General features: G+C 42.8%; 1 protein-coding gene across 2 annotated transcripts; it reads left to right on the top strand.

Moving 5' to 3' along the window:
- The first annotated feature begins 4,172 nt into the window (after positions 1-4,172).
- LYPD6B (LY6/PLAUR domain containing 6B) lies at positions 4,173-101,455 on the top strand. 2 transcript variants are annotated; one of them, XM_075001521.1, is made up of 7 exons: positions 4,173-4,471; positions 82,145-82,203; positions 89,929-90,017; positions 91,982-92,136; positions 93,136-93,234; positions 95,371-95,501; positions 99,685-101,455. In XM_075001521.1, exons 4-7 carry the CDS (start codon positions 92,022-92,024, stop codon positions 99,847-99,849), a joined length of 510 nt encoding a protein of 169 aa, XP_074857622.1. In that variant the 5' UTR covers positions 4,173-4,471; positions 82,145-82,203; positions 89,929-90,017; positions 91,982-92,021; the 3' UTR covers positions 99,850-101,455. The 2 variants fall into 2 exon arrangements, with proteins under 2 accessions (XP_074857622.1, XP_074857621.1); XM_075001520.1 differs by lacking the exon at positions 82,145-82,203.
- The last annotated feature ends 22,441 nt before the right edge of the window (positions 101,456-123,896 follow it).

Genomic DNA, 123,896 nt, shown 5'->3' with positions numbered 1-123,896 from the left:
CACGTTTTGGTGGTAACAAGGAGAATAAATTGCCACTACAGCAAATGATGCTGTAACATATTAAACTCTTAACAGTGGATCTGAACCCTTCTCCCCACTTTCCATGGATGAATCTTTTAATCTTGGTTCTAAAATACTATCCAGTAAAGATGTATGGATACACTGGCAGACTGCATGATGTATCATTTCAAACTATTGAAGTGGAAAATAAAATTGAATTAAACTTTATTGTGTGCTGTATTTGTGGCATGTAACAATGTCTGTGGTGCCAACAGACATGTCCTTGGCTTTTTTCACCATGAAATCTCAGCTCCTGGCATTATGAAAGTTAATTATTTTTGTGGCAAGCTGCATAAATGTAGTGGAGCACTTAAAAAGTGGATGTATTTTAATCCTCCCCTGCAGGTGTGGGAGGTAGGTAGTTTTTCCATATGCTCTAGGGGAGCACTTAAAGTGCTTCTTCCTTTCCTCATCTCCACCCATATCTTCTGGGCACCCATGCTTTGCTGGCTGGCATGTGTCAGGGAGAGATGGTAGGGCATAGTCCTGCTCTCATCCTATCCCCATTGGGGTGCTTAACCATAATGACATTGTCTGTCTGCATCCATGCTCCACTTGTAGCAAGCCTCTATGCACTGTGCAGTAGAAGAGGCTTTTGCAACTTCACCACCTCCCATTCTGAGCCACCTAATATATGGCATTTATTGTTAAATCTGTGATTAAATGCACTAGAAATATAGGAACAAGTCAGTGTAAAACCTTTGTCTGAGAATTAAATTGTGAGGGAATTTAGGGTTGATGTAAAGGTAGATTATTTCTCTAGATACTCGTAGGCACCTTCTCCCCCCCGCCCCCCCCCCAAAAAAAAAGCCACATCCAGTCTTTGAGCCTCAGTAACCTGATGTGTTCAAAGAGCTCATTCTAAAATAGCAGTGTAGACATTCATTCTCTGAGACTCCTTGCCGCAGGTCTTTCCTTCCTTCTGTATAGAAACATACTTTATTGAAAGAGTGCAGAGGTTGACAAACCTTTCTTTCATTCTTTCTTCCTTCTTCACCACAACTTCAATGGCATTGCTTTGCTTTACCTGGGATCCACACCAACCCATAAAAACGAAAAATAGCACTTGTGGGCAGGGGGCTCTTGTGTCGGCAATAAGCAGTTAGTGTTAGTATTAGTTCCTCAGTGCCAAGTGAAGGCCTGTTACCTCACAGCAGGCATTGGACTTTTCAGCTACTGGCCGTCTGATTGATGATTTACTCTGCCACTGGCCAGCTACAGTATTGGTATATATCATTTACACAGTATATCTGTATAATCCTGTCTTTGAATAGATGTCTTCTGTATTTTCCAGTCTATTGCTCTACAGATCACTACAAAGAGAATGGAGGTTATTCTGCCACTAAATCTGGGTGTTTGATAATGTATTTTGATGTAATTAAAATTTTTCTTATTAGTTTTCAAAGTGTCAGTTTCTATATGCTGGCTCAGAAGCTATGTATACAGAACAAATAGCTTCAACTTCAGCAGCAGGAAGAAGTTTCTCCATTTAAGGGAGGTACAGGAGGTAAATCAGGAAACTCAACCCTCAGCATTTCTTTCCAGGCTTGTAAGCAAAGGCAGATATCGTGAATTGCCTTACTAGCTGGGGAGTGCATGTGTGTTTCTAAATGGCACAAAAAAGCCCTCCTTTGTAAATTGAAGGCTATGTTCAATAACAGTGCAAAAATTTGTGGGAGAATACCGACAGTTTTCTATTGAAGGTTGGACTGCATCAGTTAATTACCCTCTTTCTCTACTTCCTTTTCAAAATTCAATTTGCCAAAATACAATACGAAGCAAACGATTAGATTCTGTGCAGTATCTTGAGAAGCGACCAGTGCAATTACTAAATGCTGTTTCCATTAAAAGATACCAATTTAAATGAGAACCTATTCTTGACAAGAACCTTGGAATCTTATTACAAATTTCTCTTCAAACCATGCCAAGTAGGGGTGCTTAAATTGAAGATCGATATCCTTTTTAAATGAGGAAAGCAAAATATTTGGCTTAGTCTTGCAAAAAGCAGCTCTTCAGTCCTGTAATAGAAACATTAGTAGATAATGGAGTCCTTAATGTCAAAAAGGTGTTGTCGGTATAGTTCAGTTGATGAAAGTTGGATGGACTCCCACTGCCCAGGCTGGATCTCTTATGGCTTCAGTCACCGGAGCAGTCAAGCCCACTTCTTTCAGTAACACAATTTTACTTTAAAATACCAGCTTGAATTTTTTGTATTTTTTTTTCTTTCGTTCCATTCCTAAACTCAATGCAGATTCCCAAGTAACAGAACAAATATTAAAGATCAAGGAACTTGGTATACAACACATATCTTGTAAGCAGTGTTGCCTCTTTTCCCCATCCATCTGCAGAATAAATTTTATGTGCACTGAGGTGTACGTGAATATTGTTCAACATTTTTTATTAAGGCCCTGGGGATGGATTGCACCCTCAGTAAATATGCAGATGACACTAAGCTAGGGGGAGAGGTAGATACATTGGACAGTAGGGTTAGGGTCCAGAGTGACCTAGATATAGCGGAGGATGGGACCAAAAGAAATCTGATGAGGTTCAACAAGGAGAATTGCAGAGTCCTACATTTCAGATGGAAGAATCCCAAGCATTGTTATAGGTTGGGGGCCAACTGCCTAAGTAACAGTGCAGCAGAAAAGGACCCAGGGATTACAGTAGATGAGAGGCTGGATATGAGTCAACAGCGTGCCCTTGTAGCCCACAACATTAATGGCATATTGGGGCACTTTAGGAGGAGCATTTCCAGCAGATTTAGACAGGTTGTTATTCCCTTAAATTCAGCACTGGTGGGGCCACATCCTAGAGTGCTGCATCCAGCTTTGGGCTCCCCAGTCTAGAAAGGATGTGAATGCATTGGAGAGGGTCCAGTAGCAAAATAATTAGGGGGCTGGAGCACATGACCTACAAGGAACGACTGAAGGATTTGGTCGTAATTAGTTTGCAGCAGAGAACAGTGAGGGTGAGTTGATAGCAGCCTTCAACTTCCTGAAGTGGGGAGAGGCTGTTCTCAGTAGTGAGGTATAGCAGAACAAGGAGCAATGATCTCAAGTTACAGAGGGAGGGGTGTAGGTTGGATATTAAGAAAAACTATTTCACCAAGCAGGTGAAGCACTGGAAGGCATTACCAGAGAGGTGGTGGAATCTCCATTCCTAGAGGCTTTTAAATCCCAGCTTGACAAATCATGACTGGGCTGATTTAGTTAAGTTTAATCCTGCTTTAGGCAGGGGCCTAGACTCAAGGACTTGCTGAGGTTCCTTCTAGCCCTCTGATTTTATGTCTAAGGAGTAGATAGCTCAGTGGTTTGAGCATTGGCCTGCTACTAAACTCAGGGTTGTGAGTTCATTCCTTGAGGAGGCTGTTTAGGGACTGGGGCAAATAGATGCCAGAGATGGTGTTTAGGCCTACTCAGAGAGCAGGGGACTGGACTAGATGAGCTCCCTTCTAGCTCTAGGAGATGCATGTAAAACAAAAACGCAGGCCACTAGTACTTTAAACACTAACAAAATAACTCACTAGGTGATGAGTTTTCATGGGACAGACCCACGTCTTCTGATCAACAGATGCTGACAGCTGCAGGCACTGTGCTAATCAACTGGGTGGTATTTGAATCTCTCCTTACAGAGCACACTGCTTGTAGGTCACTTCTGTAGTATATCACCTCTAGTTTGAGATTTAAATCCTCCTGTAATAAAAATAACCAACTGCTTGCTCTGCTATGTATTTGTTTCATTAACTTACCTTGAGCATTGTCTATAAAAAGGTGTGGATCTTACCCCAAAAGCTCATCACCTAATCAAAGTTAGTCTTCAAGGTGCCACAGGACTCTCTTCCCGTGTGTGTGTGTGTGTGTGTGTGTGAGAGAGAGAGAGAGAGAGAGAGAGAGAGCAAGAGCGCCTCCGCCTCCCAGCGCTACCCCTCTGAAAGGCTCTTCCCCTTAGGGAGTAAGTTCCTGGAGAGCCCTGTGACCAGGTCCCCAGAGACGTCCCGCTTTTATGGCGCTGGAGCTGCATTCTGGCTCCTTCCATTAGCCCTCCTGAGCCGCTGTCCCCGGCTCGGCCCTGACCCCCACTGGTGATTGGCTCATTCTGCGGGACGCCCGCGCTAGGGGCCGGCTGTGCCAAGTGCCCCCCAGAAGGCAGCGGGGGCGAGCCCCGCGCGTGAGGGGCCCCGAGCAGGACGGCCCCTGGGCATCGCCCCCAGGCGCAGTCCGACCCGCTCGCTGCTGGGGGCGAGGCGGAGTCCTGGGGACGGCCCTTACGGCCACGCACGGCGGCTCTCTGGTAACACCCCGGGCTGGGCGTCCCAGTAGCAGCCTGCGCCGAGAGGAAGAAGCTGGGGCTCGGCTCGCCTGTTCAGCCCGCCGGACCTGGAACCCGCGCCGGGGGGCCCGCCCAGGCTCAGGTAAGGGGCGCGGCTGCGGCGGCCCGGGGTCTAAGCGGCCGGCGTGCGCAGCGTTAGTGGCCTGCAGCTGCACCTGCGCTAAAGTTGCCGCACGCCGGTAGCAGCCCCACGCGGCCGGCTAGGAGAGCAGGGGAGGCTCCCCGGGCTCATGGTGAGTGGTCGGTGCGGGACGCGGCTTGGCTGGGCAGACGGCTCCCGGTGCCGCTGTAGGGAGAGGACGGGGCGGCGCCGCTGTGGGTGCTCGGGGGCGGGACGGGATCGCAGGACGCGAAGTGGGAACGAGCCCTCGGAGCTGTGCCCTGCCGCCGGCGGGGCTTTGGGACCGGTCCGGGTCCGGGTCCGGGTCCGTCCTGCCGGCCCCCGGGGAAGGGGGCGGCTTAGCCACAGCGGCGAGCTCGGCTCGGGCTCGTGAGCACAGCTTTGCCCGTCGCTGCTGCTAGAGAACTCCGCCGCCAGCTGGCCCGTCCCGGGGCGTCACGTGGCCTTTCTGACAGCCGCGGCCTGCCTGGCGGGGCCGAGCCACGCTTGTCACTAATGCGGTGTGTCCCCGCCCCTTTCAGCCGCCTGCCCTATAGCTCCTGCTCAAACCGCATGGCCGTGCGCTTTCGCTGTCCCCCAGCTCGCGTGGAGAGCGTAACTATGCGTGTAAACGGGCTTTCTGGTTTGCAGCTGGGTAAACCTTGGTACCAGGGCAGTGATTTCCCCAGGGTCAGAATGAATTAAGCTCAGGAAGGAGAATCACACAGGCCTTTGCTTGATCGCTCGGTGCCTCTCCCATTGACGGGCTGTTGTAAACACTGTAACAGAGTAATTCCCCGAAGATGTACCGTGTCAAACGGTGCCGTTATGTAGGGTCGCTCTGCTTCTGGGATTGTTAAAATCAGTTGGCCTTTCACCGCCTGCTTTTGGGTGCATTCAAGGTATGCGAGCATCCAGTGTAACCTTACACTCCATTACTCGGAGATCTCTCCATTTGTCTGCCTGGTACAGTTTGCCGTTCCTTTTATAGCCACGGTAGAAGCATGGAAAGGAAGACTGCACTTACTTCAAAGAGAGAGATCAGATCTAAATTGCTTGGATTAACCAGATAGAAACTTTATTTAACATCCAAGAAGCAAAAGTGAGTGAAAATCTGAAGGGCATCAGGTGTTCATTATTAAATGCTTTAAATCCAGGAGTTATATTTTATGAGACATTTGTATGTATTATTACATTTGCTAAGCCTTTGGATTTGATAGTGCTTTACTTGGTTACTGTAATGTTAGCAGTTTAACTAATCCCTTGGGTTTTATAAGAAATGCATTGGATTAAAAAATAAGCAAAGAAGAACACCCTAAATAGAAATCTCATTATTAAAATCATGCCAGCAGATAAAGAAAATAAGAAACCCTTTGAATGTGCATGAAAACATGTTCAGACCAGAAAACTGAGAATACAAAACTAGGTGGAACATGTCTCAACTCTGACTAGACACCCTGTCCAAAGCATCAAGCCATTTTATGCAACAGGTGGGTGGCATGAGGCCACTGCATATGTATTTCTAGTTCAGATGTGATTGTGTTCTGATGTTCATAATATAGTCTGGATGATGAGAGTTGTCCCATTTGGCCATGGTGAAATGAAGAGGACAGTGCTTCAAGTGTCCATTTGCACTTGCAGTTTATCAGCACAGTTAGCTTTACTACCTGTTCTGTCCACAGGGACCATTTGCTCTCCTCAGCCTTTGGTCACTTTAAGTGGGTCAGATTTCCTGACATCACAATTTGTGTGGCCAGTTTTGCAGCCAGTTCCATCCATTTTCCAACTTCCTTACAAAAGCAGACTGTGATAGGATACTCAGCATTAGCTTGGTTTTATCAGAGCTGTCTCCCTTCTGCTCGACATCTGGTGTGCGATGTGAACTGTGGAGAGTCCAGTAAATCCTCTGATTAGCTTATATGAGATGGATACAGCATGGGTTTCCCCGGAGCACATCTAATGATTTTCACTCCCGGTTGGCATCAGATGGTGTGAGCTTTGTCCCTTGCTCGTTTTCGCCTCCCATTTCTGCCTATCATCTAGCAGGGAGAGTCCACGTCTTGTGGATTTTGAGGAGTACAGGGGACTAGCTAGTACACCGCCTTCACAAGCTCCTGTAGTGGGAAGGTACAGGAAGCTCAGGACTTGCAGCCCCAGTACCTCTTCATCTGGTGAATACCTCTCCATTTATCTCCTCCTTCCTGCCCCCGCCCCCGATGGGCAGAGGGATCTGTACCTGGGAGGGTGTAACATGATGTGGGACATGGGTGTGAATGTCTCGGGGTGAACACTGTGCCATTGGCTGAGAGGCTGTGCAACTCCCTCCCCCTAGAGCTTCAATCACACACTTCACTCTGTAAGGCTGGAGTGTGGCTTGCCTTTTGAGCGGTGGACTGGGCAATCCCTGGTTAAGTGGTACTGCCAGCCACATATGGAACACTACTTTTGCCCTCCCATCCCAGGGCTTCTCAGGTCTGGTTTCTCTCCCACTGGGTGTGGCTCTCAGCTTGGGCCTGCGCTCTGATCCCATTCCATCTCTGTTAGGTTTTCTATGGTATCCAGGTTGGCTGTCTGCATGTTGGTCATCCCATTTCCAGTTATGATTACATCTCTGGGTAGTTCTTAGAACCAGATGCTACTTGAGGATAATTGTGATGTAACTGGTATTTCATCTCTCGTCTATAGTGTAGAAGTGCCATACAAATCTGACCTCTCCTAAGCAAACCGAAACAGCAGTCATGTAGCACTTTAAAGACTAACAAAATGGTTTATTAGGTGATGAGCTTTCATGGGACTGACCCACAATAGATAGATCTAAGGAAGTGGGTCTGTCGCATGAAAGCTCATCACCTAATAAGTCATTTTGTTAGTCTTTAAAGTGTTACATGACTGCTGTTTTGTTTTGTTTGTTGTTAGAATACAGACTAACACGGCTACTTCTCTGTTACTGTCCTAAGCAGTTACTTGTTTGAATATGAAGCTTTAAGTTTTTTTTTAAGATAAATATTGAAAGAATCAAAGTATTGGAAAACAAGTGATTTGAAAATGTACCAAGTCAAGGTTTGCCCTCATTTACAGTTATGTTGGTGAAAGCTGTGCATTTGTATCAAGGGCAGAATTTGGCCCCCCCCATCTAAATTAAATCAGTCGCAGCACAAACCATTCAGCCTAGTGCAGTGTTTTTTGTTAAGCTAAATGAACCCCTGGCCTATAATGTAATTGTCTAGGAATTTCGAACCAGATGAACAAAATTTACATAAACTAATCTGGTGTAGTTTAACCACATTTGTGCAGCATGTTGATATTATGACAATAGGTGCTTCACACAAGTTGATTGTTATCTTTCGTAATTATAGGAGGATGATGAGGCTAAAGCATGATACAAGGAGGCAAGAGGTCTGGGATTTTTTGCTGATGACTGAACTTTTGCCTGTCAAGATCTTTGTGCGTGAGAACTTTCAGACAAATTAGCTAATGGATTTTTTAGGAATATTTTTCTTTCAACCTCCTAAAATTGTACTTGTAGCTGCAAGTGATAGAGAAGATCAACCCAAAAAACTTAGTCTCACCCTGGATTAGGTGATTAGTTAAGATTTAAGTTTGACAGCAGTGGTAGGAGCAGAGCTTCACTTCATTTATTTGGTTTATCCTAGGTTTAAATATGAAGTGCTGTATTTTTGCCCCCTTATTTAAATAGCAACTTTATGTAAAAGAGAGCGTACTTTTTGGTAGTGATTTATAAACCCTTGACCCTTACAATATTGCCATTCTGAAAATCTTGTGATATTTGGTGGATTGCTGTCATGTATAGCTTGAGGAGCAAACAGTAGTCTGAAATAAAACTTAGTCTTCAGACTATAGAATACAAAAATGTTTTGAATATTTGAACACACAAGTTGACACACTACACTAGGTCATACATCTGAGACCAGTAATCTGCCCCGGGCAGTGCCCAACATCTGTTTCAGTGGAAGATTAAGATCTGTCTATAATGCACATGTGCAATGTTATTAATGTGAGGCTGTGGCTACGAATGCCTCTTTGACCCTCATTGGTTATGCCCCACAATATTGGTGGTGGGTATCTTGACTGTAGTGACACTTGCATAACATCAGATATTAATAAATACACAGTCATCTGGCTCTTTAATAAAAAAGCCACATGCTTCTGATGATTGCAATAATTCTATTGTAAAACAAGGCACTAAAACTCAAAACTTATTTGAATCTGTAGCTCTATGATTAGAAGATTCTGAAATCAATAGAAAACACAGGGCATCTTGTACCACAGAGCCTTGGTAACTTGGCATGCACTGTGCTTGTTTCCTTGACTCCAAAGTCTGGCCTACTATCACTGACCTTCTGTCCACCATGGATGAAGCTTTTCGTAGTGCTAGTGTACCTGGAATCACTACAATGACACATCTGTACTGATGTAGCTGTGTCACTGTAGTACTGCTTGTAGGCACAGAGAGAGGTCTCCCATCAGCTTAATTACGTATTTTCCCAAGTGGTGAGATCTGTGGTTGGGGGAGAGCTTGACCCACCAACATAGTGCTCTCCACACCTGAACTTAGATCAGTGTTACTTCCACTGCACGTGGGGCTGGCTCTGAATGCCGATGTTTCTTCTGTCAAAAACAACAGCTAGTTAGAAAAATAAATTTAGCTGTTGCTCCTTCCAACCAGATTCCCCACAGCTAATAGCTGCATGACTAGTGGTGTCACGAGCAGTATCCTCTGGGTTGGACTCTGCTTTCTTACCAGAAGACCACTGTATGGCTCAGGTAATGCAACACCTCACTTTCACTTGTCTTTGCTATTATTTGTACCAAGTCCTCAGCCCCTCATGGTTACAAGCCTGCATGGAATTGTCTTCTGCCTGATGTTCATTGCACAAAAGTGATGGGGGAGGAAGATTATGAGTTGGAGTCTGAGCTACACAAGAAAGTTTCTAACTACTCAAAATTCTGACTCTTCCAGCAGGAAAAGACCTTTATTTGGTTTCTACAAATCGGTAGCCGTGAATTGGATGTAAACAAGCTGAATTTATTTTGGCAAAACCCAAAAGATGGAATTCTGTTAAACAGCAAAATAATTAAAACACAAACCTTCCAAACCCCAGGTTCATTTTCTTTTTGTTTTTAAAAAAATCCAACAACAAGCTGGCATGTTGGCCCAGATCCTCCAGTCCATCTGAACTGTAGCTGGGATGCAAAGGTGGCTTACTGTCCTTGATTCTGGAACTCTCTGGAATCTATTCCAGTTATTAGCATCCATGTGCTTTGGTAACTGATCAGGTGAATGGTGGGTTGTGCTTTGCAACCTCACACGTGACGCTCCAGCCTTCCTTTACAGTACCTTGCTGGTAAATGTCAATTTGATATTTCTCTTGTGGAATGCAAATCTAAGCTAATGATGATTTCCTACATCTGTTGCAATTTAAGGTGCATTCATTTACTTACATAAAAAAGGAATAAAATTGTTATCTTAAAAAGCAAAAGTTGAGCAACAGCTGGTCCAAGCAAACAAGGTGAGACTGATATTGCGTAGCACTGCTTAGGCACTGGACTTCATTTCAGGTCTTGCACAGTGTGCACACCATATGATTGAAAATTTCAGAGGATCTCGCCTGCAGGTGCAAAACTTAAAGGCCACCAGGAAGAAAAAAAAGGCTTAAAGGTGATTATTGCACGCTGCTTCATCTCAGGTGGTGATGATAAAACTCAAAATGGGAAAGGGGAATGCCATTATAGCTTGCAAGCATGCAGTCTGAGTCCTTACATTCCTTTTCAATTTTTCGTACTGCCTCTCTCCCTAGGGAGCTTTTAGGAAGGGCATCTTTTTTAACCAGTTCGGATCTCAGCCTGTCATCCTTTTGACAGCTCCACTTGAGTGCCTTTTTTGACAGATGATACCTAGCATTCAAGCATGTCTTGTTAACAGCTCTTTGAATAGTGAGCATCTAATAGCACATCACTGAGGTTAAGGTAATAAGTGCCTGTCAGCTGGCAGACACAGTCTGACAACCTCACTTCACTAAGTCTAAAGGGTAGTTGTTCCTTGGACATCAAATTTAATCTATTCTTGTCATTCGTTCTTTTTGGCTTAATCCCAAGGCATTGTGCCTGTTACACTCCTTTTCTGTCCCCTAAAAAGTGTTCATGCCTTCTATATAGCAAAGCGATGTTAGCGCACAAATAAAACAGGAAAATTTACATATCAAATGTATTTACTGGCTAAGAAAAATGTGATCTATGTGAACAATGCGTTCCCCATGGCCACAATTAGCTTCTTTGGTCGCAAGGATATTTAGTTAATGAGAGGCTTTGGGGACAGGGCTTGAAAGGTTTGCTCACTTAGTTTCTTGGGAATTAAACTCAATAACCTGGGGAAAATGACCATTATCACTTTTTACTGTCAGACCCCCTGCAACGTAAAGGCACAAAAAAAATGGACTCTATGGGGTTTTTTTTATTTTAAAGCAGTGGGGAGTGTTGGTGGCTCAGTGAAGACACTAAGAAATGCAGATTATACCTCCCTTGTCTGGGACCCTCTGGGTCTGAGTAGTCCCGAATGAGGAATTTGCTGGACTAGGGGAGGTGAGGCCTATGCCTTCAGCCTGCTACATGCTCCAGCTGGCTACTTGCTGCAGGGCAGCCAGGCTCCCCCAGCCCAGACAAAGGGTCCTTGCGGCTGTGGGTTTGTCAGTGGGGCTCTCCTCCACAGGGCTGCCTGGCTTACATGCCAGCCCTGGCCAGGGTGGCTGCTGGCAGGCCTCTGATTTGTGCTCTAGCCTGGCTCCCCACTGCACAGCTCCTGACTAGGGCTGGGCTCCCCATATTGGGGCTCCCCAGCTCCAGCTGGGTTCCCCTTAGCGGGGCTCCCCAACCTGGCTCCCTCCCAGAGCTGCCCCAGGACTCCCCAGAGTCGGCTGCCAGCAGGGCTCCCAGCAGCTGCAGTGCTCTTGTCTAGGTGCTCTCCGGTCCAGCAACATATTTGGTCCTGCTGGACCAGGTATGATGCCAGATGAGAGAGTGCTGGATGAGAGAGCTTCAACCTGTACAACTCTTCAAGGGCATTTTAGAGCGTGTCTACACTGCAATGTTAAATTGATGTAAAGCCGCTTTGATGATGTGCTTATGTAAAGTATGTACTTCAGTGTCCTCCAGCTGCTGCAACTTGCCTGTTGCACCAATCTACTAAATCCACCTGGACGAGAGATGTAAGGCTTAGGTCAATGGACTGCAGGTGAGGGCTCTGTGTGGAGCAGGGAGCTGAGATCTTAGATAGCAGCCAGACACCAGTGTGGAACTCAGGGATGAGCTGAGAGGCTGGTTCTCAGCATCGCACTCTGCCCTCCTTCAGTCAGTCAAGTATTCTGTGGGTCACATGCACCAAGGACATGAGAAACCACAGCAATTACCATGGTGACATAGCATACACAAGGCCTTATAAGCTGGTTCATCAAGATACTTACTTAAACTTACAAGTAGCCTCACTGACATTGGTAGGGCTTTGGGATTCTGAATTACCTTGCTGCATCAAAGCCTTGGAAATCTCTCTGCTATGGGAGAGTTCTGCTTTCATGGCAGGAAAGAAACTGGAAAGTCAACAGATGGTAAGAGATGGCCCAGTGCTTCAGTTTCTCATCTGGTTCTTAGATGTGGTGTTAGTTCTCTGCTCTCTGACTTCCTGTGTGACTTCAGGCAAGTCACACTACCTGTCTGCTTGAGGCTTGGTCTACACTAGACCTTACAGTCAATTGCAGGTACGCAATTCTAGCTACAGCAGTTACATAGCTAGAATCGACATACGTGCAGTCCACTGTAAGGTCTGTCCATACTGAGAGAGGTCAATAGGAGAATTTCTCACATCCATCTCCCTTATTCTTTGTTATAGCAAGGAGAACAGGGGTTGATGTGCAAAATCAAACTCTGAAAGATCTACCCTAACCAGGTCAGTCTTCACAGAAGTGAAGACAAGTCCTGAGTCCCCAGTCTGTAAAATGAGGGTAATAACACTTCTGTGCCACATAAGAACATAAGAATGGCCATACTGGGTCAGACCAAAGGTCCATCCAGCCCAGCATCCCATCTGCCGACGGTGGCCAATGCCAGGTGCCCCAGAGAAGGAGAACAGAAGACAACGATCAAGTGATTTATCTCCTGCCATCCATCTCCTGCCCTTGTTCTGAAGGCTAGGGCACCATACTTTATCCCTGGCTAATAGCCATTTATGGACCTAACCTGCAAAAATTTATCAAGCTCTTTTTTAAACCCTAATAGAGTCCTGGCCTTCACAGCCTCCTCGGGCAAGGAGTTCCACAGGTTGACTGTGCGCTGTGTGAAGAAAAATTTCCTTTTATTAGTTTTGAACCTACTACCCATCAATTTCATTTGGTGTCCCCTAGTTCTTGTATTATGGGAAAAGGTAAATAATTTTTCTATATTCACTTTCTCCACACCATTCATGATTTTATATACCTCTATCATATCGCCCCTCAATTGCCTCTTTTCCAAACTGAAAAGTCCCAGTCTCTCTAGCCTCTCCCCATATGGGACCCTTTCCAAGCCCCTAATCATCTTAGTCGCCCTTTTCTGAACCTTTTCTAATGCCAATATATCTTTTTTGAGGTGAGGAGACCACATCTGCACGCAGTACTCAAGATGTGGGCGTACCATAGTTTTATATAGGGGAAGTATGATATCTTTTGTCTTATTATCGATCCCTTTTTTAATAATTCCTAACATCCTATTTGCCTTACTAACTGCCGCTGCACACTGCGTGGATGTCTTCAGAGAACTATCCACTATAACTCCAAGATCCCTTTCCTGATCTGTCGTAGCTAAATTTGACCCCATCATGTAGTACGTGTAATTTGGGTTATTTTTTCCAACATGCATTACCTTACACTTACCCACATTAAATTTCATTTGCCATTTTGCTGCCCAATCACTCAGTTTGCTGAGATCTTTTTGTAGTTCTTCACAATCCCTTTTGGTTTTGACTGTCCTGAACAACTTGGTGTCATCTGCAAACTCAGAAGTTTGTTGTGAAGATAGGTAGTACAGTAGTGGGATAGGGTTACATAAGCATCTAAAACAGAATTGCTGCATGATCTGTAATGGAAACCTTTCAAACATAACTGCCGTAAGCCTCAGTTACAGTTGGTACTGGAGTGTCTAATTCATTCCAGGCAGTGTCGCTAACATCACATGTTGAGGAAACCTTAAATCATTCCCTCAGTCATGAGACTGGCTTAAAAATAATGGGGTATTGTTTTTTTGGGGGGGTGGAGAATTGTGGGTGCTTTTCATTTGCCTCCTGGCTTCATTTGGCATCATCACATTTTCAGACTTCTCTCTCTCTCTCTCTCTCTCTCTATATATATATATATATATATATATATATATATATATATATATAACACAAGGGCTTCCACACTCTATTATAAAAAAGGATGGTAATGTTCTTAGAAGTTGCACTTCAAAGGAGTGTCCTAAAATTTCAAAAAGGAGTCATGTTAACTCCTTTAATCACCTAGGATAGGTCTACGCAGCAAGTTATTCTGAAATAACAGCCATTATTTTGAAATAACTATCCTAGCATCTACACAACACAGCCACAATTTTCATTTTATTTTGAAATAGCGATTGGCTCATTTTGAAATTGGTAAACTTCATTCTGCCTGTGTCTACACGAGCCCCTTCCTTTCGGAATGGGCCTGTTAATGAGTGTGTTTGAAAGATGCTAATGAGGCACTGCCATGAATATGCAGCACCTCATTAGCATGATGGCGGCCACGGCAATTCAAAAGTGCGGCTTTTCAAATTGCATGCCGCCTGTGGAGACAGGGAACTTCCGAAAGGCCCTCCCCACCAGTTTTCAAAAGCCCTTCCTCCTAACACCAGATAGGAAGAAGGGGCTTTTGAAAACTGGGGGGGGTCCTTTCGGCAAGTCCTCGTCTTCAAGGGCGGCGCACGATTCAAAAGCCGCACTTTCGAATTGCTGCGGCTGCCATTATGCTAATGAGGTGCTGCATATTCATGGCAGTGCCTCATTAGCATCTTTTAAACCCGCTCATTAGCATGCCCCTTCTGAAAGGAAGGGGCTCATGTAGACCCAGCCTCTATGAGGAATAGTGCCTATTTTGAAATAGGTGCTGTTAAGAAAGGGAATAGCATGTATTTCAAAATAAGCCATAGTGCATCCAATGGCTTTGTTGCAAAATAAGCTGTATTTCGCTGCTGTATTTTTATGTGTAGCAGCATTATTTTGCAATGAGCTATTCCAGAATAGCTTTTCTGGAATAGCTTGTTTTGAAATAGGCCTGCTGTATAGACATATCGGCCGTGTCTACACGTGCCCCAAACTTCAAAATGGCCATGCAAATGGCCATTTCGAAGTTTACTAATGAAGCGCTGAAATGCATATTCAGCGCTTCATTAGCATGCGGGCGGCAGCAGCGCTTCGAAATTGACGCGCCTTGCCGCTGTGCGGCGCGTCCAGACGGGGCTCCTTTTCGAAAGGAAGCCACCTACTTCGAAGTCCCCTTATTCCCATGAGCTCATGGGAATAAGGGGACTTCGAAATAGGCGGGGTCCTTTTGAAAAGGAGCCCCGTCTGGACGCGCCGCGCTGCGGCAAGGCGCGTCAATTTCGAAGCGCTGCTGCCACCCGCATGCTAATGAAGCGCTGAATATGCATTTCAGCGCTTCATTAGTAAACTTCGAAATGGCCATTTGCATGGCCATTTCGAAGTTTTTGGATAGTGTAGACACGGCCAATGTGTTGAAGTGAAAGTTTTTTAGCTTTCTATAATACAGTGACATTTCTTGTTAAGTTTTACTGCTGGGAGAAGTAGATGATTCTTAGGAATAGACATGCATACTCTGCTTTAAGCCAGGATAGCTTTGAACATCACCTTTTATATGATAGTATGGTCTCCCCATGTTCAGGTGGCCTCAACCTACATTGACCAGAACAAGAAAGTCACTTGGTTCCCCAAATCAGATGCCAGTGTTAGCTATGAGGGGTGCACATTATCCATATTGTATGTTGCGATAATAGGGTAAATCTGTACATCTAAATTGTGAGCTCAGCTGTAAAAAGTGAGCGAAAGTTCATAAGATGGACAGCTCAAACAAAAAGATTTCCTGATAAAATTCAAGGACTGTGTTAAGATCGTTCTGGGTAAATAAGAATCCCCACCTTATTTCTTTTCTTTCCCTTCCGTCTCCTGTTGCCTTCTGTCTAATAAGAGTCTGGCTTAGTCAGCTAAGATTCCGTAATTTGCTACACTGCTGTGAACTGTGACCAGAGAGGCAGCTAAAAGCAATGTCTTAAGCAGATGATACTGTATAAATTGCCAGTTCTGAGACCGTCTATACCTACTAAAGACTGTTAAGACCCACTAAATTAATGGCAGAGCACTGTCTGGTCAACTCCAGTACTGTAACAGAACAAGAGTAAGGTAAGTCAATGGGAGTGTATAGACAGACACCATGGTAAATTGACCTAAGCTACATCAAATCCAGTTACATTATTCACATAACTAGTGTAGCATACCTTAAGTCAACTTACTGCAGTAGTGCAGATAAGGCCTGACTGTCTGATAAGGTGATGTGCTAGGGTTCCTCTCTCTCACCTCTCCCCCTCCTCCACAAGGGAGGTTGCAACTGAAAGTCAATACTAGGGAGACAAGCTGTGGTTTCTGTTCGATAGTCTTTTATCTCCTATTTTGTGTATTTGCCTTGTTTTATTATCTTAGAAAACATGATCAGACATTAACAATAAGAGCCATAACAACAGCCCAGCCCATCTCAACTATCTTCTCTTTTCCACAAAGTGGAACGCTATTATCATATTTAACACCCTCTAAAAGACTGCTAGCAAAGGGTATGTTTTTTGTTTTTTTATCTTAAGATCTCTGTAGCTAAAGGGAAAGCTAACAAGGGATGTTGTTTAAAAATCCCTTATTTAATACGTGGTATTTCAAATGGTATTATGGTTTTTCTTTCTTTTCTATTGTTTTATTAAAAGGCTAAAAAGATATTTAATGATGCATTTGCCCTGGTACCAAGCAGGATGAGGTCTTTGTAACCCAAGCCTTGAACCTCATTTAAAACTGTTTAAAGGTGGACAGTAACTGTGTTATCTTAACTCCTTTAACTCTTTGAGCTCATATATTATATTTAATACAATAGTTGCCAGTTTTAAAAGCTCTGTAATGACATGGGTGCTTATGTGAACGTTCAATAAACACTTTGCATTTTCAGCTTGAGCTCATGTAAAGTTAAGTGACTATTTATTCATACTGAGCTGAGAGTTTAGCTGCTTTTGTTATAAGACCAGACGTGGGTAAGTGAACGAGTCAGAGCATGCTATTTAATTTTAGAAGATTGCACACATTGCTGTGATCCTGACAGGCTTAACTTGGTGGTTTTAGGAAAGTTCACACTTTATTTTTAAGATTAAACTTGAACCTGGCAGCCAAGAATTCTTTTCTTTAAAGAGTTATTCATATACTTCAGACACACAAATAGTTTCCCCAGGGAATTGTCTATTTGTTTTGTGAATGTATATATGAAACTGAATATCATTTTTGAACTAGACTAAAGGCTTAATTTTTTCATTACATTTGTGCCTCTAACTTTTATTGAAGTCCATGCAAATTTGGAATTCAGAATCAAGACAAGTATAACAACCAGCATCTAAACTCAAGTCTTTTTTTATGTGTGACCCTTATGATTTAATCCCTCAAGTGACATTAATACTGCAGGTTAATATGAGATTCTGGGGCTCACAGGACTGTGGGCATAGGACTGAAAACCAGACCTATCCTAGGTTCTAATCATTATTCTGTTTGACTTGCTTTTTTGTTGGCCAAGTCTGTTGACCTACTCTTTCTCTGTAAGAAAAATCATCACCCTTCATCTACTTTGTCCAATGCCAATATTGGATAAGAGTGACTTCTGCTGTTTCTTGGTTTAGATAAGTACCTACATCACCAGCCATCTTAGGCTTCAGCCCAATTTATGGACGGAGAACATGGAGGCAAATTGATTTGTCCGTGGTTACAAAGGAAGCCTGTGGCAAAATACAGACTTTAACACAGACTGCCTACCTCCTAGGTTAGTGTCCCACCACTGAATCATCCTCCCTCTCCTGGTGGTAAAATAGTGCTAAATTATATTTGCTTACCCAGTGGCATTTTGATGATTAGTTAATAGTTGCAAAGTACTCTCAGTTAAGTGTTTGATACATTTGTCTCACATTTTGTTTGGTGAATGTGCCTGATGTGAAATAATAGCACACAAGAAAATTCAAGTCAGTTACTTTCTAGAGTTGGCACAGACCTCTCTTGAGCTAATGGTGATCACTCATTAACTGCAGACACTTTACTGAAGTTGAGATTAAAATTGTTGCCTCCAGAAACATTCTTCCTGAGTCAATACAGTTTTATTTTTCTTCCTGAGTGCAATATTCTCGAGATGTCCTTCACGGCATGATACAGTTGCCATTCTAAATTTCATATTTCTGGGGTTTACCTGTAGTTCAGTCATACAAAATGTGCTGATTACTGAAATTTGTTATTCAAGATTTGGCTCAGGACTGATCCATGTTATTTTCTTTTGTAAATAAGTATGATTTTATTTGTACCATTGAAGCTTTAAATATCTTGTATAAAGTTTAGCCATTTAAATTTGGGTTATCAAAAAAGTGATGGTAAATTGATTCATTCTTATTCAGATAGTTGTCTATATATTCACTATCATGTCTGCTTATTTTGCTGTATAAAATAGGTTTTCATTACATTTTGTTAGTCTGCACTTCATAGCCAGTACAGATACGGGTAAATTAATTCTATTTTGGATCTTATTCAAACAGAAATGTTAGAAGACTTGGTGTAGTTGTATCAATATCCATTTATTTCAGTGGGATTTGAGCATGCTCAGAACTGAGCCCTAACCAGACTGTGATTCTGATACTTAACCATATTTTTTACTTCAGTCATGTGAACAGTCCAGTTGAAATCTGGTGTAATGATGTGTGGGTGAGAAAGAGTTCAGCTCAGGCTTGGTCTATACTACAGAATTAGGTGTGGGTAAAACAATTTTAAGTCAATATAAGTAGGTCAATGTGTGTACTCCAGCCTTGCTCCCACCAGTGTAAGTGCCCTAGTGTATCCACATTAGAACTCTGGGTATGTCCATACTATGAAATTAGGTCACAGTTTTGAGGTTGACTTTTAGTATCTGATTCTATAAAGTCTAAGGTGCATGTCCTCAGTAAGTATATGTGGTTGGTGGAGCTCATCCCCACGACCACAGCTAATACTGACTCTAACAGTGATGCACTGTGGGTAGCTGTACCACAGTTGCTGCTGGGTTGGACTCCCAATGCTTGATGGGACAAAAACATTGTTGCAGATGGTCTGGGGTACATGTCATCTGCCTCCCATGATACACTTAGCTGTTCCCTCCCTGCTTGAAAGCCAAGGTGAACAATTGATTTGCTCTCTTTTCCCCCTAGTTATCTGTGCAGAGGCCATAGCATGGCTAACATGCACCCCACTCAGCTGCAAACTCTTGTGGCAAGTATTGCAAACACCTTGTGCATTATAATTCAGATTGTCCAGGGCCTAGCCAGGAGCTGCCTACATGAGTAAGAATGTGACGAGGCCGCACACAGAGAAGCACAGGAACCCATTGAATGGAGCAGTTGGCGTATGCTGGTGGCAGTCAGGTATGTTGATACAGTGCAACATTTATTCTGGTCTTGGGAAGCAAGCAGACGCTGGTGGGACCACATAGTTATGCAGCTATGGGATGATGACCAGTAGCCGCAAAACTTTCACATGCATGAGGCCACTTTCATGGAACTTTGGGAATTACTTTCCTCTGCCCTGAAGGGGAGCAGTACCAGAATGGGACCCACTCTGACAATTCAGAAGCAAGCGGTGATCGCCCTGGTGAAGCTTGCAATGCTGGACCGCTACTGGTCAGTAGGGAATAAATTTGGAGTTGGTAAATTTGCAGTGGGGGCTGCTGTGATCCAAGTAGCCAGGGCAATCAGTTCCCTTCTGCTAGGAAGTATAGTGGTTCTGGGGAATGTACAGGGGAAAGTAAGTAGCTTTGCTGCAATCTAGTTCCCTAACTGTGGTGGGGTGGTAGGTGGAACCCATATCCCAGTCTTGGCACCAGACCATCGGGCCAAAGGGTACATAAACTGCTGGGGGCTTCTCAATGATGTTGTAGATGCTGATGGTTCACAAGTGCAATTTCGCCAACATCAGTGCAGGACAGTCAGGAAAGGTGCATGATGCATATCTTTAGAGTCTCTGGGCTGCAAGATGGAACAGTTGAGTTAAAGGCTTCTCGCTGTGATTCCTGGCCAATGGGAGTTGTGGAGCTGGCACTCAGAGAGGGGGCATTGTGTGGCACTTCTCTGTCTGCCCTCCACCTAGGAGCCGGGTGTGTTGTCTGCTTCCCAGGAGCTGCGTCGAGCTGGGTAGGGAGCTTTCCTGCACCATCAACAGAACTTTCAGTGGCCTGGCCAGTAGTTCTGACCAGAGCCAGAGGGGTCCCTCTTCAATCAAGTGTTTTAGTCAAATCCAGACACTTGGACATGCTAGATACAAAGGCCACCCAATGCCAAAAAACAAGTCCCAGCTCCCATTGATGGAGCTGCTACCGTTGTTCAAAGCAAAGGTCTCGGTTTTTTCAACATGGGCAAAACAACCTCCTTAGCTTCACTTTAGAAAATGGCTGGAATGTTTTGGCTGAAATAACACCCCCCCACCCCCCCAACAAGACAGCTGAGACAGAAACCAGCCATGTAGAAAAATTCACCAAGTGATTAAACTTTCACAAAATTATAAACAACTGAAAATGGAATCTTACAATAGGAGCTGTCAGGCAATCTTAATAGGTGTGGCTATTGCTACCTATAGGGACAGTTCTTGTGCAAAACAGATTAGAACCTGAAAGCTGTTGCTATAAGGAAATTGTCCAGTGCTCTGAAGCCAGTTTTTAAATGCACACACATCTCAGCAGGCTCTGTTGAAAGACTGAGTGGGAATGGAAGTGGAACTTTTCTCACCCTTATTGTGTTACCACCAAGTCAAAGATGAAGCATGTGGCTCTGAGGGGCCACCCAATTGTTTTGGGTCTTTTTGCTAACTGAGGCCTCTTGTTGTCTTACCTCTACAAATTAGGGGAGTGGAAGCTGGGAAAGCTGAGGTTTGTTCCACCTTTTGCCCCTGACTGGCTATGTGGCCTTAGGCAAATTGTTTAATGTCTCCATGGCTCCCTTTGTTCATAATTAAAATGAGACTAGTAATATTTACTCACCTCCCTCACAGAAGCCTTGTGAAGATCATAACAATGTCTAGCGTGGCATGGCATGCAGAATTGGAAAGCATTGTGCCCATAAAAAGAAGCAAAGTTGAGAAAAGACTTAACTGAAACAAAAGTGCAAAAACTTACTATATTAATTAGAAAATCATTGACAATTCATAACAACTTTATTGAATCTACTGCACCAATAGATAAATTTACATACAAGATGAGCCTGTCTAAACCGGATTCTTTGGTCAGGCAGTATCTGAGGTCCAGCAGTACCTTGGATGTTCCTGGGCCAGAGAGCCCTGGAGCCAGTAGCCAGGAGCCCTACCAGGGCAGGGAGCCCATCCAGTCTGCTGGGAGAAGGGCTGGCAGCTAAGAGCCCAGCCAGGCTGGTAGCAGCAGGGTTGGCAGCTGGGAACCCAGCAGGGCTGGCAGCCAGGAGCCAGCTGTGTTGGTAGCAGTGGGGCTGGGAACCTGTCTGGACTGGCATCTGGCTGAGGCTGGGAGCAGAGCTGGTCTGGTGGCTGGGGGTCTGACAGCCCTGCAGGCACTGGGAGTCAAGCCAGTCCCATGGCTAGTGCATGGAGGGGGGGTGGGGTGCTGGGGGACTGGCAGATAAGCTGGACTGGGGGGGGCAATGGCAAGGGAGGTGGAATTGATCTCCCCTTGGTCCAGCAAACCTCCCTTGTTTGAAACTGGTCAGGTTCCAACGGTGCTGGACTAGGGAGGTCCAATCTGTACTTTTAGTTTATAGACTCCCAAGAATGTAGGGCTGGAAGCAGTCCAAGAGGTCATTTTGTTCAGCCCCCTTGCTGAGGCATGCCTGAGTAAACCTAGACCATCCCTGACAGGTGTCTGTTCAGCCTGTATTGCAAAACTTCCAAGAATGCAGATTCCACAACCTCCCTTGAAATCCTATTCCAAAACCATAACCAGCCTCAAAGATTTTCCTAATAAATCTACCTCGGTGCTGATTAATCTGATTATTTCTCATCCTGCCTTTGAGTGGACACAGGGAACAAATCAATTGTCATCCTCTTTATGACAATACTTGATGTATTTGAAGACTCTTACTGGGATCTCCTGTGAGTCTCCTCAAAACTAAACATGCCCAGTTTTTTAACCTTCCTTCATAGATCAGATTTTCTAAACCTTGTGTCATGTTTCCAGCTCTTCTCTGGAGTCTCTCCAGTTTTTACATATCTCTTCAAAGTTGTGGTGCCCAGACCTGGACAGAGCACTCCAGCTGAGGCTGCCCTAGTGCCGAGAATCATAGAATACTAGGACTGGAAGAGACCTCGAGAGGCCATCGAGTCCAGCCCCCTGCCCTCATGGCAAGACCAAGTACTGTCTAAACCATCCCTGATAGACATTTATCTAATCTGTTCATAAATATCTCCGGCGATGGAGATTCCACAACCTCCCTTGGTAATTTATTCCACTCCTTGACCACCCTGACAGTTAGGAACTTTTTCCTAATGTCCAACCTAAACCTCCCTTGCTGCAGTTTAAGTCCATTGCCTCTTGTTCTATCCTCAGAGGCCAAGAAGAACAAGTTTTCTCCCTCCTCCTTATGACACTCTTTCGATACTTGAAAACCTCTAAATAAGCCCAATTCTTTCAGCCTTTCTTCATAGGTCATGTTCTCTAGACCTTTAATCATCCTTGTTGCTCTTTTCTGGACCCTCTCTAATTTCTACACATCTTTCTTGAACTGTGGTGTCCAGAACTGGACACAATACTCGAGCTGAGGCCTAACCACCACAAAATTGAGCGGAAGAATGACTTCTCATGTCTTGTTCACAACACACCTGTTAATGTATCCCAGAATCATGTTTGCTTTTTTTGCAACAGCATCACACTGACTCATATTTAACTTGTGGTCCACTATAACCCCTAGATCCCTTTCTGCTGTAGTCATTCTTAGACAGTCTCTTCCCGTTCCGTATGTGTGACACTGATTGTTCCTTCCCAAGTGGAGCACTTTGCATTTGTCCTTATTAAACTTCATCCTGTTTACCTCAGTTCATTTCTCTAATTTATCCAGATCATTTTGAATTTTGACCCTGTCTTCCAAAGCAGTTGCAACCCCTGCCAACTTGGTATCATTTGCAAACTTAATAACCAGGACAATGATGTTCCATGTCTTACATATGAGACTCCTGTTCATACACCACAGACTATTAGCCTTTTTTGCACCTGCATCACATTGTTGGCTTATATTCAATTTGTGATTCACTGTAACTTTCCCTTTCAGCAGTACTTCTGCCGGCCAGTTATTCCCCATTTTGTAGTTGTGCATTTGATTTTTTTTTTTTTCCTTCCTCATGTAGGTACTGTGCATTTGTCTTTTTATGGAATTTTATATTGCTGGTTTCAGACCAGTTCTCTGCGAGAATGTCTACACAGCATTATTATTTTGAAATAAGCTTGTCTAGAAGAGCTATTCCAAAATAGTTTATTTTGAAGTAACACAGTTACGCACAAAATGCTGTCCTTCAAGTGCAAGCCCTCTTGTCTTGGTGTCATCCAGAAGCGTTATAAACATATACTCCACTCTGTTATGCAAGTAGCTAAAACATTCTGACATTTATGTGCTTTCTATTAACTAGTTAGCATCTACATAGCACTCACATCAGAGAGAGGAGCAGTTTAGGGTTACCAGCTGAACTCACTTGAGACCCCTACAGGAGGATGTGGGTGTGACTGTTTGTTTCTTTGTCCTGGTTACCCTGGATTCTGCATATTTGTGTGATAGAGCAGGTGAGCAAACTTTTTACATTGGGCCCGCTTTTCATCCCTGCAATTAGCAGGGCTACCCAACCTGTCTAATGTAAACCAAACCAGCTTGTGTAAGAAAATAAGTGTGTAGAATGTAAAGAGTTTATGAAATGGTATAGAAATGTGAATACACATATATAAAACCAGTAACATTTCTACATTTTTAATGAGATGGATGAGCCCGAGGCCCACCAGCTGACTGTGCTGTGCACGCCTTATGAAATTTCATGCCCCTGCCCGCTCCCCCAGGGAGCCCAGCCCCCACTGTGTGCTCCCTGGTGACAGAAGATTCTCTCCTCTTGAATCATCAGTTCCCAATGAGGACTTCATCTTCCCAAGAGTAAAGAAATATTTACTGCGGAAATGGATAGCCGCTAAGTAGCCATTATCTTTGGTGCAAGACACATAACAGGAGAGACAGAGAGAAGAAGGGAAGGCCATGGAACAACTTTTCCAAGAGATTGTCTGCACAAACCTGAAATAAAAGGAAAGGAGGGAAGGCAGGCTGTGCTTGGGAGTTTGGGGCATGTTATTGAAGGGAGAGCAGTTTTCTGGGGTGGGGCTACAGAGCTGCCAACGTTCCTGTCTCAAGTACAAAATGCCTGAGAGTGAGTTGTTCAAATACCAAGTATTCCTTTTGTCAATGCTTTATCTGTCTGTATGTATGTGAGGGAGCAAGAAACTGCTGTAGTCTGAGACCTGTGAAGCTGAGTCTCAGAAATCCCCCTCAGACCTTCTAATTTATTTTCTACTCCCAGGAAATCCTTTCCAACTCTGTTAGAGGCATTGAAGATGAGATTAGGATTAGACCCAACCTACCTGCAGGTGAATGCCATTCAGATTTCATAATAACCTGACTGAAAAAAACCTGTGTGGCTTAAACACTTCTCTTAAAAGCACGTGGCTGACAGGTGGTTCTGCTGGCATCCCATCCCATCTCTGCCCAAGAGACTCTGTAGGACTGTGCAATTACTCCACTAAGCGTATTCAACTTAATTATGGCTTTGCTGGAACATAAAACTACCCTGGCAAATGCTTGGTGCCTTAAAGCAAAACATGTAATTAAGGGCCTGAGCCTGTAAACCCTGACTCATATGCAGACCCATTGAAATTAACCAGACTATTTGGTTGGTTAAAGGTTTGGCAGGATTGGGGCATAAGATTGCTAGTTTTCCTCAGTGCTTGGCTGTGGTTTAATATAGGTAAGTTAGCAGAAGTCTGAGTGATGAGCTTTGGCACTGGCTGATCTGGTATATTGCTTTTGTCATTTTTTTACTATCTAAATCAGCCAATACCAATGCTTGTTCTGTGAAGCATCAACAACATGCTCATCACATTAAGACACAAATACAGACTTTGCTTCCATGATTTTTCAATCGAAATGTTATCATGGAGGATAATAAAACAGAGGTCCTGTGCTGTTACAAGTTCCTTGTGTAGCATCTTCGATCTGAACACACAGGGCACCTCTGTTTATGCCCTGCATCATTCAACAATTCCAGTGATGACACAGAACTGTACAGCGCTCTGAGAGAGTAGTCCCGTGACGAGGCTCACAGTACTAAGGACTTGATAAGAAGTGATTTTCATTTTGGCACATCCTTAGATCTGGCAAAAAACAAAACAAAACCCTAATTGTGATTCTAGGGACTCTCCTAGCTATAAACAGAGCAGTTATTGGAAGAGGTGTAGTTGTGTTTTAGTCCCAGTAGCATTTCTATGTCTTGTGTGCTTCCTGTCATCCCTGTACGTCTTGTTCAGTTTCCAACTGAATCCCCCATTTCAGGGGCTTTTGAGATTTAAAAGCATTTCAAGACAAAAAAGAATTGGAGTCGCCATATACATTTGTGCTGTACCAAATACAAAGAGTGTTTTCAAGATCTTTCATTTAAAGAAAATAGGGAGATTTAGAATTACAGAACATTGGAAGCAAACTCTCATAACACTGATGACAAGCCCCTTACAATTTCCCCTGTGAAGGACTCTGGTTAGGTGGTTAATAATCACTGTTTCTTCAAACAAACAGAAGGATGTGACAAATGAGCCAGGCTTTCTACTTCATTAGTTATAGGAAATAAGGGATTCAGAGTGTGGAACAGATGCCTAACTGCTTGAGAGAAATTAGGTGTGGGGTTGAGTAGGAAATTTGGATAGCTCACATGTACAAATGCTATATAAGACTTTGGCTGTGTCTACACTACCCCGGCCTTTCAGAGGGGTATCTAAATAACACAGATCAGAACTGATTGATGAATATTCAGCACCTCATTAGCATAAGGGCAGCCAGTCATGCTCCAAAAGTGCTGCTTTCAAAGCGCAAATTGTCCATGTAGACACAGACACTTCAAAATAAACCTCAGACTTCAAAAATCCCTTATTCTCAAAACAAATTTGGAATAAGGGAATTTTAAAGTCGGGGGTTTATTTTGAAGCTCCCACATATACATGGCCAGTTTGTGTTTCAAAAGCAGCACTTTTGAAGCGTGACTGGCTGCCATTATGCTAATGAGGTGCTGAATAGTCATGTTCGTGCGTTATTAACCAGTTCCTATCCATGCCATTTAAATACCCTCCCGAAAGGGAGGGGTAGCGTAGACACAGCCTTTGAATACTTCTGAACCTCTGAAATATAGGCTTGAGCTTAATTTATACTTGTTCAAGAGCCCTGTTAATTTAACACAAATCTGAACCTCCTTTAGAAACTATTAGCCATTTGAAATGGAAGAGTAGTTGTCAGTTAGCTAGTTTGGAAGATTGCAGGGTGAGTTGTTAAAATAAAATGAACTTGCCCACTTTTGTACACTCTAAGTTAAATTGATTTCAACTTTGATTTTCAGCATTCTGGTTCACAAGTTTCCCTGCTACCCTTCTTCAAGCGTTACAAATAGCTTGCAACACAGACATAAATATAAGGGCACTGGTTGAGCCTTTCTACTCTGTAACTCCCTCCTCTGGTAACGTCCGTAATCCACCATGATTTTAGTTAGCTGGGTGACCACTTATCATGGGTGTGGGGAAGTTTTCCACAGTTCCATAAAATTTGTCTACAGCCACCAGTCCTGGCTCTCAGTGTTCTATACTGTTATTTAGCTGTAATTTACCCCTAAATGTCTTCTAAGAGCCCAGTAAGCAGTGAAAATGTTGGTAAGGCTGCTAGACAATATTGACCTCTCGTCATCTGGCAAATTCTCTCATCTGGCACCAGTAAGGTCCTGAGGGTGCTGGACTAGAGAGGTTCAAACTGTACTGGCCTTCCAGATGGGGCCATTTTGTGAGACAGACGGGCAGTCCCATCTCTGTGTGTGGCTGTGTCCTTTGACCAACCCCAGAACTTCCTTGCTGGAGAGGGGCATTGCTATTGGTCAGTCTTGGAGTCTCTAGAGGCTGCTCAGATTGTCTAGTGGGACACCAGCCTTAAAAGGCAGTTTAGAAGCTGGCCTCTTCCTGTTCCAACTCTATCACAGTTGTCCTTCTTTCTGCAGAGCTCAATGGTTTTGAGACAGTTTAAATTGTTGTTTCTTATTTTTTTATTATACTTTGTGTTGATTACAGCAGAAACAACTTGTCTTAGGCTATGTCTAGATTACAGTGATTTGTCAACAGAAGTTTGTGTCAGAAGATATCTTCCAACAAAATTTCTGTTGACAGGTCATGGCCAAACTGGCAAGTGAATTGCAAGAGCGATCCACTCTGTCAACGGAGAGTGTCTAGACTACCCAGATGCTTTTTCGACAAAATGGCCAACCGGAAGCAGATATGGCTGCATAGTGTCCCAGAAGCCCTGTCTGTCGACCGAGTCCCCCCTCCCCCCTGGAATATCCAGACTGGCTTTCTGTTGACGGAGGTGTTAAGACTCATGGGGAGCGAGCGGGATAAGACTGTCAAGAGAAGTGCTGTGTTCTGTCGACTTACTGTTGACAGAACACCTTGGGAATCTGGATGCTCTCTAGGATTTTGCCAGTTTTGTCAACAAAACCCTCTAGTGTAGACATAGCCTTAGGGTAATGACTGCATCTTGGCCAACACAGTAGGAATTGAACTGCAGACTGCCAGAGGCAAAAACACCCTCATGAGCTACTAGAATGTCAGGTAAGTGTTACAACCCTGACTATGGTTGTAACAGGTTAATGTCCTCTGCAAGTCAGGAGACTTGTAACACATGTTCACTAGCAGTATGAATCAGTCCCCTATTAGTGAGGTTAGAATCATTAAAGTGTGATGGTTGGGCCCTTCATCCATGGGAGGTTGAGAAATAGGGTTAGTGCTCTTTCCTGCATTAGTCCTTCTTCTGTGCTGATGTGAATTAGATTGATGTGGACACCTTAGCCCTTGTAGCTTGCATGAATCCCACAGGCTTGGAATTCAGTGGGTCCATCAGGACCTTGGGGTTAAATCTTAACTAATTAGCGTGCTCTGGTTTCAAGTACTGAAAAGGCAAAGTCAGGGGCACAAGTGGATGGCTGACTGAGGTTTTTAGAACAAAAAAGCAGTCAAGTAGCACTTTAAAGACTAACAAAATAATTTATTAGGTGAGCTTTCGTGGGACAGACCCACTTCTTCAGACCATAGCCAGACCAGAACAGACTCAATATTTAAGGCATAGAGAACCAAAAACAGTAATCAAGGAGGACAAATCAGAAAAAAATGATCAAGGTGAGCAAATCGGAGAGTAGAAGGGTAGAAGCGGGGGGGAGAAGGTCAAGAATTAGATAAAGCCAAGTATGCAAATGAGCCCCTCTAGTGACTCAGAAAATTCCCATCCCGGTTCAAAGGTTTTTAGGTGTTGGTTTAGTTATAACTTTAAATGATGTACCATGTTGTCTGCTTATCCAAAAATATCCATCCTCAGTGACACCTGTCATTTGTAAAGTTGTTCAGCCCCACTCCTTGCAAAACTAGAGACAATTCCAGAGGAAAACAGCCAGTTAGGATTTACATAACCCAACTAGTTGAAGAGAAGCAGCTGATGAGATCTGTACTGATGTTAACCTGGTAGAAAATGTTCTAATGTTTTCAGACTGACTCGCATGCAAGTTTGCATGTATAGTAATCTATATTTATGCATGCCAGGGGGTTTCTGTAGCACTGACTCATGTATCTGCTCTGAGGTAGTCAAAAGTAAATGCCAGAGTAGATTTCCCAGCTTCTTCGTGCCACCATCAACACTAGTGTCGTCCCCATGATTTGACAAATAAAGGGTTGTTTGGAAGGAAGGCCTTGTTTTGCAGCAGTTCAAGCAAAGATTCAGCAAGCCCTGTGGTGTAGTTCTGAAAGAGTGAATAGGGGAGAAGGGAAACTTCTAGCTGGCATGTTCTATTTACACTGGCTTCAAAGCCAGAAGTGATTTAATTGATTGACTGGTCTTGCAGGGGTTGCTGTATTTGTACAGAGTTCTCTTTATGTTTCCTCAATTCTGAGCTAGGGAGCAAGAAACTAAAATGAAAGTTCCTTTTAATGCCTTGTATCATATGTATTAGGGTACATAACACATATAATTAAAATAAAACTGAGAGACTAGAGGATTTTTTCACCCAGATTTGTGTCATTTTTGAGTTGTGGTGGAAACAAGCCACGTACATGTTGACATCTTTACAGCAGCTCCTGTGGGAAAGGAAGGCCAGAGGTCTCCATAAAACCAAAACTTCATGTTACCCTGAACAACTAATTACCTGGCAAGGAATGAATCCAAGAACTGTCCAACCAGTGTAAAGCAGCCAAAACTTCATGTGATATCACCTGCACCAGCATAAACAACCTGTCAAATCTTATCCACACTCCATTTTACTTTGCATAGGGAGGCCCACCTGGGAAAAGCAAAGCAAATAAAAGTAACCACTGTGGAATGACAGTCATAAAGCAGCCCTTGGCTGTAAAATGAGAGTAAACCTTCAGCAAAGGAAGAAAGTCATTTTTAAAGTCGGGTATTCTTTTCATGTAAGAATAAAGCAGCTTAAGAAAATGACTAACACATTTTTGAGTGCTACGTATATAATAGCAATAATGGATTGATCGATTATTCCTAAGGCACCCTTATTTGGCTGTAGCTGCCGTGTTTGAATTCCGAACTATTAAGATGTCACCCTCTTGTCCAGAGAAGAATTTCATTGTTTGGTCACATTTACTGAAGTTAATCTTCTCCCCTCCTGAAGTCAATACCAAAACTCTCATTAATTTTGAAGGGGGGTGAGGATTTTACCAGAAGACTTCAAATCACACAAGAACAAAACAAAAAAACTGCAGATTCTTTCTTTAGACCAGTAGAAAACTCTCTAGACCAGTAGTTTCATGCCTACAGATGGGCCAGGTTTTTGACGGGGGAGCAGCATGACAGAAATCTGGGGAGGGGGTGTGTCTGTGATCGTTCTTGCCCCTCCACGTTGCCCTTAGAAGACCAACCCCCCCACCAATGAGCTAATGAAACATCAGCTAAAGATTCCTGACTACAGTTATAATGGGCTCAATTTATCACATTCTGGGGAACCATTGTCTTTTCTGAGCCCTTGATCTTGTCTTTCCTTCAGTTTCTGATCCTTTATTTCTCCAGTTTGGCCTCCTACACATACTTAAACTTTATCCAGTTGGCTTTTAGCGCATTAGTCCTTTTAGTTTCCAGGCAGGGCTTTTCTTGTGGCAGTACTGAGTACTGGCACCTCTGCACCAATGTCCCCCCAAGTGGGGTTCCTGCAGCTGGGGCTGCTGGCAGGGCTCTGTGCCCCAGCTGGCTCCCAGCCATAGGGCTATGGGGACCCCCTGCCAAGTTTGGGCTGCCCGTGGGGCTTGGTGCCCTAGCTGGCTCCCACATGTGCCCCTCAACCTTGGCAAGGGTTCTCACAGGTGGAGCTGCTCATGGGGCTCCACACCCCAGCCCGCTCCCAGCCCTGGGGCTACTGGAACCCCCATAGGCCCTGTAGCAGTGTGAGTCCAGAACCCAGAGTCCCTGCTGGCCACTCAGCAACACGGGTCTGGGGACCGGAGCCCCTGCTGATCCGGCAGTAGCACAGGTCTGGTAGCAGGAGTTGGAGAGCGGTGCTGGGCGTTGGAGGTCTCATGCCCCATGGCAGCACGAAGCCAGGAGCCAGAGTTCCCATGCCTGGTGGCAGTGCGGAGCCGGGAGACGGAGCCAGAAGTTTCAATTCTCTGACTTCTGCATTATTTCAGTTTGTTCTTATAGTGGGGTGAGTGCTCCACTGCTGCAAGGAAGTGGTTAAGGCAGGCTGGAGGGAATTGCACAATGTTTCCAGACTATAGGTGAAGAGCTCCTGGGGATAGCCAATCAGAAGGCAGCTTGCTGGAGCAGCCTTGCAAATAAGGAGCTGGTCCTGCACAACTGGGTCAGTTAGATCCTGGCCAGGGAAGGTGCAGGGCCAGCTCCCAAACAGAGCAAGCGTAACCCACATGCATAGGTGTGGTTAACTGTCCCATGTGGTGGTTCCTAGACCACATGACAGAGAGAGAACGAGTGTGCTCCACAGCCTTGGCTGTGAGCCAGCTGGTCTTTAGTTGAAGCTGTAGAGGCACCTGCACTAAGCTCCAGAGGTCCCAGGTTCAAGCTTGCCTGTGGGCAGTTACACAAGCCCATCAGAACAGCAGTACTGGGCAGGGTAAAGGAGCTAGGAAGAGGCACTGGGCTGACACCTGCCAGGCTGCTGACCGTGGTAGAGAGCAGTGGTTCAGTAACACAGCACACTTCAGTGAGACAGACAATTCCATGGCACACCCACTTTTTTTCAGCTGAATTGATTGTTCATAAACATCACATTTACTTACATTTACTACAGTTACTGTCTTACTAGAGAGGTTTGCAACATAGTGTATACAGCAAGCAAAACAAGAATCAAATGCATCAATGTTTCCAATCTAACACAGAAAACACTATCTTAGACTGGTCAAAAAAGATGGGCAAGGGAACGTGTGCCATGTTAGAGATGCTGAGTAACCACTTAAAGCTTCTGTGGGTTCTCAATCACTCGAGCAGGGAGGGGAAGGAGGTGGCTCCAGAGAGCAGGCTCTCCTCCCTGCCAGCCTGTTGGAGCTGGGATGCGGCATTTGAACCACATCCCAGCTCCAACACGCTCCCACCCTCCCAGCCTCCCTGCCACAGTGGGGGTGGGCAGGCTCCCTTCCACCCCTTTCAGGCCAGGAAGTAGCATTTCAGCTACCTCCTGGCATGAATGGTCTCCTGCAGGGTTGGGATTTCCACTCACAGCAGCTCTGCACAGAGCCTCTGCAGGGGGAAATTGACCAATCCCACACCAGCTGGGACTCAAGCAGCCTTACTGCTTGAATCCCAGCTGGTGCAAGGTGGTCATTTTCCCTGCCCCCACCCCTATGGTGGCTCTTCAAAGCTGCGGGGAAATCAATGACATCATGGCATACTTGGACAGTTCTCATGACACACAAGTGTGTTGTGGCACACTGGTTAAAAACTGCTGATATAGAGGCCTAGACAGTGGAAGGGGTCACAGGAGAAGTGGTTCAGAGAGTGGAGGGAGAGAAGAGGACAGCAGGATGAGGCTTCTGCCAGAGGGTTCCTGGGCTGGGACTTGGAGTAGTGGATGGGTCTGAGTCCCTCCCTTCCATGCCTGTTTCACGCCTAGCTACACCAATTCAAGCCAGTAAGGACTCTGGCTTGCCCCTGAGCTGAGAGGCTAGATAGCAACTGCAGCTGACCATATCGGTGGGCACCCTGAAGGAAGACTGCTGAGGACCACCGCCCGGAAGGGGGCAAGGGACTAGAAGAGTGGGCACACAACCTTGAGAGCTCCAGAGCTGATTGTGTGGAGAGAGTGGCAGTGGGTAACACGCTGCCAGAGGGAGGTGCCAGCTGGAAAACAAGCTTATTCCCTGAGGAACTGGCAGGAGGCACCATAGTGGTGAGTTTGCCTGGTGACAATTCTCTTGATATATTTGAGGAGGGGAGTTTGGCGAGTACATTACGATTCTGTGAAGGAGATTAAAAAATGGTGACAGTCAACATGTGTATTTAATTCGAAGTCCAGTTTTACTTATGAATCATTGCTACGCAGCTTCATTAGATATTTTGAGGGATGTCTCAATTTTAGGGCCTTGATATTTAGTTTCTTTTAATGGTACCCCAACAGATATGCTTTCCTATTTCAGGGTATGATAGGTGCCGAGAGTTCTTATGATATAATGCTTCTTACTGCTTGTCCTGAGTTGATTGATATGCCACCTGAGAATTTTAATAGTGGAATTCTTTGGAAGCCCAAAGACATTTGTCTTGTGTGGTTTAACTCCAGTTGTTTTTAAAACTTTCTTCCAGACTCAATTACTAATTTCGGAACACAGCACTTCCTCTGTAATACTGGAAAGGGTGAGTTGTGTAATATATTGGTCAGCGGAGCATGACTTAATTAGTTTATGTAGGTATAAAATTATTTTTATATGTGTGACTATTTAAGTAGGTGCTGGTGTGGAAGCAGGTTAAATAAATTGCAGGGGGACATTTTGATAGTGGTCATCGACCTGGCTAGATCCATTCTGAATGAATTTCAGTATGGGTAGGTTGCAGGTTGGAACTACTATAAACCCACATTAAAGAGGTTATATAAGTGAAAGATCACTTTTAATCTGTACAATTCATTACCAGATCTGAGGAAATGAAATGTAAGTCTAGACATAAGAAAAGAGACCTGATCTAACTGACAGAATACTCTTTTTTTTTAATTAGTTAAATCCATGCCTGCAACCTTTTCTGTGGTTAGCCACTTCAAGATGATGCCATGGGCCTTCTTCTGCTGGGATGATTAAAATGCAATGGAGCAATAAGAAAATTCACAGATTTAATTTCTGTGTGTTTTGTTTATTTTTATGGCTGTTTGTGGTTTCAAAATATTTTTGTTGTTGTTGCACTGAATTTAATCAGCATATTAAATGGTTGTAATCTGTGGTTAAACAATAACAGGAAGAAATACCTAGTGGTCGTCTTGCATAATCCAACAATATATGCCTGTTTGTCGTGCTGCTTCTCAGTTTGAGGCATTTCTTGTATGTGGAGTCTTAATAATTTTTTCCATTGACATATTGATGTAAACCTGGGAAACTGAGTCACACGTCCATCCAGTTGAGGCTTAATCAATATTTGCCTTTATACAACTGGCAAATTGAGCCAGCATTGCTTGAGTATTTAAGTGAAGTAAGTGTAGTAGCCAGAGGCACTGAGTCCTCATCTGGGATGAGTGAAGTCTCTGCTCTACAGTATGGGCTTAGAGCTAGCTGGCCTTGAGCTCATGTGGTAGAGGGCAGCGCTTTAGATCCTATGCTCATAGGTTCTATCCCTGGGGCTGGCAACCTGTGTACGTCAGGGTCATGTAAGTGTTTTGTTTTTTTTTCTTCTTCCCCTATTTGGAAAGTACTGTGCCAGGAGAAGCAGGCACATCCATCTCATTAAGACTCCTGGTCTGTAAGTTATTTTATGTTTTCGTTTACAAAATATTTGATACTTTTTTTGATTAATAGAGAGTAAGTTTGGGTCTTTACTTATGCAGAACAGAAATTCAGATTTATCACACTTTTTTAAAAAAAGAAATAACTAGCACTCATAGTTGGATAAATATTTTGTTTTAAAAATCAATAAGTGTGTTTTTAACAATTTGTTAGCATTGTGTTGCTTTTTATTCTGTTTTATACAAAACTGTGCTTTCCTTGTTCAAACATCACATTTTGCTCTTGACAGTGTTCTTTCTAAAGTGTAGTTTTATTAAAATTAAGTTAAAAATGTTTAGTGCACATTGCCAGGGATTTTAATCATTACGGTTGTTTACATTAAAGTGAAAAGGAAAAGCACATTGATAATTTCCAGTGACATTTATATGTCCATAATAATTCACGTTAATATTTATCCTCAAGAAGTATTAATTGTGAGCTGCAGTGTCTATTGCAGGTGCATAGCTGGGCCTTCGGGGAAAGAATCTGAGAACCCCTGCACTAACCTAACATATTTTGTACAAGAATTGACATGCCAAGGGAAATTTCAGAGTGGAGTTTTGGAATGCTACTGCCAATATTATTGATGGGAAACAGCCAGCCAAATCCCTCCGTGTAGGCTTGGAACAGGACATATTAGACCCCATCAGTAGGGACAATAAAGGAGTGAAACTAAAATTGCCTTCTACAATGGCCTCTCATCTGAGGGTTCGGAAGAAACATAAAGTGAGCAATAAAATTGCTTGGAAAGCTTTATGTTTACTTTACTTATTTTACTACTGCAAAAAAAAAGTGTAATATACCCATAATGTGAACAGAGTTATTTTACATGTAAATATAGGTAATGCTCTTTGAAGAGGTAGCTGAGAGTCATGGGAACTCTTTGAGACGCTCAGGTAGTAGCTATAATCCTTGTCAAGTGGTCATTCTTTCCTGGCAAAATCCTCTTAGTATACTTGACACAACATTCATCTGTAAAGCTTTATTTTTTTCCGTATCATGGAATCAGTTGTTAAACAACTTCTTCCGAACCCATTTTGGGACTGAGTTCAAACCTTAGTCTCAAAGATCTTGGAATATTAATAGTATCTAATTTAGATTGGATGAGATTTATTACATTAAACTGTTCAGAGTTTTTAGGGATTGTTCTAGCCACGGAGATTGCCACTTTTTTTTTTTTTTGACAATCTTCTGTAACTATGGCCTAATTACAATTCTTTGGACACAGATAGGGTTGCCCTCTTTTTGTCCCATGGAACAAAAATTATTCAGGGGTTTTGTGTAGCTCCATCCTAGTTATTCTGCAGATTTCAGGACTGGTGACAGTTTTGGCAGTGAGGTACATATGTTTAAGTCTTCATTGAAATTTGGGGCTCATATAATCAGCTTTACAATAGGAATGCTTCATATAAAGTACTTTGTTGTAACTCTTTCCCAGTCTGAATGCCTCTGCCATGAAAGGCTTAATAATGATTTAATAGTAGGTTGTGCATGGATGCACATTCACATCCTGAATGTTGACAAATTACCCACATCTCTCTCTGCTGGACATATTGCTCTGTCTTTGCAATGGTCAGTGGTTTGGAAAACTGCCTGAATTTTTAACCTAAGTTTTAACAGAAGTGGCTTTAGCTGCGTATGTGTTTCCTGCTGTGTAATGGCTAATAATGTGTCTCATGTGCAGGAGCAGCTCCTGGAGGCAACAGTTACAATGGTATGCTAAACACTTAGCTCTTTTCCTTCACCTCAAAAATATGTACCACAATACCCATTAATGTGGTTCTTCTACATTTTAATCTTGTCAGCCCGCAGCAATTCAAGAAAAAGTAAAGCTTTAAGATCACATTTCAGAGCATGACTTGGGGGACCTCGAGTAATTACTACCATGTCAAAACTATAAATTATTTTTACTTCCATGATCTTTAGAGCATTGCTTGTTTGCTTGATTCACTAACTGATCGACTGATTGGCTGGTTTTTCTCTCTGTCTCTTTATATACATAAATAGATATATGTGTAAGGAATGTGCCAGCAGGAACTCAATGCTGCTGAAGGCTGGGAGGAATGTGTCTCCCAGAGATCATTTGCATGAGAATGCAAAGGTGTGCATGTGTGATACCTTGCAAACAAAGACTGATGGGTAGCAAGGAAGCAATGAGGTTTTGTCTATTGTAAACACGTTGTTGTAAAATCACAATTTATGCTAACACTCAGTATAAGAATTGTGGAATCTCACCAATGCTCCAAGTCATAGTGGGGGACAGGGCAGTTGTCATAACTGCACAAGACATGGATTACACCAGGCTCCCTAGTTTAAAGCATTGTAAAGGAGGAACAGCGGACGACACCACTGGCGGACAGCTGGTAGGAGGACCAGCGGCGGATGGATGGCGCGACCAGCGGACGGATGGCACGACCCACGGATGGACAGTAGGAGGAGCAGCAGATGGCGCAACTGGTGGACGGCTGGTAGGAGCAAGCAGAACACTGGACCAGCACAAAGATGGCATTGTCTCAGGTTCCATGAAGGAATGCATCAGCGCGAGGTGTCAGTGCCCTCACGGACTGGACCAAGTTTTAAGTGGGGCATTTGAATTGGGGGTGCGGAGAAAGTTGGGTGTGTGGATTGGCTGTTTACTATATTGGACTGGTGAATCTCAGACCCCAAGGACATTGCTCAATGCATTTGAGCTGGGACAGTTACTTGAAGACTGATTATGAACTCTGGGTGTGGTGTTTTCCCATGCTTATGCTAATTGACCTTTCTGCCTCTTATTAAATGTTCTTTTCTACACTCAGACTCTGTGCTTGTGAGTGGGGAAGCATTGCCTCTCCGAGGCGCCCAGGGGTGTGTGAATTTCCCAGGCTACTGGGTGGGGGCTTGAGCTGGTTCTGTGTGAGATGGATGAAAAGGAACCCCTAGATGTTGAACCCGGCCCTGGCTGCTGCCAACTCCTTCCAGCAGAAGGGTTACATAGGTATTGTGGCAAGGATCGCCTGACTCCCGGGCTGTGGGCTTCTGTTTAGTCCACTATCCCATGGCCAGGTTACCGTTGCCCGTCTTGAGATGAGGCGGGAAATCGTGGTCTGGGGGGAACCCAGGCCCCACCCACTCATTCCACATTCTGACCCAGGGACCCTGTGGGTCTGCTAGTGGTGGCGGAGGGCTCCCCTCGTTAGGAACACCACAGCTCTTCCCTGGGCCACTTCCCCAGAGGATTCGTCCCCACAATACCTCCTCCAGGAAGTGGCAGTGGCAGCAGTATTTTCTCCCTCCTGGTTTGGCTCCTCCTGTGTGATCAGCCTGCTTGGACTTACACCGAATCTCAGGGCCTCCTGGGCAGGACCTTCGCCTCTTGTGACTGAGCACTCCTTTCCTCCTCTGGTGCCTCTAGAAAACTCCTTTCCTTTTCTTTTCCCCCCGTCCTACTGGGCAAAGGGTTCTTTTAAAAGCAGGCTTAAGTGGGACCAGCAGGCTCCATTGTCTGTTTCAACTTTAATATCTTGGGTTTATTCTAGAAAAATAAATTCTTGTGGTAGCCTTGAAAAATGATATCAAGAAAATGGAAGCGCGCAAGACACCATTGCAGAAAGAGGGGTTAATGATGGTACATATCATTATATTTTGTGCTTGAAAAGCAAGAAAAATGGAACCCAAAATAGAACATAGCTTTAAGAAAATAACCACAGACAGCAGAATTATGAGGTATCAGGAGTAATAGTGTTGTAAGCCCCATGCCTTCCCACACACCACATCTTTGAGCAGAAAAATTGCTTTAGAAATTAAGACAACCTAAAAAGTCAGCCTTATTCTAGCATGGGACTTTCAGCAGGCTTCAAATATTGGGACTGATGAAAACTTTAAAAGCTCACTTTTGTCACCGCATAGAGATTCCTACAAGGCTGCTTAAAGGGTTAATCTGTCATGACAGACACAGGTTGAGAGAGGGCTTTACACTGTAGACCAGAAATACAAACCCCTTCTACCAGTCCTGGCTTCTGTTTTATATTTTACTTTATTTGGTTTTTTGTTTGGTTTTCTTCAGCCTTAACTTACAAGTATTTTCTGAACACAGCAGCTCCCATAATGGCAGGGACAAAGTCCATTTATTTGAATATCTTGTCTCCAGTGGTGGCCAGTACCAAATGCTTTAGCGGTGTTTTCTGACTTTTGGGGATAGTGCTTCTAATCGTGCTGTGCTACATGATGAGAAATTCTGTGGTCTACTACCCTGAATCAGCAGGAATCCTAGTTCTTATAGCAGCAACGAAGGGTCCTGTGGCACCTTATAGACTAACAAAAGTTTTGAGCATGAGCTTTCGTGAGCACAGACTCACTTACAGATCCAGACTAACACGGCTACCCCTCTGATACTAGTTCTTATAGCTTACACTAGTATTTGTAAGAGGCTTTGGGGACACAACAACCATGGTCTCATTAATAACTGGATTCAGTGTGTCAGTGGCCACAGAGGGAAGCTGTCACAAGGCCCCTAGGACCTGGAAGGTAGTATTCTGCACTTCTGAATTAAATCTAATCTGGGCTCTGAGGAGAGAGTGCATAGTATCATGGCCCTGATTCAGTCCCATGTGTACTCACATGGCTGTGTTCCACTGCAGGCCATGGGATGTAATGATATGTTTAAATGTTCTGTTGAATTGGGGTCTATGTAACTCAAATGCAGAAGACCAGATTCTTGTCTGATTTACTTCACTGTGTATGTGGGAAGTAGGTATTCCAGGTTTTCATTTGAGACTTCAACCTTGAGATCTGGGTGACATCTAGTTAAATACTGAAATGTAGTGTGATACAGGGGAACAGACTTGGAAGTTTAAGCATTGTGTGAGGTTATTTTCATTATAGCTGAATTTACTGAGTGGACATGCTATCCACGCCAACTCTCTGGGGTAGGTAAGCTTTTAGCAAAAGAGTAGAAACAGAGCCAGAAAAGTAATTTGTCCAAGGTCAAAGACAGTGACAGTGATAGAGCTGAGAACGGATTGCTCCTATTCCCTTGCCCTATCCATGCATCTGCACTGCATTCCCTTCCTTTGAAAAAACCCTAAAATAATGGGGTTTTCTGTATCTTTTTAAATATTATGATACATTTCATGGAAGCTGCCCAACTCTATGATTTAATCGTAGTTCATCTGTTGCAGGAATTATGCTCAGGACCAATTTATTGTCCCTTACATTATGGAGTCTTTCTGACTGGAGAACTTAATGAATGCCTGAATTGAATTAGATGATAGCAGTTGCTGTGTGGTTGAATATCGTGTTTTAGCTGTCAGTGATATTTTCCCCTGACTCCATTTGCATCAAGCCCTTTGGGAAAAAATGCCTTTCTTTTGGTATGTTCTTTCAAACATGACATATGGTTTTTGTTTGTTTTTTGTTTTGGGACTTTACACATTTACTTTGAACTTTAAGAAAGGTGGAAAAAGCATAGGCTTTGTACCTGGTTTTGGCTCTCAGCCCACAGAAACTAGCAACAACCACTTTCATTTCATTAAATATGAATGAAAAATAAGTTTGAAGAATTTTAGGGTCGTAACCATCATCACAGTTTTCTCAAGAATGCACACAATGCTCAAAAGTAAAATATAAGGAAGAAAAATTTCTGAATGAGGTAGGTCATCTTAGGAAATTTTTGCCAGAAGCGTTAAAGCTTTCTGTTTAAGTTTCCGAAGTGCAGTCAACAAAGCATCATATGGGCAAACAAATTTGAAAAGATTAAGCTCTACTGTATATTTCTGCACCTTGATTTAACTTTGGTAATACACATGCTATATAGAAGATATTGTTTTTCTACTTGAAGAACTGTCACTCAGGAGGTTTGATTTTTTTTTTTTTTGTAATATCCTCCTTATCCCTTTGAAATGCAAGCCTTCAATTAGCCCCAGGATAGTTTAAAATAGAGGGCTGCTTTCATAGTTGTCTAGGACACCAGATTGCCTAACTTTTAGTAAATTAACTGTAACTTCTCTTAGAAAATAGCCCTGTAGCTCATACCCAAAACATAGTGTCTAGATCAATGCATAGTATTGTTCAAAAATCAGACCGGTTAGGTTGTCTCAAGAATGGGATAGAAAACCGTATTGAAAATTAGAGCTGATCAGGAAAAATGTTGACAAAAACAAAGTTGTAATGCAAATCAAATGTTGTGAACATTTCCTGTCTTAACACACTATCTTGTTTTTGACCCTGCTATACTGAAAATATTATAGTCCTGTTGTATAAATTGATGGTTCACTGTGACCTGGACTATTACATTCAGAGTCCTGACCCTTTCTCAGAATTAGATATGGAAGGTACAGAAAGGCTATGGTTACATTACAGAAGTCACTGTTGGAAGAGATTTGCTGACACAACTTCTGTCAACAGAGTGCAACCACACACAAAAGCCAATTGGAAAAGCGCTCTGCTTCAACAGAGCGGCTGGACTACCCAGCCACACTTTCAACAAAACAGGCACCCAGAAACACAGTAGACAGGGCTGTCTGTTGTTCTAGATGACCTTTCTGACAAGAGAAAGCACCCCCCCCACACCCCAGAGTGTCCATACAGCTTTTTTATCAACAGAACCTGTTGACAAAAGGCCTTCTTCTTCATCTGGGAGAGGCAGAAGGTAGTTGGCCAATGTGCCAGGTTTTGTCAAGATACTTTTGACAAATCCCATTTTGTGGGTGGATGGACCACTAGTTCTGTCGACAAAACCAGGGTTTTGCTGGCAAAATTTGCTAGTGTAACCATAGCCAAAATCTTCAGAGGTGTTGACAAAAATGATCAGAGCCACAGAGAGACTTCTGCACAAGGAGAGGTTGAGAACTCCAAGATCGTTTATTTAGGAGGAGAAATGGTAGCAGACCACAAAATATGGAATGGCAGAGAAGAGATAAATCAGGTATTCCAAAATAAGGAATAGAATATATCTGAAAAGCCATACATTTAAAAATGATAAAAGGAATTTTACACCATATATAATTAGCTGCAAAACTCCTTGCCACTACATACCATAAGGCAGTATGTAAGTAATGAGATGATTCACACTAACAAAGAAGCCACAATTATTTCTTGTAGGACAAAGTTACCAAGGATGTGAGTTCTCATGCCTCAGGTGCCTTCTGACCATGGTGCCTATGAGTCAATAATCAAGTCACTGACTGATGAGGGATAGGAAGAGACTCCCTTTATGGACAAGGTATTCCACAGTGGTGTTTCTTGCACCCTCCTCTGAAGCATTTGGGATTGCCCAAGAAACCAGACTAGATGCACAACTGATGTTCATGAAACACTTGGGATAGCAGTAATGTCATGTATGCACAGTGTTTATGGGCATTAATTTAAGTTCTTGTTCCCTGTGTAAATATTTCTTCAGGACCATTTGGCTCCCTTGGAAAAGAATCCATGGCATTTTCTGTGTCCAGTTTTCACTGTATGCTCCTAGCATCTTCCCCCCCCGCCCCGAAGATATTTCAATGTCTTTTATTGCTGCTCTTTGTGGCTTGATTTCTGAAGAATGTTCTGCAGAGTCCATATATTACCTACTGCCAAACTCTCATGTTGATGAAAGAGGCATCTTGTTAATGAGTTCTCCATGAGCCTTACAGGCCTTACTTGTACAAGGACAACATTGCAAGTGCTTTGTATGTTTGTCATATTGTTTTCAAATCTACTCTTGCTTAATATCCCAAGGGTAAAAATTTTATTATTGTGAATTAGGTTCAATAAAAGGGTGATTATAATATTTTTATGATGTTTTTTAAAATAAGATGAAACATTGATTTTTGAAAGGCCAATAAATGCTCCCTGTTAGGGGTTAGTCTTAAAAACAATATCAAATTGCTTGTTTACTATAGGGAAGCTGTGTTGTCCATTTGCAATTAAACTCATTACAAACCAAAAATGTCTAGCGAGTTGCACAGAAAGGTTTGCCAAGGGCTAACAATTCATGGAAAAATAAGTAGCATTTGGGTGGGAACTGAAATGAGAAAAGCAGCTTGTAATACTCATGTTAAGTCCCACTTTTTAAATTAATTCAGAGCAAGACTTTGACATTTTTTTCAAGTAATAAATGGGACCTAGAGGAAGGGATGAGCTTATAGTTTTACACAACATTGGAACTTGAGATCTAGTTTTACTTCTTGCTCATCAGGCAATTCTAGTGTGACTTCATATGATATAAATGACCATTTATTTAAGGGACTTGCTTAAAATGGGGCTCTGCAGAAAATGCATGTCTTTTAAAAAAAGTATTGTCTCATTTACTGCATTTTTTGCTATGTTCTTTGTTGTCCTCCTTGCTGGAACTCATTGCACTGTGATTCTGTGTTGCAAGCTGGAGACTGCCGGTAATATTGGACAGTAGAAGGAGTGGTAACATCTGCTGTCAACAGCAATATTATGATTGTAACACCAGCCTGGGTTGCTGGCCCCAGGGATAGAACCTTCAAGCACAGGGTCTAAAGCCCTGCACTCTACCAGGTGAGCTAAAGGCCAGCTGACTCTCAGTCAAGGCTTTAGAGCAGAGACTTCACTCACTCCAGATGAGGTCTCAGTGCCTCTGAGTACTAGATGCTTCCCTGGGCTAAGGAAACATGTCCCAAGTTTCTGAGATCTTCTAGCAGTTCTTTCTTGCCAACACACCAGTTATAAGGCCAACAGACCCAGGTTGTTAGCCCCAGGGATAGAACCTATGAGCAGGGGGGCTAAAGGCCATCTAGCCCTCAGATGAGGCTGTGGAGCAGAGACTGCACTCACCCCAGATGAGGTCTCAGTGCCTCTGGGTACTACATAATGCTCAAAGTACTAAAAAGGCTGCATTCGAGTCACACGGATATCAGCCAATTGTATTGCTAGAACTGTAGCTAGCTACTGATGACGCATGTAACTAATGGTGTGAATTGTTGCTGGAACTTGAGAGAATACATTCACTGTTTCTTTAAATTCACATCTGGAAGTCAGGTAGGCGGGAAACTAGGGAAGGTTTTAGTTAGTAGCTAGATGGGGAACTGAATGTTGATCACACTCATGCTTGCTGCTGCTTGTGGTTGGACCAGAAGCTCTGAGTCCTCTGACCATATTTCTCTTCCCTTCTCATATGGTGATGCCAAATATATAACATTTGTTTCTGGAAACGAGACTAAGGAAAATCCAAGCTTAGAGTTGGATTGGGTGATCCAGGAAGAGCTAAAATGAAAGGGAGAAAGTGTAGTAGTTAGTTCCAGAAAGGGAGCAAAAAAGGAGGGGCACTTCTATGACCCCTTTGTAACTCAGAAAGAATAGGTGATAGGAGAAGTTATTGCAAGGGAACTGTGTGGAGGGCTGGTGTTGCACGCATAATTGTATCTTGAAAAACTATTGGCTGCATAGTAATCTGTGTCTGTTCTGTGAAATAAAATTTGCCTTGAGAACAGTAGCTTAGCTCTTGATTTCTGCATTACATTCTTCATCTCAAGGTCGTGCATGAGAGTGCCGTAGAAGATCTGGTGTGTGAGAACAGCTCTAATGCCAGCCACCTGTCCTAATGCCTCCACATGTTTGTAAATGATCCCTTTCCCTTTGTAAAGTGCATCTTTGGTTTAATGAATAATTCATCTTTTATTGAACTGCACAGCTGATTCCCTAATAGATATTCTGGGGTCTGAATAGTAGGACTGTCTGCTGGGAGAGAAGACTAATATGTCTTGAATCCTACTTACAGTGTGTAGCCTTCAAAGTTAATTTGCATCTTTCCTGTGTCTGCTATTATGACTTCCTTGTTCTGGAATTTGATTTTGTTTCTAAATTAATTTATAAATATTATGTAGATGTTCTTGTGTCTAGCAGCCTGTATAATTGTTTATTACCTTTTCTCAGTGCTTTTTTTCCTCAGTACTTGCTGGTACTGAGTACTGGCACCTCAGTAGCCCCAGCCCTGGGATTGGCTGGGGATGTGGGGGAAGGGAGCCAGCTGAGTACTGGCTCCTCCTCCTCTTCTTTTTTTTTTTTTTTTTTAAATAAAACAGGCACTTGTTTTGCCAGATGATCTGATACAAGATTAACATACAACTGAATTATTATTTTCTTCTCTCAAAACAGAAGGCTGTTGCAGAAGCTCAAAATGCTGTAATGTTTCCACTGGTGTTACTTGAACTGCAAAAACATTCTTGAATGTCTTACTATGACTTACTAAATGGTTATAAATTATTACAGAGCGGCATGCTGCTGCAGCTCCTGTATGTAATTGAGCCAGTCCTTCATTTTACTAATATATAAAATCTAGATGTACATGGTATTGCTCAGGTCCTTACCACAATTGATTTTTTGCTTTTCTTCATTTGAATCATTGCTCTGGGTTGGGGATGAGGGTTCAGTATGCAGGCTGCCATGAGGAGAGAGAGTCCTCTCTCACTGCATCATTTTGGGGCCAGCTGAGAAACGCCTCTCCACGACTGCTGCAGCTCCAGCAGGCATAGACGGGGAGGGGTGCATATCCCCCAGCTGGGGCAGGTCCAGGTTCATCTGCCATCTGTGCCCCCTGCTCCGCGCTACAGTGAGTAATGCAGTTAACCGTGCACTTCCCATAACTCCTTGACAGAAGGGAATGCCCAGCAATGTTCCAATATGAGTTGTGGGAGCTCTGGTGAGTGACCTTACATACTTCCTTTTTGGGGGGGCGTCAGGGCTGATGGATTTAGTGGGCTTTGGGAACAATGGAGGGGCTGGCAGATGTCCATTGTTCCCAAAAGCCCGCTAAATTGGGATCTAATTTGGTGCCTGTGAATGCCTGGTGCCCTTGGCTACCAATCAGTTCACCTATATATATGTGGGGCTCTGACTCCCTGCCCCACAGCAGCCTCCTGGCACCCTCACTGCTGTGGGGCTGGCAGGGACTCCAGCCTCTGGCCCTCCACGCTGTGTGTGTGGCACCAATAAGAAGCCCTGTTACTACGTATCTACTCTGAAAGACATCTTCCATGGATACTTGACTGCCACCTTTACTGCTTCCACTAGTAGGCCTTTTATAAGCTCTCCATGCTCCATTTTTCAATACGTTGAACAAAGACACATGTCAGATGATACAGAGCATGAGAAAATTAATTTTGCTATTGTTTTATTGAGAAAGGGCATTACATTGGAGTGACATTTTTAATCTTAATTTCTGGATGTTCACTATAAGATAGTTCTCATATAATTGTGTTCTGCTGGTTGTTGATTTTTTTGTTTTGTTTTTGTTTTGTTTTGTTTTTGTTCATGGAAACTGTTCAGTTAAAATCCTTTATGAAAATATAGAGTTAAGTTCTGGCCCTCTTGAAAGTAAATGGGAGTTATGCCATTGACCTCAATAATCAGTATTTCAGCCATACTAAAAATGCCTCCCGAAAACCAACCAATCAACCCCCTCCTGAGGTTTGGGTATTTCTGGCTTTTTGATCTAGCATTATTCATAGAGTTGATCCAAAAGTTTTCAAATGACAACCCCCTTTTTGAGGAAGTGGGTCTGAGAAATGGCTTTTTGCCAAAAATCAGAAATTTCCATGAAACATGTTTTCAATTAAAATAGAAATATTAACTCTTTTGGTTTTATTATTTTCTTCTTCCCCTTTTTACTCTATCTTTTCTCTCAACTGCAAAGTTGGAGGAATGATGAAAAAATGCACAGAGGCAGGGAGAATGAAAACTCAATGTTTCTATTAAAATTTTCTAAAAGTTTGAATAAACAAAAACTCATTCTTTGTTGAAAGCTGAACAAGAAAAATGGATTCTGATTCCCATCAAGCCACTCCCAGATTCTCTCCTTCTGCCCCATTTTCAAAAAGTTCTAATTATTTCCATTGGGTCATGTTCGAAACACGATTTATTGGTGTCTTTATAATGGAACCTCTCTGCATTTTCTCAATAGCAGAGAATGGTGTACCAGTAGCAATGCATTTTTCTTGCACTGTATCTGGATGATTGCCATTGTGGGTTAACAAAGTCAAAATTTTCTCATGAAATGCAAGCGATGATGTCTTTTCTGTTAGGGCTATTAGCACTAGAATGAAGGTGTCTTCAGGTGTGCGCAAAGAGTGTTGCTGGTAGATAGTAAAGTAAGAAACAGTGACTTTATGATGCTTAGCTGTACACATTTCCAGAGGATGACCAGGAGATGCAATCTGACATCTCATTAAGATGACACCATTTCTACCTTTTCCTGTAGTAATGTTACAGGAGTATTTAGAAATACTCTGCAACCACACGGTGTCTCTTCAACAGAACTTCAGGTTAAGTGGTGACACCCCGTAGCATATGTGTTAGCAAGTAGCTGTTTTCTTAAATTAGGTAAGTAGAAATGTTAAGCATTTGTGAAGAGGAAAATAATTTTAGTTTAAGTGTAAACATTTACCAGGATACAATGATGGAACGGGAAACCTCACTGAGGTATTCGGGTGTGTGTGTGTGTGTTTCAGTTAAAAATAACTTGGACAGCTAGATATGGTTCAGGCTTAATTATTTTGATCTGGAATTTCATTATGGATATTTGATTTTTCTTTTTAAGGGATTGGTGGATGACAACCCTTTAGGGCATTGCGAGAGGAAAGACAGCTAGACTAACTTCTGAGATTTAGTGAGAGTTTATCTTCACTTTTGGAGATAACTGAGGAAAGGATGCTAAGATTCAAACTTCTGGTCCTTGTTCAGAGGTTCACAGCTTGCTGGTGTAGTGGGCATTGCTAGGATGGAACTAGACATATAAGCACCATAGGAAAGAATTATCTGCTGGGCTTCAAGTCAATCATTCTGACCTGAAAGTGCTTCTGGTTCCATAACAAGAAGAGAATAAGGCCTAATCTTGCAGCTCTTATTCAAGTAGTTTGACTTTGGCTTGCGAGTCAGTGTGAATGATAGTATGAATCAGGTCTTCAGTACTGGTCCTTTAAAAAGGAACCCAGCTCTCTCTGAGAAAACTCAGCCCTGTGGGTTTGATCCATCTACCATACACTCCAGACATTAGCACTGGAATGCGTTGCCTAGAGAGGTGGTGGAGTCTCCATCCCTAGAGGTTTTTAAGTGTTAACTTGACAAGGTCCTGGCTGGGATGACTTAGTTGACATTGATCCTGCTTGAAGCAGGGGACCGGACTAGATGACCTCCTGAGGTCCCTTCCAGCCCCTATGATTGTATGGTTCAGTGGGGAGGCTTTTTGTTGACTTTTATGGGAGCAAGATTAGGCCTCATCTGTCTGTGGTATTTGCATGTACAGGTGGCTGAGCACAGGTAAACACATTGCCACTGTGAGTGAAAGCATGTAAGAAACCAGTAGAAACCTGTTATTCAACCACAGACATTAAGAGCAGGACTAGGTGGTCCTGGTGGAGGGTAAGAAATCTCAGACACTTCTTTGTTTGATTTTCTTGTATATGGATTCTGAGTTCCATGATATTTTCTTTGGTGGGTTTATTTAGGAGTGTATAAGGTGCAGGAAAAGGAGAGGAAAGATTTACAAGATTGGTTCCCAGCTCCCCACCACTCCTCGGAGCCAGGAAACTGACCAGCGCAGCAGCACTGGTAATTTTCCTATCTCCCGCAAGTGGAAGGGAGCCACGAGCGGAGGAGAGCTGGGAGCCAGTTGGCCGCCTGGTTCCCAAATCCCTGCCACTCTTGATTTCGACTTGCATTAATCCAAGTAATGTGCAAGTTGAAACCACGTAAATAGGGGTTTTACTGTATTTCGGTTCTGTGGCTATGTAACTAAAGCTGGGTTGAAGAATTCTCTCCAAGTAGCAACTCAAAGAAAGTCTGATTTGGAAATTTCCTGTACATTGTCTCTTCCATCCAGCAGTAATCAATTTAGGATGGGGATTGGGAGGGGAAGAGGAAGCTAAGAGTGGGTGCTCCATGTGGTCCCTTTGTCCCTTCTCTCCTGCTCTAGTGGCAATCCCAAGAAGAGAAAACTGATGCTTATTTCTTCCCCTATGTTTTCTATGACCGTGAACTGCAGGCACCTATTTCCAATTAGTACCAGATCCCTGGAATGACTCTGTTGCTCTCTATGCATCATATAGAATGTTTCCCTATTACTACAATTTTAGGTTGATGGATGAGTGTTTCTGGAGCTGCAGACACTGGCTGACTAACTCAAAAGTAAATTTGATCAATTTCTCTCTGCTCGAGTTTGATAAATTCCCCCTTGTCTAGTGATTATAGAATTCTGATTTTCACATTCCTCCTCTGTTTGCACAAACTTAAACGAGAAACCCAGGAGATATTAATAAAGTCACTGTTTGCAAACCTCAGAGTACCCAAAGGTGGTTTACCTTTTAATAACGGAGGTGTGCTCCACATGTATTCACAAAGAAATTCCTTCTGGGAAGAACCAAGGAGGATTGGTATCATTGTGTCAACAAACCAGGGAGCTGCATATACTTCTCCAGCTATTGATTAAACTCTAGCAAAACAGGTGGGTTTTCTGAAGTCTCCTTTGCCTAAAAGGGACTGTTTGTCACTCAAAATGTATTCCTGAAGTTTTTAGGCAACTTCAGCATGTGATTATGTACTCCCCTAACTTGAGGCAACTTCAAATTATTTTCTGAGGCTATGATAATGGTTTTACTCCATATTTCTTCAAAAGGCTTTTGTGCATATCTCATACAGCTGGAAGGACTTCAAGAGGTTATAGAGTCCAGTCCCCTGCACTCAGACTTTTTTTCCTAAAATCAAGCCTGCCCTGGAAGGCCCCCTCAAGGATTGCACTCACGACCCTTAGTTTATGAGGCTAGTGCTCTAACCCCTGTGCTGTTGATAGTAGGTGCCTAGGGCAGTCGCGGCTGCAGGTAAGCATGCTTTCACTTAGCCACATATAAACATGCACGAGATAAGTTGCCCTAAGCTGTTTGCAAGTATCATTTTAACCAAAGAATTTTTGTGAACTTGCAGAAGACAACAATAGAGTCAGCCTAATACTGAACTAAATACCTCAAATTAGTATAGCAAGTGTCACGAGAATGAATGAAATTGTCTTCACAGCATTACAAGCAGAAACTTGTGATGTCCATTGAGTGTCACAGAGCTGCTTAAATTCTAGAACTTTTATTTTTGGGTTGTACTTGCTTTGGAGTGGCTTTGAGTTTAGTGTGTATAGCAGATCCACAGAGAAACGTGTACAGTTTCCCCAGAATAGTGGAAAAAAATCTTGCTTGTTTCCTTGTAATGCATCAACAGTAACTAAATTGAGTCTAAAACAACAAAGAGTCTGGTGGCATTTTAAAGACTAACGTGTATATTAAGGTGTTAGGGAATAAGCTTTCATGAGCTACAACTCACTTTCTCAGAAGCAGAAGAAAAGAGAAAACAAAAAAGGAAGGGATACAGAGATGGGAGAGTGACATCAATGCTAATTAAACAAGAATGGATGTGCCTCATCTCCAACAGTGATGAGAAGGTGGGAGAACCTGAATGGGAAATTACGTATTGTAATATGAGTACCGCTCCTGGTGTCTATTTAATCTTTGGTTCATGGTGTCAAGTTTTCATATGAATTCCAGCTCAGCAGTTTCTCTCTGCAGTCTGTTTTTGAAGTTTTTTGCCTGTGCATTTCAGGAGCATTTCAGTAGCAATCTTCCTGTTCTCTGAGGTGAAGACTAGAGGGTTGTATTTCACTAATTGCTTTCACAGTCACGTCTCACATGCTTGCAGGAAGGAAACAAACTGCCTCAGCTGCTATTCTGCTTCTCAGGTTAGGTGGGGAAGTGGAAGGGCTGTGGGAAATACGTTGGACGGAGGTCTGCTCCCTTGACTACCCTTGGACATCACCTCTGGGCTGCCCAGTGACTGTAAATGCAACACTTTCAATCCTTACTAGCTGGAGTCCAAGCTCTGGATGCGAATGAGTCCTGCAGATCGCCAATTGGACATCTACATTTCACATGTGGTGTTTTCCTAGGAGACAACACAGTTTTATTTTTGAAGGTTTAAAATATGGATAGTTTCTCTCCATTGCATTAAACTGTGGTGGGTTTTGGGGTATGGATTAATATTTACTGTTGACTGAGGGGCTCCACTGACCATGTTTCTCGTGTGACTTAGTTGTTGGATTTGAAATTTGTATGTATCCATTTCAAGTATTTATGTAGTTCCCATCACCATAGTTTCTGAGTGCCTTCAAATCTTAGGATATGCGTACACTCTGAGCTGGAGATGTGATTGCCAGCACAAAACGACATGCCTGTGCTAGTTCCGATTAAGTTAGTGTGCAGAAGAGCATAGCAATGGTGGAATGAGAGGCTGGCTGTCCTGGCAGGTGTGTACTTAGGGTAGGCCCTCTTGCCTCTCCTGCTGCTGTGGTTACACTCTGTTTTTTTTACTCACTACCTCTATCAGAGCTCTATGTCCCCTCCTGGGGGTGCTCACAATCCCAGCTCTGAGGCTACGGTTACGCTACAGCGATCTGTCTACAGAAGTTACTGTTGGAAGAGATGTTCCAATAAAACTTCTGCTGTTAGGTTGCATCTATACATAAAAGCAGATTGATGTTTTGATCTTCTCTGTTGATGAAAGACCCTCCCCCACCCTCCCAGACTGTGTACGCAGCTTTTTTGTTGACAGTTTCTGTCTACAAAATGCATTTTGTGTGTAGCTGCTCCACAAGTTTTGCCTACAAAACTCGCTACTGTCACCATAGCCAAAGTGTAGATGTACCCTTTAGCTAGTGCCCTGAATACTGGATCATGCTTCATTTCTAGGTCCTCTGGCAAATGGGCTGTGATATATCTTATAAGACACTTTAGCCCTGGAATTTATCATTTGTCTCTGTTCTTTGTCTTCAGGGTATATTATGGAAAGAGTAGCACAACAGTGAATATTCTGGAGTGAGATTCAAGTGTTGTTCTTCTTTCATTCCAGCACCTTTATCACATTGCTTTTCCTGTCACTAGTTATTGCTCAGATTGTTCAAGTAAGCTGTTCTCAGTGCAGTTTTGCAGGTAATTAACTTTACCTTATCTTTTGTTATCATGGGTGGATTGACCTGCTGTACATACAAGCAAATATCTTCAGTATCCAGCTGAGCAGCTTTACAGCTTCATTCCTTAAAGCCAGGCATTTAATCTGTAGTAAAACAGCATCATGCGCCTCAGCTGAGCCTGCTTAATTGCAGTGCATTAACTCCTGACCCCATTCTGGGTTAACAGCAGCAACCATCAGTGGGTGGAGAGGCTTATCTTCCCATGACTGTTACCATGTTTACACTGTATCTAGAGAATGAGGAGCAGAATTCCTTGGTCTCTTGCATTGTCCAAAGTTGCTTTGTCAGAATATGGCAACACTAGGTTGGCAGTATTGCAGTGAGTTAACTTGTATATGCAAATCATCACCGGAGAGAGTAAAGCCTGCATATAGAGGCCATAGTTACAGACACAGATATATCGCTAGTTTAGGTTCTGCTACCTCGTGCTGAAGATACTTTTTTCTTTGTAAAAACACTATCTGCCCTGTTTTTGTGAAGGTATTTATTGGTGTGACTCAGCTGGCGGCCCTATTTTGATGGGGCCCTTCAGAAATAGGTTATAATTCTTCTGAGTTGGGGTGCTCTTGATTTAGGAAGTCACATTCCTTGCTTACTTGATAGATTGGGAGTGTTTTTAACCCTTAGGACAGATAATTGGGTTCAATTTATGTAGTAAATAAAATAACTTGAGAGGCTCTCGTGGAGGAGGAGAAGGAAGGAGCAAACTAAAGCACCTTGGGGTAAGTGGCTGCTTATGTTTGGGGGTTTTGGGCTTGTGTGTGTTTGTTTGTTTGTTTGGAGTTTGGAGTGCTGAGCTGAGTGTTTGTTTGAAAGGCCGTGTGATCAGGCAGGCAGTTGGAAGCTGTGAGTCTTGATTAGGTTTGAATTGAAACACCGTGTGCTGATTGGCTGAGCTGTAGGCAGAGGGAGGAGCTATCAGGGAGGCCGAGCACTTAAACCCCGCTAATAAGCGACCAGGGAGCTTTGTGACCGGGGTGCGTGCTAACAGGAGGGAGTTTTGAGAGGGGAGTTTAGAGGGAGCCAGTGACTTCTATTGCCCTTAAACTTAAATCCTTCATAACAACCTGTATCTGAAACATTTAATTAACCCTCATATATAATTAGAGTAGGAAATGGAGGCAGAAGCCCAGCAGCAGAGTGGGGGCTATCCTGTTTATTGTGTCGAGTGCAGTATGTATGACTACCTACCCTGTGGGCGGGTGGCGTATGTGTGCACTCGATGCAAGGAGCTCCTGGCCCTCAGAGACCGAGTACGTGCTTTGGAGGCCAGGGTGGCTGAACTGGAGGAGCTAAGGAAGGCAGAGGTGTTTGTTGATGAGACTTTCCGGGACATAGTAGGGCTGTCCCACCTCCAATCTGACAGTCCTGATGCTGTTACGGAGGATGAAAGGCTCGGGGAAGGAGAGCAGTCAATGGGAGCAGAGGGAAACCATCCCATAGTTGGGACCCTCCTTCCAGAGGGTGCTATTGTATCCTCTCGTGCCGAGGATACTTCTCCGGGGGAGGGAGCACCAGCTGTTTGGAAGAAGCAGGTTTTAGTAGCGGGGGATTCGATCATTAGAAATATAGATAGTTGGATTTGTGATCACCGGGAGAACCGTATGGTGACTTGCCTGCCTGGTGCGAAGGTTGCGGATCTCTCGAGGCATCTAGACAGACTTATGGGCAGTGCTGGGGAGGAGCCGGTGGTCGTGGTACATGTTGGTACCAATGACATAGGGAAGGGTAGAAGAGATGTTCTGGAGGCCAAATTTAGGTTACTAGGAAAGAGACTGAAATCCAGAACATCTATGGTGGCATTCTCTGAAATGCTTCCAGTTCCACGCGCAGGGCCAGATAGACAGGCAGAACTTCAGAGTCTCAATGCGTGGATGAGACGATGGTGTAGGGAAGAGGAGTTTAGATTTATTAGGAACTGGGGACACTTTTGGGGTAGGGGGAGCCTATACAGGAATGATGGGCTCCACCTAAATCAAGGTGGATCCAGACTGCTGGCATTAAACATTAAAAAGGTCGTAGAGCAGTTTTTAAACTAAGAGGTGGGGGAAAGCCGATTGGTGCGGGGGAGCACCTGGATCGGACGGAGACTTCTCTTACACGAGGCTCCATAGATAGGGATGCCCTAGAAATTAGTCAGATAGGGAACGTGGGAAATAATATATGGGCAAGATCAGATGTGAAACAATCGCATATAAAAAAATCCAACGCGTCTGTGAAAGGCGGACATATAAATAGTGGTAGTTTTTTAACGTGCTTTTACACAAATGCTAGGAGTCTGTCTAATAAGATGGGTGAACTGGAGTACCTCATATCAAAGGAGGAAGTTGACATAATAGGTATCTCAGAAACATGGTGGAATGAGGACAATCAGTGGGACACTATCATACCGGGATATAAATTATATCGGAAAGACAGAACAGGTCGTGCGGGTGGCGGAGTGGTACTATATGTGAAGGATAATATAGACTCAACTGAAGCAAAAATCCTAAAGGAATCAAAATGTTCCATAGAATCATTATGGATAACAATTCATTCGTCTAATATGAATATGGCATTAGGAATATATTACCGACCACCTAACCAGGGCAGTGATAGTGATGCTGAAATGTTAAGGGAGATTAGAGAGGCTATCAAAATAAAAAACACAGTAATAATAGGAGATTTCAATTATCCCCATATTGATTGGGTACATGTCACCTCAGGACGGGATTCAGAGATTAAATTTCTTGATGCCTTAAATGACTGCTTCTTGGAGCAGCTAGTACAGGAACCCACAAGGGGAGAGTCAATTCTTGATCTAGTCTTGACTGGAACGCAGGATCTGGTCCAAGAGGTAACTGTTACTGGACCGCTTGGAAATAGAGACCACAATAAAATAACTTTTAATATTCCTGTGTTGGGAAGAACACCGCAGCGGTCAAACACTCTGGCATTTAATTTCAAAAAGGGGAATTACACTAAAATGAGGAAGCTAGTTAAACAGAAACTAAAAGGTAGAGTAATTAAACTAAAATCCCTGGAAGCTGCATGGAAACTGTTTAAAGACACCATACTAGAGGCCCAACTTAAATGTATACCCCAAATAAAAAAACACAGTAAGAGACCTAACAAAGAACCACCATGGCTAAACAGCCATGTTAAAAAGGCAGTGAGAGAGAAAAGGGCAGCTTTTAAAAAGTGGAAGTCAAATCCTAGTGAGGAAAATAGAAAGGAACATAAACACTCCCAAATTAAGTGTCATAGCGTAGTAAGAAAAGCCAAAAAAGATTTTGAGGAACAGCTAGCCAAAAATTCAAAAAACGATAGTAAAATGTTTTTTAAATACATTAGAAGCAGGAAGCCCGCTAAAAAAGCAGTGGGGCCCTTGGACGATAAAGATATAAAAGGAGCGATCAAGGAAGACAGTGCCATTGCGGAGCGATTAAATGATTTCTTTGCTTCAGTCTTCACGGCTGAGGATGTTACAGAGGTTCCTAAATCTGAGCCAGCCTTTTTAGGTGACAAATCTGAGGAACTCACTCAGATTGAAGTGACATTAGAGGAGGTTTTGGAATTAATTGATAAGCTGAATAGTAACAAGTCTCCAGGACCAGACGGTATTCACCCAAGTGTTCTGAAAGAACTCAAATGTGAAATTGCGGAGTTATTAACAGTGGTTTGTAACCTATCCTTTAAATCCACTTTGGTACCAAATGACTGGAAGACGGCCAATATAACGCCAATATTTAAAAAAGGCTCTAGAGGAGACCCTGGCAATTATAGACCGATAAGTTTAACATCAGTACCAGGCAAATTAGTAGAAACACTAGTAAAGAATAAAATTGCAAGGCACGTAGAAGAGCACGAATTGTTGGGCAAAAGTCAGCATGGTTTCTGCAGAGGGAAGTCGTGTCTAACTAATCTATTAGAATTCTTTGAAGGGGTTAATAAACATGCGGACAAGGGGCACCCAGTGGATATAATATACCTAGATTTACAGAAAGCCTTTGACATGGTCCCACACCAAAGGCTTTTATGTAAATTAGGTGGTCATGGGATAGGAGGAAAGATCCTTTCATGGATCGGGAATTGGTTAAAAGACAGAAAACAAAGGGTTGGAATAAATGGTAAATTTTCACAATGGAGGAGGGTAACTAGTGGTGTTCCCCAGGGGTCAGTCCTGGGACCGATCCTGTTCAACTTGTTCATCAATGATCTAGAAAATGAGGTAAACAGTGAGGTGGCAAAGTTTGCAGATGACACCAAGTTGTTCAGGACAGTCAAAACCAAAACAGATTGTGAAGAACTTCAAAAAGATCTCAGCAAACTGAGTGATTGGGCAGCAAAATGGCAAATGAAATTTAATGTGGGTAAGTGTCAGGTAATGCATGTTGGAAAAAATAACCCAAATTACACGTACTACATGATGGGGTCAAATGTAGCTACGACAGATCAGGAAAGGGATCTTGGAGTTATAGTGGATAGTTCTCTGAAGACATCCACGCAGTGTGCCGCGGCAGTTAGTAAAGCAAATAGGATGTTAGGAATTATTAAAAAAGGGATAGATAATAAGACAAAAGATATCATACTTCCCCTATATAAAACTATGGTACGCCCACATCTTGAGTACTGCGTGCAGATGTGGTCTCCTCACCTCAAAAAAGATATATTGGCATTAGAAAAGGTTCAGAAAAGGGCGACTAAGATGATTAGGGGCTTGGAACGGGTCCCATATGGGGAGAGGCTAGAGAGACTGGGACTTTTCAGTTTGGAAAAGAGGCGATTAAGGGGTGATATGATAGAGGTATATAAAATCATGAATGGTGTGGAGAAAGTGAATATAGAAAAATTATTTACCTTTTCCCATAATACAAGAACTAGGGGACACCAAATGAAATTGATGGGTAGTAGGTTCAAAACTAATAAAAGGAAATTTTTCTTCACACAGCGCACAGTCAACCTGTGGAACTCCTTGCCCAAGGAGGCTGTGAAGGCCAGGACTCTATTAGGGTTTAAAAAAGAGCTTGATAAATTTTTTGCAGGTTAGGTCCATAAATGGCTATTAGCCAGGGATAAAGTATGGTGCCCTAGCCTTCAGAACAAGGGCAGGAGATGGATGGCAGGAGATAAATCACTTGATCATTGTCTTCTGTTCTCCTTCTCTGGGGCACCTGGCATTGGCCACCGTTGGCAGATGGGATGCTGGGCTGGATGGACCTTTGGTCTGACCCAGTATGGTCATTCTTATGTTCTTATGTTCTTAACTTAAAAACAAACAAATCCTAAAGAAGTGTGAATATTTCAGTGCTCAGTGGTGGTAGTGATGTAAGAGGCAGCTACTTGATATTCTTTCTACAAACAGGAAGACTTATGTGTTGGAGGAAACTGCTATCGTCTGTTCCCGTATGCTGTGTGTTTGTTGCAGAGCTGAGGGTGGGGGGTGGCCACAAATTTGTTATGACACATTTTGCTAGTTGCATACTTCAGTTCAAATTTAAAAATTGGGCAAAAAGGCTTTCCTCCTTTAAGTGCAGCAAACAAACAGTGCACGTTACAGATCAGACAGGCACATTTTTTTGTTGTGGAATTGAAATACTTATTGACCTGGTGGTCCTTGCTGAGCTTTAAACCTATGAAACATTAAAGAGCCTGTCCGCATCAGTCTGCAAAGTGTAGGAAGTGACACACACATACTAACAGAGCTGCTAGGTATTTAAGTGCTAGCGGAGTGTCTGTGACCTTTTGTGTGTATCAGCAGGGTTTCAGTGGGGCTTGTAGGACTGAATTGTTCAAGGATCACTGATGGTGATGGGAATGTTTTCCGATTTTTTTTAAGGCTTTCACATTGTTTTGCACTTGATATTACAGTGCATTGCATCATCAAGACTTTTTTGGGGTTAGACGAGCTTGGAATCCCCTCATGATCACTTCATTGTTGCTTCATCCCCTCAGAGTACAGAAGGCTGCCTGAGATTGTCTTTATACTCATCTGAGGTGGAATATTGCTTGGGCTGGCCTGATGAGGAAAAACTGGGCTGGCCTGATGAGGAAAAACAGTATTTTCCTTTCCTGCTGATCCACCAAGGAACTTAGCATGCTACTGCTATAGTACTCCTAGCCCATGTGGGCTTGAGGCCCAAGGAATCTGTTTTGATGTTCTGGCACATTCAGATGCCAATAGCTTGTGACCCAGCCCAGTTTTCTCGTTTTGATACAATTGCACCAATTTCGTCAAAGCTGTGTTGTAATTGCCATGCGGCCAGATGTCCTAAACTCTGATTGTGTATTCACCTAGCTGCTAATTGTATTCAGCTGTAGCATAGCACTGATTAATGTAAACAGTTGGTCATAGTAATTAACTATTATTTCAAAGGAAGATGCACTCTTTCACCACACCCAGTGTATGGCACTGCCCAGTTGTACAGGTGCGTTTTGTGAGGTTTTCTATTCCGGGTTACTACTGAAAGAATACCAGGTATGATGAACACAGGTTTCTTTCTTTCTGTCACATCCTATATTCCTTATAGTCTGTAATTAATCTGAACTACTTTTTGAAAGCGTGACAGATGGCCGAGATGCCTCTGGGGATTTGTGATTCTTTTGTACCAGTGATACAAGCTAACAAAGTGTGATGCTATGCAGGATAATTTAGGAAATTGGGGGTTAGATACTCAAAAAGTGGAGTCACTTTGAACGGTTTACCAAAACTTGCTGCTGTCTTCTGCCTTTGGAATCTGTACTCGTCACCTAAAGGTAGAAAACATGTCAGATGAGTGAAGGTGATCTGATGTAGGAAATGTTAAGGACATTGTAGGTGTCCCTCTTTCCTTCTCACTGCTTCAAAAATCCAGCTGTAACTTCCAGTTTCCTCATCTCTGATGCCTCTTCAAACATGTAGTCATAAATAGTTGTTAAAACTTTTGAGTTTTATCTTAGTTTTTAAAGAATTTATTGTAAGTTATCATTGATTTTAGTGATTAGTATAAATAGATTGTGTCTTCCTGTCCCCCTACCTCCACCTTATACCTACATGTTGGTAGAACAGAGCCTCAGAGTTACTAATAGATCAGGAACAAAGGTTGTTCACTATTGAAATTTTTGTAAATCTAAACTAAATGTTATAGTTGTTTCAAAAGTTTACAATCAAGCAGTGACTTAATACAGCTTTGAAGAATCTGTCAGTATATCATTTATGTACTCCTCGCTGTTTTCAAGAATGCATGCTGTAGCTCAACTGTAAAAATTTGCCCCAGGCTTACACTTACAGTTAGAAGATCTGAGCTTGGGAATGTTTTGTGAAACATTTTACTACATACTTTCACACAGCTATAAAGTCATGCAGTAGATAGTAATTTTCTGTTGTCAGTTTTTAGATAATTTAAAGTAACTACGATTCTGCTACTCTTGCTACATGAGTGATCTCATTAATGTTGGCAGGATTGTCCATTTGAGGGAGGAATGAGTCCATGTTTTAAAATTTATTGTCACATTCAGCATGGTATAGTTCATCTCCAACAATAAGTACATTTGTCCTCTGTTTAGCAAGTACACTTTCAGGTTCTAATACGTGTTTTCTTCAGGAGCCTAATATGTGTGTGTTTTTTAAAAAAAAAAATGAAATTGGGGGTATCATTAGCAGAAGTGAGATAAAGCAGCAGCAGAGTAAAAGTGGAGGCCAAATAGTCACTTAACATTTTTAGTAATTGGTTTCCAGTTATAGGATCTGTAGTTCTCAAGATGTGATGTTGAGCACAGTGTGCATACCAGCAGTTATTTGCAAAGAAAGAAGAGAATTTCAAAACTGCTAGCCTCCAGAAAAATCTGAATCATGGGAAAAGCCAACATTACAACGGTGGTGGCTTCTTGGATATTTTAAAAAGGCTGTTCTTATTTTCACAGCTGTTTAAAAAAATTAGCAAGTCTTTCTATTTATGTATTTATTTATTTAACCCAATGGGAAATAATTGAAGATGTAAAACATTTCCTTAAAAATGGCCTGTAAGATGTATAGCGATATTACAAACTCCCAAAGGCTCAAATTTTGAGTGAGGTCCACAAAATCATGAGATGCACTTACAACTAATGAGATTTAAATTTACGTGATGTCTTTTTATTTGTCTCCTAATTTTTGTTTCTTTCAGATTCATGTTTTTTCAGCTTTTCTTCGTGACCACTGTGGGGGAGGGGCTAGAAACTTGAAAAAAAATCAGATAGCTCAAGAGTCTCAATATAATTATATGATCTGGTAACAGCAGTTGTCTAAATGCCTGGCTTGATGTTTTAGGTTCTACACATGCCCCTCCTTTTAAGCTCAAAGCCCTCCTCAGGAAAGTGTAAGGAAATCTTCTCTCTGTAAGAATTCCCCAAAGCATAAGCTGAATACTAACATTAATTGATCTGAATGCAGCTTATGGACTTTGTCATTACTTTCATATTTTTTTTAATTTGATGGTTAAAGCAACATGAATCATATGACCTGTAGAGACATCTAGTCTGTTCCCCCCAATAAACCCACTTGCTACAATGCAGGTCTGTCCTCTGTGGTGTTTCTACAAATATGTCCTCCTGCCCCTTCTTCTGATTGGCCCTTTTCACTGATCTGAGGCTGGAGCCTTGATTTTTAGACATAAAACACTTACTATGGTGGAAAACAAAACAGCAGTCCTGTAGCACTTTAAAGAGTAACAAAATGGTTTATCAGGTGATGAGCTGTCGTGGGACAGACCCACTTCCTTAGATCTGGAAATTATGAAGAAGTGGGTCTGTCCCACGACAGCTCATCACCTGATAAACCATTTTGTTAGTCTTTAAGGTGCTACAGGACTGCTATTTTGTTGGTGAAGATACAGACTAACATGGCTACCTCTCTGTGACTATGGTGGAAAAATCCATCAGGCAATACCCTGAGTTTTGATGTGATCAATCTGCCTTCCAGCAAAGCAACTAACGTGTGGATTTGAATTGGTGACCCAGAGGTAAAAGGATCTTGTCTCATTACCAAGCCCTCAAGCTACACTATTATCTCTTCTAGTGTTTTAAAATTGTCCAGCAATCTTCATGCAGAGTTATATCCCTATAGATCAGATCCCTACATTTATTTATTTTTAATGAAAGTTTGCTCTAATACCTTGGAGTACTGATTTCTAAACTTAAAGGAAATCTCATTTGCAGAGATCTGTCTTTTATAGTCTTATTTTCTGAGATATAAACGAATCTGAATGTGGTCTGTAATTTATGAAATAGTTCAACTCTTTTATTTCTTTGCAGTCCTTCTTGCTGCATGTTCACAAACAATTATAGGATATGGTGAAGAGAATCTGCGTAGCTTGTTTTTGGAGGTTGTAAAACTCTCCTGGCATGGGAGTATCACCAAAGACTCCATATACAAGGGAGTACCTCATGCATTCACAGATCCCAGTATATTGCTTACCAATGTTTTTCTTTTGCCTTTATGTCCCATTTATTCAATTGCTAATTTGATAGTACCATATCTTCTGAAAATACATCCAAGGTCATACAAAGAATTTGTGCAAAGTTTTGGGTATCATTATGAAAAGCACACGGTAGCTTTGATTGTGAATAGTTTGAATGAAAGCTTCCACTCACAAAAGGAATAGGATTTCTTTCTTTCCCCTAGTGAATTACGTCCTGTTTAAATGGAATAGCAGTAAGTAAAGTTTTCATCTGTTACTGCAGAGAAGTATCCTTCTGAAATGGTGTCTTATAGGTTTTGGATCACAAAGAGAGTAAGGAGAAGCAGCAGGAATAAATCATTTGTTCACTCTTGTGTACTGAATTGTGTACCTTTTTAAAACACACAGAGTGCTTAAATATCCGTGTGAACAGCTTATATGTGAAGTTGTGCCTGAATGTGTGGGTAAACTTTATCTTTAGGTAGTGAAATTATTTGCTTGTTCCAATAGGCATGCAATGATGCTGTGTCATGCGTGTTGGAGAGGTGAGGTTGTGATGCCATGTTTTAGTGGAATGGCTTTGAGATCAGTAAAAAGGATCGTTTGAGTATCTGTGTCCTGACTTTGCCACCAGTCGTTTTCTTGCCCGATAACCACTTTATATGTATATGATGTTATATCAGAAATGCGTCATTAAATCTGACAATATGGAATTTTACAAGCAGGAACCAATACCCATCTTACAGTAAAACAACAGCTTTTGAGTACTCAGTTTAAAATTACCCAAAAGGATAAAGATCTAATTGTTTCCTCTTTCTTAAGAAAAAAATGGTAGTTTTCTTTTAAGTAAGGACTTAAAAACACTCATGCTGGTTTGTCTCATCCTGTATCCTGTCCTGATAGAGGCCAGAGCTGGATGCTTCAGATGAAATGAATGGAATAGGGCAATTTCAAATGATCCATCCCCTGTTGCCCAGTCCTGCCTTTTAGCAGCCAGAGGTTGAGAGATACATGGAGAATGGGGTTGCATCCCTGCTGATCTTGGTTAATAATTTCTAATGAACCTATCCTCCATGAATTTATCTAATTCTTTTTTTGAACCCTGTTCTATATCTCTAGTCATTTTTGTTATCCTTCTCTGTACCTTTTCCAATTCAAATATATCTTTTTTGAAATGGGGCAACCAGAATTTCATGCATATTCAGGTTGAGGGATGTAAGAGGATTTGTCTAGTGGCATTCTGATAGTGATTGCTCTCATCTATCTTATCTATTTTTAGCTTTTTTTCATTGAGTGAACATTGTCAGAAAAATGTCTGCGATCATTCTGAGATTTTTCTTCACTGGTAACAGATAATTTAGATCCCATAGCTTTGCATGTACAGTTGGGAGTATGTTTTCCAGTGAGCCTCACTTTGCATTTATCATCATTGAATTTCACCTGCCATGTTGGTGCCCAGTCATCCAGATTTGTGAGATCCCTTCACAGTCAGCTTTGGAATTAACTATATTCTGTTTGCTTAAGAGCCTTTGATGAGGGATCCTATCCAAGGCTTTTGGGTGACATTATTGTACTTTACCATTTATGTTGTTTTAGCAACTCCAAGCTCCTATTGAGTAGGGCCTCATTGTAGTAGGAGCTAATGCATGCAATGAGGGGAAAAGCAATTCCTACCCCAAGGAGCTTACATTGAAAAGCAGCTAGCATTTAATACCTGGTAAATATACCAACCACAATGTATCTCCCGTATTTCCTGTGTTAATCAAATAAGTCAAATATCATGCAGTAAATGTTGTTTTGTTAAAGTCACTCACTTTGTATTGACAGTATAAAGAGAAAATATTTGCAGATGAAAAATGCTCCACAGAGGAAGCTTTTTACAGTGCAAAACAAGTAGTGTTACTTGTCCTAGAAAACCCAGAAGCTATGCTAAATACTCTTAAAAACCATCTAGTTGCACATTATTTATTAACTATGTCTATAGCCGCACACAGAGAGAGAGAGAGCTGTCTTTTATCACCCTGAGTGATTTGAACTCTGGAATTCCAGGCTGTACCAAATATACTAGCTCTATGGAACAAAAGAGAAGCCATGATAATGGGAAACCCTGCAATAATTTACCTGAAGTACAATATATTAGGAAATGTCAAGTTTTAATATGCATGCACTATGTCTAGATTACAGGTATCTTCTGACAAAACTTCTGAGGACAGATCATGGCCAAATGCGAAGCGGATCTTGTCTGGTCTGGCGACAGCTAGTGGTCAGACTGCCCAGCTGTTCTCTTGTTAAAATAGCTAATTGGAAGTAAAGCAGATAAGGCTGGATGGTGTCCCAGAAGCCCTGTCAGTCAACAGAGTGCCACTGGAACATTGACTGGCTTTCTGTTGACAGAGGCATTCTGCCTCGTGGGGAGCGGGATAAGACTGTCGACAAAAGTGCTGCATTCTGTCGATTTACTGTAGAAAGAGCACCTTGGGAATGTGAACACTCCATGGGCCTTGTTGGCAAAATGCCAGCTTGACTGACAAAACCCTCTAGTGTGGATATAGTCATGGAGTGTGTCTGCCTTTTACTTTTAGAAAATGAGTGCTTAGGAGTCTTACTTACGTGAGTACTTGATTCATTCTTAGAGCATCTGACAGACATTTGCTAACAAGTAAAAAATGTACAGTGCAAATTGTTATAGGACCTGTATGTTTGACAGAAACATTAATATACAATAAATAAACTTCAGTGAATTGAGGTGAAAATACTGTTCAAAAGAATAAAAAAGTCATCTGGTTAAGAGAAATGGAAAGCCATTCTGCCTGTATTGCAATAATTCAACACAACTATTTGAGGGAAAGTTGGAGCAAATAGAAAGAATTGATTAAAAACAAATCACTGTAATAGTTTTTACAACTTGGTTTGAATTCAAACTTAACCTGTAACTCTTTTACACTTAATACTCTTGAGCGTTATAATAAAGGGCACCTTGTACTGTCAGCAGCTCTGTTTACATTTTAATAAAAAACAGTAACTAAAAACTAGTGAAGTATTGCATTCTCTTTTGTCTCTAAGTATAAGAAATTCCAAATTTTTGCTAAACTTCACAAATTGTTCTTGAACTTTGATTCAGGAAGCCAGGCAGTAGCAGACTGAGTTACACATCATTACACTTGCAAAACCAACTTCATTAATTAACTCACTGGTGGTAGGCTATAATTAATTAGAAGTATTCAAAGCTGTCAGCTTTTTTGATTTTGCAGTTTAAACAGTCAGTCAATTTTCCAAGAGACTTTTTTTTCAGTTTTCCAGTGTAATAAGAAGGATGATTGCAGCAGCTTTGTAATGCTTTTTCTAGAATGAAGGCCGGGTGGGAGAAGGTAAGTGTTATGGAAGGTGGGACCTCACTAGAGGGGAACATTCCACCAATGAACAGCATGCCTGGTCTGCGTTCCATTATTAACTAGAAACAAGCTCCTGCATAATCTAAAAGTAATTATACCTTTGCTTAATTTTCAAGTCTGGACAGACATATTGTTTTACCCTGAAACTAGAGATATGGCTAAGCAGAAAATTTGGATCTAGGATCATATCTATACCTCATTAACCTGCAGAGTCGACAGCTGTATGGGGATCGTTTATTCCATTTCAGCTTGTAATTGAAAGCATGCAAACCCCAGGATTTCATTTGAGGAGGAGATAATAAATTCTGTTGGTTTTCAGTTCAGTTTTTGTTTTAATCCCAAACTTGCATTAAACTCAGAAGTGGTGAAGGTATGTAAACTGGGATTAAGAAAAGATTCTTGAAAATGGAAACCACCTATTTTTCACAATTCTAACTTGAATAAGGCTTTTACATTACTTCTACTATAATTTGGTGTGCACCCTAAAAAATTAACCATTATCAGCAGGATTTTTAGAGGCTGCCTTTGTTTGCAGAGCATTTGCAATTGCTGGCTTTACTGATTCAATCAAGAATTCCAGCCCGAAGCAGAGGCAATGAGGGAGAAGCATAAGAAATTGTACTAAACCTAATGCTTAACATCAAATTGTCCCAGTGGAATTTTGTGAGTTGTGTGCTCACACTTGTGTAGAAGATTTGACCCTTGTATTGGAAGTGAACAGACCAATATTTATTTTTTCCATTTGCTGTTATGGCATACAGGTCAGCAACCGAGACACTTCAGAATAGGAGATATTTTTGTGTTCACGTACCATTCAGCAGTATAGACAATTCATTTTGTTCCTACACTGCCAAAAGCAATCTGTTATGTTGGAAAGATAAATTGTGCTGAACAATGCTTCACTGAAATAGTTGTAAGCTAGCAAGCCTGAAAAACAAGCAGCATGATTTGCCATTTGTTATGTTCAGCTTTTTGGGTTGTACTCTTGGACGGTGTAAAACAAGATTTGTGTGATAAAAGAATTTAGACTAGTTGAGCTGAACAAATCCTTCTGGGCAGGAAATTGGGGAAATCAGGCCCAAAGATACAGCAAAGTTTTTGAAAAAAACAATTCTTCATTCTATTGATCGTTAGTGTTTATGTTCACAGCATGCACTAGGACAAATTAGATACATATAATTAGATTTGTTGAAAAGTTGCAATGTGTAATCAATTTTATTTCTGAGACGTCAGAATGAAGCCATACAGGAACTTGAAAACAGAAAACAGGCTGCTCCCTAGAATACAGACACAAATGCAACTTGCCCCCATCTTATTGTAAGATGGCTTTCAGCAGAACTGACTGTAGATCACACGGCATAGAGGCTGCCTCCTAACTTCTAAGAAAAAAATGGAAAAACCCCAATGGAAATCCAACACAGTCCCCAACACATCAGTTAGCATATAAAGAATTAAAAATCACTTTACTTCTGTCCACTAATATTCAGGGGAAACCTTTTAACACTTGTCAAACATTATAAAAACACACAAATACTGCTTCTCCTTTCCATATCACTTGTCTTTATTGCAAGGTGGATGGGATCTGTGCCTTGTTTGCAAGCCTCTTATTAAAAAGCAAATACTGTCATGTATACTGTCAACTGTCATAAATATTGAGGAGGAATGAAGAAAAGCACTGATAGCTTTCATCAATTCCAGCCTGTCATCTTTTACCCTTTGGCAAATACTGAGAGTGGAAAGGTTCAAATGAAAAGGGTCTTTAGTGGACGCTGTAAACTGAAAACTTCATGGTGGAAATTGGTTCACATCTATTTTTTCCCATAGCTTTCACATTTATTTCTCAGCTCCATAGTAGCCTGCCTACTACATTAAATTCTTTCATATCCGGCAGCCCCAGGACTGGGAGCTTGCTGGATATTCAAATATTCTGGATAATAGAGAGGTATACCTAGCAATGCATAACACTAAAGAAAAAACAAGATTACATATGAAGAAACAAACAAAAATGCATGCAGAGTACTTTATTTACCAACAACAGTAGTACTGTACACTGTAAACTTATACTGTATTTGCTCTATTTATTTGTATTTACTTTCACTATACAGTAGACCCCCGGCTTATGGGGGAGTTGCTTTCTTGCACAGCCCTGCATTAAGTCAAATTTCACGCAACACGGGGGGAGCCAGGAAACTCCTGTCTCCTGTGAGTGGCGGACAGCCAAGAGGCAGGCTCTGGGCTGCCTGCCACTCACAGGACAGGGGAAACTGACTAGCGCTGATGCACTGGTCAGTTTCCCCACTCCTCTCTGTGGTGGCAGCCTGACTCTTGGCTCTGCCACTCCGCTCCTCTCAGGAGATTACTGAAGAAGTAAGAGGAGAATTTCTGGGATAGCGGAGAAGAAAGTTGGGGCAGTCACTTGAGCTCATGATGAATGTGGATGAGGGGAGAGAGTATTTTTCAGTCAGCTCCTAGAACCGGTGTCTGTGTGAGAAATCTGTGAGAGTTCAGACTGGTACATTATCTGGTAGGTATAATGGTGATACTATAAATAGTTTTGTGTTTGAAATTAGTTTGTCACTGTAACATTACATGTGATGTACTCTGCTAAATTATAATAATACGTAAACATCTAGGGCTTTCAATTTTAAATAAAAAACCTTAATGTGAATTAGCTACTTGGTGTCTTTAGCAAACCTCTCAGAAAACACAAGCACCCTTGCTGCAATTTAAGACCATCACATTTTGTCCTAGCCTCAGAGGTTGAGGAAAACAGTTTTCTCCCTCCTGCTCTTAACAATCATTTATGTATTTGAAAACAGTGATCATGTTTCCTCTCAGCCTTCTCTTCTCCAGACTAAACAGAATTAATTTTTTCAGCCCCTCCAACGACCTCTGTTCGCACAGGGCATGTTTTCTAGACCTCTCGTCATTGTGTCTTCTCTGGACTTCCTCCAGTTTGTCCACATCTTTCCTGAAATGTGGCACCCAGAACTGGACGCAATACTCCAGCTGAGATCTAGTTACATGGAGCAGCGCAGAAGAATTACTCCTCATGTCTTGCTCGCAACACTTCTGCTAATACAGACCAGAATGTGTAATTTTTTTTTGTTTGGCAACAATGTTTAACAGTTGACTCAGATTTAATTATGAACCACTGTGATCCATGTCTGCAGTACTCCTTCCTAGTTGGTCATTTCCCATTTTGACTGTGTGTATGCAACTAGTTGTTGTTTTCTCAGTGGAATACTCTGCATTTATGCTTATTGAATTTCATCCTGTGTTTGTGAGTGTGCTTGTGCTGCTAGACAGGCAAAACAGCTTACCTGATTCTTGCTTCATCAGTCAAAGGGGGAAACCACATGCCATCGTGCTGCTACTTCTTCCATCCCCATTTGTTCAGGGAGTTGTCTTGGTTCTGGCCTTGTCATGCCAGTCTACAAATCTGACCTGGCACTGCGGGCAGGAAAGTTATCTGTGGCTGGTAAGGGCTGAGACTTGTTGATTTCTCTGTTGATATCTAGTGTGTACCCAAGACAGAAATTGTCACTGACTCATAGTTCATCCCCCAAGTTCCTGTTGAGTTCAGCTGTGTACTGCTTCACATACAGGATTAGAGAAACTAGCTCGTTCCAGCTCTAAGCAAAAACATTGTGCTAGAAAGAAACCCAATATAGGCTTTGTTTCGTGACCAGGGCTGTATGAGCAACTTTGTGTATAAGGGCAGCACTTCTTTGTAACTAAATTTGCTGAAGATAAGTTAATGGCAGGTTCTGTAAACTTAAAACAAATTAGATGGACCCTGAGCTGTGGTTTATGGCTACTGCAATGCAGTTGTGAATTCAAGGATACAAAATTACAGAGCAGGGACCTACAGGCACCCATAAATTGTCAGTGTGGTCAGTCATAGTACAGTAGAAGGGAATACAAAAATCTACAATCGTAAAACAGTAACTGTCCTCCTTCAAATGTGAGGCAAAGATCACACTGGAAAAATGTTAATGACATCTCAAAAAGTAAAAAAAAATAAGTCTCAAAATGTAACTGTAAATGGGGACTCATCATTGAAAGGGTGTATTTCTAGAGGCATCCATCAGGTATTAATTCTTGGCCCTATATTTTTAGCGTGTTAATCAGCAAACCAGAGGAAATTGTGAAACCATCACAGATTAAGTATGCCGATGATACAAAGATGGTCAGTGATGACGAGGACAAGTCACTGATACAGAGCCATCTGGCTCACTGTAGCCATGTCTACACGTGCACGCAACTTCGAAGTAGCGGCACTAACTTCGAAATAGCGCCCGTCACGGCTACACGCGTCGGGCGCTATTTCGAAGTTAACTTCGACGTTAGGCGGCGAGACGTCGAAGCCGCTAACCCCATGAGGGGATAGGAATAGCGCCCTACTTCAACGTTCAACGTCGAAGTAGGGACCGTGTAGTCGTTGCGCATCCCGCATCTTCGAAATAGTGGGGTCCGCAATGGCAGCCATCAGCTGAGGGATTGAGAGACGCTGTCTCTCCAGCCCCTGCGGGGCTCTATGGTCACCGTGGGCAGCAGCCCTTAGCCCAGGGCTTCTGGCTGCTGCTGCGGCAGCTGGGGATCCATGCTGCAGGCACAGGGTCTGCAACCAGTTGTCGGCTCTGTGTATCTTGTGTTGTTTAGTGCATCTGTGTCTGGGAGGGGCCCTTTAAGGGAGCGGCTTGCTGTTGAGTCCGCCCTGTGACCCTGTCTGCAGCTGTGCCTGGCACCCTTATTTCGATGTGTGCTACTTTGGCGTGTAGACGTTCCCTCGCAGCGCCTATTTCGATGTTGTGCTGCGCAACGTCGAAGTTGAACATCGACGTTGCCAGCCCTGGAGGACGTGTAGACGTTATTCATCGAAATAAGCTATTTCGATGTTGGCTTCACGTGTAGACGTAGCCTATGTAAGCCAGATGCAAGCAAACAGCATGTGTTTTAATATGGCCAAATGCAAATATATATGTCCAGGAGAAAAGAATGTAGACCATACTTACAAGGTAGGGATCTCTATCATGGGGGGGAAGTGACTCTGAGGGGAAAAAAAAGTGGAGAAGTTGTAGATAATCAGCTAAATGTGAACTCCGTTGCTACACTATGGCCAATAAGTCTACAGTAATCCGTTGGTACAGAACCAAGGGACCCTGGAGTAGGAGCAGAGGGTTTATTTTACCTCTGTATTTTCACTGATGCATCCACTGCTGGAATACTGTTTCCAGTCCTGTTGTCCACAATCCAAGAAGGATGGTGTGGTATTGGAGATGGCTCAAAGAAGAGCCACAAAAATCGCTTAAGGATAAGGGAATATGCCTTATGTGATAAGCTCAATCGTTTGAGTTCTTTGAGTCTAACAAAGAGACAGGGGTGATTTGATTATATTCTGTACACACCGACGTAGGGAACAAACCTTTGTTATGGGCCCTTCAGTCTATCAGAGAAAGGCGTAAAATGATCTAATGGCTAGAAGCTGAGATTAGACAAATTCATAATGGAAATCAAATTTTAACAGTGTAATTAGTATAACAATGGTGGATTTCTCATCACCAGCAGTTCTAAAAGATAGGCCGCAGGAATTATTGTGAGGCAATCTTGTGACCCGTGTTGTTCAGGAGGGTTACACTAGATAAACACAATGATCTCATCTGGCTTTGGAATTGATGACAATTCCACTCAGTACTGCCCTGTTAATAAATAGCAAGCAGTCCTGTAGCACCTTAAAGAATAACAAATGTATTTATTTGTTCATGAGCTTTCATGGCTAAGACCCACTCCGTTGCTTTACACCAGAGAAGTGGAGAAATAGTCCCTCTAGTGTTTGTTCTGTTGTTGCAGACATCTTGAGGGTCCCTGTTGTGTTTCAGGGAGGTGTGCTAAAGCAGGAAGTTACAAAGGAACATTCCCCTGTGAGAGCCAGAGACTGACACACATAATACCAGGGCAGGATACTGGGTTTTTCCTTCTCATCCTTCCCATGTACAATGGAAGTTAACTCTTTCCTGCCTAGTTCTTTGTTCAAAAATTGCAAAGTAAATTATGGGGCAGAAACATTTTGAAAGATGATCTTGCATGCTTGCTTTGCACAGGAGTCAGGCACAGTTTAGTTTCATCTGAAGTGTTACATCTTTTTCCCTCTGTTAGAAGGATAACCTCTAACCAGTGTTCTTCTAAAATTGATCTTTGGAGAAATAGGTGATGAGACCAGTTACTCTTACTGAGCTAATGGTAGGGGATTGCAAAGAAAGGTTAGGAATGTGGCTGTTAAAGTTTGCAGAATGAAACACGTGGAAGAAAGTATGCTTACGCGTTATAAAAGTGGAGCTACTATTGGGTGAACAGTTTTTTGTTTGGAAACTCTTGTGCTTTCACTGAAAAGTTCTGGCAAGAAAAAACACCCTCCTTCAAAATCTAAGTTTAGCACTCATTCAAAGCAGAAGTTGGCATCATGGAGTGTTTTCATTAACATGTATGCTTCTCTCAACTGGTTTCGATTTGGAAGGTATTAGCTGTAAGGGCGGAAGAATAGAAAGGGTCAGGTAGAGAGAATCAATATTTTTGGTGTGTGATTGTCATCAACTTTCTGCTGGTGGGAAAGAAAACAAAGTGTCATGAAATGGGATCAATGAGCAGGTGTAGATAAGTGGAGGCTGATAGCAAGGGGTTTGCCCTACGCATCAGTCATGCTGGGTTGCTAGAGTGAGAGAAGCATTTTCTTCAGCTCTAAGATCAAGATGGGAAATTACTGAAATCTCAGTTGAGAGATGCAACTGAGAGTGAAGCTTGTGAGAAATACTGTTTATGAATAATGAGAGAAAGCTGTCAAGCTATATCTTCTGACTCAAGGCCTTAAAATTTATTTTTAGCTGGTTATACAATTGTACACAAAAAGATTATTTGTTTTGCATTGCTATGGCTAAAGAATATTTGTCACTATAAGCCTTTAGATAAAAGTTGAAGATAGCATTTTAACTCGAGATAAACAAAAATGTCTTGTGCAAGTTCTCAGTTTTCATTACCTAGAATGATTTTTTTTTTACAAGATGGGATATAGATGCATAATCGTAGCTTTACATCTAGATATATGTTGTTGGGTGCAATTTATACTAGAAACAGATTTCTTCCAGAAACATAAAAAGCATTAAAAATGAAGCAGCTGTACTCTGGAGTTTTAAGCTATATTTAAAAAACTGCAATAACTTGGCACTGCCATTTTCAATTTAGTATTACACATGAAGAGCCAGATCCTCATGTGGTCTGGCATCAGTTGAGCCATGCTGATTTAAGATCCAGTCCTTTGGGTTTTTTGGACCACTAGCTGTCCACCCTTCTCCTCCCTCCAAGAATATATACCTGACAAGACTGTTTTACCATTTGTGGAACATGCAGTCTTGAACAGTATCAATATATGAATTAGGCTGTGTCTACACTATCAGATAAATTCAATTATATGAAATTCAATTTGGTAACACTGTGTTTTATAAATTCGATTTTGAGTATCCTCACTTCCACACAAAGTCCTCACAAAGTTGAATTAGTGCTGCCACACTGAATGGCCCAAACATCAACTGTTGCAGCAGTGCATTGTGAGAACCTGTCCCACAGTTCCCTCAGCCCCACATTCTGTGCCCTCTCCTGGGGCCTTGCTGCACCTCTGCTGCTGGCAGTGCTGGTTTCTGGGTCCCCGCAGCTTGCAGGAGTTGGGAAACTGACCAGTGCTGCTGTGCCTGGCTCACAGAAGCCAGGTACACAATTGCCAGTCAGTTTCCCAGCTCCCTGCCACCTGCTGCACACAGCACTGGTTAGTTTCCCATCTCCCGCGAGTGGCAGTGAGCCAGGAGCCAGGTGCAGGAGCGCCGATCATCGTCTGGAGGCTAGTGAATTTGAGTCAAAGACATGGCACTTCCATACTAGCCTTCATTCGAACTTCGAAATTCCAACTTAACACTACACCCAGCCGGTTTCAATGATATTATGATATCGATATTAGTGCTCCCTAAATCTAGGTAATGGTATTTACAGTGAAGACAGTCTCTTGGTATAAATGAGCTGACTGCCTTAAATTCAAATGTATCTGGTAGTGTAGACGTCACCTTACACTGGGTAAGAACGGGCCTGCCAATGGGAGAGGGTCAGACACACAGTTTTGGTGGTGATCTGATTCTCTGTGGGAAAATGTTAAAATCATAAAAGTGGAAAATAACAAAACTAACAGTATAATTTATGAGCGCTTTTAGCAAAAAAGTCATAGTCATTGAGTATTTTAAGTGCTAAGTCAACTTTAGTATGTAATACTATTTTATCCTTTTACAGAGTACTCTCATGTTAAAATAGTTCGATGAGGCATTGAAAGAAGAATAAGCTTGCAAATCTTGTAGTTCAGGCAATGCAGTAGACAAATGAAGAATTCAGAAGTGTTCAAATATTTTCAGTGGTAGCAGGAAAAACGTGCGTGTGTGTGTGTATCAATTTGAAGAAAAGGTGGATAAATCCTTTCCTTCTGATTTTCCACAAGAAAAGTAAGATCTTACTGCTACGTGGCAAACATCATGTTATTCTTTGAGGGATGGTCCCTATTGAATCCCTCTGAGGGTATATGGATGCACGCCTTGTGTTTGGAGCCAGAGAATTTGAAAGTAGTGCTGTCCATTGGTCCATGTGTGCACCTTTTCTTTGCCTCATGGTTTTGACCAAAGTGATAAAAGGCAGGATAGACTGTCTGTGCTTTCAGTTCCTTCTCACTGCTGCATGGTCCAAGCTGGAGCCCTTACTGTCCTCTCATCTCTCTGGCACGTTTTTGAAAAAACAGTTTTAAAGTTCTATATATTTTCTTATTATTTTTTGTTTTAGTTTATAGTAATAGTTTTAGGAGATAAGAGTATTTGACAATTCTGTTTACTTTTGGGGCTCCCTCACTTTTTTCCCTGATCCAACAGCAATGCCTGGATACTGATTATGCCAAAGACACCTGGATTCAAGATCTGCACCTTCTTCCTATGTTCCTTCTTAGTAAGTGATAAGCACCATTGCTGCCTTTCCTGCTTGGGGAGAAACCCACGTTTCTTCCAGGTGCAGGATCTGTCGGTCCTTCCCAAGCCCAACCCGACAAGGTTGGGTGCTCTGCCTCCAGAAGCACCTGATGCAGATTGCTGTGAGGCTGCAGTCGGGTTCATCCTGGTGAATCCTTCCAGTGGAGCGGCCTTAGAACTCCAGGACTGTGATCTGGCTGCAGAGATCACATCTTGTTCTGATAGTGTCTGTTATAGATCCTGTGCTGTGGCCTAGACAGATGAGGAAGTGGTGTGCATAAGCATGGCAGTAAGCCTTCCTCTAGGGCCTGCAAAGGATCATGTGCCTTCTAAGACTTCCAGCCACAGACAAGTGGTGCGTTTCGAGGCTCATAAGCAGGACAAGAAACCATGCAGACTGATGGATCTGCTGGTACTGTGTGCTGAGCCTCGTATGCCCTCTGTGTTGCTTACCCCACCCCCTTAAGTCATCAGTTATGGGCTAGTTCTTCACTCAGGTTCTAGTTCAGGCTATGAAGTGTGCATTGCTGACAACAGGGAGGTTGGAGAGTGCACCAGCATGACACAAACTCTTTGACCTTGGGGAACTGTTACCTCTATGCCTTCCTTTACTGTCTGCACCTGAGGAGGTATGATCTCTAACCCCCAACTTACTTCAGTTTGAATCCTACTTCCACCCATTCCCCTATGGTGTATATGGCAATGATACCACCATTGGAACTGGGATCTGAGTTCTTGTCATCAGAGGATTTGGCTGAAGCTATGGGGTCCCCATTTCTAAGAATACCCTAATGGAGCACCAGCTTCATGGCAATACCCTCGCTAGGAGAGAAGCTGCTTGTATATTCTATGAGGCCCTCCTCAGCATTCTCCAGAACCATTTCGTTGGCTGTATTGGGAGTCCTAGTCTCACTATTGTCCTTTGGTCCCTCCTTGTTCAGCAAGAGGGTTACCCCTTCCCTGCTTTGACAACCACCAAGTAAGCATTCAGAGCTGGTTTTGGAGGAGTGGCTCAGTTTGATATCAATGAGACAGGAATGATTCCTATCCAGATGCTGCTGTGACCTTTTCCGCCCACTTTCCTCCAGATGAATGTTACAAGTTCCAGGAACTACTACACAGGATGACCGCTGGCTTTCCTGTTGCACTAGACTAGAGGAAGTAAAAGACAAACAGTGTCAGCTACTGGACAGCCTTCATGCCTTCGTAGGGATGATGCCATTCTTCAGCCGGCTCAAACTGTTTGGCATACCCCAGTCACTTGCACATCTACCCCTATGGATGCAGAAGGGGGTCTGCATTTCTCTTCTTTCACACCTTACCCAATTCCCTCATGATCCAAGTGGCAACAGATTGGGCCAGGCCACAGCAACCATGATCCAGCCTGTCAGACTGTGATGGTAAGTGACTGAATTGTCCGGTCACAAGGTCATCTTGTTGGCTAGCCTCCAATTTCAGATCTCAATCTGTCACACCAAATATGACTTTCCCAACTACAGTAAATTGGAGGACGCTACTGACAAACTTCCCCAGCAGGACTGAACCGTTTCCTGGCTATCCTGGAAGAAGGCAAACTGGTTGTGAGAATGATGCTTCAGTTTGCTGTGGATAGAGTGGATCCCTTCTTGCACACTGGTGCTATGGCAGTTGTCATGTGAGGGGAATCATGGCTGCATTCATTCGGCTGCATTACTTGGGGGGTACAAAATACCATAGCAGACTTCTATTTAGATGTGTCTGACCTTTTTAACTAGAAGACTGACTATTCCTTCCAGGGCTTCAAATATTCCAGTGCCACACTATGGTGATTGGGTATCCATATACCTGCACCCAAGTCACAATTCCACTGGATGCCATGTGCACAAAGTTCATGACTCCCTAGTTCTTCCACCAATGACCTTACAAGCCACCTCACAAGCAACAGTAGCCCCAGCAATCCCATCTCTCAGCCTTCACAGCTTTCAGCACCACATGTTCAGTCCTCTCAGTAATATTTCTGAAGGCAGCTAGAGAGTCACCAACCATCTTGCCTCCTGCTGTGCACCTGACCCTTTGAGGGCCATCTAGCATTCTTTTTACCAGCCTGGAGTGTCACAACACTGGACAAGGGGGTCCTGGATGCCACTGGACATGACTATACAAACTTGTTCACAATGCTAGACCATCCACAGCCCCCACCTACATCCTCCATCCCCAGAATGACTGAAGCCTCATTCGGCATGGCTGGCTTCCAATCCACCATTCCATCCTCTTCCTCATATCCTCTAAATTAGGTACTGCTTGTTAATCACTCTCAAGCTACGTCTACACGTGTATGCTACATCGAAATAGCTTATTTCGATGTAGCGAAATCGAAATAAGCTATTTCGATGAACAGCGTCTACACATCCTCCAGGGCTGGTGCCGTCGATGTTGGGCAGCACTACTTCGAAGTAGGCGCTGCAGGGGAGCGTCTACACACCAAAGCGGCCCACATCGAAATAAGGGTGCCAGGAACAGCTGCAGACAGGGTCACAGGGCAGACTAGCACTTCCAGGGCAACAGCTAGCCGCTCCCTTAAAGGGCCCCTCCCAGACACATGCAGCCCGCACAGCATGCGGTCTGCAGAGCCACAGGCACGCACACCCCGTCGAGGCAGTATGGACCCCCCAGCAGCAGCAGCAGCAGCCAGAGGTCCACCCACCCGCCCCTGCAGGAGCAGTGCTTGCCCTGCTCAACGCTATGCAGGAGGCAGCTCACCACCTTCTATTCGCAGAAGAGGAGCTGCCCCTGGGGAGGAGGAAGCAGCCCCAGACCTTGCTGCCCTCTGACCCCCCCCCCCACCGCACACACCGCCGGCTGTGGAGCTACCCCACGAGCACAGACTGGTGGGAGCGGCTGGTGCTTGGCGAGTGGGACAACGAGCGCTGGCTCCAGAACTTCTGCATGAGCCGGCAGACATTCCTGGAGCTCTGCCAGTGGCTCACCCCCGCACTGAGGCACCAGGACACCTCCATGCGTCGTGTCCTCACGGTCGAGAAATGGGTCAGCATCGCTGTCTGGAAGCTGGCCGCTCCAGACAGCTACCGATCCGTGAGGCAGCAGTTTGGCATGGGCAAGGCCACCGTCGGGGCTGTCCTCATGGAGGTAAGAGGACCTGGGGGAGGGAGCCCTGGGGTGGAGGGCAGCCCTGGGGGAGGGCAGCCCTGGGGTGGAGGGCCAGACACACCCAGCACACCCCTCACTGGTGCTCTCCCATGTCCTTCCCCTGCAGGTCGGCTGCTCCATCAACGCCCTGCTCCTCCACAGGCTCATGCAGCTTGGGGACCTGGATGCCGCCATTGCGGGGTTTGCCACCCTGGGCTTCCCAAATTGCTTTGGGGCTCTGGATGGGACCCATATCCCCAACCGTGCTCCAGAGCACAGCAGAGGACGCTTCCTGAGCAGGAAGGGCTACTATTCGATGGTCCTCCAGGCCTTGGTGGACAGCCGGGGCCGCTTCCTGGACATTTATGTTGAGTGGCCTGGCAGCACCCACGACGCCTGGGTGTTCAGGAATTCGGGCCTGTGCCGCCAGCTGGAGGCGGGGACCTACATCCCCCAGCGGAAGATCCCTGTGGGGGACACCAGCATGCCCCTCTGCGTCGTCACAGATGCGGCATACCCCCTCTGGCCCTGACTCATGCACCCTTACACGGGCCATCTCTCAGCCAGCCAGGAGCACTTCAACACGCACCTGAACCATGCGCGCCAGGTGGTCGAGCGCACTTTTGGCCGCCTCAAAGGGCGATGGACGTGTCTCCTCACCCGATTGGATGCAGGCCCCACCAACATCCCCCAGGTTGTGGGCGCGTGCAGCGCACTCCACAACCTAGTTGAGAGCAAGGGGGAGGCATTCTTCCAGGGCTGGGCTGTGGAGGCTGGCAGGGCCGACGTGCAGCCACCCGCTGCCCCCAGTTGCCAGGTGGACCCCGAGGGGATCTGGGTCTGGGAGGCCCTGCGGGCCCATTTCGACCAGGCCGCGGGGTGAATGCTGGCAGGCCACCCACTGCACGCCTCCATCCTCCACAACACTCCCTGCCCCCCCGCCCACACCACAGAGCACCCAAGAGCACCCCCCCCCCAACTTTTCTTGAAAATAAAAATGGATGTGTTGTTTTTGAAACCAAAAAACAGTGAATTCTCTTATTAATAATATATATATATATATATATATAGAGAGAGAGAGAGAGAGAGAGAGAGAGAGAGAGAACAAAAGGGGGGAACTATTTACATGGGGGGGGCAGATACCATAAAAGAACAGGGGTCCAACACAAACTATATACAAATAATGGGGGATATGTACAAAAGGGGTGGGAGGGCCACGTCCTCGGCCCCACACCCCTCTACTGTCCAGCGCCCGGGGTTGGAGGGCGCGACCCTTGCCTTGGCTTGAGCCCTGGCCAAGGCTGGGTGGGGGCCGGGCGAACCGGCAGATACGGCCGGCAGGTGTCTGCAGGCCCCAGGTCTCCCTCGGCGGAAGGCCCCAGGGTGGTGGACAGCGGTTGGAGCGGTGGGTGGAGTGGCAGACAGAGTGGCGGGCAGCATGGCATGGGGGGCCAGGTATTCCGCTATGCGCTCGAATGTGTGCATGAAGGCCCCCCATGCCTCCTGGTGCCAGGCCAGCGCTCACTCCTGGAGCTCCAGCTGCTGCTCCTCCACCTGCAAGCGCTGCTCCAACACCTCCAGCTGACGCCGGAGGGTCGTGAGCAGCTGGGGGGTCCGTCGCCGTCCTCTGGTGGCTCCTTGTCTGTCGGCCTCATCCTGGGGCTGGTAGGTGCTCCGCCGAGGGGCTGGCCTGCTGGGATGGCCCCAGTGGGCTCTCCAGGACCACTGAGACCTCGCCGGCACTCTCTGGGCCCTCCAATGGTGCAGCTGCGGAACACGGGGGAAGAAGAGTGGAGACAGCTGTTAGTGTGGGCCCCGACCCATGGCCCTTGTCCCCCCACCCCCCTGCTGCTGGTTCCCCATCCCCGTCCCCGGGAGATGCTGCTGCTGATGGGTGGTCCCCCCACCGGGGTACCCTAGGTTCCGCTCCCCCCCATCCCCAGGGGTGGGGCATGGCGCTGTTCTGCTGGGGGGCAGGGGCTGATGCACTCTTCTGAGGGACATGCCACTGCTGTCCTTGGGGCCATGGTCATCTGGGCATGTGGAGGGCCCTGGTCATGTCTGTTGTCCCCGCCCCTTAGCCCTGGGGGTGTGCACTGGGGGGGGTACATACCTGACGGTCCGCTCCCACAGTCGGGGGACACCCTCTGGGTGGACACCCTCTGGGTGGACGCCCTGCTGGAGCTCCGGGATGGGAGGGCGATGTGGAGCCCCCCATCGCTGGAGGAGGATTCCCCCTCCTCCTCCGGCATCCCAGGGGTGGGCTCCTGGGGGGGGGCCCTGGGGTGCGGGGCTTGCCTCCAGGGCGGACTCCGTCTCCGGGGCCTGCTGGGGCTCGTCGGCCGAGGTGTCAAGAGTGGCCGGCGAGGAGGAGGTGTACCAGGGGCCCAGGATGGACCTGGGCTCCCTGAAAAAGGTGCAAGTGGCGGGGGTGGCCCCAGATCGGCTGGCCGCATCCCGGGCTCGGGCGTAACCCTGCCGCAGCTCCTTTACCTTACTCCTGACGTGGTCAGGAGTGCAGGCAGGGTGACCCCGGGCAGTCAGGCCCTCGGCCAGCTGAGCGAACGCATCCTCGTTCCGCCTCTTGCTCCCCATTACCTGGAGCACCTCCTCGCCCCAGAGCCCCAGCAGGTCCCGGATCTCAGCCTCCGTCCAGGAGGGGCCCCGCTGCCTTTTCCCAGGCTGGCTGGCTGGCTGCCTGGGAGCCCTGGGTCCCCTTGGGGGGGCATGCCCTAGGGGTGCCTGGGGGGCTGGCGAGTGGCCATCGCTGTGGGGGTGGTGGACTGGGGCTGCAGAGGGGCATGCAGGCTGGCCGTGTGGCAGTGCTGCTGCCTGCACGCGCTCTCAGCTTCCTGCACAGGAACGCAGGGGGCGGGGAGCTTTAAGGGGCTGCTGCACGCGGCGACCATAGAGCTCAGGGGCTGGAGAGAGCGTCTCTCAACCCCTTAGCTGATGGCTGCCATGGCGGACCCCGCTCTTTTGATGTTGCGGGACGCAGATCGGCTACACGTGCCCTACTTCGACGTTCAACGTCGAAGTAGGGCGCTAGTCCCATCCCCTGATAGCGACTTCGACGTCTCACCGCCTTACGTCGATTTCAACTTCGAAGTAGCACTTGCCACGTGTAGACGTGGGAGGCGCTATTTTGAATTTGGCGCGGCTACTTTGAAGTAGCCGGCACGTGTAGGTGCGGCTTCAGTGAGTACAATAAGGAGCATCATTTGAAGAAGAGGAGGAGAAGGAAGTTACTTATCTGTAATTGAAGGTACTTAGAGATGTGTGGTCCCTACCTGTATTCCACTTTCCACCCTCCTTCCCCTTTGCTGCTCGTCTGTTTGATTTGCAATTAAAAAGGAACTGGTGGCACAGTCAGTCTGCCTTGTGCCTTATCACTTCAGTCAAAACTGAGAGGAAAAAAAGGGATTATGTGCAAACCAATGGGCATAACTCTTTTCAAATTCTCTAAGTCCAGATGCTTGGCATGCATGCGTAAACCCACAGTGAAACACCAATAGGCACCACACATCTCCAGTTACAGGTAGGTATACTCCTCTTCCTGATTATTATAAGCTCCCTTTTGCAGTTCTGTAATGTTAGGAGATAAGTCATACCATAGTTCTGCTTAATAGCTATTCTAGGTCCAGAATTGAATTGCTTGCCTATCTATGCCTTTGCGCTGCTGAAACTCAACATTTGCAGTGTGGAGGAGGAAACATTCCTGAAATAGGTCCTGTTTTGAAAAAGAGGGAGGGAAAGAAAGAAATAAGAAAGAAAGAAAAAGGCTATTCAAGGGTGCAATTTAAGAATAATTTTCATGGACACAGATGAATGGGCAGAGAGCATGTTAGCCAGTGCAAGATAAATCTTCACATTGAATGGACATCATGTTTTCTCATGGGCAGGGTTGCCAGTTTTGGCTGGACATATTTCTAGAGGTTTCACCACATGACAATCTTAATTAAAGATTAATCTTTAAATCCTGTGGACTCTAGAACAATCCTGGAGGGCTAGCAACCCTGGTCATGGGGTCTGTGTGTATAAAAAAATAAGCCTCAGTCCAGGAAATGCTTTAGTGGGAATACGCGGATATTATTCACATCCACAAGGTTTGCAAGAGTGGGAACACAATGTGTGCATTGGATTGTCAGTATTCCAGTGCCCATGTGTGTCTGTTGCCCTTTGTGACAGGTGACTATGGTGTTAGTGGCAACCTTTCTTCCCCCACAGCCTATTTTGTGAGCCACTCTGCTGCCCATGTGCTTTTCCACCTTGGCCAGGGAAGGATGTTAGGTGGAAAGGGCCTGCCTGCGTGCTAGATTCTTGGTATGTAGAGTTAGAGTCTTCAGCCCCAGGAGGGGATGCTGGCTCCTGAGTAGTGCTTCTCAAGGCTCACTGCAGAGAGACAGAGAGTGTGTGTGTCCGTCCTGGAGAAGAATGGGAGTCCTGGGGAAAGAAAGAGAATAGCTTTGGGTGAAGGAAGGAGATCCTCTGGCCTTACGGCTGGAGTGTCTTGAGAAGAAGGCCCAGCCTGTGCACAGATGAGTTCTCCCCTTCTGTATTTATAGTCCCTAAAATTTTCCATTTACCTCTGGCTGTGGTGGGGGAATCTTTAATTTGTAGAAAGCTGGCACAGGTGTAATCGCAGTTCTATGTGCTATCAGGTGCATTGATAAAGCTCGCTAGCTTCGTAGATCTTTCTTTATATAAAGGCAAATGTTTCCCAATTTGCCAATACAAACTAAAGGAAATGCATATGAGGAATGCAAATCTCTCACCTGCTGTGTGTTGAAATGGTACAGTACTCCACCTCTGCAGAACAGGCATGAAACAAAAGGCCTCTAGCCCAGGTCTCAGAAGAACAGTTAGAGTCAAGATTGTTTTGATTAAAATTGGTCTGACTAGGTAAAAGTGATTAATTTGTGGTCTTTGAAGAGCATAGCATGAGCTATTTAATGAAAGAATGAAAGGAAAGTTGTTTTTGTTAGGGACAAGAAAAACAACTGAGCAGGTGCAGTGCAATCAAAATGTCCAAAGCACCAGGTAGGACTTTAGGGTATAATTAAGCATTTAGCTCTTATGGTTTTGAAGCAAATATTCAAAACTGATCCAAGTTTAAACATAGGACATTCTGCCTGCTGAATGGATACAGGGGTTGATATAAAGGCAACTTTGAGTCACCCCATCCTGGGACCTGCTGGAGGGCAGTTTGCCCTGGCACAAGTTAGAGCAGCTTCAGGGGGATGTAATTTTAGGAGTGCACAAGTGGCCATTGAAGTCCTCACTCCTTATATGTCCCTGGCATGCCATGGTATGTGCAGTAGAGAGGGTAAAGGGGATGCTATATGTGAATGATCTCTACTGCTGCAGAATCCCATCCTGCCCATTAAGAGCAGCTTAATTCCCTTTGTGCAACCTGAGTGGCATACCTGCTATATTGTGTGAGTGGGACTGACCTCTGTATTTGTAAAAACAGACACGATGGAGAAGAGCTGTCTGTTTAAATGGATTCTCATTAGAGTTAATTGATCTCCCCTCCTCGGTGTTCTAAATGCACGCAATGGAGTTCTCATTCAAGAGCTAGGGGAAAGAACCAAGTTTTAACCTCAGTGTTTTAAGGGGAAGTTCATCTTTATAGAAAATGTGTTTTGACAGGTGTTTACTTGCAAGACCTTTCATACACTTGTGATTTTTCATTTGTCCTGGGGCGGTGGTATGGCTCTAATAATGAATGATTGCATAGCAATGTTTGATTTCTTCTTATGTGCAATGCGTTGAAATCTGGGGGGGAAAACTTGAAGTTTAATGTAGGTTGAGAACATTTTTTACCTTTATCAGTGAAGCGAAGAAGGAGCTCATCATTTTTCTCATTAGCTCTCTCACAAGAAAGGAACTGAAAAACTTCCATCTCTCAACATGGATAATATGTTACGCTAGTAGCAAGAGCTGACGTGGAGAAATCAGCCATATGATTTATAACGTACTGGTTTTGAAAAGAACACAAGTGGTGCTTCTGCCATGGGACTTTCTGCAGGCACTGATTTAAACTAAAAGCAAATAATAGCAAACACATAGAGAACTTATGGGGGATCTTTGCTCTCTCAGCTCTCAACAAGTGTTGATGCAAACCATTTCTTCTAGGAAGGATTAAATGAGGACAAAGTAAGCCAGATGGCCTACTGGAACGTTGGTGTTACAAGGTATTTTTTTTTTCTTTTTGTTCGTCAAGGGCCAGATTTCTTGGTCATCTTACAGTGACAGTTGAGATTGCAGAGAGAAAAAATCACTCCCTCGCTGCAAACTTGGCTTAATCTAATTCTTGACCCTCCCCCGCCCCTCTACTCTCTGATTTGCTCACCTCCTTAATATTTTTCTGATTTGTCAACCTTGATTACTATTTTTGGTTCTCTGTGCCTTAAATATTGAGTCTGTTGTGGTATGTCTATGGTCTGAAGAAGTGGGTCTGTCCCACGAAAGCTCACATAATAAATTATTTTGTTAGTCTTTAAAGTGCTACTTTACTGCTTTTTTTTTGATAGTATATAGACTAGCACAGCTTTCGCTCTGTTACTTCCCACCCACCAGTGTTCCCTGTAAGCTGAGCACTTGGGCAGTCACTCAGAGATTCAGGTGCTACCCAGCTCTTCAGCAGAGCTCCCACGGCTGCCTGCAACTAGCAGCATGTTGTTTTTTTTTTGTTTTTTTTGTTTTTGTGGTGCGCATGCCTTGATGGCCATAACAAAATGTATTACTTTTATTCAAAGAATTTAACATGGTGGGAAAAACACTTCAACAGCCTAACACTTTGACATTTAATTTCAGAAAGGGGAACACTGAGAGATAAAAAAGCATCTTTTAAAACATGGAACTTAAATCCCAGGGAGGAAAATAGAAAGGAGCATAAACTCTGTCAAACATAAAAACTTAATAAGAAAAGCCAAAAAGAACAACTAGTCAAACTCAAAAAGTAATAGAAAGTACTTGAAAAGTAACAGCAAAGTGGTTTTTAAGTACATCAGAAATAGGAAGCCTGCTGAATAACTAATGGTGCCACTGGATGATTGAGATGCTAAGGGAGCACTCAAATGATAGGGACATTATGGAGAAACTAAATGAATTCTTTGCTTCTGTCTTCACTGCTGAGGATATTTGGGAGATTCCCAAACTGGAGCCATTCTTTTTAGGTGACAAATCTGAAGAATTTTCCAAAATGAAGGTGTCTTCAGAGGAGTTTTTGGAACAAATTGATAAACTTAAGATTAAAGTATTACCAGCACCAGATGGCATTCACCCACGAGTTCTGAAAGAACTCAAACATGAAATTGCAGAACTTTTAACTGTGGCTTGTAACTTAACCTTTAAATCAGCTTCTATATCTCATGACTAGAATATAGCTTATATGATCCCAATATTTTTAAAGGGCTCTAGAAGTGATCCTGGCAATTACAAACTGGTAAGTCTAATGTCAGTATTATGCAAATTAGTTGAAACTGTAGTAAAGAATAAAATTGTCAGACACATAGATGAACATAATTTGTTGGGGAAAAGTTAAAATAGCTTCTGTAAAGGGAATTCATGTTTTACTAATCAACTAAAGTTCTTTGTGGGGGTCATTAAGCATATGGACAGGGGAGATCCAGTGAATATAGTGTACTTAGATTTCAAAAAAGCCTTTGACAAAGTCCCTCATGAAAGGCTCTTCAGTAAAGTAAGTCATCATGGGATAAGATGGAAGGTCATTCCATGGATCGATAACTGGTTAAAAGACAGGAAACAAAGGGTAGGAATAAATGGTCAGTTTTCAAAATGGAGAGAGATAACTAGTGGTGTCCCCCAAGAGCCAATCCTATTCAACCTATTTATAAATGATCTGAACAAAGGCGTAAACAGTGATGTGGCAAAATTTGCAGATACTACTCAGCTGGTCAAGATAGGTAAGAAAAAAACAGATGGTGAAGAGCTTCCAAAAGATCTCACAAAACTAAGTGATTGGGCAACAAAATGGTAAATGAAATGTAATGCTGATAAATGTAAAGTAATGCTCATGGGAAAAAAATACACTAAACATATGAAATGATGGGAATTAATTTAGCTATAACCAGTCAAAAGAGAGATTTTGGAGTGATTGTGAATAGTTCTCTGAAAACATCTACTCAATGTGAAGCAGCAAACAAAAAAGCAAACGGAATGGTAGGAATCATTTAAAACAGGAGAGAGAATAAGACAGAGAATATTGCCTCTATAAAACTCTGGTACATTCACATCTTGACTACTGCATACAGACGTGGTAGCCTCATATCAAAAACGATATATTGGCACTGGAAAAGGTTCAGAGAAGGGTCTCAAAAATTATTAGGAGTTTGGAATGGGTGTCATGTGAAGAAAGATTAAAAACATAAGAACATAAGAACATAAGAATGGCCATACTGGGTCAGACCAAAGGTCCATCAAGCCCAGCATCCCATCTGCCGATGGTGGCCAATGCCAGGTGCCCCAGAGAAGGAGAACAGAAGACAATGATCAAGTGATTTATCTCCTGCCATCCATCTCCTGCCCTTGTTATGAAGGCTAGGGCACCATACTTTATCCCTGGCTAATAGCCATTTATGGACCTAACCTGCAAAAATTTATCAAGCTCTTTTTTAAACCCTAATAGAGTCCTGGCCTTCACAGCCTCCTCGGGCAAGGAGTTCCACAGGTTGACTGTGCGCTGTGTGAAGAAAAATTTCCTTTTATTAGTTTTGAACCTACTACCCATCAATTTCATTTGGTGTCCCCTAGTTCTTGTATTATGGGAAAAGGTAAATAATTTTTCTATATTCACTTTCTCCACACCATTCATGATTTTATATACCTCTATCATATCGCCCCTCAATCGCCTTTTTTCCAAACTGAAAAGTCCCAGTCTCTCTAGCCTCTCCCCATATGGGACCCTTTCCAAGCCCCTAATCATCTTAGTCGCCCTTTTCTGAACCTTTTCTAATGCCAATATATCTTTTTTGAGGTGAGGAGACCACATCTGCACGCAGTACTCGAGATGTGGGCGTACCATAGTTTTATATAGGGGAAGTATGATATCTTTTGTCTTATTATCGATCCCTTTTTTAATAATTCCTAACATCCTATTTGCCTTACTAACTGCCGCTGCACACTGCATGGATGTCTTCAGAGAACTATCCACTATAACTCCAAGATCCCTTTCCTGATCTGTCGTAGCTAAATTTGACCCCATCATGTAGTACGTGTAATTTGGGTTATTTTTTCCAACATGCATTACCTTACACTTACCCACATTAAATTTCATTTGCCATTTTGCTGCCCAATCACTCAGTTTGCTGAGATCTTTTTGTAGTTCTTCACAATCCCTTTTGCTTTTGACTGTCCTGAACAACTTGGTGTCATCTGCAAACTTTGCCACCTCACTGCTTACCTCATTTTCTAGATCATTGATGAACAAGTTGAACAGGATCGGTCCCAGGACTGAGCCCTGGGGAACACCACTAGTTACCCCCCTCCATTGTGAAAATTTACCATTTATTCCAACCCTTTGTTTTCTGTCTTTTAACCAATTCCCGATCCATGAAAGGACCTTTCCTCCTATCCCATGACCACCTAATTTACATAAAAGCCTTTGGTGTGGGACCGTGTCAAAGGCTTTCTGGAAATCTAGGTATATTATGTCCACTGGGTGCCCCTTGTCCGCATGTTTATTAACCCCTTCAAAGAATTCTAATAGATTAGACAGACACGACTTCCCTCTGCAGAAACCATGCTGACTTTTGCCCAACAATTCGTGCTCTTCTATGTGCCTTGCAATTTTACTCTTTACTAGTGTTTCTACTAATTTGCCTGGTACTGATGTTAAACTTATCGGTCTATAATTGCCAGGATCTCCTCTAGAGCCTTTTTTAAATATTGGTGTTATATTGGCCGTCTTCCAGTCATTTGGTACCAAAGTGGATTTAAAGGATAGGTTACAAACCACTGTTAATAACTCCGCAATTTCACATTTGAGTTCTTTCAGAACCCTTGGGTGAATGCCGTCTGGTCCTGGAGACTTGTTACTATTCAGCTTATCAATTAATTCCAAAACCTCCTCTAATGTCACTTCAATCTGAGTGAGTTCCTCAGATTTGTTGCCTAAAAAGGCTGGCTCAGATTTAGGAACCTCTGTAACATCTTCAGCCGTGAAGACTGAAGCAAAGAAATCATTTAATCGCTCCGCAATGGCACTGTCTTCCTTGATCGCTCCTTTTATATCTTTATCATCCAAGGGCCCCACTGCTTTTTTAGCAGGCTTCCTGCTTCTAATGTATTTAAAAAACATTTTACTATTGTTTTTTGAATTTTTGGCTAGCTGTTCCTCAAACTGTTTTTTGGCTTTTCTTACTACATTATGACAGTTAATTTGGGAGTGTTTATGTTCCTTTCTATTTTCCTCACTAGGATTTGACTTCCACTTTTTAAAAGCTGCCCTTTTCTCTCTCACTGCCTTTTTAACATGGCTGTTTAGCCATGGTGGTTCTTTGTTAGGTCTCTTACTGTGTTTTTTTATTTGGGGTATACATTTAAGTTGGGTCTCTAGTATGGTGTCTTTAAACAGTTTCCATGCAGCTTCCAGGGATTTTAGTTTAATTACTCTACCTTTTAGTTTCTGTTTAACTAGCTTCCTCATTTTAGTGTAATTCCCCTTTTTGAAATTAAATGCCAGAGTGTTTGACCGCTGCGGTGTTCTTCCCAACACAGGAATATTAAAAGTTATTATATTGTGGTCACTATTTCCAAGCGGTCCAGTAACAGTTACCTCTTGGACCAGATCCTGCGTTCCAGTCAAGACTAGATCGAGAATCGACTCTCCCCTTGTGGGTTCCTGTACTAGCTGCTCCAAGAAGCAGTCATTTAAGGCATCAAGAAATTTAATCTCTGAATCCTGTCCTGAGGTGACATGCACCCAATCAATATGGGGATAATTGAAATCTCCTATTATTACTGTGTTTTTTATTTTGATAGCCTCTCTAATCTCCCTCATCATTTCAGCATCACTATCGCTGTCCTGGTTAGGTGGTCGGTAATATATTCCTAATGCCATATTCATATTAGAGGAATGAATTGTTATCCATAATGATTCTATGGAACATTTTGATTCCTTTAGGATTTTTACTTCATTTGATTCTATATTATCCTTCACATATAGTACCACTCCGCCACCCGCACGACCTGTTCTGTCTTTCCGATATAATTTATATCCCGGTATGATAGTGTCCCACTGATTTTCCTCATTCCACCATGTTTCTGAGATGCCTATTATGTCAACTTCCTCCTTTGATATGAGGTACTCCAGTTCACCCATCTTATTAGACAGACTCCTAGCATTAGTGTAAAAGCATGTTAGAAAACTACCACTATTTATATGTCCGCCTTTCACAGACGCGTTGGATTTTTTTATGCACGATTGTTTCACATCTGATCTTGCCCATATATTATTTCCCACGTTCCCTATCTGACTAGCTTCTAGGGAATCCCTGTCTATGGAGCCTCGTGTAAGAGAAGTCTCCGTCCGATCCAGGTGCTCCCCCGCACCAATCGGCTTTCCCCCACCTCTTAGTTTAAAAACTGCTCTATGACCTTTTTAATGTTTAATGCCAGCAGTCTGGCATTAAAAGACTTGGACTTTTAAATTTAGAAAAGAGGAGGCTAAGCAGGGGATATGGTTGAGCTCCATAAAATCATGAATGGTATGGAAAAAGTGAATAAGGAAAAGTTATTTATTTGTTCCCATAACATATGAAGTAGGGGTTCACAAAATGAAATTAATGGGTAGCAGGTTTAAAACTAACCAAAGACTTTCTTCACACAACTCATAGTAGGCCTGTAGAATTCCTTGCCAGAGGATGTTGTGAAGACCAGGTCTTTTAACAAGGTTAAAAAAAAAAAAAAATTCATGGAGGTTAGGTCCGTCCGTGGCTATTAGCCAGGATGGGTAGGAATGGTGTCCCTTCCCTCTGTTTGTCAGAGGCTGGGAATGGATGACCGGCGAGGGGTCACTTGATGGTTGCCCATTCTGTTCACTCCCTCTGGCACATCTGGCATTGGCTACAGTTGGAAGACAGGATACTGAGCTAGGATGCACCTTTGGTCTGACCCAGTATGGCCATTCTTATTCTGCCCATGGATGGAAAAAATTAGAAGGAACACTGCACCCCCAATTAATTATATTAATAAGCAAATAAAAAGAGCTTGGGGTCCTTTCGAAAGCATCTGATGGTCCAGATTTGACCCCTGGGGTCCCAGTCATCATCGTCTTTAGCCCATTGTTGGTTCTGATTTCCATGGAATAATCCCATGTTCTGCACATCTAGCTTGCAGAATTTGAGAGTGTCCTTACACAGAAATTGAACATGTGTGGAATATCGCTGCATCATGACATCAGTTTACAGCATTGTGATGCAATGTGATATTCATTTATGTCTTGCCCACACAAGAGTATCACTCATGACACAAACATTTGTGCTAACTGTTCAGAGCTCACAAAATCATGATTGTGTTAAAAACCTGAAAACCAAAAAATTTTGAATGAATTGCATGTGGAGTTAGGTGTCCATATCTTCTAAAGTCATAGTCTCGTAATAATGCAGTATAAGCTCACATGCTCATCTTTTAAAAAAATTCCATTCATAACCTAGATTTGTTGGGATTTGGCTAAAACTGACACATTTGTCTTCCCATTTCACTGTGTGGGGAGCTGTTTAGCTGAAGTCTTATCGTTAATCTCTGTCTTGGAAACTGGAATTCGTTTTCTTTTTCTCTTGGGATTATCTGGCTAGAGAGATCGGTTCCTCCATTTTGAATCAGAAGGACACCTGATAGCTTTGAGAAGTAAAACAGCGATTAAGAACGAGATGCTCATCTCAAATAAACTGTTTCACTACAAGATTTGGCCCTAAGTCTTTATCTGGGTTGTGATCAGATAGAACAGATGGAGAAATTATTGTGCAGTTCACAGGTGCGTTTTGAACAAGACATGAGAAGTCATTCTTCCGCTCTACTCTGCGCTGGTTAGGCCTCAGCTGGAGTATTGTGTCCAGTTCTGGGCACCACAGTTCAAAAAAGATGTGGAGAAACTAGAGAGGGTCCAGAAAAGAGCGACGAGAATGATTAAAGGTCTAGAGAATGTGATCTATGAAAAAAGGTTGAAAGAATTGGGCTTGTTTAGTTTGGAAAAGAGAAGATTGAGGGGAGACATGATAGCAGTTTTCAGGTATCTAAAAGGGAGTCATAAGGAGGAAGGAGAAAACTTGTTCTTCTTGGCCTCTGAGGATAGAAAAAGAGGCAATGGGCTTAAACTGCAGCAAGGGAGGTTTAGGTTGGACATTAGGAAAAAGTTCGTAACTGTCAGGGCGGTCAAACAGTGGAATAAATTGCCAAGGGAGGTTGTGGAATCTCCACCGCTGGAGATATTTAAGAACAGGTTAGATAGATGTCTATCAGTACAGTACTATTAGATAGTACTTGGTCCTGCCATTGGGGCAGGGGGCTGGACTCGATGGCCTCTTGAGGTCCCTTCCAGTCCTAGTGTTCTGTGATTCTGTGATTCCTCTCTTGCTAAATAAGGGCATTAATTGTGCTGGTGGAATATCATTATCTAAATTTTTGTTTCTTTTCAATTGCTTTTGTAGGGTAAACCTTTCCTTAAGGTTAAGACATTGTGGAAAGAAGGAAATCTGAACATCTGTATTAACACGACACTTATCGGTGAACAGTAGGGTTATGTAGTTCATATCTGTTATGGCACATATGCTATCAGTCTAGACATGCATGTTCTTTTGTTTATTACCAATAATATTAAAGGCATGTTATGTTTGAACTGACTCTTTCCCTGTGTGTAGAATGAGGATGATAACAAAGATACTGGTTGGTTCTTTCAGATGCATTTCTTGACCTGTTTGTGAACTCCTTGGGATCTGATATGAAGACGACCTGGGGCATCCACAGGAAACTGTTCTGGAGATACACTGTAAGTGTGGTGCAAGTATAGTGTCTCAAATATCTGTTAACATATCCTAAAAATAAATATAAATTAAAAAACATGTTCCCAAAAGTTAGGAAGACCTAGCGCACAAAACACAACCATCTGCCATGGGTTGGTTGAAGGCCAAGAGCCTGTTGGGATAGTTTTTGCCTGAAACACAGGAGCAGGGGAGAAGTCTTGTAAATAAAAGTCTCAGCTTCCTGCCTTCCCCTCAGTGTGCTACAAGTGCAGTTTATGCATGTGCTGGCCAGTACTTGTCTTCATGGCACTTTGACTCCCCCACCCCATAGATTGGGGTTGACTGAAGAATTCACGAATCGGCTCTGTTTGCCCATCCCTGCTCTGTTGTCAAAGGTCTGCTGCACGCTTGTGTGCAGTGGGCCACTAACGGCTGACCAACATTCATTCCAGCTCTAGCCTTCTCCATATAGAATATCACTATTTCACTGAATTGGGGTGTGGGGATCATCCACATCCACATAGAAGGGAATGCAATTTGCTCCATAATGCACACGTAAATTCCTGCACACACATTTCCTTATCACTAGCACATACAGAGGAGAGGACTTAATACTTGTACATGCAGGGGAGAGACATTACTAACGCTGGCTAAAAAAATACAAGAGTGTCAGGAATTGTTTGTGAAAATGTCTGCAAAAATGTGTGTTTTAAAGAAGAACAGAGAGTTGTGAAATTATTTCAGTCACCACTAAGAATTAAGTGCACAAGCCCAAGAGCTAGATGGAATTTCACACTGAAGACCTATCACCTGTGCATGCAGTTGCCCAAAAAGTTTGAACACAAAGCTGAATATGTACAGGAGCTGGTTTGCTGGGGTGGATATGAAGATTGGACCCTTTACTTCTAGAGCCCAAGTTTAAGCACACCAGAAAAAGAAATGACAGAATCCCGTCAATGGTGCTTCCTCTAATTCATGGTTCTTATGCTAACAACCTGCTTTGGGTTTTCTTTGACGAACGCATTAATGAATGAGTCAAACTGTAAAACTGAATGTATTTAAATACTAGGCCAGTCAGAAGTGTTTATGAAAAATAAGCACGAACAATTTAGACCGGGTCCTGCACTGCTGTATACTGGTGTAACTCCGTTGATATCACTAGTACTCCTCTAATGGATATCAGCTGAGCTCTGGCCTTGTGAGTTGAGATTTTACATTGCCAATGTAGAAGATGATATCTGAGATTGTATCTTACCTGACCTGCAAGTATTTTAATTTTGTCAAGACCACGTTATAAGCAAATTCAAATGTTTTTTCCATGAGCACTAAGTTTATTTCTTCTCTGCAATAAAAGATCCTGTGGCACAGCCTCGGCTGGCCCAGATCAGCTAACTTGGGCTGGGGCTGTGGGGTTATGAAATGGCAGTGTAGATGTTCAGCTTGTGGGGCTGAAGAATTGCTGAACATCTACACAGCAATTTTTAGCCCTGTGAGACTGAGTCAGTTGAGCCAGCACAGTTGCAGGCAGGCCATGCAGCATGTATCCCTCTGTAGACGTATCCTTAGAGCCTGTGTTCCAACCTGAGCCTGAATGTCTTCACTGCTATTTTTAGACAGGCAGCAGGAGTGCCCAGGAGCTCAGGTCAGCTGACCTGGGCTCTGAGACTCAGGTCATGTAGCGGGGTATAGGCATCCTTGTAAGCAGTTTCTAAGACTGCTTATTCATCATGTAGCTGAATAACGTTGCATAAAAAACTGACTACGGTACTAATTGTGGAAATGTAGCTGTATGTACAAAATTCAAACCAGCAGAAGGCAGCAGCTGCTCATCTCTGAAGGGCTGATAATGGTTAGTGATGCATGCTTACTGGCACTATCAGGCCAGACACAAGCACTGTATTCTCAAGGTTTCAAATCAAGTTTGTGGGAAGTCCAGTGTTCCACAGTCTGTTGTTTATGGTTCCTGTCATGTATGCTTCTTTTTTTCTAGGCACAAATATTTTAGATTTCCCTGTTCAGTAACAGCCGGCATGTTGCTATTCTATCACGTGCTGGCTGTAGCTTTGCTTCATATCTTCATCCTCTCAGAGGATTGGGCTGTAGCCAAAAACATCAACTTCTATAATGTGAGACCTCCACTAGACCGTAAGTAGCCAGTTATGGCTTTACTGTGTTTGAGATAATAGGTTAATACTTCAGCTATCAGCATTTCCATTGTTATTGCTTGTTTTAAGGGCTGTCTCTTAGACAATTGGGATCTCCTCTAGAGTTTAAAATGAAGCATTGGTTTGGGTGCCTTCTATGGTAGCTCAGTATCATTCCTTACATTTGGAATGAATGGATGCAATTGGAATTAAGTTGGACAAGGGAGAGAAGTTTTGTTTTTATTTGACTTTTAATCATAAATACTTTTGGGTTTTGGAGGCTTATATTGCACCTTTGTCCCTCAAAATGTCTTCCTTTTGTATAATGTAAATGTATGTACTGGACTAGCTGTTTCCGTTTGTTGTCCTGCTCTTTTGATGGGTAGGTAGGGAAGTAGATGCACTGATCCTTTTTTAAAGTTAGCATTAAATGAAGTATGAAACATAGGACCAAATCACATCCACTGTAGTAGCCGTGAAATCAGCTGCCTGTAATAGCATCACAGGTTTGCTTCTTACCTTGCACTTGGATTTCTTTCCCTTTACACCCAACTGGATTAGAGTCTGATATAAAGGAGAACTGTTATATTTAGCAGATGGGGTGTTTAATGCCAAAATGCTTGAAACCTCTTGTATGCACGTACATAAAATATTATAAAACGGAATTTGAAATCAGTCTCACTAATCTCTAATTGGCAGCTGCTTACTCAGAGTTTGGGCGGTGATTTGAAGCTGGTTTTGAAGCACTGTCAGGATGCAAAAGCTGATTAAATGTAAATTGTGTAATACGCTTTCTCCCTACATAGTGTTTTGTTTGTGAAAGAAATGTGTGTGACTGTGTGTGTGTTTGTGTATGTATGTGTGTGTATGTATATATAAATAAATATATATATGCAGTTGTTTAAATATTTTTGTCTAATAAATACAAAAGCAAGCAATTTTGCATGCTATTTTAACATATGGTATTTGCAATCTAAACATAGCTTTAATATTTTTAAAGCCACTCCATTTCCAAAAAGCTTTAAGTGTTTCACCTGTGCAAATGCAGTCGACAATTACAACTGTAACAGATGGGCTGAAGACAAATGGTGTCCTGAAAGTAAGTGTGCCTGTCCTAGGTGGATTCCTGAAGGTATTTAATTTTGTTTTTCCCCTGACTCAGTCATCTCACAGACAACTGGTTATATAGGATTAACATACCATCACACTGATGGCCTGGGGATGTGATTAGCAATAATGAGTCTTATGATTTCACTTGAGCTGAATATTCCAGATGTTTGAATAGCTAAGCAGTGTGGCAAATCCTGTTGAAGGCCTTATATGTTCAGACTTACAGTAGAACCTCAGATTTCGGAAAACCTCAGGAAGGGTGGTTGCTTGTAACTATGAAATGTTCTTGTGGTTGTAGCTCTTACGGTTTAAGAGGAGTTCTTGAACACATATAACACCAACAGACAGACAACAAATGCACGCTAAAAGATAAGTGGATAGAAGATTTATGTACTGGTTCAATACTCTTAGAGCCCCCAGTCTACAAATTGTTCCAGCACCTCTGCAACTATACACACACAGAGATGGGGTCTAAATTAGCTGTTGTCATTCAAGAACAAACTCCTGGAGTCATCCTGGATACTCCTATGAAAATAACTACTCCATGTGCAGCGGCAGCCACCACAGAATGTTAGGAGTCCTTTGGAATGGCATAAATGCAAAGACAAAAAAATACCACATCACTGTATTAATCCACAATACGTCCACACCTTGAGTACTGCAAGTGGTGCCAGTTGTCACATCCTGAAAAAAGATCTAATCGAATTGGAAAAGGTACAGAGAAGACCAACAAAATGATTAGGGATATGGAACAGCTTTTGTACAAGAAGAGATTAAAAAGACAAAGACTGGTTAGCTTTGAAAATAAATGACTAGGGTTATGAGAGGTGTTTATGAAATCATGAATGCTGTAGAGAAAGTGAATAGGCATATCATTACCTTCCCCCGCTCACTTAATATAAGAAACATGGGTCATCCAATTAAATTTATAAGCAGTAGGTTTGATGCAAACATGAGGCAATATTTCTGCACGTAACCCACAGTCAACCCTTGGAACTCATTGCCATGGGATGTTGTGAAAACCAAAAGAATAACTATGTCAAAAAAGTTATAGGTGAGTTTGTGGTGCTTAGGATCATCAATGGCTGTTGGCCAAAATCAGGAGTGTAGCCATGTGCTCTGGAGGTCTTTAAACATCTGACTGTGAGAAGCTCACTCTGACTATGAGATAGACCACTCAATTGCTTTGTTCTGTTCATTCCCTCTGAAGTGTCTGGCACTGGCTACTGTCAGAAGACAGGGTAATGGGCTAGATGGACAGTTAGTCTGACCCAGTATGGCCATCTTAGGTTTTGGGCTTGGGGAAGGGGAGCTACTTACCAGAGCTACTTATCTTCCCTCTTTGTAGTTTTAGGGCCAGATTGATATATGTTGTGATGGACCCACACCAGTCAACATAGGAACTGAAACTAGTACATATTTAGTACAGAAGTGTTATTTAGGGATGACTTTATGAATACCTGTGTGCCTAGTTTATAATACGCTATGGGTGTACATCATTGATGCATGTGGTGTCAGATGTTGTTATATGCGAATTCTCCGAGTGGAAAGTGTGCCATGTGGTTGCATCCATTGTTAGTGCTGAAACATTTGGCAATAAGGCCTGAAGAGCACACTTAGAGGAGAGAATAGCAGAGAAACTAGGCAAGGAAAGACTCACTAAAGCAACAGGGAGGGAGGAAAAATATTAGAGGAAGGAGAATTGAAAGATGTGGCAGAGTGAAATGAAAATGTGAAAGTAGTCTGAAGGAGTGTGGAAGAGAATGAGAAGAGAGTGAAAGGTGGAAAGGAAGAACGAGGATAGCAGCTGCTAAAACTAGTTAGCCTGCTAGAGTTGAAGTATTGAAGTACAAATCTGAAGGGCTGTTTCATAAGTTGCTTCCTGGGGCCAAATGGCCCATTTAATTTAAGGTCTTGCTGGCAAATCATGACTATTAAATGACCACTTTCTAATTTTTTAATATAATGACCATTATGCCATCTTAGTGCTCTAAACCCCACACAATCTCTAACTTTTCTCCGTGCCATTACTTTAGTGTAACTTTTCATTTAGTGAAAGCTTCTGAAGTACGTGATAGAACTCACACTTCATGAAAATAAACCCGATTTTTGATTTATTTCTTAGATACCAAGTACTGTTTGACAGTTCATCACTTCAAAGGCCATGGAAGGAGTACTTCTGTCACCAAAAAATGTGCTACCAGGGATGAATGCCGGTTGGTTGGCTGTCATCCCCACCGAGAGACAGGCCACACAGTAAGCATCAGTTTTTGTGATGGAGAATGTTTGTTTGAAGGCATTCTAGATAAGGGACATGTTCAGCACTTGTTGTTCATTTCAGCAGTAGTTATTTGAGTAATGCTTGCCAAAGGACACTATCTAATGTTTATCAGAGCTGGATCACAGGCAGCCAGATCTCGTAGTCAGAGTTGAGGTTCATAGTCAGGAGTCAAAGGTGAGATGGGTCAAGATTTAGGGAGCTCAGAAGCAGAAGGCAAACAGGAGATCAGAACTACAAGTCAGAAGCCTTAAGCCAACCCAGGTCAGGGCACTGAGAAATCAAGCAGGGTGAGAAGAAGCAGGAGGCTAAAGTACACATCCCAGAGCATGGTAGATCCCACTTGTTTGGACAGTGTCCTGTTCCTGGCTTAAATAGGGCCAGCAGGCCAGTCGTACTCCTTTGGCTACCTTGGCATGTCAGGGACAGAGCTTCAGTCTGGGGCTGGGCTTCATGGATCCTGGGTCAGAAGGCGTAAGCAGGCTTCCAACTGAAATGTTGAAGCATGGCTGGACTTGTAAACCCTGTGGATCATGGCAATGTTTTAGTAATAGAAGTCAAAATTCTGGAACAGGAGCCAGGCTTGAACCCCTTCCTGTTCTATGAGGAATTTAAGTTGTAGTCACCAGGGAGTGTCACATTTTTAGTCAAATGTAGCTCAGTAGCACGGTGATTTAGAGCATTGAGCTGCCTTGTGAAGGGTTGTAGCCAGACAGAATCCCCTGGCTCTACTCCATCTTGCCCCTTTTTGTGCCTCTGAGCACCAAGCACAAAGAAACAGCACAGTCTTAGAATGTTTGAAAGCACAGATGTGCTTATCTCAAGACCAGTCTTTTGATCCCTCAAAACACAGATATGCTGTGTAAGCATGACCCTGGACTGAAGAATACAGACAAGGGGGCTAACAGGCTAGCTGTTGACCACAGGGCCTCAAACTGCCCTTGGCTGGTACTGATAATTGATACGCCCACACTTCGTCCCAGAAGAGGAATCTCCCACCCATACGAAAAGAATGTCCTGTCTTAATGATTTAGTTATCTCTATCTTACAAGTGTAAATTAAATTGCAACTGCCTTGTAAGAACTGGCGTCACAAAGATGAACCAGTACAATTGGTACCTTTAGATAAGGAAGAATATACATGACCCAAGGGGTATAAAGAAGGGCCCGGCAGGCCACTCTGAGCTCGTTACCTATACCTGCCAGTCGGGTAAGGTCTTTGCCTCCCGAGGACTGAGGGGACACCCTCCTCGCATTGTTCTTCCCGAGGGATTCAGTGAACGACATTGGTTACGCCAGGAGTCGAAGGACGCAGGGGTGAGAATTATACCTGCAATGTACTTTTGTGCATGTTTAATAGAAAGAGCTCTTTAGTCTGAGGCATCTGGTCCTCAAATGGGTAACTTTTCACTTGTAATCTAATTGGCATGTCATATGTATCATCCTACTAGTAGTTAAGAAGATAGAAGCAATAACCTTGTAACCATTAAGATTCTTGTTTCTGCTTTTAATAAATAGCAACCATTTAAGCTTTCAGCCTGACTCCTTCCAGTTACTGTAACTTGGCCAAACACAAATGAAGAACCTTAGCCGTTCGGCTATATCAGCCTGGTCAGTAGTAAGGTGCAGTAAAAGCTGAGCGCTGAGTCGCGCTGCCTCCACGGAGCAGGCTCTTGGGGCACCCGTCAGCCTCCCTGGCTGCCTGCTGCGAAGGGACAGTCTGTCCTAGCAGTTAAAGACTCCAGTGGAATAAGCTCTCTGCACCAATATTTGGGGCACCCGTCAGCCACACGGGCTGCCCACTGTGAAGGGACTGTGAGCCTGTCCTAGCAGTTAAAGAGTCGGGTGGATCTTTGGGGCATCCGTCAGCCATTCTGGCTGCCCACTGTGAAGGGACTGCCGGTCCTAGCAGTTAAAGACTTGGATGTAATTAGGCTTACAGACCACTCATTACCTGGCCGTTGGCTAACAAGGGTCAGAGTTACAATTCAAAGTTGGCCATTCATTTTCTAGGTGGCAATTGGCTGGCTTGCAGGTGCCTTTGGGGAGGAGGCAACTTGATGGCTAACTTTGACATCTGGCTAAAGGTGTTACCTTGTCACTTGTCTTTGAGAAACCAGTTTATTAGCTCTCCAAACTTGTCTGGTATACACACTGTCAGAACAAATCTGAAATTATGATTAACTCCTAAAATGAATGTTGAACGTAGATTACACAAGAATATTGATGATCTATTTTAATTTTTAAATGGTATCTCGTGAGGTGTATTTTTCACAAGGATTAATCCAATTGTGCCCAGCATGTGAATAGAGAAGTGCATTTGGTCACAACAACATTTGTTGTTCAGTGTAATTAACAAAATACCAGATTTTAAAACCATGCAATTCATATTATCACGTTGCTTTTGTTCCATTTGAGTTATCACCTAGTTTTAGCAGTTGGCAAATTACAAATGGCTAAAAAATAGACATTATTACTTTATCTAGATGACATGTACTATTGATTCTAGTCCAATCCATGGTACAAATGAATAGCTTTACTTCTAAAAATATAGAGTACAGTATAATGTTGAAGAGCTGTGTACTACAGTTTTATGCATATTGGCTGACACATGCAACCTTTGTTATGACTCTTGCTTTTGAAAATGAAGTGTAAGATATTTTTGAGGTAGAATGGTTAGAATGCTTTATATCATATACAACACAGTGCTGGAAGGCTCATTTCAGAAACTGATGTCTGAGTAAAATCTATTGGAAGGATTTGAATGATCTTAGTGTGTAAGATATCTTGAAGACAGCAGACAATCTGTGTGTAAAATATGAAGGAACATATATATGCTGCCTTTGATCTTAGCACAGACTCCCACCGATGTCAATGAGTGTTGATGGACTGAGGGAAGCATGTCTTCTGTTGCATTTTATCACATAAAACATACTGTTGTTCCTTTGTATACAGTGCAAATTGTAGTGTGGAAATAGGTATGCTCAACATCTTCACATTCTCAAATAAGGAACATCAGTTTCAACGATTCCCCAAATAAGCTACGAGTAAAGAAGATCCGTGAACAGTAATAATTGTTGTCCAGTACTGGATATTTGTCAGGAGATGTCAAGATCAGAATACAAGATTATGCTGCATAAAAGTTTATGAACTTGATCATTATATTTATTTTCTTTAAAAATATGTGACAAGAAAATATTCAGAAGCATGCTTGTTCTTAATACAGAGGAAGGCTATAATTATGGGACGCTTTCCCTACTTTCTAATGTGTTGGGATATCTGTCAGACATCTTTAACATGGTTAACTCTCATCAGATGATCATGGTAACAGAAGTTAATTAATTACAGCACATGATAATCTAAGCATAAGAATGATGCTGAGCATGGTTTTGCAGCTGTAACTGATAGGCCAATGCTGATTACAGGCTACCAGAGAGAAGTAATTAGTATTGCTGGTTGGGAATTTTCTGGCAAAATGTTTTGTTGGTTGGTTTTGCTAAATGGTGATTAACATTACAGGAACAGGTTGGTTTCAACCAATCTGATTTCCTAATGGGGGGTGGGAGGAACTGAAGTTGCTGAAAGGACTTTTCATTTCAAAATACAGTAGAAGCTTGATTATCCAGCAACCCTGGGGAGCAGGGGTAGCCAGATAATCAAATTTTCTGGATAGTTCTGACTCTGTTCTGCCTGTCCCACTCCACCAGCCCCACAGCAGCCATCCCCGGCAGAGCAGCTGGCCCCACGGGCAGCCAGTGGCTGGCTGAACAGCAGCCAGCCCTGGCCAGGCAGCCAGTAGGCAGCTCCACTCCACTGCTCCCAGCCAAGCAGCCAGCAGCAGAGCAGACGCCAGTTACTTGAGAACACTAGTTATCCAAATGCTGGAGAACACAGCTTTTACTGTTCTAGTTAATTTTATTTTTAAGAAGTTTTTTTAAAGGTCAAAAATTCTTTTGGATTTTAGGTTCATAAATTTTTTTGAGTTTTTGACTTTTGTCATGATTTGGGGAGGGAGGATTCAAAATCTTAAACTCTTGTGGAACAGAAAAATGTATTCCTGCCCAGCAATGATGATTAGCTTTCTTAAAAAAAAAAAAAAAGTAATACACGATAAAAGTCTGCTGCATCCACTGCTTCCTAACAATCTCCTTTTTATTGACAGGAATGCATTTCTTGCTGTGAAGGAATGATCTGCAATGTAGAAATACCAACCAATCACACCAATGCAGTGTTTGCAGTAATGCATGCTCAGAGGACATCAGATGGCAGCAGGAGGACAATTAGCATGCTAGCGCTAGCATCGTTCATAACAATCATGCTCTTGTGATGCAGCTTTACACATACCAAATGTGATTCTGATAGATAATCCTTCAGAATGTTTCAGTTGGAAAAACATTTCTGGCCCTTTCAAGATTATAGCAGATGGCCCAGAAACATGGAGATGCCCATCACGAAATTTGCTGATTGTTTATTGAAAATTCTTGCAAAGAGTCTGCAGAGTTCAAAAGAAAAGACTGGTGGCCAAACACTTCAGTAGACTTAACCAGTTGTCTGAATTCTTCATTGGGTGGTGCAAACATGTAAATTCTGCACATTACTTGAACAAGGAAATTTGTTGTCTGTACCCAGTCGCTTGACCAGGTGAGATAAAGGGATGCTTCTAGATGCAAAAACTGTGCCAAGCTTGTCTAAAGAGAAACCATTTTTTCATAACGTGGAGAATTGACTGGTAGTATCAAGTATCTTGTCTGCCTTATTGATGTGAAAATGTTATATTTAAATTCATTCTTAAATATGGTGTTCATGGAGAAACACGTTTTCTATCAAGGTGTCTAAGAAATAGACAGAAGTGCTTTTGTGAATTTGTTTTCCCTCAGAACTGCCATGTCCTATGTAAAAACTGAAAAACATTTTATATATATTTTTTCTCTTTCCTGCTACAACAGTGTGTTACTTTGTCCAATTATGAAATAATGTGAATTCATGAAAATGATAAAATCCTAATAAAAGATGGCCAACTTCTTAGGCTCCTGTAAGTCTCTATTTAAGTGTGTAACTAAAGGCAGTTTGATTTTCAAGAGTGCTGAATACCTGTATCTCTCATGGCCTTTGATAGGATTTGGGTAGACCAGCATATGTCAGCCCTGTGCTGAGCACAACGTAAAGCCTCCCAGCAGTCTTTAGGACCTGAGCTGATGGATGTAGATGGAGGGAAGTTTCAGCTATGCCTCCTTTTATGCCCAAGCCTATACCCAGTGCCTTCACTTACTGGAGCCACCATCACCTTTTAACTGCAGTATGGCCATCAATTTGACCCATATGGTTTGAACCGTATTGCATTTTCTTCAGAATGTTTTGATATTGTATTTCTGAATTCACTGATGAAACCAGTAAGAAGTTAGATTTTATTATTTCTCATCACCTTGATTCTACAGAGCTTTCTTTTTACTCAATATTGGTTAAAAATTGAAGGGAAAAAGTTGTGAAAATTTTGTTTCATTGCAACATAAAGATTTCATCAAAAATTGAGTCTCTGAAAATGTTGACAAACTGTAGGTTCAGCTTGTGTGTCAAATCTTTAGTATTTCTCTCTAAGTTGTTTAAATGCGCTTAGGGTGCGTCTACGCTAGCTCCCTCCTTCGAAGGGGGCATGGTAATCAGCTTCATCAGAGGAGGTGAATGACATGCTGTGATGCATATGCAGCACCTCATTAGCAAAATGACCACCCCAGGAACTTTGAAGTTGCTAACTTCGAAATGCGCCAGGTAGTGTAGCCTCAGGTGCTTTGAAGTAACTGCTGAGCTTCAAAGTTTTCTTACTCCTTTAAAACGTGTAGCTATTTTAATTTGAACTGGCAATTGGAAAACAAATTATTTCACTGATGTCTTTACAATTGATGATTATTATTCCTATTATTAGTTCCTAGTTTAGGATTCTGACACATTCTCTTTTGGGCCGATGTTTTCCAGACTTGCCCACAGATGAGTTCTTTGATAAAGTTACTTGTAAATTCTTTTCAATGGTTTTCTGAATTATGAAAACCTTAAGAATACACTTGTCTGACTTCCACCTCTTAACCCGCATATCCAACCCTCCAGGCTCTAGTTGCAAATTCTATTTCCTGGAATGATTTGTGCAGTTGAAAATGACAATATAAGGTTCAACAGGGCTTTCAGCCTTAGATGGGTTCACTGTAAATAGATTAAGGTGATCTAATAATTTAGATTTCTTTATTCTGCAAATAGTATTCCAAACTACACAACTTGGGAGCAGAGCTAAGATCCTTCAGTATTGGCCAAGGGTTGGCCATGCATATGCTGCTTTAAAATTTCCTTGAGTTGCTAAGATTATTTCCTGTGTATGCACAGGGGAATAATGTAACTGAAAATAAGAAGCTGTAGTTCCTCACTGGCATTTTGGTGCTTGCTGAACCTGCAAATATGCCAGCTGCTAATGACACTGATATACTCTACTTGGCCTCAGTTAATTGGGGCCACTTAGTTATAGAACTGAGAGGTATCTTCCTTCTAAGAAACTCCAGGAAGTTAAATGCAAAAGACTGCCAATTCAACACAAAGTTTTACATAATGAAGCACTTGCATCAGGACATGTGAATGTTACGATTGTGCATTGTTGCCACTGCCATTTTGCACATTCATAGGCTCTCTGTATTTGATTGTGTTTTATCTTGGTCATATGTGCAAATCTAAGTTAATAGAAAAATCTTGTGTTTCTAATATGTTAGAGCAATAGGATGTAATTACAAAATTGAAGAACTAAATTGCACTGGGATATAGAGGTTTCATATTAAACATTTGCTTTCACATTCTTTGACTTTATCAGATTTGCGTGTGCAATTGGGTTATATTACTGCAGCATTTTTTCATTTAAGAATTAGGTTAAAGTAAGGGATCTCAAGCTTTGTTGCTCAGTGACCCCCTTCTGACAACAAAAATTACTACATGTGCACTGCCCCACGTGGGGGGCAAAAAACTAAGGACTTCAGCCTCAGGCTGTGGTGGCCTATTACCTGAGCCCCACCATCAAAAGCTGAAGCTATTGGCCTTAGGCTTTGGCCCTGGGATCCAGAAAATTTAATACCAGATTTAGTGATCCTTAAGACAAGGCTATGACCCATTTTGGGGTCCCAACTCAGTTTGAGAATTGCTGGTTAACATATGGGTGACATTCTGCCCTTGGTTATCAATGTACAAGTCCTATTAATTTCAGTGGGAGCATCTGGGGGCACTATTTCACTCCAGGAGTATGATTTTCAGTAGCTAAGCATGTCACATAGTTATTCAGACATGAACGTACTGCTACCAAACAGGCATTAAATGTTACTGTATTGACTGGAGTGATGGGCTAGATGTCTTTGAATGCAGAAAGCTATCATTAAAACCAATGGGAACCATATCAAGTGTATCCAAGAACAGTACGATCCCTTTGTATTGTGCTTTGAAATAAAATTAAATATACTGTGTGTGATCCAATCCATGGAGTTGTACAAGGCTTGAACTTAACCTTCGACTGCTGCGAAGATTACAATAACATCACCACAAAAAAAGGTTATTCCAAGATTATAACAAATAGGGCCCCAAAAGAGTATTGGTCTTGTCTTTAAAGTAATTTGTAAAATTAAGTGGTAAACAGCTTTATTTCAATGTTACACTAGGGAGAATCGAAAGTCAATTATTTTACCAAAGCTAATGTATTTGTAATAAAATATCTTCACTATTCAATGTTCATGTCTGTATCGTTGTCTTATCCCTCTGTGTTTCTATTTCAAGCCTTTTTTGAAAAACTGGCACTTTGGATCAAAGGTATTCAAATATAAACCTGTGGAGAAAAATTATATATTGAAATAGCCAAGAAGAAAGAACTGAATTTTGCTCGTTTAAAAAAATATGTTGGCCGAACTGTCACTATTCTTAGCACTTTGGTTCCAGGAGGAGTCATTCCAGTCCATCGTTTTGGGTGAACCTCTGATGGAGTTATGCATTACTGCATTTTGTGCGTAAGAGTGGCAGATTTTGGTATTGTGGAATTTATTGATCTAGAATTTGAGGTCAGATTGTGATGCTTATATTCTTGTTTATTACTGCTACTCCTTTTGCCAGTACCTACTTGGTTTCTGTAACTATTATTGGTCTTCTGCTGAATGGTAGCCGAATGCTTGGTTTGAAGATCAGCAGCTTAGTGGAGGAAAAGTCTCCAGATGAGCACAAAGAGAAACTGAGGAACATGCAGTTAGTGATCAACTCTGAAAAGTTTGACTTTCCTAGCGTCAGGTAGGAAATCAGTGGGAGAGGCAAGCATTCAACTATCTTAACTGCAAGGCTATCCTTTTGTTTTCTACAATTTCCTATCTTGTTTGCATAGCTTTCAGCTTCTGTAACTAATGGGGGGTACCCTGTGGAGAGCAGCCTTGTTCACAACACAACCCTGGTTCTCTGAGCACAATCTATCCAGTGCACTGAGTGAGGCAGGGATCCTGTGGAAAGAATGGTACGTGGTCATGTATTTAAAGACTATATTCGCTTAATGAGGAGACTGAATAAGGCATTTCTGATCTTTTGAGTGCCTGCTAGTGCAATATAAATATTCCCCTAATTCAATTATTATTAAAAATAAAACTTGCTATTTAAAAAAGCAAACTGAAACAATACCCAGATGTGTCACCAGGGAAACAAATGATCCCTTTAGGCATTTTAAAGGACAGAAAAAGCTAAGAATTTTGATCATAAGGAACTATATTGACCTCTGAGTTGGTGGCCAATAAAGTTGCAAGTACAGCTAGTCAAACTTCTATGACAGGTGGTTTTTTTGCCAGAAAGTGTTGATTCAATGAACTCTAAACATTCTATAGACGTGGATGTGTCTATTCCATCAAAACTTTTGAGGGTATCAGGGCAGGATGGTCCGTCTGTTGGCATGGCTTTCTGCCATCCCTCCTGGCACCCGGCAGTCCATGTGCTGGGTTTCGTGGTTCCCATGATGCCCAGCTCCACATCTGGCTGGCTGACTAGGTACCTGGGTGCCCAGGATGCCCAGCTTCCATGGATGCTGGGCTCACAAGTCCCCTGGTTTGGTGAGTTTCTTAGGCTCTCCAGGTGGTGTGTGGCTGCCTTCCCGGACAGTTTGTAGGTTAGCTGACAGCCTGCCTAGTTACAGAGCCAGGCTGTGCCTCCCTGTCTCCCAGGCAGGCAGCTGGTACTTGGCAAGCCCAGGCAGCCAAGGTGCTGGTAATTGCGGACAGCTGGGCAGCCCCACCCATGTGCCCTAAGTACAGTTGGAGAGTCAGCAAGCCCAGGCAGTAGGGGCATTTTAATCCCATGAAAAATGTTGAAGTCTTGAATTTTTGTCCCAGTTCAGGCCCTTCCCCTTCCTGCCCTCCAGAACTCATTGTATTCTTACTGTGATGTGGATTTTGTTTTCTGGTCAGCTCTAGTTGGGCCTTTAGATCTACAGCAGTGACCCTTAGCAAACAGTGCTGCCTATGATGAGAAGAAAAGCTGTATGTGTTTAGATGTTCAGGGGAGTATCTCCATTCATTCTTGACTTGCTCATGTGGTCTGTGCTGTTCCTTCAGTATAGGGAACTGATCTTTCCATGCTGGGCAGCCTTGAAGTGTAGGTGTGGCTTTTTTCAAGCCTATTGTGCAAATGACAGAAAGAGGTTTTATGGCCCAAATTTTCATGTGCTTTGGTGTTGTGACCTGGGGGTGCTACCCACTGACAACAATGTTTCTGGTCCCATACTGCAAGCTTAATCCCAGCCTGGTGCATCTGAAGGGCCCTGAGTGTGAGAGACAGACCAGCCTGCCTTGCACTTGGAGTGTTGTGACCTGGCATGCATGGCCCTGTGGACTACGTTGCCATGCCACTCAAGTTTGGTCCAGCTGCCTCTTCACTGCAATGAAGAGGCAACCAAGGCTCTACAACCCCATGCACAAGGTCTCAATACCCAGAAAAGGGAGGTGGGTTCAACCACATAGAACAAGACTCGTGGCTGGTGGGAGACTGCAGGCCAGGTTAGCACTCCACGGCCTCCACGAAAGCTTTCCCTTCACATCAGACTGGGATTAGGACTGTGTTACTGGGGCAGAGATTGCTGCTATGAATTGTCAGTGCATTTAGATATGGAGGGGAAGGAGAAATACACTTAAGAGTATTCCCTGGTGGGCCTGCCCCTCCCAATGTGCTAGAGGTTTGAAAGTATTTACTGGAGTTCCACTGCAGCCACCTGTGGCTGAATTTAAGCCCTGATTGCATCCCCTGAATAGGGAAGCTACGTCCACCACTGTTTAGCAGCTGTGTGTTAGTTTTAGCAGTCATAATACGCAGGCTTGACACCATGTGAAATTAGCCAGCCAATAGACATAACTGAAGGCAGCACTGCCAGAGACCCATTGCCCCTTTTGGTTGCAAAACCTGGCTCTCCCTCTGCAGGACAGAACGCAGGTGAAATTGTTTTGGAAAGTGAAAATAATAAGTCCATGTTCCTCCATGTATCATACTAGATGCTAAATGGGGTGTACTTACTATGCTGCCTCACCAGTGGTGGAAACAAGACTAAAAGTCTGTGGGGGTTCACACATTGGTTTCAGTGGGGTGAGAATTTCACATGCTATCCTTTTTAAGGATACAGTACTTTCAGGCACAACTCCACCAGTGGTACTGCTTCCTCATCCCAGTACAGCCCAGCCTGGAGGGAGACAAAGGATTCGTAAGGCATGTTAAAGCACAGAAAAGGCTAGAGATGTTGGCTGTATTTTTGAATGTTTGCCTGTGTTTTCACACCCCAAAAGGCAGAACAGTTGATATAGCTGATATAATAGCTTGTAGAATGATAGTTTCAATTTTGCTAATTGTAGCATTACAATATAAAAAGTAGAAAGATTTTGGATAATTAAATAAAATAATGGCACATATAAAGAACAAAAAAAAAAGTCTTCTGCTAAAGACTAGCTGGGTAGCAAGGGTCCAAGAATTATAGGAGAGAGATGGGTTTTGTTTTTCTTTTTTAGCCACCCAGTCTGCCACCCCACAATCCAGAGATGTTCTGAACATTTGCACATAACTCCTTTTATTAAAACTCCGACATAAAGTGGAAAAGATGCAATGTTGTCTGATCAGTGAAACTCCCGGGGATAGCTTCTGCTTTCAATCTATGCAATGGGCAGCTTCAAAAATGGACTAACATATACAGCTATAAAATTTTAGCAATACACACCTCTCGGCACCTTGGCTAGAGTACCAAGCCATTCTGTATGACACAGTTTGATGCTTAACACAAGTGGGCTCAAGAAAGAGGGAGTTTGACAAGCGACAGAAGGCTTTCTCCTGCCATGCTAGCTATTTGTAGGAGACTGAGTAAAGGAGAGCACTGGTCCCCTAACGCTGGTAAAAGCAGATGGACTGTTCTCCCTGTGCTCCATGGCTTGGCAAGCACTGCTCTCTCTCACTTATGAAGTGGGCAGGTGAATCTGAAGCATGATGTCTAGCTCAGGAGTTTTCCTGAGCAGTAGTCTGCTTACATATGACCTCATTCATTCATTTATCCAGAGCTTCCCAATTAAAATGTATCAGGGGGTAGCTGTGTCAGACTGTATCCACAAAAATTAGAAGTCCTGTGGCACATTATAGACTAACACATTTCTTGGAGCGTAAGATTTCATGGGCAAAGGCCCACTTCATCAGACACCCTCTGACAAGTGGATCTTTGCCCACAAAAACGAATGCACCAATAAATCTGATAGTCTGTAAGGTGCCACAGGACTTCTTGTTGTTTTCTCAATTAAATGACAACCCGAGGGACACTTTCTCATGAAAGTCACAAGTCACAAACCGCCTCTTTGGATTTCCTTAATAAAATGCAACTGTAAAGGAGCACATTGAGGATACTAAAAATAGCAGTCAAACAAGCTAGGAAAAAAGGTCAGATTTTCAGCTGGTAGAAATCAGGATAGTTCTATCTGGCCTTAAATACAGGCATATTATTAAATATGGGTACAGACTGAAAACTTAATAGCCAGTAGAAACAAGGCTGGTAGTACGTATTCTACTTAATCCATCAAAACAAAAAGCAGTTAAGTAGCACTTTAAAGACTAGCAAAATAATTTATTAGGTGAGCTTTCGTGGGACAGACCCACTGCTTCAGATGATAATGCTAAAGTGCTACTTGACTGCTTTTTGTTTTGATGGTGTATAGACTAGCACGGCTCCCTCTTGGTTTCTAATTAATCCATGTGTAAGTAAGGCACAGATATTTAACCTTTTGTTTTCAGAGTCAGTTTCTGTACCAAACACACATCTGATGGATCTGCAAAGCTTTCCACTGGCTGGCAACTACCATCTCAGCCTCTGCTCGTCATTCCTTTTAAGCAAGTTTCAGTCTGGTAAGTATGTGGGTGGAAGATGGAAAGGAGAATGAACACACTTACTGTGCTGGCCTGCAGAACTTGCAGTACAATTTGGTGTGGTTGCTTTAAAGTTCAGTGTTAGTGGAAAATAGTCTGCTAGAAAGCGCCAGTTATCAAAAGTAGGGAAACCTGTCTGAAGAAGTTCAGTGTTTTGAATGATAGAATATATTTGTGCAAGGATAAAGCCTATGGGGCTGCAGGAAGAAGTTTAAAGGTCACAGCACAGTGTTCCTTTATTTTCGTTTGTTTTGGGCTTTTACTGGTTATTATTAGTTTTCAAATCACCTCCCCTTATATTGTGCCACTTTAAACAGAAGAAGACTGATCTGCTGCTATTCTGAAGTGATAATCCTATGACAGAGTTGAACATATTTATTTTGGAATGATGTACAGTTTAGGAGTGGGGAGAGAACCACTCATTTCAATAATAAAACAAATGAACATAGTGTTTGGTTAGTCCAGTGTAGGAGTTGTACTGAAACTAAACAAAATTTCTGCCTAGAGGAAACCAGGTGTGTCCTACTTTGGCTTTTGTAAACACAGTATTCTTGCATTTGTGTCTCATCTTTTAGTTTCAACTATACAGAATGCGTTGTCTGACCTTTCCCACTACGTTGCTACGGAAGTGTTACACTTGACTACAGCATTCCAATGTTTGTGTTTAATGTGATTTTTCTTCTTCTGTTTTTCATCCCTATTGATCTTGCCTTTATTATTGTTTGTTTGCACTCTGGTGGCACCCAGAAGCCCTGTTCAGGACGGCAGCCTCAGCATGTGCTGTTTGTATGCAGAATAAAGCAGAGTCCCTGCCCCAAAGAGCTAACTGTAGAATTTGTGGCAAATTGAGAAAATGGGATGTAAAATCAGAAGAAATTGGGGAAGGAGGGCGAAAGGAATAACAACTTATGGTTACTCATGCTAACTATAATCAAGTCAGGTAGCTTACTTTAGAAAGTTATTTTTTATTTACACTATCCTGTAGCCAAAAGGTCCACATCTTAATTGTGCCTCATGATTAGGAAAATATTTCTGTGTACCTGTTTTAAATGTGTTTGTCTTCTCATTCAGTCCCTCTTTTTCTTGTATGGTAGTTGGTAAGTAGGAGCAGCTGATTGACCTTTAGTGATGTTGATTTTGGATTCTAGGATGTAAAAGAGATGCTCACAGAATAAATAAGTGTGTATGTGTATGCACAGATATAGGAACATTGTAGCCACCAGCTATACCACAGATATATAAAAAAATAAACAACCCTCCATTCTGTGCTTGAATTAATCGTGTGTCTTATCACAGAAATATCTGAGAGCCTCACAGAAATCATTAAGAATTTACGCTCATGAGTGTGGTGGAAAAATATCATCCTTACTTTAGAGGTGCAGAACTTGGGCACAGAGAAATTGGTGTACAAGAGACATAAGCTAGAGACATAAAGCGTAACAAGAATATATTCTACAAATATATTCTGTTCAACATCTTCATCGACGATTGTGATAAAGTTTGCAGAAGATACCAAGTTGAGAGTGGTTGCAAGTACTTTGGAGGATACGATTATTATTCATAATAATCTAGATTAACAAGAGAAATGGTCTGAGGTAAATAGGATGAAATTCAATATGAGCAAAAGCAAAGAACTCCACTTAGGAGGAACAAACAGTTTCACACATACAAAACGGGAAATGACTGTCTAGGAACGAGTACTACAGAAAGGGATCTAGGGGGCCTTACTGGGCCACAAGCTAAATATGAGTCAACAGCATGAAGCGGTTGCAAAAAAAGTAAACATCGTTGAGATGTATTAACAGGACTGTTGTAAGCAAAATGAAAACAGTAATTCTGCTCTATGCTGTGCTGATTAGGCCTCAACTGGAATATTCAACTTTAGGTTGAAGTCCAGTAGCACTGCACATGTTCAGTCCCTTTCAAGTGCAGGCTTAGATTATGTAAATCCACTAGGATGAAAGCTGATGGATATAAAATGATCATTCCATGCAAGATGCATAGAGCAGTTTAATCATTCCTGTGTGCGAGATTTGTTCATTAAAAAAATCCCTCAAACCTAGCGTTGGCTAGAGCATGCAGTCCACTTCCAGATGTTAATTTCAATAGGTAGAGGAGTTCAGAGTAAGGGTTTGCAGGACTGAGCCGAAAGTCCTTGTGATTCTGTTTTTGCAATTCAAGTCTTGTGAAGGTTTCATCCTTCTAACTTATTTAACCCTTTTCTGGCAATCTTCTTTTTCTCTGTGTTTGGAAAGGGCCATATATTTTCAACATTTTGACAAGGCTGTCATGATGACAAGGCAATGATGTATGTGCTCTTGAATGCTTATAACAGTTTCTAGAACTAACTGGAAGCCACTCTTCATTTACAGCTGATGTAGGGCCGGGGTGGGGGGAGACTGTCTAGATGAATAAACTACTATATTTTGATTCCTTACCTTCCTGTTTTCCTCTCTGGGTGCTGCTATATGGTAATGCCTCATTGGAAGTTATATCCATGTATCCAAAGAAACATACATTCCCTGTAGCAGTATTTTTAGGAAAAAAAAAATTTATAAAAATGGGTTGCCATAATGATGCTTTATTGTAGTTTGGGGCTTTTTTGCCATTAGCATCACACTCTTATTAGTTTTTCCATTAAAATATGTAATCAGAATATTTTAACATAAATAATGTGAACTAATGAAAAGCAGCAGAATGTGATCTTTCGCTCCTCAAGTTCTTTACTCTTTTGTAAAACTGCAATCTTGTGGCTGTAGATGATAAAAAGACAGGACAGTACACAGTGCAAGATCTGTGTGCAAATCTTGGACAATTCTTTTTATGAATATCTCTAATTTTATTGAGATGGGCTAAAGGAAAACCAGTGAGTCAAAGTCCCCATATTTGATTAAAAATCCAGAAACTGATGTTCTTTTCTCTCTAATGGGCTCATGCAAAATATTGGAACCAAATATCTTGTGCATGTTTGAAATCTGATTCAAATATTACATCTGCTTGTAGTGTTTTGTATTCAGCAGTAGAACTGCTAGCACTCTTCAACCACTTTTCAATTTTGTGTATTCATTGTACCTGGTATCTTCTCATGAGGGGAGATCATGGCTATTTTGGGAGCCTTTGTTATTAAGTTCAACACTGAAGACAATATGGAAGAATTATTGTCTTCCTGAGTGCCAGGAGACTTAAACAGGACACATCCCTCTTGCTGTCTCACATTGGATCCAGATAGTGCTCAATTTGTAAAGAAAAAGATCCTGGGGCTCAAGCAATTTACTTATTTATTACTTTCATAATTGACATAGCAAGCTCAAAGGTGCCAGGGCTCAGCCTTGGCACAAATGAAGCAGTAGACCCAGAAACTGGAAAGTAAAGCTCCTGTCCATCTAGCAGAACCAGAATTCAGTCTTGTGTAGTGGGAAGTAGACAATTTGCTGCAATAATTAATTATGGCTTGTGCTGAATACAATACAGTAATTTGGTTCAAGAGGGCAGTTGTCATGCTCAGTTGATCTATTCACATTGGCACTAACTCAAGTTCATAAAAATACTTTTAAGAGAAAACTTATTGTACTAATGAGCTTTTTCCATGGGGACATTGTTCTCCTTGTTGTGTGAAAAATTGTCCAGAAAACTAGTCAACAAGAGACTGCAATTGCACTTACATTTTCCTTCCTCCCTGTTCTGGCTACAGAGCCTGGTTGGTCCATTCTATATGTGAACATTAGAAAATAAAAATTATCTTGCTTTAAGGTGAAATGTGAAACCTGATACCTCTGACTTATAGACAAGAGTAATTGCTGTAGTGTGTATGGTCTTAATTTCCTTCCATTTTGCTACAATGAGCTGAGATTTGCGTAGGCACAGATGGCAGTGGGATGAATGCAAACTGTCTTTTGATAACGCAAATGTGTGTGCACAGACTGTTCTGAAATACTTTTAAATAAAATGAAAAACTAAAAGGAGACAAGTCACTTCATGTTCTTCTTCAGTGGAATTTTCCCTGTCATGATTGCCAACCCAAGAGCTATCCAGTGCTAAATTCATACCCTCAAAATAGAGTCTAAATAGATCTGTCTTAGTACATTAAGGATTTTTCTACCTCTCAGTGCATGAGTGATTTTCTCCTCATGTGATCTGAAATTGAGACACAAATGGTAAAAGAACTGTCACTGGATTGCTGGGACAATATACATTCTACTCCATAAAACCCAGTTGGGCTGTGTCTACACGGGCACAAATCTTCGAAATAGCCATATTTCGAAGATTACTAATAAGGTGCTGAATTGAATATTCAGTGCCTCATTAGCATTAGGACACTTCTGGCCGCAGCGCTTCGAAAGCGCACGGCTCAGCGTGGCCACATGGGCTCCTTTTCGAAAGGACCCCCACACCTTCCAAAATCCCCTTATCCTGATCACTGATCAGAATAAGGGGATTTCGAAAGGTGTGGGTCCTCTCGAAAAGGAGCCCCGTGTAGCCATGCTGAGCTGCGCCCTTTCGAAGCGCTGCGGCCAGAAGCATCCTAATGCTAATCAGGCATGGAATATTCAATTCAGCGTCTCATTAGTAATCTTTGAAATACGGTTATTTCGAAGATTTGTGCCTGTGTAGACAAAGCGTAGCTTGAAGATCATCATTTGATTTAGAAGGCAAGTGTATTGCTTATTTAATGTGCCCTTATTGACAGTAACTCAAGTTTATAAAAATATTTTTCATGGAAAGCCTATTTTACTCGTGAGAATCATCCATTATTAGGACATTGTTCTCTGTTGTTGATCAGCTTTCCTTAATTGTAAAAGAATAAATCATCTCAAGTGCTACAGCCACTCTATCCCATATCTGCATTTTTTTTCCCCTAAATATTTTGCATTCTGGAGTCATTTGTCTGTCTAAATAAGAGATCCCTGAGAACAGCATTAGCACAAAGGAAAAAGCGATGGGAGGAACATGGTGTTTAGTCTTGGCACCAGGTCTTCCTCTTTCATGTCAGAGTTCACAGCACAAGTCAATCGCCTCTCGGCTTTCACTAGCACAGCACTACTATCCAGGCCCTCTCAGAAATGACAAAGGCCTGGAATTTAGAGCCTCCAGCCCAACCCAAGCCCCCAACATATCTAAGTTCTCATCCACAGGGTCATAAAAAACCAAAAAGACCTACATGAAAATGAACACTTTAGATATATATTAAATAACAATTGAGTCATTAGACCAATAATACGTACAGTACAAACCTGATTATCCAAATTTTTGTCAGCAGCTGAAAGCAGGAAGGGAGAGCTCAGTGGATTGTGTATTAGCCTGCTAAGCCCGGGGTTATGAGCTCCATCCTTGAGATGGCTATTCGGGGGTCTGAAGCAAATACTTTCTTTTTTTTTTTTTTGAATAATCTATCTCAGGGCTGGTGCTGGGTCCTGCCAAGAGGGCAGGTGGCTGGACTTAATGACCTCCTGAGGTTCCTTCCAGCTCTATGGCTGTGTCTACACTGGCACAAATCTTTGGAATAGCCATGCTAATGACCATTTCAAAGATTGCTAATGAGGTGCTGAATTGAATATTAGAACACTTGGAAAGCACTGCTTTCAAACACCACTTCTGCATGCCTGCAGAGTGGCGCAGCTACACAGGGGTCCTTTTCGAAAGGACCCCACCCATTTCAAAATCCCCTTATTCCCTTTAGCTGAATTCCCTTATTCAGCTGAAGGGAACAAGGGGATTTTGAAATGGGCAGGGTCCTTTCAGAAAGGACCCCTGTGTAGCCACGCTATGCCGCAGGCATTCAAAAGCAGCGCTTTCGAAGCGCCACAGCCAGAAGCGTGCTAATGAGGTGCTGAATATTCAATTCAGTTCCTCATTAGTACTCTTCAAAATGGCCATTAGCATGGCTATTTCAAAGATTTGTGCCAGTGTAGACGTGACCTATGAGATGCATATTTCCATGTATTGTGAGGGAAAAGTATAATTTTCAGAATGTTTCGGTATATTACTTGGGATCTGAAAAAACAAGTAGCTTTGAGAAATGACTTCATTTGAGTAACAGTGTATCAAGAAGTCAAATATCAGGGTCTCATGCCACTGTTCTTACACTGTCCTATGCTAATTATAAGCTCTTGCTTTTGCTGCATAGTATCTCCAAGGTCCTCGTTTTCTGACTGCACAGTCTCTAAATCGAGCCTGGCTTCTGTACCTGTCATTCCCCCCACTTGAAGAAAGAGCCGGCCTTTGCTTCCGGGTCTCAGCCCCTGCCATTTTACACGGGCAACCTGGTGCAGCTGCTATAAGAAGCAAGCAGCCAGCGAAGACCCGCACGGAGCTAGTGGCCTCTTGCAAAGGGGAGTGAGTGTGGGTTGGGGAAGGATGGGAGTTAGATGGGGGCTGGGGGTGCCTGGCTTGTGGGAGGGGGATGGAGTAAGTGGGGGACTGGGGGGTGCCTGGCTTTGGGAGAGGGAAGGTGAGGGGCTTGGGCAAGGGGACTCGCGGGGCTCAGGCGGCTGGCTTGCAGGGCTCATGGGGCTTTGGTGGCTAGCCCCGGCATTGCAGGGCTTGAGCGGCTCAGGCTGGCAGGCAGGTGGCTGGCCCTGGCAGTGTGGAGTTCGGTCAGCTTGGATAGGTGGCTCTGGCAGCACAGGGCTCAGGAGTGCGGGCGGGCAGCTGGCCCAGCGCTCAGGCAGCTGGCCAGCTAGGGCTGCAGTGGGTACCCACAAGGGGCCAAGAAAAACTATTTGTACTTATTTTTAATTTCAAATAACATTTTTATTTTAAGTTTTTGTATTTGTTTTAAATTGAGAATTGAATGTTTAGTTAAAAGTGGGGGGGTTGGGTGATGGTAAAGAAGAGGTGGAGGGGGCATTAGGGTTTCTCAAAAATCAAGAGGAGGGGGCATGATGCTGCAAAGTTTGGGAACCACTGCTTTACAGTAACCATTAATTACGACTTTCAACTTTTGCAACGACTCTAAACAGCGTTTCATAACGTAGACTCACTTACCACATAAGCAGCTCCAGTCACGTGGATGAAAACTCCAATGTGATGCAAAAATTGGTGAAGGCCTGAGGTCCCACAGTGATTTAAATCAATTTTTTGCAGGTTGCTGTAGCTTTTTTGTTGTCTGTGTAATAAGTGAAAGGTGTGTAGCAAATGGAAGTGACTTGGTAGAAAAACAGCAAAATATGAGGCCCCTTTGTTTCCTGGGGCCCAGGCCACATCACTGTCCCCCTTCCCTGCACCCTTCTCTGAGAGGACCTGCTCCTACTGCACAGTAGTAAATGGAATTAAGAGAAGACATCCAGCAACTTGACATCAAGATTTCATTTCAGGAGTAGTTCACTCTAGAGTTTAGGTTACAGATTTACTTATAAGAACAACACATGTTTGTATTTTTTCTAAAAGTGGGTATGCTGCATTTACCGACAGTAAGGGGCCGTCCCCTTTTGCTAGAGTTTACAGGGGAATTTTTTCCACTCCAGGGGAATTTTTTTCATTAGGTTATTTAGTCAAAGATTTTGATGGACAAATGAGCACAGGCACTAATTATATTAGTGGGAGATAAATTGATTGCTTTTGCTTTTTTTATTAATCCCTGATGGACAGTTGTTTAATGCTGCAATTTGGGCACTTAAAGCGAACTGTTACTGGCTCAATGTCAATTTAATTATCTCATTCATTTTACTGACTACACTTTCATATCGGCTTGATCATGGCTTCCTTGAAGCTTCTGCATTTGGAAATACAATCAGCTCTTCCTGTGCTTGTGCTCATCAGATAACTCTCATAAACACACACTTACACATTTTTTCCCCTGTAGGCCTCCACACAGCTTTACGGGCTTGTTTATTTTGGCATCTGGTTCAACACCAGATCCTGCTAGACTTACATGATTAGTCTGTAAATTGAACAGGACATGGACCTAGATCTGGGCATCAGAGATATAGCATGAAGCAAATAGGCCTTCTTTGACCTCACTTTCCAGAACCCGTCATGCCATCTGCTGATTTATATGTCTGAGTATGGACAGCATTAAGAAGTTGTCCCATAGTGTGTGTCTAATTCCTATATTTAATGACCATTTTAAGCTGTCATATACCCTCTTTGAACTGTTTATGCAGCTGTCTGTAAAGTATTAGATTTAGGACATGCTGTATTTTATTTCCTTTATTCAACACATCAGCTTATCTGGGTTTAGACATGCCTTATGAGGGCAATCTGAAGTGCTACAGTGACTTATTCTTCCTTGGGGGACGTTTCCTGTCTTAACCATGTTTGCGACACTAATGTAGTAGGTTCAAAACTTCGCTGCAATGGGGTCAAGAACTTACCTACGCCCTACAGGATGCAGGAACTTTTACAAATTTAGATTCAGGAACACTGACATCATCATTATTAATTTATGCATTGAGTCCCTGCAAGGTTAGAAGGTGCTCATGACTCTGAGGGTATGGCTACACAGCAGCATTATTTCTGAATAGGCTATTCTGGCAGAGGTATTCTGGAGCAGCTTATTCCTAAATAGGACCACTACACACAAAATGCATTTTGAAATAGTGTGCAGCTGTTTAGAAATAGAATATCTACACACAGTAGAGTTTATTTCAATATAGAGCCATCAGATTCATTGTGGCTTATTTCAAAACTGGTTCTATTCCTTGTCTACACAGCCCATATTTCAAAATACCTATTTTGAAATAGGCACTATTGTGCATACAATGAAGTTTACCAATTCCAAAAATAAGGCATCCACTGTTACGGCGAAATAGTGTTTGCGTTGCGTAGAGACTCAAATAGTTAGTTCAAAATAGTGGCTGCTATTTCAAAATAACTTTACAATGTAGACATACCCATTGCCTACATCTACAGTGCAGTCCCCTTTCAGAAGAGGAATGCAAATGAAGTGCTGATTTACAAATCTTGTCCTTCATTTGCATAATCTTGCACTAGTGCGTTTGCAGAACAGCCTTTTCCAAAAGCAAAACTAACCATGTGGATGGAGTTTATCTGGGGGGAGGGGGAATTCAAAAGACCCTTTTTTCCTGAAACAAAATGGAAAGAAGGGTTCTTTCAACAACGCTTTCAAAAAAGGGTTCTTTCTTTTATCTCCTTTCTTTGTATTTATCTTTTTTGTTTTTGTTTTGTTTTATTTTTTTCCTGGAGGAACCCCATATACAGAGCTGCTTTTGCTTTTGCAACAGCCTGTTCTGGAAATGCGATCATGCAAAATTATGCAAATTACATGTGAGATTTGTAAATCAGCACTTCATTTGCATTTTGATCTCCCTCATTTGCATTCCTCCTCTGAAAGAGGAATGTATTGTAGATGCATCCATTGTATGCAGACTCTGTTTCAAAATAGCTGAGTGCAATTCGGAAATGCATTTTTTTTGTGTGTAGTAGTGTTATTTCAAAATAAACTATTCTGGAATAGCACTTCCAGAATAGCTTATTTAGGACTAACACTGCTATGTAGACAGAGCCTGAGTATCTGTTCGCCTCCCTATCAGCAGAACCCATTTTCATAGCTTCAAGGGAAAAAGAAAGCACGGCATGTATTTCTCATCCTTCACGTAAGTCTGGATGGAAAATAGAGTGGCTTCTGTAACTGTTTTCAGCCTGAGCTCACGGCAAATAGCCTGTACTACAGTGGGTGACTTGATTTGAATGTCAAGTCTTGGTTTGGCATTTTCTCTCTGCACATTTCCCTCCCTTAGAGCCTTGGAAAGAAAGTCCTTTGCAGTATTCCAGCAGGAGCTTTGCAGCCCATTAAAGAGCAGTAGGAGAGGCCCCAAAGGTAGCTCTCGCTAGTCCCTCCTAGAGTGACAGCGGCCTCCGTGGGGGGGGGAGGCTGCTGTCTCGTGTCAGGGCTCCTTGGCAATAGGGAGCTGCTGAAGCCTCCTGATCCAGGGGCATGTAGGATGGGGGGTTCCACAACCTCCAGGTAGTGGGCAGGTGTTCTTGGCAGCAGGGGCTGCTGTGCTGGGTAACGGGGCAACTGTCTCACGGCGCAGCTTCCATGTAGCAGGAGCTGCCTCCCTGAGGTATGGGATGCTAGGGAACAAAGCATTCTCCCCTTGGAGGGACTCCCTGGCAGGGGGAGCTGGCTCCATTAGGTGTGGGATGCCAGACAATAGGCAGCTGCCCCTTGGCAGAGCTCACTGGCAGTGGGGGCTGCTGTCATGAGGTGCTGGCGAGTGGGGCAGCTGCCCCAAGGAGGAGCACCCCTGCAGCAGAAGCTGCTGTCCCAAAGGGCAGGGCACTGGAAAACAGGGCAGCTGCCCCGTTGAGGAGCTCTTTGGCAGTGGGCGCTGCAGCCCTGACCCACCAGATGCTCCGGAGCAGGAGCTCTGCAAAATACAGGACAATTAGCCCATTTCTTAAAAAAGTTGGGATGCCTGTGAGCCAGCTTAAGTATGGGACTGTCCCATAAAACCAGGATGGATGGTCACCCGAGTCCTTCCTGAAAGACAAAAAGATGACTAGAGCTGGTTTAACATTTTTGGACAGAAAATTTTTCCATTGGTAAGTGCAGTTCCGTAAAAATTTCAGTATCAGTTGAGGAACAAGTAAATTTGTTGACATTTTTCTACAGGAAAACTTCAATTTGTTTCAATGTTCTCATTTTGATATGTTGCAACGTTCAGTTTCAAGTTTCTTACTTTACTTTTGCTTGGACTCATTAATGTTAATGTTATTTTAATGTATTTTACATAAATCATAATGAACCTATTTGATGCTTTAAAATAGAACTCTTTTGGAATTTTCATTTAGTGAAAAATGTAAAAATTTTGACATTTCATTTCAATTTGGGGCTTTTTTTTCAAGATATTATAATCTTTGCTGGATGGAAGTTGTAGCTTTTGATCAGCCTTAATTGTGTCCATTGCCTGAGATCTCCTGGGTGCAGAAAAAAATCACAGAATCCATTCAGAAATGGCTACTCTCCCGGGATACAGAGTCTTGATGATGTCTCAGGCACGTTATTATGGAGGTAGCTGGTGAGATTTTTGTCTGGAAGAAGGTGTGAAAAGTGAAGTGCACTTGATAATAAAGGGCCTCTTGTTGAAAAGTTCCCACCCTACTTTACTTAGTTCATGTGAGCACAGTAAAAAAAAATGTAGACAGTATGTAAAGTTGCCAGTGACTGGAGCTAGTTTACTGCTGAGAAAGAGAGAGAGGGAGAAATGTTAAAAACATCCCAGACATATAGATTTGATATTCAGCAACCCTTTGGCCATCTTCTGAAAGACAAAACAGCGTGAATGGGGCTCAGTTTTATTCTCGACATCTTTACTTTGGCAGAGAACAATGTAGAAGATTGTAAATAGCTTCATGATCCAATTTTAAAAAATTGGCTATGTTACACCAGCAATTAGTTTCCCATTATTGTAGTCCTGCTTAATGCCTAGCTTTCAGAGATCTATATACAGCATCCTGTAGTTTAGAAATGAGGAGATAACAAGAGTATCTATTACAGTTGAGCAATTTTTAAGTTAGACTAGAGTTCATGTATTTGTCTAGGATTTAAGCTCTCAGCATTTTAAATAAATTGGGAATAGCTGGTCTTGTTTAAAACCTAACCACATTTTTCTGAATTCAAAGGAAACATACCCTATAAATCTTTACTTTGTTGTAAAAGATACAAGTAATACTTTTACAATTATTTTCATAGTCCAATAGAAATGTGAATATTCGTCTAAAATGTTACCAACATGTTCTTTTTCATGGATTAGTGCTTCAGTGTTTTAGATTTCACACTCTTCAGAAGGGATATTTTGTTAATTTACAAACAGATATTTTTCATCTGAAATCTTTTAAAATGCAAAAAACATTTTTTCTTGGTATCACCCTTTATTAAAGCTTCAGTTTATAAAATGTAATTTTGGGACCAACTTGAAAACGTTGTTTTAACTCCATAAAAACTTTTAGTTCACAAAATGATCAATAATCAGAATTATAAACAGGTCTTAAAACCAGTTGCTCTTTAAATATTCAGGTAGTATCTGTACATGAATTTCATGGATTGCTAATGAAATTTACCTGTAGTTGTTAAAATAAGAGTTTTCTATTATTCCCTTTGAACTGTTCCAAGTGATGTTAAGTAGACCTATCTTGTAAAATAATATTGGTTCCAAATGTTTTTTGAGCACGTGCAGTCCCTCTTTTATTTCTGATCAGTTATTAATTATTAAATCTGTGGGATAATTTCATTTAAGGTTTCATAAGACATATACAATGCTGCTTCCCTCTGTCTTTCTTCCCACTTCTTGTAGAAAAGAGAAGATCTTTCAGCGCTGTCTGTCTGGAGGAGGTTTGGATCCAGGCCTTACTAAGGTCATCATTTTTTGTCTTTCACAGAGCAAATGATTTCATCATGTGCAGAACAGAAGCCAGTTTTCTGTCCTCACTATCTGACAAGATTGCAGAGTCTTCCTGAGGGCGGAGGTGGTGGAGGGAGGCTTGAGAGGAGAGAATCACATCCACACAGATAGTAAAGGTTTCGTGTTGTTGTTGTTGTCGGTCATGTTGTCATTAATTTGAAAATGTTTCTGACTGGGGGGAAAATGCTATAAGAGAGATGTCAAATGGTCAGCAGAATGCTAAACTCTACAGAATGATATTCCTCGTGAATGTATTGCTGGGTGAAGGTGCTACGGTGAAAGTCTGAGACTGAAGTTACTGTTTTATCTATACAAAACGCTTAGCAGCAGCAGAAAGAGTGCAGACCTCCCCCTTGGTATTCCACAATGTTTCTTCACCTCTGAAGGACAAGACTATCCATTTGACAAGAGAGGTTAGTTCAGTCTCTCTGCTGGCTTCTAACCAGAGTGGATTTGGTTCTGGGAGTCCTGGTACCTTTTGTAACTGGGACCCATCCACTAGGAACTGGACCAGGGTTACCAAATCCATTTTCCACAGCTCACCAAAGAGCCATCAGATTGCAAATGGTATTCCATAAAGATACTTGCTTTAAATTTTTGCTCATAGATTGTTAAGCTTTACTGAGGAAGGACCATCTTTTTTGTGCAGTGTTTTGTGCAGTGCTTGGACCAATGGTGTCCTGGTCCATGACAGGGACTCCTAAGTGCCACCATAATGTAAATAATTCAACTACACTTGTCCCTTGTTAAACAAGTACTTTATTTACAAGTACTTGCTCAAATGAGGGACACGTTACCTCCCCTAGTTCACTCAAGGAGTGAACTCTCCCCACTAGTACAAGTCTTACCCCTCCCCGTGGCTCCAACCTGCTGCAGCCTGACCCCCCTGCCAGCCCCACAGACACCAAACTGCTGGAACTTAACCCCCCGCTGGCCCTGCACCTGAACCACCAAAACTTAACAATCCCTGCCCCCCCCGCCGGCCCCATGCACACCTGAACCTTAAACCCCTCCCACTGTGCACCCAAACCCCCATCGGCCCTGCGCACCTGAACTGCAGCAACTTAGCGCCCCCCCCACCCCCCCCGCATACCCAAACAGCGAAAACTTAAACCCCCTGCTGGCCCCGCACACCTAAACTGCTGAAGCCTCAACCCCCCGCACTGGCCCCACGGACCCAACCTGCAGCAGTCTGAACCCTGCCCACCCACCCCCAATGGACCCAGCCTACCACCATGTTTTAACCCTCCCTCCCACTCATATCGCCAAACTGCCCCCAGCCTTTAACCCTCCCCCCCCGCCCCCGACAACCTCAGGTTCACTTACCTTTCAAAAGCAGCGCCACCTGCTGCCACTCTGAGCACTTGGAACCAATCAGAGACTTTTACCTGTATTTTAATGGGAATTTAGTGCCCCTCTTATGAGTCTTCACCAGTTGTGCTCGGATAGTGAAGGATGACTCTGATCGGTTATTTGATTAATGTCAAATGAGCATACGAGATCTAAAATATTTTAAAACTAAACTGAAGCACCCATCTACATTGCCACAGTTCATTTGATCATGTATAAAACTGAAACTCCAAACCAGTGTCAAATATTCAATGGTTTTTATAAAACAGGTCAGGGCAACTTGAATATTTAATCATTGGGATTGATAGGAATGATAGAAGTGGGGAGGGGGACAGGGAGCAGAGGAAAGAATCCAATGGAATAAATTCTGCTTCCCCGTTTCTTCCCCTCAGATAAACTTTGTATTTAACACGCTTTTCAAGTTTTTTTCTGTGTCACTGTTGGGTTGCCTCAGTTAACTCTACTGAAAATTGTACTATTTCCATAAAATAACAGCACTTAAGTCAAAGGAGTTATACCACAGATGAATTTGGCCTAGTGTTTCCAAAAATCTCTATTCAGCTAAGTATGGGAATAGCAGAAGTAGGAGGCTATTATAGTCTAGAGTTACTTCAGTGCATATTATTAATTACTTGGGCTGCAGCTACACGAGAAGCCTCTGTCGACAGAAGTTACTATTAAAAAGGATTTCCCAGCAAAACTTCTGTTGACAGATTTTGTCTACAGATAAAAGCAGATCAATCTGCTTGGTTGACAGAGAGTAGCCACACTACCCAGCCCTCTCTCAACAGGATGGCTGAGCGGAAGTTCTGCAAACAGGGTGTCTGGGTGAACAGGAAGCCCTCTCTGTTGGAAAAAAAGAACCCCAGAGAATTTACACTCCTGTTTTGGTGGCGGAACACTGTCGAGAGAGGTGTTATACCTGAATGGGGAGAGGTATAACGCAGCAGGCGGATGTGCTGGGTTTTGTCGACAAACTGTTGGCTAAGTGCACTGTGCGTGTAGTCGCTCTGCATTTTTTCCTGCCAAAAGCCCAGTTTTGCTGGGAAAAGCCTCTTGTGTAGCCATAGCTCTGGAGTGGTCATAATTGAAGGCAGCAATTACAAGCCTCAGGTCATTTGGGCCCCCTTTGTGTGAACCTCTCTTTGGACACAGCGTGTGACAGGCTCTCCCCCAAAGTACTTACAGGCTAAAAGACAAAGGGTGTATCTACAGAACAAAATGATTTTGGCATAACGGCCGCTATTCTGAAATAACTTTGTGAGTATCTACACAACGCAAGTGCTATTTCAAAGTCATTTCAAAATAGCAGCCAGCTTTTTTTGAATTTGATAAAACTTGTTCGATGAGGAATAGTGCCCATTCCAAAATACAGTAGCCACCTCCCCCCCAAGTTATGCGGGGGTTGTGCTCCTGCGCACCCTTCCATAACTCAAATTTTGTGCAAGTTGGAGGGGGCAGCCTGGTTCCCAGCTCTGCTGGGTTTGCGGGAGCTGGGGGAAGCAGGGGAGAAGCTGCACCACAGCAGCTGTATGCCCACCCAGCTGGGTGAGATGGTGGGGCAGACAGATGCTGCCAGTGTGGCTTCCCTCAGGTGGGGGAGCCGGGGGCTCCAGCTGGGAGCTGCACTGTGCTCCTCTCAATTTACACTTAAAGCGAGTTAAGCACAAATTGAAATCGCACTTACCAGGGGTTTACTGTAGTGATTTCAGAGTAGGAGCTGAGTTGACGGGGAATAGGGGCTGCTTTGAAATAAACCATAGTGCATCCAAGGGCTCTAATCCAAAATAGCCTCTATTGTGCCCAGACGCTCTATTTCAGAATAGCGAGGTGCTATTTTGATATGCATTTTGTGTGTAGTTGCACTAGTTTGAAATTAGCTAGTCCAGAAAATCTCTTCTGGAACAGCTCACTTTGAAATAACGCAGCTGTGTAGACATAGACTAAACGAGTCAGAATGGACAGAAAATATTAATCTAGCTTCTTAAAATTTGAAATGTCAGTATCAATTTCTGTATATGGGGCTCTTGAAAGCCATTAAAACATTGAATTTCAATAGCTTTTTTTTATTTGGGGTGCATTCTCCTCTGTGTTTTCATCATGTTGTAAGTTCTTTCACATTTCCTGTCTGTTAGCTTTTCTGTTACTTGACATCTTCACTTCTCCTTCCCTATGTGCAAGTGTCATATTTCCCAAGGATGCTCATTAGAGAAAACAATTTCTTTAGCTGATGCCT

Source organism: Carettochelys insculpta, chromosome 8 (genome assembly GCF_033958435.1).
Source record: "Carettochelys insculpta isolate YL-2023 chromosome 8, ASM3395843v1, whole genome shotgun sequence".
Taxonomy (NCBI): domain Eukaryota; kingdom Metazoa; phylum Chordata; order Testudines; family Carettochelyidae; genus Carettochelys; species Carettochelys insculpta.
Note: the sequence above shows the minus strand (reverse complement) of the source record. Positions and strands in the feature narration are given on the sequence as shown.

What these genes read in the sequence shown, in the direction of transcription:
- LYPD6B (XM_075001520.1), top strand. Translation starts at nt 92,022, where the DNA reads ATGTTGCTATTCTATCACGTGCTGGCTGTAGCTTTGCTTCATATCTTC. An exon ending in AGACAAATGGTGTCCTGAAA is followed by an intron (nt 93,235 to 95,370) that starts GTAAGTGTGCCT and finishes TTTATTTCTTAG; the next exon opens with ATACCAAGTACTGTTTGACA. An exon ending in ACCGAGAGACAGGCCACACA is followed by an intron (nt 95,502 to 99,684) that starts GTAAGCATCAGT and finishes TTTTATTGACAG; the next exon opens with GAATGCATTTCTTGCTGTGA.